Source organism: Phascolarctos cinereus, unplaced genomic scaffold, assembly GCF_003287225.1.
Source record: "Phascolarctos cinereus isolate Bilbo 61053 unplaced genomic scaffold, phaCin_HiC Scaffold_5;HRSCAF=322, whole genome shotgun sequence".
NCBI classification, from domain to species: Eukaryota; Metazoa; Chordata; class Mammalia; order Diprotodontia; family Phascolarctidae; genus Phascolarctos; species Phascolarctos cinereus.
Genome location: NW_027555958.1, coordinates 238,908,363 through 239,047,586, shown reverse-complemented (window position 1 = coordinate 239,047,586; position 139,224 = coordinate 238,908,363). Strand labels below are relative to the sequence as shown.

General features: G+C 42.5%; 2 protein-coding genes across 3 annotated transcripts; one reads left to right on the top strand and one right to left on the bottom strand.

Moving 5' to 3' along the window:
- Positions 1–17,811: 17,811 nt before the first annotated feature.
- On the top strand, positions 17,812–69,453 carry CMTR1 (cap methyltransferase 1). Of its 2 annotated transcripts, none has more exons than XM_078155392.1 (24): positions 17,812–17,943; positions 20,424–20,561; positions 31,417–31,568; positions 33,317–33,475; positions 35,766–35,858; positions 39,045–39,116; positions 39,932–40,026; positions 40,143–40,215; positions 46,157–46,355; positions 47,647–47,765; positions 49,754–49,850; positions 50,212–50,344; positions 51,224–51,403; positions 53,153–53,209; positions 54,090–54,147; positions 54,683–54,751; positions 55,720–55,851; positions 59,256–59,378; positions 59,738–59,829; positions 61,105–61,173; positions 62,719–62,766; positions 64,697–64,809; positions 65,759–65,897; positions 67,815–69,453. In XM_078155392.1, exons 2-24 carry the CDS (start codon positions 20,429–20,431, stop codon positions 67,945–67,947), a joined length of 2,538 nt encoding a protein of 845 aa, XP_078011518.1. In that variant the 5' UTR covers positions 17,812–17,943; positions 20,424–20,428; the 3' UTR covers positions 67,948–69,453. The 2 variants fall into 2 exon arrangements, with proteins under 2 accessions (XP_078011518.1, XP_020855293.1); XM_020999634.2 differs by having other exon boundaries at positions 17,814–17,943; positions 65,789–65,897.
- On the bottom strand, positions 64,694–98,170 carry CCDC167 (coiled-coil domain containing 167). Its single transcript, XM_020999635.2, has 4 exons — positions 98,061–98,170; positions 75,399–75,493; positions 74,707–74,759; positions 64,694–71,219 (listed from the first exon to the last, which is right to left on the bottom strand). Exons 1-4 carry the CDS (start codon positions 98,100–98,102, stop codon positions 71,116–71,118), a joined length of 294 nt encoding a protein of 97 aa, XP_020855294.1. The 5' UTR covers positions 98,103–98,170; the 3' UTR covers positions 64,694–71,115.
- Positions 98,171–139,224: the final 41,054 nt, after the last annotated feature.

Below are 139,224 nucleotides of genomic sequence, written 5' to 3'. Positions count from 1 at the left end.
AATGTCCATTTTTTTTTTTTGATGAGATGATCGGGGTTAAGTGACTTGCCCAGGGTCACCAGCTAGTAAGGGTTAAGTGTCTGAGGCTGGATTTGAACTCAGGTCCTCCTGACTCCAAGGTCAGAGCTGTATTCACTGTGCCACCTAGCTACCCCATAAATATCCATTTTTTAAAAAAACCATTATTCAGAATTATACTTAACTTTGCTGGGTAAGTTATCCTGGGTTGTAACCCCAGCTCTTTTGCCTTATACAATATAGTATTCTAAGACCTATGGTTCTTCAGTGTAGTAGCTGCTAGGTCTTGCATAATGCTTGTAGCTCCATAGTATTTAAATTGTTTCCTTGTTGCTTCCAATATTTTCTCCTTAACCTGGGACCTTGAAACTTGGCTATGATCATCCTATAAGTTTTCTTCCCGGGATCTCTTTCAGGTAATGATCAGTGGATTTTTTTTTTCTATTTCTACTTTGCCTTCTTGTTCTAAAACTCCAGGGCAATTTTCCTTGATAATTTCTTGTAATATTGTATCAATATTCTTTTTTTATTCTAATTTTCAGGTAGTCTAGCTATTCTCATGTTATTTCTCCTTGATCTGTTCTCCACATCAGTTGTTTTTCTGATTAGATGTTTCATTTTCTCTTTTCTTTTTTTCATTCTTTTGGTTTTGTTTTATGATTTAAGGCATCTTATGATGTCTTAGAATGTTATTAGCTTTTCCTTGCCCAATTCTGGTTTTCAAGGAATTATTTTCCTCCTTAGGTTTTGGGTTCTCTGTTTCTGGTTGGTTGACTTTCTTTTCATAATTTTCTCGGTTTTCTTGGATTGCTCTTATTTTTCTTTCTCATTTTTCTTCAATCTCCCTTGTCCTTTTTAAGTTCTTCCAAGAACTCTTTTTGTCCTTGGAACCATTTGCTGTTTCTCATTAAAAAAGGAGTTACTTTTTTAGTTCCGTTATCTTCCTCTGAATTTGAACCCAGATCTTCTCTATCCCTATAGTAACTACCTATGGTTGGGTTCTTTCTCCTTTGCTTACTCATGTTTATTTATTTTTTGTTTTTTGTTTTTAGCAGCTAGTAGTGTAATCAGGTTGTAGTCCCCAGGTTTGGGGAATGATGCCCCAAGCCTCAGGTCCTTCTTATGTTATTCTGAAGTCTGTCTCGGGGCCCAACCTTGGGCTCTCCTCTCCACTCCTAAGCTACAGCCAGGGCCCCCAGCTGCACTGTCCCACAAAAGATCTTACTCCCTGCAGTCCCTCTGGTGGCTGCAAAAGTTGTCCTCTCTGCCCCGGAACTGAAAGTAAGGATTGTGCTCTCCTGCAAATGCCTACAGCTGATACGCTCCCTGGCCCTTGCTGCTGCATTCACCAGGTGTGTGCTAACTTCTCCCCAGCCCAGTCTGACAGCTGTGCTTGGTGTCTTCGACAATGGAAGGTCCTTCAATCTTCTCCTACTCATTCTGAGAAGTCAGGACTGTCTGCAAGATGAAAGTTTCTAAGGCTGAGGTTGCTTCTCAACCCAGCTGTCCCCAGAGCTTGTTTGTTGATTCTGCAAAGTCAGCCTACAAGTGTTTGCACTTCACTCAGGACATACCTCCACCCCTGGAGGGTGGGTCTTTCCTGGTGGCTTCTCAAATTGTCTTAGAAAGACAACTGCTTTAGCTCATTTAATTCCGCTGCTCTGAGGTGATGTTCTATCATCTTTTGTGGAGGAAATTTGGAAAACCAAAAGTTTTCTGACCTATTCTGCCATCTTCCCAGCATCCTCTCCTGACAATTTTTAACATTCATTTTAAAATAAAATTTTGAGTTCCAAATTTTCTCTCTCCTCTCCTTCTTCCTAAGATGGTAAGCAATTTGATATAGGTTATATATGTGCAATCATGTAAAACATATTTCCATATTACTCATGTTGTGAAAGAAGAAACAGAACAAAAGGGAAAAAACTAGGAAAAAATAAAGAAAATGGGAGGCAGCTAGATGGCACAGTGGATCTGGCCTTGGAGTCAGGAGGACCTGAGTTCAAATGTGGCCTCAGACACTTGACACTTACTAGCTGTGTGACCCTGGGCAAGTGACTTAACCCCGACTGCCTAACCAAAAAGCAAAAAAAAAAAATCAGAAAAAAATAAAGAAAATGAAAATAGTATGCTTACATCTGCATTCAGACTCCATCAGTTCTTTCTCTGGATGTGGATAGCATTTTCCGTCATGAGTCTTTTGGAATTGTCTTGGATCATTGTATTGCTGAGAAGAGCTAAGTCAATCATAATTGATCATTGCACAATGTTGTTACTTTGCTCTCCTGGTTCTGCTCACTTCACTTTGCATCAGTTCATGGAAATCTTTCCAGGTTTTCACAGACCATATTCTTAATCTGGATTAGTTTTCTCATGATAGGGATTCCTAGCAGAATAGGATAGTAGACCATTAGGACAGGAAAGGTCCAACTCCCTCATTTTACAAGTGAGAAAACCAAGAGGAGGTAATTTGACCAAGGTCCCGAGGTGGCAGATGTGAAACTTGAACCCAGGTTTAGTGACAAATCCAGTGCTCCTGCAAATGTGAACGATGTAAGCTGCTATCCTACCCATTGATCAGATTAAAGACATGTCTGATGTGTGCCAAATTGGGGCAGAGGGAGGGGGGAGATGGGGAGAAATTACCCAGCCACACCTTGTACTGCCCACTGTTCTCACCTTACTATATATACAGAAGCATCTAGCTCTTCATAAATTCTGCTGTACACACACATTTACGAAGGAGCAGGATTTGTTCAATATTTCGGCTGCCTGACCATCACTTCAGGCTCTGCATACTAATTTTGCTGATCTTAAATTTGTATCAGGTTCTTATGGGCCCCAGGAATTGGTCATTCAATAAGCATCTATTAAATACCTATGTATATACTAGCTGGCGATATAAAGAGAGGCAAAAGACAGTCCCTATTCTCCCGGAGCTCGTGGGAGTTGCCCAGGTCAAAGAAGGGCTCAGCTAGTTGCAGAGAGGCTCTTTGTTCGTAGTCCTTGGCATCAGGGCCAATGAATGGCACCTCAATAGGGGAAGGGGCGGGACCAAAATTCCAAATTCTGTTTGCACTTGGTAACCTAGAGCCCCAGGACACGATGGCCAGTTTTGCCCGTGCCCTGAAATTCCTTGGTAATGGACCTTTCAGTGATAGAGTCGTATCTGAAACGACTTCTGCAGACTCCATCTCGTCAGGGTGGACGAGGGAGAAGGGAGCCCTGAGCTGTGGTCCTTAGAGGGTCCCTCCACCAGGCGCAGCTGTCCATGTGGCTGTATTGCCAGGTTTCGCAGAGTAGGGGGGCCGCTGTCGCTGCCGAGCTGGTCTTGTATGCCTCACATACTGCCTGGTGGCCCCCAGCGGTGGGGACAGCACCTCTACATTCACTGAAGCCAACCACCCTCAGAGCTCGGTCTTCTTAGGCAGCTGGAAGCTGCTGCAGCCTCTCCTGGACGCGCGGGACGAGATCCAGCTCCTCCGGGAGCTTTATCAACTGAGCTACCTGCAGACGCCGCTGAACATGGATCTCTTCAGGGACCCCTGAGCTTGGTGCTGATGCTGCAGGCGCAAGACGGCCCCGAGATCCCTCCAGGCTGCGTCTGCTGCTCTCTTCACTAAGTAGGGCCGAGCCTAAAGATCTGAGCAGCTTGCTCCTGACATAATGCTGCTTGCAACAGCCCCCAGGCACCGAGGCCGCCGCTCTCCTGGGCACGGTGGACGGCTGCAAGACTCTTCTCGTGATCTATTCCTTTGGCCAGGCTCTCTACCCCAACCACTTTCCCAGCCGACTGCCCTCCGAACATTTCCTCTGAGCTCAAAGGACTTAACTCAAAAGGAGCTGTGCCAATGCCACCTACCACGACTTCCGAGGACACTATCCGGATGCCAGGAAGGTTCAAGGCAAGCATCGGTGGGCTTGACAGCTAGCTGCACTTTATGTAAGAGAAAGTGCGAGAACTTCGAGACTAAGAAGGCTGGGTGCTTTTCCTATCCTAGGATACTGGGTATTTGCTGCAGGACTTTCTGGTACTGCTGGGCTAGCTGGCAGAGGTGCAAATTATAGCTTTGTCCCAGGTGCCAGGCATGGAATCTGGGCAACATCAGGAAAGAGTGGGTGTGGTCCCGCAGAGACAAGACCGGCGGATTGAGAGGGACCTCAGTGCGGATTGAGAGCTAGGCAGGAGAGAGCTATACCAACAACTCCAAGACCAGATGCTTGGACGTCTGCATTTATAATGTCCATAGCTGGTCAAGAAGCCTCCCGGCCCCAGCCTACCACGGTGCTTGATGCTTTCCTTTCCAGTAGTGACTCCAGCCTATCTGCCCCTTCTCATTAGCCTCACCGAGTGACCGTGGGGGAAAGCCACCAGCACCTTGAGTTACTACTGGGAAGCAGCTGATAGGACAGGACGGGACCTGGTGAAGAATTTTGGAGTCAACTGTTCCAAGAGGGTGTGCATTTGTGGGAAAATTCTAGATCTGGGCCCATCCCTGATCCAGACAGGGAGCCAGCTGGTAGCTGGGCAGATGTTTGAGACCACAGGCTGTGCAAAGAGTCTGATGCCACTCCCTTGACCCCAGGACTGCCTTTGTCTTCCCCTACCCTGATTGGATCATCAAATTTCAACTCACCCTTCTGCCTTCTCAGAGACTCAGGGTTTAGGGGTGATAACTCCTGTTCCCTTCCCCTTAGGTTTATTACTATAAACTCCTTTGAGAAGCCCTTACAGGTGCTTTTGGACCATCTGGGGAAGCCCAAATTTTCTACCTCTAAACCATCACTCTTCCTCTCTCCCCTCCCCCAATTGATTCTTTGGGTGACTGGACTAGATTGAAGTATACCTGAGTCATCTCAGAATTCTCAGGCATTTCTGAGCTTTTGGAACCTGAATTCAGGATTAGGCTTCCCTCCCGCACTAAGGTGGAATGTTCAGGAGAAAAGGTGAAACACCATCTCTCTGACAAATAGATCAACATTCTGTGAGATGCTTGAGGTTCTCCCTCCATCCAGAGTCAGATAAATCTTCTTCTGTTTCTGCAGTAGAAATGTATTGTGTCCTACACCTGCACCTCCTCAAAGCGCCTTTCTTCCTCAGACTTTGAATGGGAAGCCGCCTCACCTCAGTACTAATTGCACTGCCAGCATCGGCCAGGGAAACAGTAGGCAGGCAGGATGATGTGAAGTATGAGAACTTGTGTCAGTGAGACTGTTCTTGATTCTGACTCATATCTTAGGAAGAGAAGAGAGAAGGGACAGGAGAAATGATGTGGTCATTGGATCATAGGATCACAGACCTAGAGCTGGAAAAGACCCAGAGAAGACATTTAATCCTCCCCATGCCTTCATTTGACAAAATGAAGAGACCAGAGAGGGCCAGTGATTTCTCCAAGGTAACATAGTGAGTTAGCATCTAGGTATCTACCATCTCAATGCTGCTGGAAGAGCTCTGGGTGCATGGCCAGTGTCTTGGACATTGGAATTGGAGCTGTGACCTCCAATTCTCCTGTCTTCTTTAAGAATGTTATATCTCAGGACAGCTAGGTGGCACAGTGGATAGAGCACTGGCCCTGAAGTCAGGAGGACCTGAGTTCAAATCCAGCCTCAGACCAAACACTTGACACTTACTAGCTGTGTGACCCTGGGCAAGTCACTTAACCCCAATTGCCTGGAAAAAAAAAAGAAAAAGAAAGAATGTTATATCTCTAAGTGGTTTCCCTGTGTCAATATGAACTAAATGCTATTTCTGAGCACTCAAATTCTTTCATCCATTCTTCTGTATCTCTTAGCAAGCAATTTTTCTCTTAATGATTTTGTGGTAAACTAGCTCAGACCTTTTGTATCCTAATAAGATTTATTGAAGGATATTCTTTACAGCCAGCAGAGGTCTCAGAGGATCTGGAAATGGGAACATTGTTGTTCCTAGGGCTTTTGTCTCCAACTGAGGTCCCTAGGTCTCAGATCAGCATGTGGAAGGTGGCAGCTTCCCAGTGGACCTTGCAACACCACCAGGCTCTTAGTGTTGTCAGCACCCCAGAAGGAGTATTTAGCACCAGAGACAATTGGCAGTGTTTGCTTTTTATACAGAAAAATTTCAATCTTTGGCATGTTTTCCAGAGATCCTATGACAGAGATTGGCTAGATGTCATGAAGGTTTTAAGATAACATGTCTTATCTCTACTCAAAATCTTTTAATGAGAAGATGCTGAAATAGGAAATATTTATAATCCTAGGAGCTAGGGTGATACAAAGACACCTGCAAGAACTATTTTTTTTTTGAACCAGACTGTAATTTCACCAGCAGTAGGAAACTCTGGCACCTGCTCTTGCAGCTTAGTCTGAGAGAGTTACCTGGGGCACTAAAGTGACTTGTCCAGGGTCACACAATCAATGTGTGTCAGACATGTGACTTGAACCCAGGGTTTCCTGAGGTTGACTCTTTGTTCCATGAATATTATCTACATATGTAATGTGGGAGGAACAGGTAAAACTCTTGTCATTGGTTTAGGAATGTAAAGAAATATAATAGAAAGCAGTAGGTATGGGTAAGCAAGTAAATAAACAACTGTTAGGTGTATCCAAATGGTGTCCTAATGGAATTAACTTATCTCCAAATAACTTGACCATTGCCAAAAGAAACAGCCTTGAGGCACGCTGTTAAGTAAAAAGACAATAAATGGAGCCTTTACTCTGGCAATTTAGGACTTTCCCTCCATAAATTTTCCAGCAAGCAATGCAAATTCATCCATAAAGGAAGGGTAATTTTTGCAACTGCAAAAATCCTAAAGTAACAAACAGGTTCATTGTATGCATTATGAAAGGTCTCTAGCAGCTACAAAGCAGACATTATAGAATAGTCACAATTTAGCTGACCCTAATGGAAGACAGGAAGCTGAGGGAAGATTAGTTTCTTAGACATTAGGGTCTCTGTTCACAAGTCAGTTAGCCTTTTGTTTTCATGTGGGGTTGTATTTGAGGACTTTACTTTGATTATATATATCTTATTTCTGCCCCCATCACCCATGCAAAGCTTGCCTTCAGGACCCTGAAGGTCAAAGTGAGGATGAAGAGGAAACTTCAGGGCTCCTGTCTTTCCATATTTCCGGGAGGCCAGGCCACTGGATGTGTCCGCAGTCACAGGCTATTGCTGCTCTCTCTCTATTCTCCTTATCTGCCCCCCACGCCCCCCAACCCCCTTCTAGGAATGGGCAAACAAGACCAGTGCCTCCCTCTTTTAAAGGAGGAAAGCTGAGGGCCCTTTTGTGGGTTAATAGGTTAGTAGTCACAGCTTATTTTCTTCAAATTCTCATCCTCCTTCCATCACTGGCCTACACCCTACCTCTAAACTGAGACCTGAAAAAGATCCCAATTTAGAAAGGCCAAGGTCACCTACTGCATCCTGGGTCATCACCAGTCATCTTGACCTTTTGTCGTGCCACTGGACTCCAATGACCCCAGAGGAGAGAGGGAGAATGGTGACTTTGCACAGCTCTGCCTCACTTAAATCCAATTCAGGTTCAAGTCAAGATATCATCTTCATGACGTCATCGGTCCTCTTTGAGAACGAAAGACAAATAACAACAATAACCTGTAAACTGTTAGAACAACTGTGATTAATTCCCTTAATATCTTGCTGTCAAGGAGTAGGACGGGTCCTGGAAGTATCACAGAATCTCAGACTTGAAAGGGACCTTAGAGGTAATTTAATCTAATCCACCAACTTTGCATTTCCTAGAAAGGTGAGCCAGCTTTGAAGAGCCTGAGTGACAAGGAATTCAGCACCTCCCAAGGCATCCCATTGCACTTTTGGACAGCCCCAAACTGAGGAAAGTTCTCAAAGTGCCTTCTCTGTAACTTCTCACCCGTTGATCCTACTTCTAAACTTTGGGGCCAAGTAGCATATGAGGAAGACAGGCAGAGCCAGTAATGGTTTCTAATTCAGTTCAAATCAATTCAACAAGCATTTATTAAGTTCCTACATAGGTAAGATGATATTTACTACCCAAATTATGGCCAGAGCAAGTATGTATTATCTTGGAGTGTGAGGAGGAAGGATAGGAATCAATATTCAAGACATGGCATGCTGTTCACTTCCACTCCCCTACTAAACTCAGTCCTAATCCTCCTTAGTCTCTATCTTCCTTTGCCTTCCTTTGCCACTGTGCCCTCAGGAGCCCTCTTTTATTGCTAATAGGCTGACTTTCATTTTTGATCTTTTCCTTTCACATCCTTCCATCTTCTGGTGCCCAGTGAAATCTAGCTTTCTTTTGAAGACACCAACATTTCTGGGCACCCTCTCCAAGGCTGGCTGTTCCTTCTGTCATCCCCCCTTACACACAGGGCCAGGAGCAAGAATTGGCATACTTCTTGCAATCCGATGCCACTTTGAGGTCCCTCTTTTGCCACCATCGCTTAGCAACCGCTTCTCCTCTTCTAAAGTTTGCTTCATCCTGGCCAGGTCTTTGTTGTCCAAGTTCAAACAAGTATACAAGTAACTCATATGACAGAGTGAGATTTATACCTACAAAGGAAAGATTCAGGCAAACTACCATGAGAAATTTGAGAAGGGATGAGACAGAGATTTATGGAGAAGGTGGCACTTGGATTCTCCTTCTGAGGAGGGAAAGGCCTTTAAAAGATGGTGATTGGAGCTGAGGATTTCTAGGCATGGAAGAAAGTACAAATAAAAGGCATAGAGATGTGAGAAGGCAGAATCAGAACAGAGCATGGAAATTAATTCAGTTTAGTTAGAATATAGAGTTTTTGAAGAAAACTGGTATGATTGAAAAACCAGTATGAGATAAAATTGGAAAGGTAGCCTGGAGCAAGAGTCTTGGAAACCAGGATTAGGAGTTCATTTGGTAGAAGCCACTGAAATGTGTAGGGAATTGAGCTGGACCTCATTTATAGACTAATTTACAGAGGAGGACCCAGGGAATAGAAATGACACATTTTCATATCACTTTATCACTTTTCCCTCCTCCCCAAAAGGGTCAGGACCTATCTTACCAACAATCCCAGCCCCTCCCTCCACTCCTCGATGTCCAGTCTACCTCAAACATGCACAAAAGTGGTGATACTTTAGGCACTACCCCTTGAGTTGAATTTTCCCTAGTTCCAAAATTACTAGTTACAGCTCTAAATATGTCTATCAATCATCACTTATTTTTAATTCAATTTTAATTTTATTTTCAGTTCCAAATTTGTGCTCTCCTGCTCCCCTCCCCCACCCACTGAGAAAGAAAAAACAAAACTCATTGCAAATATGTAAAGTCAAGTAAAAGAGATTCCTCCATCAGCATTGTGCCAAAATAAATGTCTCAGTCTGCACTGAGTCCATAACCTCTCTCTCTAGAAGTGGGAGAAAGGGTGGGGGAATAAGCATTTATATAGTATCTACTATGTGTCAAGAGCTTTAAAAATACCTCATTTGATTCTCACAACAATGCTGGGAGGTAGGTGCTATTATTTTACAGTTGAGAAAACTGAGGCAAACAGAGGTTAAATGACTTGCCTGTGTGAGTCACATAGGTAGTAAGTATCTGAAGTCAGATTTGAATTCAGATCTTCCCAACTTCCAGGGTCAAAGTTCTACCCACAGTACCACCATGTGCCCAGTAGATAACGTGTTTTATCAGTTGTTTACTTATTTACATGTTCATCAATTTTTTATAAATTTTTTCTAATTACATGTAAAAATAATTTTTAACATTCTTTTTCAAAAATTTGGAATTCTAAAATATCTCTTTCCCTCCATCTCTTCCCCCCTTCTTGAGAAGGCAGGCAATTTTATATAGATTATACATGTGCAGTCATGCAAGACATATTTCCATATTCATTATGTTCTGAAAGAAAACATAAAAATAAAAAAATACAAGAAAAATAAAGAAAGTTTTAAAAAGTACGCTGCAATCTTCATTTAGACTCCGTCATTTCTTTCTATAGAGGTGAATGTCATTTTCATCCTAAGTCCTTTGGAATTATCTTGGATCATTGTATTGCTGAGAATAGTTAGGTCTTTCACAGGTGATAATCATATGATATTGCCATTATATGTTACAATGTTCTCCTGGTTCTGCTCATTTCACTTTGCATCAGTTCATGTAAATCTTCCCAGGTTTTTCTGAAATCATTTCAGCAGTTATTTACTGAGTGCCGATTATGTGCCCAGTACTATGCCAGAACATGTAAATAGATTAATAATTCACATTTATATGTTACTTTATGGTTCACAAAGTATTTTACATACATTATTTCATTTGACCTGCATTACCTCATGAAGATGTTACTTTGGTACCTATAAGATTTCATCAGCATGAAATCCTTTGCTAACAGAGATTAAAATGATGATGATGATGATGATGATGATGATGATGATGATGATAGCATTTATATAACATTTTAAGGTTTGCAAAGCACTTTACAAATATTACCTTATTTGATCTTCACAACAACCCTGGAGGCAGGTGCTATTATTATCCCTGTTTTACAGTTGTGGAAACTGAGGCAAATAGAAGTTAAGTAACTTGCCCAGGGTCACACAAGTAGTAAGTATTTGACTCCAGGCCCAGTGTCCTATTACTGCACCAATTAGCTACAGTCTTCTAATTTAGTACCATTTTTGTCTATGTTCTTCCGTATCCTTAGGAGACTGACCCAACTTTCTTGAGCATCTCTTATTGTTCTTTTAATATCTTTGGCCTTACCAACACACCTAATTACTATATTGTAATAATTTATTTCCAGTTTGTATATGAAGAAACTGAGGTTGATAGAGGTTGAATGACTTGCCCTTGCAACCAACTGCAACTCTAATTCTGACTCCAATTCTACTGTTTCCTACTACATCACAATTGCCCAAATAGAAGACAGGATTACTGCCCTCAAGGACATATGAGATAATGAATAGACAACATGAAACTTGTTGTAAGTGAATTATAGATTGTATGGTTAAAATAAATTCCATAGGAATTCAGAGAAGGAAGAGCTTAGGGTGGATTGAGATAGGCAAAGGGACTTAGAGAATCTGGGACTTGAGTGGGGTTTTGAGGAATGGATAGGATTTAGGAAGTGTGGGGGAGGGGTGGGGACTTAAGAAAGGCATTCTAGATGGAGAAAGGAGAAACAGAGGTCAAGGATCTTGGGATCTGCAGTAAGACAAAACCCTAAACCAGCCTTAGATATTCCCAGAACCCTCTTCCTGATACCTCAGCCCCCAATAGTTAGCAACTTCTGTTCTGTGCCCAGTCCAGCGGAATAGGGTCAGGACTGGAATGCAATGAGATATTTGCAGGCCACATAACATTTCACGAAAGGAGATTTACTTAACCATAGCATTGATTCCATTGGGTGCATCTCCCCTGTGATGGAACGTCTGGTTGGCAGGACGTAGGAAATGAGGAAGCTACGTCAATGTTTCAAACTTTAGTCACTAGGACCAACTGGGTCTTGAAGATGATGTTCCCTTCATTTTTTAGGGAGAGACCCCCTTACTTTAGAGTAGAGGATTCATCGACTATAAATTCATTTAGCTTTTACTAAATGACATTTAGCTCTTGAGCCCAGGAGCTGAGGTCATTTAAGAACGTTTGAGATCCAATCTGTACTATAAAGCAGTAGTCATCAAAACAATTTAGTACTGGCTAAGAAACAGAGTGGTAGATCGGTGGAATAAATTAGGTGTACGATACATTGTGGTAAATGACCATAGTAATCTAGTGTTTGGTAAACCCAAAGATCCAAGCTTTTGAGACAAAAACTCATTGTTTGACAAAAACTGCTGGAAAAAACTTAGGTATAGACCAACATCTTACACCTTATGCCAAGATAAGGTCAAAATAGGCACATGGGTATATGAATGTCATGGAATACTATTGTGCTATAAGAAATGATGAACAGGCTGACTTCAGAAAAACCTGGAAAGACTTGTATGGTCTGACGCTGAGTGAAGTGAGCAGAACCAAGAGGACTTTGTACACAATAACAGCCACGTTATATGATGACTAATATTGTTAAACTGAACCCTTCTCAGCGTTACAAGGATCTAAGACACCTCCAGAGGCCTCAGGATGGAAAATGCTGTCCACATCCAAAGCAAGACCTATGGAAGTTGAATTTCTATCACTTATTTTTACCTTCTGTTGAGTTTTGTTTCATCTTTCTGATGGTTCCTCCTATTGGTTTTAATTTTTACTTACAACTTCACTAATGTGAAAATATGTTCAATAGGAATGTAAATGTAAAGCCTATATCAGATTGTGCACCGTCTTGGGGTGGGGGGAAGGGGGAGAAAAATTTTCAACTCAAAAGCATATGGAAGTGATTGTTAATAAATCAAAATAAATTAATAAAATTAAAAAAAAATAGGTACATGATTTAGACATAAAGGGTGATACCATAAGCGAAGTAGGAAAGTGTGGAAGAGTTTACCTGTCAGATCTGTGGATAAGAGAAGAATTTAGGACCAAACAAGATATAGAGGGCATTATGGAATGTAAAATGGATATTATAAAATTTTAAAAATTTTGTGTAAATAAAACCAGTGCAACCAAAATTAGAAGGAAAGCAGAAAACTGGGGGAAATTTTTTACAGCAAGTATCTCTGATAAAGGCCTCATTTCTCAAATATATCAGATTGGCTAATATGACAAAAACAGGAAACTGATAAATATTGGAGGGGATATAGGAAAATTAGGACACTAATGCATTGTTGGTGGATTTGTGAACTGATCCAAACATTCTGGAGAGCAATTTGGAACTATGTCCAAAGGGCTATAAAACTGGGCATCCAGCAATACAACTGCTGGGTCTGTATCCCAAAGAGATCTTAAAAAAAAGGAAAAGGACCTACATGTACAAAAATATTCATAGCAGCTCTTTTTGTGACAGCAAGGAATTGGAAATTGAGGGGATGTCCATCAATTGAGCAAGTTGTGGTATATGAACGTAATGGAATACTATTGTGCTATAAGAAATGATGAGCAAGCACACTTCAGAAAAACCTGGGAAGACTTATAAGAACTGTTGTCCAGTGAGGAGAGCAGAACTAGGAGAATATTGGATACAATAACAGTAATATTATACGATGAAGAACTGTGACTGACTTGGCTATTTTCAGAAATGTAATGATCCAAGACAATTCTAAGGGACTCGTGATGAACATGCTGTCTGCCTCCAGAGAAAGAACTGATGTATGAATGCAGACTTCAGCATTCTTCCTTCCTTCCTTCCTTCCTTCCTTCCTTCCTTCCTTCCTTCCTTCCTTCCTTCCTTCCTTCTTCCTTCCTTCCTTCCTTCCTTCCTTCCTTCCTTCCTTCCTTCCTTCCTTCCTTTTCAAGTCTTCTTGCACAAAATGACTAATATGGAAATGTTTTACATGATTATACATGTATAACCTATATCAGATTGTTTGCCATCTCAGGGAGGAGCAAAGGAAGGAAAAGAGGGAAGGATAGAATTTGGAATTAAAACTTAAAAAAATCCCCCAAATATTAGAACTTGTTTTTACATGTAATTGGAGAAAATAAAATATTATTTAAAAAAAACCCAGGAGATTGAGAGTACAGAATTCTCCATTCACATTCTTAAAGTTCCTAGCTCTGAGCTAGTCTTCAGACCAGCCAGGTAGACCAGTACCACACTGGACATGCCAATGGTAGGGCCCCATCCAATAATCACAAATTTTTAGAGTTGAAAAGGACCTCAGTGGCCATCTCTTCCATACTATGCACAAAAAGGACTCCCACTGTGATATATGTGACAAGTAGTCAATCAATCTCTGCTTTAATAACTTTAATGAGGAGGAACCCACTACCAGCTGAGGCATCTCCTTCTGCTTTGAGATGGTTCTAATTGCTTTGATTTTTGCACTTCTTTTTTTTATCAGTGATTTGGAACAATTCTCATTCATTGGGGAATGGCTCTTGATCTTAAATATTATTTTTATCAGGATATTTGATGCGCTTTCCCCCCTCTCAACCTACAGCTTCCTTTCTTTTCCTGGTTGCATTGATTTTGTTTATGCAGAAAAATTTCAATTTCATATAATATAAATGATTTATTTTATTTTTTGTGACTACTTCAATCTTCAATTAAGAAATCCACCTTTCCCTTCCATATCCATTCATCATTCATACAATCTAGCCATTACTTTGCCAGACAGAGACACTCCATATATTATGACAGAGGGAACAGAAACCCATACTTTAGTCCAAGAGCTAGATGGAGCAGTGGAATGATCTCCAGTCCTGGAGGCAGAAAGGCAAGAATTCAAATAGTAGCTGTGTGACATTTGTTTGCCTCAGTTTCCTCAACTATAAAATGAGGATAGCAGTGGTATCTACCTCCCAGGGTTGTTGTAAGGATCAAATGAGATAATATTTATAAAATGTTTGAAGATATTTTGCATACTTAGTACAGTGCTTGGTGCATAACAGGAACTATATAAATGCTATTGTTATCATTGGGGTTTTTTTTTTTATTGTTATCATTGGGGTTTTTTTTTTTTTGCACCATAGATCCCTTTGGCAGTTTGGTAAAACCTATAGACTCTGTAGAATAATGTTTTTAAAGGCATAAAATAAAATACATTGGATTACAGAGTAAAACAATTATATTGAAATAGTTATAAAAGTATTTGAAAAAAAAAAGGTTTACAGACCCCAGGTTAAGAAACTCTGGTCTACATTAATTCCTATGGAGCAGAACATTTAGATCCCACCATAAAAATTGATTTATTATCTTGACATAAAAATCATTTAGCAGCTAAGAAAGGAAAACATTTTAATCAGATTTAGGCAATATTCACAAGTATAAATGTATCTTTGACTTCTGTGACTCAAAGCACTTATAGTATATTTAGTGACAGAGGGAGAAAGATGGATGTGGATTGTTGAGATGATGGAGAGAGATCTTTTCTTGTTCGTTTTATTCTTCCTGGTTACCTTTCTCCAATGAATGCAGGGGTTCTTTACCTTTTTTTTTTTTGGTGGAGCAATCAGAGTTAAGTGACTTGCCCAAGGTCACACAGCTAGTCTAGTATGTCAAGTGTCTGAGGCCACATTTGAACTCAGGTCCTACTGACTCCAAGGCTGGAGCTCTGTCCACTGCGCCACCTAGCTGCCCCCCCTTAACCTTTTTTTTTTGTGTGTGTGTGCCATAGACCCCATTGACAATCTGGTAAAGCCTATGGACCCCTTGTCAGAATAATGTTTCAAAATGTATAAAATAAAATACATAGGATTACAAAGGAAATCAATTATACTGAAATACAGTTATCAAAATGTAAAAGCAACAAATACATGGACCCAAGGCTAAGAACCCCTGTATTAGTAAAATAAAATTATTTATTGTTTACTATCAAATATGATAAGATTATTAGAAATGGACATTATACTGTACAACCTATTAAAGGCTATAGCATAAGTGTGATTTCCAAACTTCTTGTAACTAGTGACTACCTCCACTTATTTTAAAAGTCATTCTGTATATTCTGAAATTGTGAAAGGACAGACTGCAGATGATGAAAAACTGTACCAGTTTTCCTGAGTTGCTGTTAGATTACTACTGGGGAGGGGGAAATACTTTATTAATTACTAATATCATTTGAACCTAGCTTTATATGGCTAGAAAATTGTCTAACCTGAAATCATAGGGCATGCTGACCTCAGAGACTTTCAAGGGAAACCAGGTCGTGGCTTCCCCAATAGCTTGTGTTTTGGCTTCACCCAAATTATATTGCTTACTAGCTATGTGACCCTGGGCAAGTCACTTAACCCTGTTTGTCTCAGTTTCCTCATCTGTAAAATGAGCAGGAGAAGGAAATGGCAAACCACTCCAGTATCTTTGCCAAAAAGACCAACAAAAATCCAAAATGCCAAAAAGGGGTCACAAAGAGTTGGACGTGACTGAACATGACTAAACAACCACAAAATTATATTGAATGTTTGCGTTTACCTGCTAATATGCATCTCAAGTAACCTTACCCTTTTCTGGAAACTGCCTAACTGCCTCCATACTGGCTACCCAGATGCTTGTCCTTATGCCCTGGTTTGAACTTGATATATTGTAAAACTTAACAATTTGTTATATTTTTGTTATATATTGTAAGACTTAACAATTAACAATCTATTTGTTTTATATTGTAAGACATAACAATTGTAAGGTATAACAATTAACAATATATTTGTTATATATTGTAAGACTTAACAATATATTTGTTACATATTGTAAAACATAACAATTAACAATGTATTTGTTACATATTGTAAGACTTAACAATTAACAATCTATTTGTTATATATTGTAGGACTTAACAATTAACAATCTATTTGTTATATATTGTAAGACTTAACAATTAACAGTTTCCAGAGGAGAGCCGCACCTTTTTCTGGCTCTCTCTCCTTTGCCAAATGACTTAATAAAAATTCTTAAAACTTTTCCAAGTCTTGGAGTTTTGTTCTTGACCTGACACTACCTGGTTACTTCTGTGCTTTGTGAGACTATCTAATGGGACAATATACATAAAAGCACTTTGAAAAAATATTAAGTTTGTGAAAGAAAAATTCAGCACTCTTGTGTTTTGGGCACATCTCTCAGAAACAAAAGGACTTATTAATTAAATTCTAAGTACCTTTGCTTAGTGAATGAGAAACCTGTGGGGACAGAGATCCATCATGCTTTTGAAAATCTGACCCAACTTTTCCGCTTTCAATTTATTGTGTTCAAGAACAAAGACAGAATTCTTTTGTCATGAATTAACAAGGGTACGAAGTTTAGGCAACAAGTTTTTGATTCATCAAACAGAAAAATAGTAACTTACTTTTCCCTAAACCATTCAATCTGGTCAAGGGTTGAGAGCAAATTAGTACTGCTCATAGTTATTACTCTAATTCCTTTAAATTGTAAGCTCATTGAAGGTAGAGATTGTCCTTTACCTCTCTTGTAGGCCCAGCACTTAGCACAGTGCCAGGCACATAGCAGGTATTTAATAAAGAAATGTTTATTGTTGGTCAGTCGTGTTTGACTCTTTGTGACCCCATTTGGGGTTTTCTTGGCAAAGATACTAGAGTGGTTTGCCAGTCCCTTCTCCAGCTCATTTTACAGATGAGGAAACTGAGGCAGAGTTAAGTGACTTGCCCAGGGTCATACAGTTAGTAAACATCTGAGGCCAGATTTGAACTCAGGAAGATTCCTGACTCCAGGCCTGGCGCTCTGTCCACTGTGCCACCTATTGTGAAGAACTGGTAAAATTCTTCATTCAGAGTAGACGTGAGTACACACATTTATGGTAGCTTTTTTTTTTGTGATAACAAAGAATTGAAAACAAAGTAGAGGTTCATTGATAGGGGAATGGCTAAATACATTTAAGAACGTGCATGCAATGGGGGAAGGGGAAATATTATCTCATTTGAGCCTCAAAACAACACTGGCAGGTAAGTCTCACTAGGATCCTCATTTAACAACTGAAGAAACTGAGGCAGACAGCTGTTAAAACGACTGGCCCATCACACAGTATCTGAGGCTGGATCTGAACTCAGATCTTCCTGACTCCAGACCTGGCACTCTTCCACTGCGCCGCCTAGCGGCCTTGCACAGGAGGGGGAAGAAGTGGGTGGGCATTCTGTGTAAGGAGAACATTAGCATGCCAAGCAGGCGGCCTGCCAACTCCTTGAAGCCGGGAGGGAGATGGCGGGAGAATCTGTTACGGGACGGGAGGGGCCCGTCAAGGTCCCCGCTGACGTTATCACGCGGCGCCGCAGCCGGGCCGGGTACGTGACGTCACCCCGCGACGGGGGCGGCTTTTGTGAGGAAACGAAACTGGGGCCGAGCGACGGCGACGGCTGCGGCGGCGGCGGCGCGATCTGGCGGCCTGACGCCCCTTCCCCCTCTCCCCTCCCCGGCAGCTCGCCCCCACCCCGCAGCGTGAGTGCCGGAGCGCGGGCGCGGGCGCGGCCAGGGCGGGAGGGCGTCGGGGCGGGCTCGGCTTCGCCTCCTGGCTCCCCGCGGCCCGCCTGAGGCCCGGCTCCCCGACCCGCCCCGGCCGCCCGGGCACGGTGCCCGCCTTCTGCTCTCCCTTCGGCTTCCCGTCCTCCTCCTCCTCCTTCTGGGCCCCTCCCCCCTGCTCCCCCTTGTGCCCCCTCTTCCCTCCTGCTCCCTCTCCCTCTCCACCTCGGGCCCCCTCCCTCCGTTCCTCACACCTGGTGCCCTCCACCGTGCTCCCCCTGGGGTTCCCCCTTCCCTCCTGTTCCCTCGCCCTCCCTCCTCCCGGCCCTGTCTCTCCTCCTCCTGCTCCCCCTTTTCCTCCCTGGCCCCCTCTCCAGTGACCCTCTTCCCCTCCTGTTTCTTCTTCTAATCCTCCTCTTTCTGGCTTCCCTCTCCTCCCACTCTATTATTCCTCCCCTCTCCTTGCTTTCTCTTCCCCAGTGTTTCTCACTTAGCTCTACCCTCCCTTTATTACAGAGGCCCTCCTCTGCCCCTGGCAGCACCTCTCTTCACCCTCAGTCAGCTAGCCTTCCCAGGGCCTCTTGCCTTCACATTTGATGCTCTGCTTCGAAGATGGAAGAGCATCTTTTTTTCCTCTTGCACATTCTTTTGGGGATGGGTGGGTGGGAAAGGGGTTGGGAAATAGGGTCCAAGTGGAAACTTAAGGTTTTCCATAGGAGTTGATTTTGAACATTCTGGTACAGAAGTTGGAATTGAGAGCCCCTTTTATCCACTCAGGTAGACTGTGATAGAACAATTCTCATACATTTTGTTTTTGCTTTTTCCTATCTGGGCCTCTGATCCCTCATCTGTAGAGTGAGAAGATTGGACAAAATGACCACCGAGCTCCCTTCCAGCTCTGACATTCTAGAATTTTAGGATTGCTCCTGTTGTACCCCTCCCCCCCCAATCTCCCCATCTAGATATGAAGCAGTTCTGTGCTCTTCTCTTTTCTCACAGCTGGAGCCCTTAGAGTTGGTTGAGAGGAGTTTCATCTCCTTAATGGCTCAAACCCTGACATCCTTTGGAGGTGCTGTGGGTACAGTATCATTGTGAGGATTATCCCCAATTACTACACTCCTCCCATAGCTCCATCCTTTAGGATTTAGGGTGACTCCTGTCCAGTATTGACCCTTCTTACTACTCATCTCAGGCATAGTTTCTGCTTGCTGCTCCCCCCCCCCCCCCCCGCCAATCTATGTCATGGAAGTGGAAAGATGGAGGTGTCATATCTAGAAGGGGATGAAACTGTAACTGGCTAGCCTTAGGGGGAGAGAGACAGTAAGGTAAATTGATCCAGGGCTCTAGGAGGTGACATTGGTGAAGGTGACAGCAGATTGGAGTCTGTCACTGCTTCCAAATGTGATATGTATTGTGTCCAAGACCTGTAGCCCCAGTTGGCCCCTGCCCTTTGCGGTTGCCAAGTCTGGAGCTTTCTTGGCTTTATGTCTGCTTCTTCAGTTTCCTTTTTTCCATCTGACTGTGCTGTGTGGAAGGCTTTCTAGAATACCAGGGATCTGTGGACAACAATTTGTTAGACTTGATATCCTCTTCAATAAAGATGATCATTCTGTTAAGATATTTAGGTGTCATTGCTCCCTTTTATGCTCTGATATTTTTTCCTTTAGTACCTAACTCTGTAAATAAATGATAGTGGCTTGATGTGTGCTTATTTCCATTTTCCTAGCCATTTGTGTACCATGGCTGTGTGCCAACCTCATGTCCAGAGAACTTGCTTTCTATACCATTGGCATTCAACCAACCAACCAGTGGATAGAATGCTGCTGTGACTGTCAGAAAAGTTTCCTTACTCTTCTGTATGCTTAAGCTTATGTTGAAAGAAGCCAAAAATCAGTTGTCAGTAGTAAAAATAACAGTGATTATCCAATTGTTTTTGCAGACCCCTTGCTGTTAGTAGATGTAAATTTGTCTTTGTCATCACCCATCCCAACAGATTGCATCCTAATGTATCATTATTGTGTTCAAAAGTACGAAAAGATATGAACTCTCAATGTGAATTAGTGACCACTAGGAGATGGGGAGTTAATGTGTAATTGTTTGGCATTGTCCTTACAGTCACTTCTGGGTTTTTTTTTTTTTGGTGTCTGAGGCCATATTTGAACTCAGGTCCTCCTGAATCCAGGGCCGGTGCTCTATGCACTGCACCACCTAACTGCCCCATTCTATGTTGCATTTTAAAACACATACACAAAACTAATAATTGCTAATGAGAACCAGAACCTGGCTGGCATTTTCTGAGGCTCATTCCAAAAGGTCATTGGAGTGCTGGCTTTGGAAGATGATCAGAAATGTCAGATTCTATTCCTTACGTGGTTTATGTGTTTGTGCCCCCAAACTTTATCACCTTCTATTCATGTGGTTTTGAACCAGAGGGAGTTAACTGCCATTTGTGGTTGCAGTGACAATGAAGAGAAGAGGCGAAGGAGAGTTCAGCAGCCCCCAGAAGAAGCAGAAGAAAAGAGCTGCTGAGCTGGGCTTGACCCTCAGTTCCACATCAGATGAGGAACCCCCTCCTTTTGGCAATCATGGCCCACAAGGTAAGGCTCCCAACATAATGTGAAGCCTGGCCATTGGGAATGCTGATGGCTGAGCACTGGAAAATCTGCAGCCTGTTATCCCTGGTGCAAAACGGGGCCAGTTCGGAGGTAGACTTCCTTTTCCTGCTGCCATTGCTCTGATTGAAATATGGCACTACCTGTAGGTCTGAGTTGAAAGGTCTTCCAAGAATTATCTCCATTCTATAGGTAGTTCTGTTAGTTTCTAATTGGGACACTCTTTTGCTTTCTTGAACCTCCTCAAGATGGTGATGAGCGATGAGTATTATTGTGTGTAAAACTAGGCCTTAGTAGGTGTTGATGATCCTGGGGAGAGGGAGATGGTTAGCTTCAGGGATCTGGCATCATTGCTTTCAGCTTTTAACATGTACTTAACTCATTTCCCCCGTAGCTACAGTTAAAAGCAGTAAATGGTATTGGAGCAGCACGGTATTCATTGTTTGCACTTAGTGCAAAGTGTCTCACTGATGTGGTTGGAATCACTCTCTTGCTTTGTCCATTTTTAGGGTTGTCTGGATATATCTCAAATACCAAACAAATTAGGAAATTCATTTGCATTTGATTTCACTTGCCAATAGCTTCATGTTTTGGATCCTTTCCTGAATCACTGGTGAACTGGAATGAAACTTGGGAACAGATTGGTGACCAAAAGGGTGTGATGCACCAGTGGAGAGTGGTGGAAGATACAGTTTACTAACAAGTGGTAGGCCAATTGAGGGGCACTTTTAACGTCAGATGTTACTGAGAAGCTGGTCCAGAGAGGAGAAACTTGACAGGCGGTAAAAATAATAAAGCAGTTGGTGTGGCTATAGTCCCGGCTAGGAGAGAGCGTTTCTCTTTTTTCTCTGTAATATGTATCAGCTAGATGTGTGTGCCATTTGTTCTATCAAGATAATTTCAGGATGAGTGAGAACAGGCTCTGTGTGTTGCAGCTGGCACTGATAAATGGGAAAGGAAAACTTCTTTGTGTTTCTTTGGTTTGTCCTATAGATGGTTTAGGAGATTAGGAAATTTTGCCTCTTTCCCAGAAGTTAGTGATGATGTTCAGATTTACTGAATTTGGGAGGAAGACAGAAGGGGCCATAATCCAGGTTGGCACAGTGCTGAAGCATAGCTGATTCTGGGCAGAGCATGGATGATTGTTACAGAGGTGGCAGTTTCCATTTTGATGCAGAAGACATGATTTTTCTGTTTATAATAAAGTTAAGGAACCTCTGTAAAATTTAAGGCTCTTGAAAATGTAATTGTCAAATAAGATTTTTTTTCCTTTCCTCTTTTTCAGTTTTTGTTGTTCAGTTGTTTCAGTTGTGTCCAACTCTTTGTGACCCCATTTGGGATTTTTTTGGCAAAGTTACTTTTCCTTTTCCAGCTCATTTTACAGATGAGGAACTGAGGTAAACAGGGTTAAGTGACTTTTCCCAGGTCACATAGCTAGTAAGTGTCTGAGGCTGGATTTGAATTCAGGAAGATGAGTCTTCCTGACTTCAGGTCTGGCACTCTATCCACTGCGCCACTTAGCTACCCCTTCTCAATTTTACTCAGTAGATTTAGACTTCTAGGAAATAATGTCTTGTTCTGCAGACCTGAATGGAATCTTCCGTGTGTGTGTGTGTGTGTGTGTGTGTGTGTGTGTGTGTGTGTGTAAATAAAATCTATCTAAAGGCTAATTAATGGGGCAGGTGTTGGGGCCCTTTCCAGCAGGCCTAGAGCCACTAGTTAGCTGCTTCATTTGCAGAAAACAAGAGTCGGTGCCAAAACCCTTTTACTAGAGAAATGAAAATCAAAAAAGAAAAGGTGTGTCCCAAAATGCACCATGCCAAGCACTCTTTCCATTTCTTAAGGAAGTCTTAGTTCTCTGCTGTTGCACTTGGAGAAATGAAAATCACATGAGTGATATAGCCTGGCCCCTCACAGGAGAAGAAATAACACAGCAGTACCTTTCTCCAGAAAGTCTCAAGTGTTTAATACACCTCACCTTTCCCCACAAATCAATCTTTATCTGTGTTTAAGATTGTATCACATATTGACTTTGAAGGTTCGTCTTTTTTTTTTTAAATTTTCTTAAATTTTTAGGCAGTTGGGGCTAAGTGACTTGCCCGAAGTCACATAGCTAGTAAGTGTGAAGTGTTTGATCTGAGGTCCGATTTGAACTCCTGACTTCAGGGCCGGTACTCTATCCACTGCACCACCTAGCTGTCTGAAGGTTCGTCTTTTACATTCCACTATATTCTGTGGCCTCACAATGTTCTCTGGAAATCGCACATCTCATCTTCTATGTGGTGGTGTGCATTTAGGTGTGCACATAGGACATTTACACAAATTTATGTATCAAACCCAGCCCTTCTGCTAGCTCCACCTCGACATGCTATTTAGGCATATAAGTATTTGAGGGATGCTCTTTGCTGACAGCAGTGAGGAAAGTATAGATTTTTGCCATTTTTTTTCCTGTCCAGAATAATTTGTTGTTGTTTCCCAAAATCGACATAGTTTTAAACTATATTGAGATTAATTTTTTAATCAACTTATTTACATAATGATAATAATGAAGCAGCTGTAGTACCAGGTTAGCGTTTACTCTCTGGCAAAGGACATAATGATAGAAAGAGAGAGCTCTGTCTATCTGAAGTGTTAACTTCTAGACCCCTGAGGTGTCTAGGACATTTAAGACATTTTCAAGAGTATGACCTCTTGTAAATTTGCTTTGAAATAAAGTCCCTCTGGGGTAAAAATAAGAGAAATATACTTCATCTATATGAGGAAATTGTTCCCAAGACCTCTGAAACTCTGGCTCCTTTCTAGCAGTGTCCTTTCAATTGCACTCTTTCATCATGTCACTTGTTGAATATGGGCTTCTGTCTGTTCCATCTGTAGCAACTTCAGCTTATGATGGCATCTGCCACTTGCACCTGATAATCCCCTTCCTTCCCCCCTCCTTACCCCCAATTAAATTTAGTTCCTTCCTAAGTGGATTTTTTGCCCTGGAACTATTGCTTTTCTGTCAGCCCAGATTCATGACCTTAATCAAAAACTTCCTTTATTGGTATCTGTTTAAATTGCTTTAATGAGATGCTATTTGTCTGGTGTATAGGAGAAATGGAGTCTTTGAGCAGGAATGACTGTACTCCATGATGATTGTAAGCTAGGATGTGACGTTTATTAAAATCCATAATTTGCTTCTTTCTGTCTGTGTGCTGTTCACCTTGGTGATTATTAAGTTGTAGGAGGAGTTGCCCTTTTCTTTGAGTTGTCACTGCAGTTTTTATTCCTGGGATTTCTGCCATCTTGCTCTGTTGCTCTGTGAAAGAACTTGCTAGGAGATCTCTGCCTCTACTTTAAAGTGAGCTTGTCTCTTTTTCCATAAAGCCCTAAGAGTTATGTTTTTTTTTCCAAGCAGAGGAGAAATGATCTTAAATGAAAATCCTAAATAATTTTCAAAACTCTCTGATAAGGTATAATAGATGAGCTTCTGGAGAGGTAGATGGGCCTGCTAACTAGCTCTGGCAAGTTCTTAACAAAATTAATGATTTTAATAGATTAACACTTATCACACCTGTTAATTTATATCCTTGTTACAGAATCGTCTGTTCAAAGTGTTTGCTTAATTCTTATCAAATCTGGTGGACGTGACATTTGTCTTCCTTTCCTTCAGTTCCTGTGATTTGCAAATGCTTATTTTGCCTATTGTGCTAATTCCTGCGTAGCCCTAAGAACTCTGGAACACCTGTCTGTCTTGCTTGGCTTGACAATATCGTGCTTTGAGTTCGTTTTCTTTATTGTAGCACTTTGGTCAAGTACTTTTTCCAAAGCAGCATTCTCTGTTCAAGCACTATAATTTTTGGTGTCTGGTTGGCTTACTTGGTCATTGTGCTCTTCTTGCCAGGGGTAAATAGTAATGGCTTCCTTGTCTGGCATTGTAGTGGTGCTGTTTCAGGTCACTAACAGATTGGTGATGCTGCTCTTAGTAGTTAAGCTCCATTCTTGAGGGGCAGACAGACTATCAGCGATTCCTCTAGGTGTGGAAGTTTGTCTTTGGTCCTCTACGGTCCTATTCTCCAGATCTCACTAAGAAAACTGGTAAAGGTAGAGTCTGCTTTTGAGATGGTTGTTGCAGTGCCAAGATCATATTGAGTAAAATCCACAGGTATTTATTAAACAGCTCTTGTGTTTGGTACTCTTAGGGCACAAACTATCCTTATAGAATGTGTGTTTTAGTTGGGCAGTTGAGGTCTACGTGAAGTACATGGTGTAGTGGAAAAAGCATTGTCTTTGGAGTCAGAGAGCCTCGGCTTAAATCCTGCCTCTGCCATTTACTAACTGAGTGAACTTAGCCAATTCACTTAATCTCTCTGGACTTCAGTTCTCTCAGTCTATGAAATGATGTGGATGATGGTGTTAACTGCTTTTGTGTGCTTTTGGCAGGCTGATGAAACCTATAGACCCTTTCTTAAAATAATGTTTTTGGTTGTGCATAAAATGGAATTATAAAGGAAACTATTCTATTGAAATATAGGCACTTTCTTTGTGTAAGACATTTGCTAAATGCTAGGGACACAAAGAAAAGCAAAAGACCATCCCTGCTATCAAGCTCACAGTCTGGTGGAGGAGACAACATGGAAACAACTATTTACAAACAAGATCTGTACAGGATAAACTGGGTAAAGATAGACTAGTGTAAGAGAGAAGGCATTGAGATTAAGAGGACTGGAAAAGAACCTGCAGAAGGTGAGACTTTAGCTGAGATGTGAAGAAGCCAGGGAAGGTAGGAAGTAATAAGGAGGGAGAGCATTTGAGGCATGGGGAATAGCCAATGAAAATGCTTGGAGTCAGGAAATAAGAGTGTTGTGTTCTGAGGAATAGCCAGGGGGCCAGTTTTGATGGATTTTAGAGTACATAAGAGAAATTAGGTGTAACAAGACTGGAAAGGTAGGAAGGGTCCAAGTTTTAAAGGACTTTATAAGCCAAACAGAATATTTTTACATTAACCCTGGAAGCAGTAAGGCACCTGGGCTATTTTTCTGGCTTGTCCTCAGGATGACTCCATTGAATTGCAGGAGATAACATAATCATACCTGTGCTTTAGGAAGATCAATTTTTAAAAAATTATTTAGTATTTTATTTTCCCCAGTTACATGTAAAAATAATTTTTAACATTTGTTGTTAAAACTTTGAGTTCCAAATTCTCTCCCTTCCCCCTCCCTCCATTGAGAAGGCAAGCTATTCAGTATAGGTTATACATGTGTAGTCATGCAAAACATGTCCATATTAGTCACGTTGTGGAAGAAAATATAGACCAAAAAAAGCTTCAAGAAAAATAAAGTGAAAAAAGTATGCTTCAGTCTGTATTCAGACACCATCAGTTCTTTCTGGGGATGGATAGCATTTTTCATTATAAGTCCTTCAGAGTTGTCTTGGATTGTTGCGTTGCTGAGAATTGCTAAGTCATTCACAGCTAATCATCTTACAATATTGCTGTTACTTGTACACAGTACATTTCACTTTGCATCAGCCCATGCAAGTCTTTCCAGGTTTTTCTGAGTGCATCCTGCTCATCATTTCTTATAGCACAATGGTATTCCATCATAATCACATACTCCAATTTGTTCAGTCATTCCCTGATTGATAGGAAAATCAATTTGACAGCTGAGTGGAGGATGTATTGGAGTGGAGGGAGACCAACTGATAGGCTGTTAGAATAGTCCAGGTATGAGGGTGATGAGAGCCTGTAACCATGGTGGTAGCAGTGTCAGAGGAGGAGAAGGAGGAGTATATTAGAGTTGTTATGAAGGTAGAAACAAAACTTGACCACTTGATTAGACGTGGGGAGTGAGAGGGAGTGAAGAGTTGAGTATGACACCTAGGTTTTGAGCCTGCATGCCTAGAAGGATGGTGATACCCTCAGTAGTAATCAAGAAGTTAGGAAGAGGGGAATGTTTTGGGAGAAAGACAGTGAATTAAATTTTGACATGTTGAGTTTAAGATGTCTATGAGACATCCAGTTCTAGATGTCTAGAACAGTTGGAGATGTAAAGCTGGAGACAAGACTAGACAAGTAGATCTTAGAGTCATCTGCATAGAAATAACTGAAACTTTAGGAATTGATGAGATCACCAAGTGAAGTAGTATATAGAGAGAAGAGGGTCCAAAACAGAGCTGTGGGGTAGTCCCACTGTTACTGGGCATGATATGGATGAAGACCCAACAGAGGAGACAAGAACTGTCAGATAGGAGGAGAACCGGGAGAGAACAGCATCACACAAACCTAGAGAGAAGAGTGTATCAAGAAGAGGGTGTTTGAAGAAGCTGCAAAGAGAGGTCAAGAAGGATGAGGATTGGGAACAGGCCATTAGATTTGGCAATTAAGAGATCATTAGTAACTTTGGAGAGAGTAGGTTCAATTGGATGATAGATTGGCAGTCAGACTGTAGGGAGTTAAGAGAGAGAGAGGAGAGGAAATAAAGGTACCTATTGTAGATGGTCAAATGCTGTAGAGAGGTCAAGAAGGATAATAGTCCTGGACTTGTAAGAAAAGATCTTTCACTGGATTTATGATTGAGATGGTAATAATACCTAACATTTATATATCAGTTTAAGTTTGCAAAGTGCTTTATGCATGTTTTTGATAACTTTGGAGAGGACAGTTTCAGTTCAGTGATAAGTATTGTGTTTGGAGTCAGATGACTTGAGTTCAAATACTAACTCTGGCACTTTAATAACTCTGTGACCTCAGGCAAGTCATTTCACCTCTCTGTCAGGTTTCCTCATGAGTAAAATAAGAGAATTGGACTTACGTAACCTAAGGCCCCTTCTAACTCTACAGTCCTCTGAGGGTGGAAACTGGGTGGCAAAGGGATGAAAAGTGAATGAGGGGAGAAGTGGAGCTAAAGAATATAGACAACTTTTTTTTTTTAGTTTGACTGAAAAATGGATAGAGAATATAGGATGATAGTTTGAGGGGCTGGTTGGGTCAAATTAAGGTTTTTTAAAGTTGGGGGACACTGGATATTTTCTAGGCAGCAGAGGAGCCAGTAGATTGAGAGAAATTGAAGATTAAAGGGACGATGATTGAATAGACAGAGTGGTGGAGAAAGATAGGAGGGGATTGGCCCAAGGGTAAAAGTAGAGGGGTTGGTCTTAGCTAGGAAGAGGGCTACTTCTTCATCAGGTACTGGAGTAAAGGAGAAAATAGAGGATGAAAGTTGTTGACTGAGTAGTTGTCATCGTTGTCTTTCTGGGCTACTTTTCTGGCTTGTCCTTAGGGATTACTCCATGCACAATTAAGATTGATGCCATTCATTACTAGGATTCAAGCTTTCAGTCCTTGTCTTCTAGCCCTTTGAGTCTTAAGACCCTAGATATTATAAAGAGAAGTGTTTCAAAGAGGCAATGTAAGTTAAATGACTGGTCACAGTGAGTGCTCGGTAAAAGCTGTCCAGATCTGACATTTTCTGCCGTGTTGCTAGCTAAGAATGTCATAGCACTTCTCCTTGGTGCTGGGTGAAACAAAAGAGAAACCACACGTGTGGACACTCATACATTGCCCAAGTTCCATGTGTGTAGTGACGTAGGGTAGACCTGTTTGTAGGAATAGGGGTTGCACTGTGTCTTCCTTTCCTTCTACCCCACCCCCTTAGGTCATTGATAAATGCTTGTTGATTTATTCTGCCTTCTCCACCTCACCCCCAAGCTGATTTAGTTTGTGGTGCCACCTGGCGGCCAGTGCAAGAATTTTGTTGACCGCACTTCCCTTAGCTGCCCCTGTATTTTCTTTGAAGGTAATCATGTATACATATCTTGTTTTTCACCCTTTCCCTCTATACACAGTTTTATGATTTAAGCTCTACTTATTCCACCTCAGGCAATTTCTTTTTTTTAGCCATCTTTTTTTTAATTTTTGTTTTACTTTTTAAATTAACAAACCTGTTTTCTCTCCCTACATTCTACCCCATTAAAAAAGAAAGAAAAACAAATTCCTTCATTGGCCAGATTAAAAAAATATAAATTTGTCTCATTCTGTACCCTGAGATCTATCACTTCTCTGCCAGTAGGTGATCCTCTGAAATTATGAATGATCATTGGGTTGATCATAGTTCTTTTACAGCTTTCAAAATTGTTTGTCTTTATAATGTTATTGTTATTGTATAAATTGTACTTAATTCTGATCATCTTCATCAGCATATAAGTCTTCAAAAATGATTTTATAGTATTGATGTTTTAGTATAAATTATTCTTCTGATTTTGCTCATTTCACTCTGTTTCCATTTATGTTTTTCTATATCTCTTTGAAATCATGTATTTCCTCATTTCTGATAGCACAGTAGTATTCCATCTTATTTATGTGCCATAGTTTGTTCAGCCACTTTCAAATGGATGGGCGTCTCCTTATTCTCTAGTTTTTTGTCTTTACATAAAGAGCTACTCTAAATATTTTTGTACATATATTATCCTCTTTCCTTGATCTCTTGGTTATAGGTATAGCTGAGTTAAAAGGCATGCACTGGTTGGTAAATTTGCTTATAATTCCAGATTGCTTTGCATGTGAATGTACCCAGTCACAGGTCCGCCAATTTCTTTTTCACACAGACACATATCCCCTTTAATTAGGTTTTTTTTCCTAACTCTTTCCCTTTCCTTGGGAAAATATTTCATTACCTCCCAACTCCTCTTCTTTCATTTATGGATCAACAAAAATCCTTACATATGGCTTATAAGTTATAAAAGTGATGATATGCCTTTCCAGTTATAGGCAGTTATATAAAAGGAAAATGTTGTGTTTTAAAGTGAAGTTGGACATAACGAACAGCATTGTCATTCTCTAAAACCGCTGGTAATTCTGAGAAGTCCCTTTAAGCTTCTTAGTCTTTAACATCTATTCTAATTAAACCTATTTTTTCTTAAGCTTATTTGATTTGTGGAAAACTTTCTTTAAAAATTGCATTTCTTTCTGTTTTAATTACTTTATAGGGCTAGGAGAACTAGTACTGTGTACCTACACATTGTCTAAGAGTGATGGGGGGAGCACTGCAGCAGTGGGGAAGGGAGGGTCCTGGAGAGAAGGAGTTATTATTGCCTGTGTGTTCTTAGGCTCCAGGATGTAAGCAGGCCCTGCATGGTGAAATGATGCCTTCTTTTTGCATCATTCTGCTAGGCACTGAGGGGAGGCAACAGGTTTAAAAAAGAAAGGACCATATTTGTCCTTTCCTGCTGTGAATTGTAGACCTAGTAGGAAATGCAAAGGGTAAGAAATATGAAATGTTTTTGTGCTTTACCACTCCTCACTGGGGTATTGTGACTTGTTACAACCCATTTAGCTGTTTTTTTTTCTTCCAGTTATTAAACTTTTAAAAAAAATTTTCCTAACCACCTCCTCTTCTTCCTCTCTAACAAAACCTTTGTAACAAATATACACAGTTAAGCAAAGCAGATTTCCATGTTAACTGTGTCCAAAAATGTGTGTCTCATTCTGCATATTTAGTTTGTTACTTCTCTGTCAGGAAGTGGTTAGCATTCTATATCATTGGTCCTTTGAAACCGCAATTGATCATCGTATTGATCAGATTTCTTAAGTCTTTCGAAACTGCTCATTTAAAATTTTTTGTTATAAATTGTTCTCCTTATTCTGCTCCTCACTTTATATTATTTCATACCAGTCTTCCCAGGTTTTCTTTTTCACCCGTTTCTTATAGCACAATATCATTCCATTATATTCATCTATTATAATTTGTTTAGCTGTTCCCCAATCATTGACTATCCTCCAGTTCTTTGTCACTATAATAAAACTTGCTATAAATATTTTTTTATGTCAGACTTTTTCCTGTTAATTTACTATCTTTGGGATGTAGGCCTCAGTAGTATCAAAGAGGATGTACACAGTTTAGAGACTTTTTGGATATGGTTTCAAATTGCTTTCCAGAGTAGTTGGACCAATTTACAGTTCCAATAGTACATCAGTGTGCCTATTTTCCTGAAGCCCTCCAGTTTTCCTGTTTTGTAAACTTTGCTAATCTGATGGATATGAGGTAGAACCTCAGAATTCCTTTAATTCTCATTGCTCTAATTATTAGTGATTAGTAGCATTTTTTCCATTTTTCTGTTTCTGTAGCTCTAGATAGCTTGGATTTCTTCACTTAAGAACTTCTTGTTCATATCCTTTGACCATTTATCAATTGGGAATGATTCTTAGTCTTATAAATTTGAATCATTTCCTTATGTATCTTGGAAATGAAACATTTATGAGAGAGTGTTGCTGCAAAGATTTTTTTTCCTGGTTAACTTTCTCTTCTAATATTAGCTGATTTGTATTTGTGTAAAGCCTTTTAAATTTTATATAAAATCATCTACTTTATCTTCTGTGATCTTTATATCTCTTGTTTGGTCATGTATTCTTCCTCAGCATAGCTCTGAAAGGTAATTTCTTCCTTGCTTCTCCAATTCATTTATGATATGAGTTTTATATATAAACCATTTATCTTTTTTTCTCAGAAGTTTTTGTCAGATAGTGCATCCTTAACCCATTGACAGGGGTTTAAAAAAACAACTCAGTAAATCTTCAGAAACATCTTGGTGTAGTAGGAGAAAAGAATACAATAGGATAGATGACCTGGGTTCTAGTCTTTTTCTCTTCCCATTACTCTTTTGCCTCTTAATATCTGTGTGACCTTTGACAAGTAGTTAGCCATTGTGATCTTCTGTTCCTCAGTCAGGGACTGGATCAAATAAATTCTTAGGATCCTTTCCAGATCTCTGTTTCTGTCAGTAGTTCTTAACTATTTGCTCAACAAATGAATGAAATCCTGACCTGTCATGACTTTTCTAAATATCTTTTTTTTTCCTTTTTCAGAGTCTTCCACCAGCCTAAGTGGATCTGACAGTGAGAATGAGGAGAAAAGACCTGTGTCTAGCTCCTTCAGCAATGACTTCAAAGCTGACTCCCTTGTGGAGGGCACCTCCTCCCGTTATTCCATGTACAACAGTGTTTCCCAAAAGATGATGGTATGTTAGAGTCTATGTTTTGAAAGATTTGCCATGGAATGAGAGAAGAGAAATCTACACTGGGTGTGGAGAAAGTTTTTCTAGCCACTTTCTAGATACAGATTCTGGGGAGAATATGGCTGCTTTTCTAAACTTAATGAAATATGGCTACTTTTCTAAACTTAATGAGACATCATACTAGTACATGTTAGAGATGAGTGCTAGGGAAAACTGAAGCAAGAAAATTTCTCTTGTTTTGGACAGAGGAAGACTCTTTTCTGGTCTCAGGAGACTTTGTATTTCAGTTGTGTTAGGTTCTCTCTTCAGATGCACACACTCAAACACAGGTATCCTGCTGTTATTAAAGAGAATTCTCAGGTATATATTTATAAGTGAATAGAAATTGTAGTCAGACTCCCTCACTAAAGTCTGATTTAATAAGATGACTGCTTTTCCAGAGGTTCTCAGCAACTTCTGGAGGCTGTGATGAATGGAGAATATCTTTCTCTTTTTCCTTCCCAGTTGGAGTTGATAAGGATCTTTCCAGTGGAAAATCTTTCTTCTTGATTTTGTTTTGGGTTTTTCTTTTTTCTTTTTTTTTTGTTGTTAGGCAATGGGGGTTAAGTGACTTGCCCAGCTAGTAAGTGTTATGTGTCTGAGGTTGGATTTGAACTCAGGTCCTCCTGACCCCAGGGCCGGTACTCTATCCAGTGCACCACCTAGCTGCCCCCATTCTTCTTGAAATGACTCTACTTTAATCATCTGCACAATATTAATGTTATGTCAAGAAGGAAATTAAGCAGGAAAATCTAGTTTTCTGCAAATTTCAACCTATTTGACTCTGCATGGGGGAGGGAAACTCATCTTACTTGCCAGTTAGAAACAGATGGAAGTAGCAAGCTACTTTTTAAAACCCTATTTGTCAGGTCTCTGTTGTGTTGGTACAGTAATGGGAATAGCTGTTTCTGAAGTCATAGGCAGAATGCAAATTTTGGGCCATAAATACTGGATGAGGGGAAATGGGAAGTTTTGGGGTGTGGCTCAGGGTAACACAGGAAAAGGTAACTCTCTTGATCTTAGAGAATGAGTTTGTGGCTATAATGGGAACTTGATCAAGAGATCATGTTACTTCTTCCCTGTGTGTCAATGATGTTATGTCTCCTAGATGGAGGCCCATGTAAAAGAATGAATCCCTGGTAGAAATTATAGCTTCTGGAAACCTTTGTGTCTTATCAAGTAGACGCATGCCACATTTGGGGAGTAGTTCCCCTTCCCTCAGGGTGTATAGCTGATGAGTCCCTCCAGGATTTAGTTTAATCTTTGTGAGCAGTTGTACCTTTTTTACGGTTTCACCATACCAGGACCCTATTGTGCTTTTCAGACCTCAGTTTTACATGATGAAAGATTTAAGTTAATTATATCATTAAGCAGCTCATAGCACTCCTTGTTGCCCTTGCCTCATGGGGTTGTTCTTCCGAACCGGAGTGATGTAGAGGTTACTCCTTGAAGCAGTTTCATTTTAAATGATACTCCCTTTATCACCTCTGTGCTCTGGATCTACTTTTCACTTAATCAGGGGAATTAGCTAGAAGGGCAGTCCTATGAACCTCCAGTGAGATTCATTAAATGTTCCTGGTGCTTTAATTACAGCTGTGTGGTCCTTTCTCATTTATTCAGCTACCAGTTGGCCTGGATATACACTCAACTGAACGCAGTTACCGTCACTAATTATCACTAATGATGCTCCATAATTTCTCTCTCTTTTTCAGGCAAAGATGGGCTTCCGAGAAGGTGAAGGTCTGGGCAAACACAGCCAGGGTCGGAAAGACATTGTTGAGGCCTCTAATCAGAAAGGTCGAAGAGGCTTAGGGCTGACACTAAAAGGTTTTGACCAGGAACTCAATGTGGACTGGAGAGATGAACCAGAGGTAACTAAAATCAAACTTTGTCAAGTTTTGGGCACCACGTTTTAGTTGGGATGTTAACATTGGTGTGCACCCAGAGCAAGGGAGCTCAGGTAGTATGAAGGTTCTGGAAACCCTTTCATCTGAGGAATGTTTGAAAGAGCTGGGGATATCGAGTTTGGAGAAGAGAAGACTAAGGGAGGGAAATGAACTTTGTCTTAGAATGTTTTAAGGCCTCTCATGTGGAAAGGGGAGTAGACTGATTCTTTGTTTCTTGGAAGGGGAAGAAAAACCCAGGACCATTTGATGGAGGTTGCAGGGAAGCAGCTTTTAGTTCAGTGTAAGAAACAGTCTCGTAACGATGCAGGCTTCAGGAGAGTGGAATGAGCTGTTCCCTGAGGGAAATGAGCTTTCTGTCATTGGCAGTGTTAGATTAGGGGAGGGGATTCTATACTGATGCTGAGGTGGTCTAGGTGGCCTCTTAGGTGCCTTTTTAACTTAGAAAATTTTATGGTATCTTGATTCCAAATTGCCATTTATTTATCAGTTAGTCCCATGTGATATTTATAGTGTGTTTATTCTTTTTGTCACAATTTAGACTCCAGTTTGTTTTAGCTCTGATAACAAAAAAATGCACCTCTTTTGTTGTACTTATGATGTTAGTTGATATTTTATGTTTGTTCTGATGTTCTAGTGCAAGGAGGACAGAGATCCTACAGTAAGCATAGAAAATGATAAAAGCCTAATAAGGTTTCATCGTAAGGCACTGAAAAGCTGAGAGCTAATGAATTCTGGTGGTGGTCCTGCTGAGTTGCCTTGTGGCTGCTGGGGAAAAGACTAGCATGTGACAGTGAGGTTTGGGCAAATATTTGTAATTGGTTGTTACATGTAGCCTTTCTCCTTAGAAGTGCAGAATACTTTTCCTTGGCCTCATTTGTATGGAAATATACAAAGATCCTGGGTATCCTTGGTAAAACAGAATTAGAATTGACTATTTAATCTCAAGTCTGCTAAAGCAAGCCTCCTATAATTGTATTCTTAATGATTGGAAGGAATAGAACATTTGGTTGTGCCTATTCTAAACTTTCAGGTTGCCATAATATAAATTAGTTTTTTTCTTTAGAAAAATTGCTTAAAAATGGCTTGCCTTACAGTCTAATATTCACATGGTATCCTCTAGAATCAGAGGCAACAGTAGGTGGTTGTCTTTATCTAAAGGCATACTGGGGGACCTGGATTGGAAGCCTGTTGGTTGTGGCTGGTAGCCTTTGGAGATTTTCCCTGACTGGGGGCCTAGTGTGTGTACTATCCTGCAGCCAGCCTTCGCCAAGCAGTCACGTCTGCCTTGTAATATCATCTTAGAACTTTCTCAAAGTATGATACTACTTTTTTAACAATTTATTTTCATTAATGTCTTTTGTTTTTATATTACATAAATTTACAAATATATCCCTTCCTCCTCTTCTTCAGGGAGCCATGTTTCAGAAGAAAGATTTTTTTAAGAAATAGAGGAGAAAAAAGCAGTTAGCTAAGCTAGTTAACATAAGATATGGGTATTACTTTTAATGTAACTTGTAAGGGCAGTTACAAGCTGTGTATGACCCCAGAGCTGGTCACATCTAACCTTATTTTGTGCATTGGAGTTGGCCACTTTTCTCTTAAGCGGACAGAGTTAAGTTTTGTCATTAGCCTTATAGAGTTAAAGTTGGCAAAGTGCTGATTTTTAACTGAGATATCTCCACTTGACTGGAAGTAGAACTTCATTTAGTTGGCTTCAGGTGACATTGTGAATAATGCTTTAGAAAAAGGCCAAAGGAGAGAGCTGCTTCATATCTGTGATCTTTCCTGATTTCTGGTGGAGGAACTCTTAAGGTTTGGAAGGCAGTTTCAAGGCTCAAGAGGTTAGCTTAGAGCTAGAAGTTTTCTTCAAAGGTTGAAACTTAAACAACATACTGGTTCCCAGCTTTGATCTATGTTTATTCATTCTTTACTTGCTTAATGGCATGGTAGAATGGAAAGACCTGGATTTGAATCCTGATACTTATGTTATCTTGGGCAAGTCACTCTATTTTTCTTGGCTTCAGGTTCTTCAACTATAAAATGAGAGAATTGAATTGAAAAGTGCTTAAAAGTTGCTTCCAACTCTAAAATCCTAACATTCTATTAACTCTATTCCACATTCCTTTCTTCTACCTTCCCATGCTAGAGCCTTTTGCTTTTGGTTTGATTTAGAACGTTAGAGAGTCTGGATTCCACCAAGGATTCCTTTGCAAGACTGCCAGGCTTACTCACCTTTTTTTGTTCTATTTTGTAGCCAAGTATCTGTGAACAGGTGTCATGGTTCCCAGAATGCACCACTGAAATTCCTGATACCCAGGAAATGCGTGAGTGGATGACTGTGGGAAAGGTAAGGTTGAACACAGAGAACACCCTTCATTTTTGACACTAGTTGTCTAAATTTTCTCCATCTCACCTGTATTTTATACAACAGTGCAGGTTAGACAGGTTTATGAGAGCTTAACTGTACTGTCAAGATCCAAGTTTTCTCAGAAGATTAGGTTTTATTTGCCTGGGAGGCCTGGCATAGTTTTCCTTATGTCAGTTAACTTATTGGTCAGCACAGAATGCCGAGTTCCTCTCTTTACTGTTGCTTTTCTTAACCGTCATCTGATGGAATTTATCAGCCCTACATGTGTGTTTTAGACTGTGCGGAGTATCCTTCCTGCCAGATAGTTGAATAGTTAACAGTCCTTACCCTCAGGTAGCATGTGGGAGGATGAGGGGCTAGCTAGGGAGGTTGTAGAATCTCCCCCTGAAGAATTTTAAGTATAAAGCAACCAAGTACCTCCTTAAGATAATAATCCTGGGAGGATCCTCTGAAGATGCTGCAGTTGGACCTTTATAGTCTCTTACAGCCACGTAAGACAGGATTCCATTAGGCTCTCCTTTCCCATTCTTTCTGATGTATGTTTTAAGAGTTATCTCTGGAAGGAACCTTAGAGACTATGTAATCCAGCCCTCTCATTTTTACCAATGAGGAAGCTGAGTTTCAGAGGATTGAAGAGACTTGTATACCTGTCTTCTGTTTGCCTTAGTTTAACACAATGCTTGGCACATAGTAGACACTTAATAAATGCTTATTGACTGACTGACAAGCTGTTTCTGGTATCTTGAATTTAGTCCCTCTCACCTTTCAGAATTCTTATTCTCGTATAGCCCAGGTGACACCTCTCCTGAGAAACTTTTCCTGATTTCCCCACCCATCCACCCCATCTTTAGTGTTCTTTCCTTTCTCAAAGTTTCCTAGAATACTGGGTCTGTTCTCTTTCTTGACCTCTTTTGTCCTGTCCTACACCTTATTATATTTACCTGCTTTTTTATTTTAACCCCCCCAGCTCCTTGAGCTAAAAAAAAAATTTTTTTTTGCCTTACCCCTTGAACTGTAATTAATGAATATTACTTGAATTGAATTGCTCAGGGTCAAAAAGAATAAGCAGCACCAGTACTCAAATGCAGGCTTCCTGTTCTGTGTTCTTTCCTGCTTTACTTCTCTAGGAGATTATAAATTCCTGGAAGGCAAGCAAGGTCCTTTATTATTTCTCCTATATCTGAAGAAGAACTTTTAAAAACTTTTTACATACACTGGACGTGGGCTTGCTCTCTTCTCTTGTGCAAATACAGGGTATACTCTCATTGCTCTTTTCAACCATTGGGAGGCACTATGGATAGAAAGCATTCTTTGAATATTTAACCTTTAAGGAAATGCAGTTAGAAATTTCTTTTTTATTAAGTAAGAATACTCATGAAGAACCTTCTAGAATTGATATGACAACACTTCCCATACTTCTTTTTATTTAATAATACATTGAGACATGAGATCTTTCTGGGATAACTGTATATCTTAAGATGTGTTAAATATTTAACTTATGCTGCATATAAAGTAAAAAATGGTGAGTATAATCATTTAGGGTCATATATCTCTTTTAAATATGAGTATCTTTTAAATATCTTGAAACTAAGAATTATATAGATGAGCTGACTGCTGCGCATACTTCATCCTGATGCCCAATTATATGTAAAGTACCCCTTTTATCAAAGGAGGAATTAAAGCAAGGAAGGTAAGTGACTTTGAAGTTAGGAAACACAAACATGCAAAACCACATAGACTGAGGCATATGAAAAAGGACCAGCTTCTGTTCTAGTCACCTTCCTACCTAGATACTTTATTGCTCAACAGTGCTAGAAAACACTGAAGAACCTTTTAATGAAATAAAGCTACAGGAGGTAAAAAGCAATTATCCAAGTTCTCATTTGGCTATATATTAAATATACTTGTTCTTGCAAGATGTACTACAAGGTTTTTCATAGTGACAAATGAATAGGACAAGGTTTAGCATAGCTCTCTAACCCTGGTTCTTCCCTGTTCTTTACCTTTCTTGAGCTCTAGGGAAAGACAATTTGAATGTCTTTCTTCCTATTTGCTTTCTCTAATAACAATAAACATCTTATCTATGTGGTACTCAAGTCGATTGACAAATTTATCTAATATCTACAGCCAGAAGAATTTAGGATCTTTGTCCTTTCTCCTCAGGGAATGAAGTACCTAGTGACTACCTAGTTCAAGTTAGTGACTTGAATCCTGACTCTCTCAACTCATTTAGAGGCATGTCAAAGGAACGTGGGGATTTTGTTAACGTCTTATCTCCCAGGGAACTTGATCAACTTCTAGGCCTGGTTAAAATTGCCCTTCAGAATGACTAATCTTGTCTGGGAAAACCCTGTAGACTTTGTGGTTGACTTCCTTTACTCTCTCTGTACCCTCACATAGTTGCTACCACCCCAGGTGTCTTCTCATTTGGTCTTTACTTTCTTCCCCTCACTGCCACCGTCCCCAATATCAATCAACAAACTTTTATTAAGTGGCCCAAATCCACATGTTTCCCATTCTGTGGTGGTAATGTGCTTGGTGCTGAGGCTATAAAGACACAACAAATGAGGTAGTTGATGCCTTCTGTGATCTTACATTCTATTAAGGGAGATAACATGTACATTGTCAAATATGTACAAAGTAAAGACAGAATATTTGGATGGGGAGGCACTAATTGCCTGGAGGATCAGAAAAGGCTGTATGTAAACCTCAACCACAGTTAAGGCTTAACATGGGTTTAATGTTATAAGGACTGGATAAAATTGTCCAATGTCTATGTGAGACTTCCTGAGAGAGAAGTTAGTGAATGTGCTGGTCCAAATTCCAGAGTTTTGTATAGCTTCTGTAACTAAACTAAATTAAGATTCATCTTCTGTCTGACCCTCTTGTCAGATTCCTGTCTGTTTCTGTGCCATCTATATCCAGTCTTCTGTTCTTCCCCCATATCCCATGTGTTTCTCATTTTACTAAGTCACAGTTCAGCTTTTAGCATAGAACCTCTCCTTCAAAAGTGTACCTCTTACAGACTTAAAAGTTGAAAGTATATACTATAGTTAGAATTCCTCCAATGTAATTTCTTTAAGAAGCCAACTCTCCTTACTCAGTCATCTTCTGATTCTAGTTAAGTATGATAATGATTTACCTTTCTCTATGCCTTTGTATCAGAGGAAGATGATAATTGAAGATGAAACTGAATTTTGTGGGGAAGAGCTTCTGCACAATGTCCTGAAGTGCAAGGTATGGTGGCTGGCACGTAGTAGGCACTTGAATGCTTGTTGAATTGGAAGGTAAGGCTTTTCTACTGGAGGTAGATTCAAGAGCTCCAATTTAGCAAGCTGCCTCTGTGAGCTCTTTACTGGGTAGATTGTGGAGAGATAATTCATGCATTTCATTCCTCAGGTTTTTTCTTAGGTTAAACAGATTTTTTTCAGAGAAGAAATCTAGATTGGTATTCCCATTTTTCTAAGGTATCCTTTAACCTGCTTGTTCTTTCTGGTAATTTTCCTGTCCTGTGTCACTGGAGTGATCCGGATGGTAGCTACTTTTAGAGGCAGAAAGAATGGGATTTGGGTAATAGTAATTGGAAAAGGGAAAAAGTTGATAGAGAAGGGGAAATCTCTTGGCTTAGTCTATCCTCTACAGAGCTATTTATTTATTTATTTTTGCTGTGAACTGTCTTTCCTGGGACTTGGCTGGCAAAAGGCTCAGCATTTAGGGCTGTTTGTCTCTGGAATGGGACACAGATGAAGATGGAACTTTTCTTTTTCTGGATGCCAAGAATTACCAAAAAATCACAATTTCATTTTTTTTTTACCAAAGAGCTGGGTTTGAGTGATCTTTAGAATATTAACTCTTCCCTTTGGGAAGGAGAAACAGCCAGGTATGAGATGTGGGCATTAGCAACAGCAAGAGAGACTTCTGTACACAGCACTAATCCAAGCCTCTGGAGGGTTCTGAAGGGGAGACAGTCAGGATCCTCAGGTCTTTGAGGGCTCCTATGGCTGAGACATTGGTGTGATGCTCATTTTGTATTTCTGGTTTTCTGTTGGCAGAGTGTGTTTGATGACTTGGATGGAGAGGAGATGCGGCGAGCTCGGACCAGGTCCAATCCCTATGAAATGATCCGGGGAGTCTTCTTCCTAAACAGGTTTTGTGAGCACTTTTCTCTCTGTACCTTTTCTGTCATTTCTTTTTACCTGAGCCTCAGCTTCAGGGTGGTTTGAGTGTAAAAAGTTACAATTTTCCTCTTTTGCTATGTTGCAGAGCAGCAATGAAAATGGCCAATATTGACTTTGTATTTGATCGTATGTTTACGAACCCAAAGGACTCATTGGGGGTAAGATCCAATCTTTCTTTACTTACGATTCTATGGCACCACATGGCTCTAAGCTCAAAGATGGCCACTTGTGAAAATCTGGGAGGATGATGCAGTTGAATGGTTCTTATGGGCTCTGCCTTAGACTTCTCTGTGGTCCCCAAAGGTAGGCTAACTAAAAAGTACCTCAGGCAGCAGCTACATCCAGGCATTCAAGTGTAAGCCTCTGTCCTCCTAAGTGTGTAGAAGCTGTTACTTAGTGCAGGCCAGGTAGCCAAGGGTCAAGATGCTTCCGGAGTTGAAGCAGTCTGTATGGGCTTAGGCCCCCGAAAATGAGAGAGCCATCATCGGCAGAGCAGTCTTCCTTTAACAGAGACCGTAGGGGAAAAGGGAAAAACTCACGTTGGTTCTTGCTGTAAATGATGGTGGTAGACATGCAGAGAGTGAGAAATCTGAAATCATCCCATGTTAGTTTTTGCCTAGGTTTTGTGTGTCAGGCAACAAATCCAAATGGCTTTTCAGAAGTATCATGGTGTCATAGAAGGAAACACTGTCCTGGCAAGCAAGAGACATTGGTTCTTGTCCCCGTCTTCACTTGCCACTTAGTCCTTAGGTGACTTTGGGGGAAATAACTAACTTCCAGGGCCTTGGTTTACTTATAAAACAAGGATAAGGATATACTCCTTAAGGGAGGGGGTGAGACTAAATGGCTTCTTGAAATCCTAAATATACAAACATAAACGTACATTGCAAAAGGCAATAAATATGTGTATGTACATAGGTAGATAGGTATGTATATGTGTATACACACACACACACACACACACACACACACACACACGTGTATGTATATGTATGGCTGCCTTTGGATTTGCAGGTCCAACCTGGAATAAAAAGGATTTTTACCCACTCAGAATTGCTAATTTAATAAAATTCACTCTACTCCTCAAAGATAAAGGCTTTTGTTTGTTTTTGTTTTTTGCCTTTTTTTTGGTGAAGCAGTTGGGGTTAAGTGATTTGCCCAGAGTCACACAGCTCGTGAGTGTTATGTGTCTGAGGCTGAATTTGAACTCAGGTCCTCCTGACTCCAGGGCCGGTGCTTTGATTGTTAGAATGCTAGAGAGTTGCTTTCTGCAGTCTCATGTTTCAGCTTATACTTCACTAACTGCTTCACAAGTGTGCGTGCTCGTTGGTAGATCCAAGTATCCTACAGTCATTTCCCTCTACTAGGCATTTCTGTATTTCCCAACTGCAGTAGCCAGCAGGAAAAGACTGTTAGAATTGGTGCTTTGAGAAAATTTAATTGGAATAATGTTGATTTAGTTTTCCAAGTTCCAAATGATTTCCCTTAAGCCCCTGAGAGCAGAGGAATTCTGTCAAGTTTATGGGAAAGCACAGTATCATTCTGGGCTTTTAAATGTAAATGTCTTCGGCACCTGTTATCTGCTTATTGCCTTTTGCTGAAATGAAAATGAAGAAGTCACTAAGACAGTCCCACTCGTAAACTGTGGGTGGAAATGTTAGTATACAGAGAAAGGTGTTTGTGTTGTTTGGGTCAGGGTAGTTTCTTGGCTTGAATTGGTTGCTAATGGCTGTAGAAAATTGCCCTTTAAGAAGTGTTTCTCCTAATTCCTCAAGGAGAGAGCACTAGGTGTTTTCTTCTGTCTTCTCATGTTTGCTATCCCCTCAGGACCAAATTGAGAACCAGACTGAGCAGGCTGGTTGTTTTTTTCCTGGAGAGCACAATAGAATGCTTTAGCAGGGACAACAAGCTGCATTCTTTTTTTTCTTTTGGCAATTGGGGTTAAGTGACTTGCCCAAGGTCACACAGGTAGTAAGTGTCAAGTGTTTGGTCTGAGGCTGGATTTGAATTCAGGTCCTCCTGACTTCAGGGCCGGTGCTGTATCTACTGCGCCACCTAGCTGCTCCAACATTCTTACAACCAACCCTCTTGGAGGATGAATAGCCCTTGTGCTAGTCAGGTTTGCAGAATCCAAGCCCAGGACCCCTTGAAGGATTGGGGGGGATGGGATTTGAGGGTTCTTGTAGGGCTTCCTGGGAGTAGAAGATACTGCTCTAGAGAATTTGAGAACTATGGAAAACAAGGAAGATAAAGTGTAAGGCCTGAAGGGCACAAAAGAAATCGAGGAATTGTAGCTGCTCCTTAGTAGGGTAGAGAGAACCTGGAAGAGAAGTCAGGACAAAGAAACACTGACTCTGAAGTATAATAAGAGGTAAGGTAGGAAAAAAGGTGAACTGAGGTCTTTAATTTTTTTAAAAAATAATTATTTTTAGTTTTCAGCATTCACTTCCATAAGATTTTGGGTTTTAAATTTTCTTTCCCTCCTTGTCCTCCCCAAGACTTCGTGTAATCTGATGTAGGCTCTACTTATACATTCATATTAAGCATATTTTCCCATTAGTCATGATGTAAAGAAGGATTAGAACTAGTGGGAGGAACCATGAGAATGAAGCAATAAAACAAAACAACAGAAGAAAAGGAGAGCAAATAGTATGCTTCCATCTACATTCTGACTCCATAGTTCTATCTCTGGATGTGGGTGGATAGCATTTTCTTTCCATCATGAGTCTTTTGGAATTGTCTTAGATCCTTGCATTGCTGAGAAAAGCCAAGTCTATCAAGGTCAGTCATCGCAGTGTGACTGTTAGTGTATACAATGTTCTCCTGGTTCTGCTTACTTCACTCAGCATCAGTTCAAATAAGGTCTTTAAGTTTTAATTCTGTCCTGAAGAGTCTTAGCCTTTGGGCATTTTTGAAACTCTGTGTACTAGAAAAATGAAAGAGAAAGAAAACAAGAAAAAAATGTAGTCAATATTGGTTTCATAGAACTGATGATGTAACACACTTTTTGTTAAAGAGATGCAAACCATTATTTATAGTTTTACATTATATTATAGATTTAAGCTTAAAACTGCACCAAGACTTTTGAGATGTCCTATATATTCTGTCAGTCATGGCCTCTGTATCAAGACAGCTTTGTTTATCTGTTTTGTCTTGCCTTTTTGACACAGATACATACATATAAGGGAGATACTAGGGAGGAGTTATTGGGAAGCATTTGTGGTGTGTGGAAGAAAATTCTGTACTCAGGGTGTTAGGCACACATTTGCCAGAAATAATTTTTATTCATTTAGATTTAAATAATTCCAAATATTTCTGCTTAGAGTGAGATCAAGAGATGATCAGAGTATTTGAAAATCTCTAATACTAGACATTTTGGAATTAAAATTTATAATATTTGCAGAAAAATAGACAAAATTCCACAGTTAAGATTCAGCAAGGGTTCAGAGTATAGGTAAGAGTCTCAGAATATTAGCAATTTAAAATATTGGTGAGATCATTAAATCCTTTTTTGACCACTCCTGGAAAATAAGGATTCTTCTTTTCACCTCGCCAAAGATAAACTCATGAGCTAGCTCCATTATTTGAAGGAATCAAAGACTCTTCCTTCCTTTGTAGTCTGACTAGTACCTGGAGTTGTTCTAGATGTCAGAAGGTCCCCCACTTTCTACCTGTCACCTCCTTCCTCAGCTTTCACCCATTTTCCTTAAAGGAAGTAGTTAGGAGATAAAGGTTTTTGTTCAGAGCATTATTTCTGAATTGGTAGTTTAAGAAATATTGCCAGGAATTTCTCATTCAGATTAGATCCAGGGCTTCAGACTAAAATTCTGTCCAATGTTGTCTTGTAATAAGTAACTTAAAGAAGTTGGGGGTAGGGGAAAGGTTGGTAGTTTTCCCAGCTGTAAACAACAAAATGAATCAACAAAACATTTTTTAGAAATATTGGATGTGGAGGGGCAGCTAGGTGGCACAGTGGATGGAACACTGGCCCTGAAGTCAGGAGGACCTGAGTTCAAATCCAGCCAAAGACCAAACACTTGACACTTACTAGCTGTGTGACCCTGGGCAAGTCACTGAACTCCAGTTGCTTTAAAGAAAAATAAAAGCTGAGAGAAATATTGGATGTGGCCTTGTGCATAAGGAACTAAACTTAAGCCTGAATTAAGTCTATTCAAGTGAGAGATGAAGCTATTGCTGTCTCATAAATAAGTCATATATGTAGAAATCTCAGGACCTTAGACTGAATTGAATTTTATTTTTAGAGGTGGTGATTATCTTCATTGGTACATCCACATGCTTCCACTCTTCCTTGTGACCAGTGCATCGGATTTATTAGGCTGAGTCAGTGGCAGAAGAAAACTGGCTTGTTCTTTTCAAAACCAGCTGATCCTATAGATCTTAAATCTGTGACCATGGCCGCATTAGCACTGTGCTCTTGCTACCTGAGCTAACCAGGGCTTACATAGAAAGTGCATTACTGTGTAAATGCTACTCAGTCTTTTTCATTTGTGCAAATAAATGCCGGTGAATCTAGACTGACCAGAATACAGGAGTACTGATGGGATCTCAGGCAGGGAAGGTGGGAAGCCTCAGAATTCATGTGCCACTGCCTACCTAAGACACAGGGAGGGATTTTTCCAAGAAAACTCTAGCAGGCATTTGAAGCCTGTTTTTGGTTAGCACCTGCTGGCATTCAGAAGCCCCTTATCTAGAGGTTCTCTCATTACCTAGGGAAAGCTCAGCTGCCATCACTAGGGTTCCCTTCTTGTACCCTCTTTCCCCCTTCCCTCCAAAGGGACTACATTTTGGAAGTTGCCAGCTGTTTCCTTTGTTTTGACTATGCTTTCAAAGCCATTTGATTTCCAATTAGAAATATGTTAGAGCTCTGAATGCTTATTCCCCCAGTGTAAGGGTATGAATTATCCCCATTCCTTTGCTTTTTGGCAGAGTGCTCTGGAAAGATTGCGGATGGTTAGGACTTCTCTCCCATTTTTTTATTGTGCTCCATAGAAACCTCTTCTATAGTCTTCAAAATTTATAACAATCTCAGCATTTTTCAGTCATCAAGACAGTGATAATATTTTTCCTCCTTTGCAGATAAGAGAGAATAGCTGTGTGAACCTGGGAAAGTAATTTAATCACTCTTAGTCTCAGTTTCCTTATCTGTAAAATGGGAATAGTAATAGCTGTAGCTACAGCCTCACAAGGTTGTTCCATAAATCAAATGGACTAGTGTACTTAAAGCACTTTACAAATCTTAAATTGATATAGACATGTTGATTATTGTGACTATTAAGGCACTAGTGATGAGCAGGAACATATTTCTACCACCTTTTAAAGGAGCATTACAGGCCGCATGGTCTGATCTAGGGCGTAGGCCTGACTCATCTTGCAGGATGAAAACAGTGCTCTTGGGCACTCTTGGCAATTGGAATGGCATAAGTAGGGGAAAAGGGAGAAGGAAAAAGAAGGGCAAGTGGAAGGTGATGGAGGGAATGGAAGCAAGAGGAATGAAGGAGAACATGCATGTAGTAATGAGAGAAGAGTACCAGTGATGACAGCTTTAGTTGCTCATTCCTTTTAATGGAAAGATTAAAGGCCAGGGCTCAGAAAGTCTGGGTTTTAAACCTCCTGTTAACTGTCTGGCTGACCTTGAATAAGGTATTTAATTTCTCATTTTTCCCAGGAATAAATGATAATGCTTTGTCCTGTGTTTTTAGTGGGGTACTTGTGAAGATACAATGAAATGACATGGGGGAAACATTTTTGAGAAGAAAAAAAGGCCAAATTTTAGGAATGACTGATTGCATTGTAGTTTTTATTAGGGAGTTGATGTAGTAGTTACAGAAAAGGCTTGAGAAGCTGTTCTGGAGAGGAATCATCTCCTGCCTGTGGATGGAAACGTACAGCATTGGTGAGAAGAGGATCTGGCAGAGATTGTGCTTGGTGCAGTGGTCCTGGAACCAGATTTTGCTAGTTTAGTGAGAAAACAGTTCTTCCCTTCTTCCCCTTTAAATAATCCCTACTGAATTCCTTTCCTCTTCTCTTCTCTCCCCTCCTCTCTTCCTTTTCCTCTCTTTTCCCATCCTCCTTTTATAGAAACCCCTGTTGAAGGACCGGGATGCAGAGCTTCTGTACTTTGCTGATGTATGTGCAGGCCCTGGCGGCTTCTCTGAATATGTGCTTTGGAGGAAGAAGTGGCATGCAAAGGGCTTTGGAATGACCTTGAAAGGGCCCAATGACTTCAAGCTGGAGGATTTCTATGCAGCTTCCAGTGAACTCTTCGAACCCTACTATGGTATGCATTATGGAGAGGGGAATTAATCTTCGCAAAGGACAGATGGTCCTGTCGTGTTGTAAAAGTGAAACACAATCCTGGCAGTTGTGTCAGTCTTGTTTGGCTCTCTTTGTCTTGGGGTCCAAACAGTTAATTAATAATGATCATGATAATAATAATAATAACATTTATATAATGCTTTCAGGTTTGCAAAGCACTTTACAGATATCCCAGTCGATCCTCACAGCAACCTTGGGAGATAGGTGTTTTATTCATCCCCAATTAGAGATGAGGAAACTAAGGCAGATAGAAGTTAAGTGACTTGCCCAGGATCACCAAGCTACTAAGTGTCTGAGACTAGAATCGAATTCAGCAGCTCACCGTATCAGCACGTGCTTGTTTCTTTCCCTGTCTAGTTTCTCTACTTCAGTCCAGCTGCATATAGTTTAAACACCAGTCATGGCAAATTCTTGTCAAAGTTATTCATTCTCCCCTTTCAGAGGGAACTCTTTGCTTATAGTGACAGAAAGTAATGAAACTATATAATCCTTTGCTGAATGATGGCAACGTTATTAAGAAATACAGATCCTGTTCTTTCCCCGGCTCTTGAGTGTGGAATGTTATTTGGTGATGGAAAGCCTACTTCCTGCATCTGTCTGTACTGATTGTTCTGGGCTTGCCACCATATCTGTCCCGACCTCTTCATACCTAATGTTTAGTAGGAGTAAAGGAAGAGAAACCTTTTCGTAAGCCAGCAAATAAGTCTGGAAAGAAACATCACTTTTTTCATGTCTGACATATGCCCCTTCCCTACCTAGTAAGTCTGCCTTCATAATAATCGCAAGAACAGCAAATTAAGTGAAACCCACTAAATCCACTGTTCTTGACAGTGTATGCAACATTCCATGCCAACAGGTCTCCTGCCCCCTGCCCTTTACACAAAAGGAGGGAAGTGAGGCAGCATAAATTTGGGGAAAAGATTTCAATTTCAATGTTACTGCTTTGAAAATGAGGTTAAGATTATGAAAGCGAGCATCCTGTTGCCTTAAGAAGTACCTTCTGTTTCATAGAAAACTCATTTTTAATGACTCTTATATGAAGAATTCTATCAGTCCATGAATTGTTTTTATTACACAAAGTCTGTGTTGAGCTTCGTGATGAGGACAGTGTAATGAGGGCCCTCACATAGGAATTCCCTCCCCAAGGGATTAAAGGATGCCCACCTACCTTAGGGCACTGTCCAGAAGAGCTGTGTGTACTAGTCCCTAGGAAAGCAGTTGGTAGATGGACTAACCACATTACGTCTTACTAGGTGAGGGCGGGATTGATGGAGATGGAGATGTTACTCGACCAGAGAACATCACCGCTTTTCGAAATTTCGTTCTGGATAACACCGATCGCAAGGGTGTGCACTTTATGATGGCTGATGGGGTAGGTGATATTGCACTCTATGAAAAGTTCACCTCTTGCCACAATGCTTCTCTGGTGTTGCGTTCCTACTAAAGGGTTAAGATTGGATTATGTTGTCTTCTGACAGATGCCCTTGTTTAGGATGGGCATTGGTCTCTTAGTTGTAGCTCAAGTTTGGGATGGGGGGAGGGAGTGGGAAGGTAGTGCTATTTTGCTATGTGTATACATATGATTTTGTGAAGGCCATGGTCAAGGCTGAGGGGAGGGTTACGTGCACTGCTTCCCTTGGAGCAAGCTGGTATACTCAACTCTCTTCTTGTTTGGCCCTGAGACATAGCAAGTTAAGGAATAAATATAACTAAAATGAACCAGCCAGAAACGAAATAGGGAAAAGTCATAAATCATTTGTCAGTTTCAGTATTTCTGACAGCCCTTTTTGGATATATGCTATCCCGATTTAGCTGGTCTCAGAACTGTTTGACAGGTTGACAAGCAGAGATCCACTTAACACCCTCTCTTCAGTCCTCCCCCTTTAGTGCTGGGGGAGGAAGACAGTAGTGGCATGGAGGTAATCTGTAGTGGGAATCTACAAGTAGTTGAACTGTGGTGAATTGCTCAGGGACCCTGTTTCCAGGGCAACTCTTTAAGGGAGAGAGAAATCCATTGTAGTTTTCTTAGGCAAAAAGATTCAGTCACTACTAATTCAGCCTTCCAGAGAATCTTTGCTTGGGGTGAGTCACCATTTGTACTGGGCCAGGGCCAAAGAATGCTGGTCTCAGTTCCTTTTTTCTTAGGAGGAAAGAGGAAAGTCTTTAAAGGAACTAGTTTTAAGATAAATGCCAGCAGGTGCTCCAAACATCTTCTGTGTGATGTGTAGGCATAATTAGGAGCCTCAGAAGAGTGAGGGCAGCATGTCAAGGATGGCCTAATTTAAAAGATGTGGCACATCTGTGGTTGGCAGATAAGACTAACCTGAGGAACATTGAGCAGTTAGGAAACTAGCTTTGATCTGACTGGATGTGGGGCTGATATCATACATGGTGGTAGGAGCCAGAAACTGAAGGACTGTCTTTCCATGTATACAGTATGGAAGGATTGCTAGGTACTCCTCACTCTTTTTAGTCGTACTTTCATGCACATCTTCAGATTGGTAAAGTCCTACATATTTTTGGTATTGTCTCTCCTGGCTGTTAGCTCAGATGAGCTGAGCCAGCCTTTCCTGGTATGATTCCTGTTGAGGCTTTGGAAGAGACCAACTCCCTTGTTGCTTTCATGAGGCTAGGTCTATGTTCCCTTCATGGAGGCCAGGAAGAAGGAAATGACCTTGAGATATCAAGGACATTTAGTGACCAAGGACTCAGACCAGCAAGTGAGCCAGTTAAAGTGGGAAATGGATCCCTGGGAAAAGAGGCATTATGGCATAGAGAAACGCTTGTTTATTGTTATGTTAGCACCTTCTTTTTCATAACAATACTTAGAAATCTTTTGCATCCCCTGTATAAGGGCTGTTGAGTGGTCCTGAGTGGAGGAGCATTCGCAGGAAACTTGTTCCCTGGGTGGCAGGTGAGACTTTGCTGGGGACCCTGGAATAGTGTCCCGTCTTGCCATGCTTGCTCTACTTCTGGCTAGGCCAACAATGTAGTTCTGTTCTCTCTGATCTCCCCCCTTGGACTGCCATGCCAGCTTAAAGGGCTGCTGACTGGTAAAGGAAGCTCTATGTATCCACTGAAACTTTCATTGTGTTGGAAAGAACACTGCATTAGAAGTTGGGGACCTCCTGGGCTGGAGTCTAGTTTGGGCAAAGTCATTTGCCCTTGGAGTCTCAGTTGCCTCCTTGCAGAAGGGTTAAGAATTCCTATGAAGGAGGTAAGGTAGATATTTTGTGTCTGTGAAATTAAATAATGGTGATATGAGTACTTTGAAAAAATACAAAGTGCCGTAGTATATGTGGTATTATTTTGAGTTTTCATTGCCCATTCATGGTCCTTAATTTTGTGTTTTCCTTTCAGGGCTTTTCTGTGGAGAAGCAAGAAAACCTGCAGGAAATCCTCAGTAAGCAGCTATTGCTATGCCAGTTTCTCACAGGACTGTCTGTTATCCGCACAGGTAACACTTTCTTCCTCAGCTGTCTCATCACCTCAGGCCCCTCTCCAGAGTCACTCTTGTGTTGGGACTGAATGAGGGGTGAAAGGAGCACTTTATAGCAGTCATAGATACAAGTATAAAAATACCTGTTTGTTCAGATGATGATACATGGTTGAATTCAGGGAAGGAAGGTGAGAGGGACCTTCAGAAATCCTTTATAACTCGATGCCCTGATCCATTCACATCCTCTCAAGCAGCCTACTTTTCTGTGTTTGCCTTTCCCTATCCTCCATTTACAATGACTCCTGTGACATTCCTCCTTCTCCTTGCACCTTCCCTTGAGAACCCACTGATTATGACTGGTTCTGTCTCTCTAATCCAGGAGGCCACTTTGTCTGTAAAACCTTTGATTTGTTCACGCCATTCAGCGTGGGACTCATCTATCTGTTGTACACCTGCTTTGAACGCGTGTCTCTTTTTAAGCCTGTCACCAGCCGGCCTGCCAACTCAGAGAGGTGAGGTCTCCCCTCCTCTACATAGCCTGTCTGTCCAATAATATTGCTCAGGGAGCACCTCTAGGTGCCTTTCCCTGACAGGACAGTGAAAGATGGTGAAATGTTTTCCAACTGGGCATTGAGGTCTTTACAACATCATCGCCTAAACTAATTTGGCCATGAAATACCTTTGGGCCACAATTGGCTGTCCTCAAGTATTTGCAGGCCTGTCATATAGAAGAGGAATTAGGCTGGTTCTGCTTGGTCCCTGACGGCAGAATTAGGAGCAATTGGTAGAAGTTAAACAGAGAAAGATAAAGGCTTTATACAAGGAAAAAGTTCCTGACTAAGCCTTGCAAAAATGAAATGGCCTGCCCCAGGGCAGTGGAACTTCCCTCATTGAATGTCTCCTGAGTCCTTCCAGCTCTGAGATGTCTGTGATATGAAGCACAGTTTAATAGAAACCCTGGCTCCAAGATTTATCAGTCATGTGACCATGGGCAAGTAACTTAACTTTTGAACCTGAGTTTCTTTTTCTGTAAAATGGGCATAATAATACTTGTACTACTTGCTTTGCAGGGGTTTTTTTTTTTTGAGAAAAGTTCTTTCTTACACAACTAAAAATTAGAACTCAGGTGGGTTTCTTGAGGAACTGTATTTTATACTTACCATTCTCTCTTTCACCTAGCACAGTGCTTTGCATGCTTAAACACCTAATAAGTATTTGTTGATTGATGGAGGAGGAAGAGTGCTGAAGCATGAGTCTTCCGAACTGTTGAGAGTATATGTCTTGAAATCAACATTGAGATGGCCTTGGGAAAAGCTCAGTGCCAGCTGTGGGTTAGGAGGAGATTGGGCTGTCTGTGGCGCTCACTGTGAGGAATGAATGTCCCCTGGCAGGTACGTGGTGTGCAAGAGTTTGAAGTCTGGGATTGACGACGTGCGGGAATATCTCTTCAAGGTAAACAGCAGGCTCAATCAGCTTCGGAAGAGTGACATGGATGTCAACCTTGTGGTCCCCCTGGACGTGATCAAGTCAGACCCTGAATTTACTGACTACATGATCCGATCCAATGAGAGGTGAGGGGACAACCAGGAGCCAAGAGGTTCAGAGCCTGCTGAGCTCTTTGCCCCATGTGAGACCTGGTCAGCAGATTGGGAATTCTTCCCTCAGTGGTTTGGTTTCTACATCTCCCTATTCTGCCGAGATTCTTGTTTCAGGCCCTCATCCTGTGCCCAGTGCTTCCTCTCCTGCCGTTCTGTGTCATCACTGTGGTTAATGCCCCAACTTAGGAAATCACTACATGGAAGCATCTGTGGTGTACGAGGAAGTAGGACCATTGCAAAGGCTTCATCTCTCTCTTTCAAATCCCAAGAGGCAGAAGGAATTTCCTTTCATTGCTTCTGGCTGTGAATGGCCATTGCATTGTTTCAGCTGAAGCTTCCCTCTTCTGGATCATTGAACTGTCTTAGTTCCAGTCTCAGCCTGCTTTGGGAGGTCTTAGCTTCAGAGTTTTTCCCACTTGACTAGATCCACGGCTGCATTCTACCGGTTCTCAACTTCACTTGCCATTTTTAAAAAATTCTATTTAACTGGCATAGGTCTTCCACTTTATGTAGTGGTCTCCTAAGCAGGTGGGCCACAGACCAAATTTAATTGATTTATATTATAACTTGAGAGGCAGCATGGCATAGTGGATAGAGAGCTGGCCTAGAAATCAAGAAGAAGACGACTTGGGTTCAGAGTCCTGTCTCTAACACTTTCTGTCTGTGTGATGTTGGCAAGTCACTTACTTTCTCTACTGCTCAAGGCAGCTCCTTAAGACAAGGGTTCTTAACCTACTGTTGTGTTGAGTTTCAACTGAAGCTTCCCTTGTCTAGGGTCTGTGAACTTAAAAAAAGTTGGGTTTTTTTTGATAATTGTATTTTGAAATAATTAATTTCCTTTGCAATGCTATGTATTTTATTTTATGCTTTTAAAAAACATTCTGAAAAGGGGACCATAGGCTTCTCCAGACCTCCAGAGGGGGCCATAACACACATACATACACACACACTAGCACACATGCACACCTCTTAAGAATTCCTGCTCTAAGACTATAAGCTACATGGATAAGAAGAGTGTTTTTCTCACCTGAGAATCATCTGTACTGATGAAAAGCACAGGTTCCAGTTCCTGTCCAGTTTCTTCCAGAAAACTTATCATGAAATGTACTAACAGGCATTTTAAAGGCCCTTGGTAAAAGCTAGACTCTTATGTTGTCTAAAGAAGTTTAAAGTAATTGAAGAATGTTTGGAAAGACTCATGGTTGGGAGTTGAGAGGGGAGAATCTCTTTCCCTAATCCACTGTTAGTCTTCCTCTTGCTACATTCAGCCCATCCAGTAAAAAAGAGTCTCTTCTATTTGTATGCTTCTTTTAACTTTTTTCAAGACCCTTTCTCATGAACTATTTCATTGATACCGTGGAAGGTAAGGTAGGACAGAGGTTAATATCCCCTCGTGACGTGAAGAAAATAAAGCCCTGAGAGGTTAAGTAATTTTTTTGAGGTAACTTAGCTACTTAGTGGGCGAGCCTAAACTAGAATATGTTTTCTCCTATTTAACTTGGTGTTTTTCTCTTGGCTATACCACCTCCCATCTAGAATGAACATGAGGCCTATTCTTTAGCCACATTGTAATAAATGACTTTTAAGCCCAATCAAAAGGAGATGGTAGGATGGCTGATGGTAAAGGTCCTTTTGTCTCCCCATTCCAGTTACTCAAGCCACTGACTTCTTGCCTTTGTTTTCATAAATCCTCCTAAAGCCAAGTTGTTTTCTCTCTTTCAGCCACTGCAGCTCGCAGATCAAAGCCCTGGCCAAAATTTATGCCTTTGTCCAAGACTCGTGAGTGTTTCCCTCCTGGATGGAAGGGGGTTGTGTATACCAGGGGCAGCAGTTTAGCAAGATTCCTGGGACTGTTTCACCTCCAGCACCTTTTAATTCAAGCCAACATCTGTTAAGCACTTTGTTGAGTGTGTACAACGCTGCTAATCCGAGAGAGAAATCAAAGAAATATATGACATGGTCCCTACCCTCAAAGAGGGAAATTACAGTCTATTTAAGGAAAAAAGCTAACACATGAGAGATGCCATGAGGACAGTTAAAAAGCAGTGTGCTAACAAGTTCAGCATGATACCCATGTGTTTATTCAGGGTATATCAGTTTCCTGTGAGGTTCATAGCACTCTGTTAGGCACTGAGGGAGATACAAAGATAAATAAGATGTGAACCTTCCCTCAGTGAGATGATAAAAAATTAAATATGTGAGTGCCAAGGGAACACGGGGTATTAAAAGTAATCAGTGAAGTAAAATTAGTATAGAAAGACTTCCTGGAGGAGGTGAATTTTGATCCATTTTCATACCTTTCTTTATTTAGAGAAGCCTGGTGATTCCAGCCAGTTAAAGGAAATCAGTGTGGGTTTGGTTAGAATAGAGAGACCTGAAATGTGCTGATGGGGACATGGAAAGAAGGTATTTGGGTAAACTCTTAGCAGGCCCATAGCTTCCTTCCCCTTTTCAGCCTGGTTACAGGTGTCTCTGGATAACTAACCTCTAATTTCATGAGAGAGAAAGAGCCCCAGAGAAGTGTCATGAGCATCCTAGGCTAATGGTGGAAGAGTGAGTCAGTCTTCCATTTCTGCCTTTCCCCTGGGCCTGTTATACACATAGTTTAAGGCTTTTGCGTGTCATTGGTATGTTAATCAGTTGCTGACTTTTCCTACAGGACTCTTAGTGAACCACGCCAGGCAGAAATCCGGAAAGGGTGCCTTCAGCTCTGGGGGGTGAGTATATCCATCCAGGTCAGAGCCCAGCAGGCTGCTTCCTGGACTGCCCTAAAGGAGGGTAGTAAGTATTTTGAGCCTTAATGCTTTGCTGATTGCTTGCCCATCCATCAAAGACCAGGCTGATGGCTGAAAGGGACTGATCTGCCCTCAGTGAACTGTACCATCCATTCACTTGGACACTGTCCTCTGGGCTCTCCCTTTCTGCTCCCTCACTTAAGTGCTTTCCTGTGGCCAGATCTGGAAGTTGTTAGTCAAGGGGTGGTGGGAAGGTGAGGCAGAGTTTGCTATTGATTTTTCTGTGTAGCCATATTGGTCTCAAAGATTACTAAAGCAAACAGATGATGTCAAGGATAAGCTAACCCCAAGGGGCAATGGTAATTTGTGTTTAGATTCATGTTCAGTCCCTTCACCCTGGTTCCACATGGTAATCTTCTCCTCAGCTCTGCCCTGCCATTCTGGTCACCCAGATATACACAGGAGAAGATAGGACAGCCAGTGAGTCCCCAAACTAAAATTGTGTATCTTCCTTTAGATTCCAGATCAAGCCAGAGTTGCTCTCTCTTCTTCAGATCCAAAGTCTAAGTTCTTTGAATTGATAAAGGTGAGTGAGGTGTCTAGTATCATAGAGATGAGAAGGGGGAGAAATCCTTGAGATAGTCTAGTATGACTCCTCACCCACCCCGACCTTACCCCCAGGGGCTTGATTGTGTCATACCCCCTCTGTAAAAGCATTAGCACTGGCACCTCCCCAGCATCCCCAGGGAAGCTGTCCCATAGGCTGACAGCTCTCATCTCTAGATGCTACCATGTTAATTATCACTGTTCTCCTGAGCACAGTGATTATTACTGCTTTCCAGCTTACTTGACTCCTGTGGGATTCACCAGTACAGACTCCTACAAACATCTCTGTGGAAAATGGATTCTGCTTTGTAGGTGGAGAGCTGAGGTAGAGGAGCAGAGACGACTCCCCACCCCGCAAGTGCTAGCAAAAATTAGAGCTTAGGGTCAGGCTTACTGGCTTAGCCGTGGTTCACCAGGCAACTCTACCAGCAATTCCCAGGCTCTTTGTCTCATTCCTAGTTAGTAGTTCTTTGTCCCTCATCTTTCCCAATCCTGTGCTTTCCCTGAGTTTTGTTTGAATCACTGAGAGCACAGTAGCCCTTGTTCTGTGGGGATGTGGGACAAGTGGACCTCATGGAAACCCTAAAAAAATTGACTTTGTGTGTATTAAACTGAACAGGAAGGAGAGAGGCCTTAACTACTCTCAATAGACAAACAGCTGCAAAAATTCTTCCCTTTGGTTTTATTGGGGGGGGTGGCTTTTATATTCTGGTGACGTTTCCTTATAGCTGCTGGTGAATCGATCTGCATGCACTTGGGGACTCTGTTCTTTTCTTTCTCAGCTTCTTATAATAGGCCCTAAAGGAATACTGCAGACAAATTGAAATATATCCCATTCATTTGTGTGGTTTGGTCGGGGGAAGGTTCAGGTGGAACAGTGTTCAGGGTTCTGACTGGGGTGGTTCATCCTTCTAGTTTAACTGTCATTTCTCTCAATCCTACTTTTAGGGCACTGACATTGATATCTTCAGCTATAAGCCTACTCCACTCAACTCCAAAACCCTGGATAAAATTCGCTGTGTTCTGGACTACCGCTGCATGGTGTCGGGGAGTGAGCAGAAGTTTCTCATTGGCTTAGGGGTGAGTGGGTGGGTATATTTGTGCTTAGTTTCCTAGGTTGGGTTTCTCCCAACCCAGGCTGGTTCCTCTGCACCTTTTTTAGGACTGCTTCACACAGCCTCTAGAGGTTATCATTTTGCTACCTGGTAGTGTTTAGTGTTTGTTCTCTGTAGGAGCACACACTATATTTACCTGGCAGGTGAGATACCATGATCAGGAAAGTAGTTTTCCCAGAACTAGGCTCAGCATTACCCTTTGACTGTGTTGACACCTAGGATTTCCCCATGTGTCTTTACAATATTGAAGGGCCTACATTTTAATAAAGGGAGAAGAAACAAGTGTCCCTTTAGAATGTTAATGTCTTCAAGAATCATAGAGTTAAGTAAGGCAAATGGGCTGGGGGTGATTTTGTTCTGTTTTGATGGACTTAAGAGAAGAAAGAAGAGGAAAAATGGAACATGCTAGAAGAAAAGAGGAAAGGGGAAGGAACTTGCTATTTTACATAATAGGAGTTTATGAAATGAATAACGTAAATATGGAGTAAGGCATGGGGAGAATGGGCATTACATAAACCTTACTTTAATCTGAATCAGACAAAGGAAGGTTGATCATACAAACAAAGTTTGATGCAGAGATACGTTAAACTCAGTAGGAAAATAGAGGTGGAGAGAGAGACAGAGAGAGAAGAGAATGATATTTAAGAGGGAGGGTAGGATTAGTGAGAGATTAGTCATAAGAGAAATAAACAGTAATGTCAGAGCATGAAGGAAGGATTAAAAGGAAAGAGTAAAAACCTGTGATCAGGAGCAAAGAAGGGGGCATAGAGCAGAAGCAGAATGCTTCAGTTATTACAGATTACTAATTTAATAGATCACTAAAAAGAGCACATTTTTTTTCCTGCCTTCTTTGCAAAGAAGGGTTGGGGGAGGGTGGGGAAAAAAAGGGAAAAAATGCAAGAGAGATGGAGAGAAATTTAAAAATGACAGTCATAAATGTGAACATGAATGGGTTGAATTTAACCATAATAGCTGAATGAATTAGAAAACGGTATCTAACAATATGCTATTTGCTAGAAATACACTTGAAACAAAGGTTTACATGAGGTTAAAATAAGAGGATGGAGCAAAATCTGTTATGCCTCAGGTGAATTAAAAAAAGCAGAAGCAGCAGTGATCCTCAGACAAGGCAACAATAAAAAATATACCAAATTAAAAGAGAGAAACACAGAAACTGTATTTTGCTAATGTTGTAGGAGCACATCATAGAAAAGAAATATCCATACTTAACATATTTGTACTGAATGACATAGCATGTAAATACTTGAAGGAAAAGTTAATCACATTGCAGGTAGCAATAGCAAGAATATAATAGTAGGGAGAGGACCTTAATGTGGCCTTTTCAGACCTAGAGAAAAATGGCAAGATTGTAAACAAGAAAAAAGTTAAAGACCTGAATGGAATTTAAGAAAAGTTAGATATGATAGATTTCTTGTAATTATTGAATGGAAACAGAAAAGAGTATACATGTTTTTCAGCTATGTATGGTACCTTTGTAAAAACTGACCATGTATTTAGGGCATAAAAACCTCACAAACAAATGCAGAAAAGCGGGTTAAATTAAACACATTCTTTACTGATCATAGTGCAATAAAAATTACCGTATTTCACCAAATAATTGTCACAGATTTTATGCCAAATTTTTTGCAAAAAAGTGGGGTACGACCATTATATGAAGCTTTTTTTAAAAATAAATTGTGCCAGTATCACTTAAAAATCATTTATTACTAAGCTGTCTTTGGTGCAAGATTAGGATGCATGGAATACTCATGTTAAAATTGAATACTGACAGATGCATATACCCAAGAGATAAGTGCGTATCTATATGCCGCTGGTGAATACATTGCTGCTCTGTGTACCTTTTAAGCGGTGTGATGAACAGAATTATACCAAGCTACAATTATGTGACGAAAGGTTATAAACCAATTTTTTGGACTAAAAAAACCACAACACAACACAGAGTGTGACGATTGTGCAGTGAAATGCAGTATATTCAGAAAAAGACCTTTGAAGAAAGGATTCAAAATTAATTGGAGACCAAATAATTTAATCCTAACGAATTGGTGGATTAAAGAAAAAATAATAAAAGGCAATAGAAAATTTCATCAAAATAAATGACAACAATGAAAATGCATAACAAAACTTTGGGATGCAGCTAAAGCATCCCAAACTTAGGGAGAAGTTTGTCTCTGTAAACACTTTCATCAGTGAAAGAGAGAAAGAAGAGATTAATGAATTGGGCATGCAACTAAAAAAACCTAGAAAAGCAAAATATTAAAAAAAAAGACACCTAACATTAAAAATTTTGAAAATGAAAGAAGGGATTCACAAAATTGAAAGCAAAAAAATCCCACTGAATTAATAAAACCAGGAGCTACTGTTTTAGAGAGAAAAGAAACAAGTAAAATAAACACATAGTCTGATTTTTTAAAAAGGGGAAAATGAAAAAAGACAATTCACAACAATTGAAAATTAAGTAAAGGGGAAATTATCAGAAACAACTGTGATCAGTCATATGCTAACAAAACTAGATGAGCTGTGTTTTGGCCTGCTTTGGCAGTCATGCTGTGACTAGTAGACAACTTGACCTTTTCTTCGAACATGCTGATGATTGTCCTCATCTCTGCTAAAGGGGCTGCTCTGACTTTTGGAAACCTTTCTCATGCTTTTGAGTTTTCCTATGGTGTTTGACCTTTGGACATTGAGGTCACCAGGCCTGTCCTTATGCAAGTTCATCACCTATTTCCTTCCTTAGCTGTATAAGCCCCATCCTTTGCAGTTTTGCGATATGAGCTGAATGAGGAACAGCTTTGTAGACTGGCATCTTGCCTATTGGTTAAACATCTTTCCTGTACCTCCTCACTCTCTTGTATTTTCTCTCTAAACCATCTGGGTTTCTTGCCTTTTTTGTCCTTTTCTTATGAGCTTGTTCATGCTCTCATTCTTTTTTGAATACTCCATCTTTCCTTTCCATTCCCTTTTTCTTTCCCTGTCTGTGTTTTGGGCCTCACTTCCCCTGCCTTTCTCATCTTTTTCGTTTCATGTGAACCTCTGCTGTCTTCAGGGCCACTAATCAGACTGCTGTTGCTTGGCTGGGATGGACATCTGCCAAAAGAACAGAGTCAAAATCTGCATTGCTTTTCTGCGGCTGTCAAGGGAGGAGCTGCCATGTCATTTAAATAAACTTCCACAAGAAATTTCTTTTCTCCCCTGTTCCCCCTCTTCCCACTGCAACACACACCATCAGCTGTCAGGCAGAAAATAAACACATGGGTGCAATATTAACTAGAAGCCTTGACTGAGAATTAAGCCTCACCAGGCCCTGCTGCTTCTTGTGTGTCCTCCTGACCTAGTCCTTCCTTTCTGCAGAAATCCCAGATCTACACATGGGATGGCCGCCAGTCAGACCGTTGGACAAAACTGGACCTCAAGACGGAGCTGCCCCGGGACACGCTGCTCTCAGTGGAGATTGTTCATGAACTGAAAGGCGAGGTTAGAGGTGGTTTTAAGTTCATTGCTGTCATTGGCCTGGCCTTGTTCTTCCCTCTCCCTTTCTGTTTCATTCTGCTGGCAATAGATAGATACTTTGTGGGCAGCATAGAGAGGACCCTATTTGTTATACTGCCTTGAGTTACATCTGCCCAGCCTTCAAATAGAACAGCCACTATTGGTAAGTACTTCTTTGAATAAAGAAGACATATAACTCTATACAGTTAACTCGTAGTTATTTATGCTCATGCAGTCTTGCTCTACTGTCCTCCTTATCCATGTAACAACCCCCCCCCCAGTGGTATGGATAGTGCAAAATAGAAAAAGACATCATCTCCTTTGGCCTTGTATGTTTTGTTAAGGGTAAGGCTCAGCGGAAGATCAGCGCAATCCACATCCTTGATGCACTGGTGCTGAATGGCCAAGACATCCGGGAGCAGCACTTTAACCAACGGTATGGCCCAGAGCCTCGGGAGGAGAAAATAATGTGGTAGTGGGGGCTTGGAGAGCCAGACTCCAGCTTGACCCCCATGGAAGCTTTGGCACAGTATCAAAATGGGCTTCCTCCCCAATCTTCCTCTCACTTCTGGTCTCTACTATTAAGTGGTGCTAGGGGGGCCTCCTCCCCACCTGTGGTAGGCAGGGCTCTAGATGTCGCTCCAGCTTCCTCCTGAGGACCAGCTCCTTCCATGTGTTAACACAGCCACTCAGGTCAGTGGAGACATTTGTGCCAGGGCTGAGAGGAGATGACTCTTGTAGGTAAATAGTATTCACCTGAAGAGAATGCATTGTACAGGCAGCCAGGTGGCACAGTGGATAGAGCAACTGGGCTTGGAATCAGGAAGGCTCATCTTTCTGAGTTCAGATTTGGCCCCACATACTTACTTGCTGTGTGACTCTGGGCAAATCACTTCACCCTGTTTGCCTCAGTTTCCTTATCTTTAAAATGAGTTGGAGAAGGAAATGGCAAACCACCCCAGGATCTTTGCCAAGAAGACCCCAAATGGGGTCACAAAGAGTTGAACATGAATGAAAAGACTCAACAATAACAGTAGCTGAGGAGATGACTCTTACAGGTAAGAGGACGTATTGTGCAGGTGTGGCACTGTGTAACCCAGTTAGTTAATACAATTGAACCAGGCACGTTTTGCATCAGAGGGCTGGGGAGCACAGTGGAGATCAGAGGACTATGCAGCCCCCTCGGACAGCTTCATGTTCTAACTGGAGAATGAGAAGTTGTTTTCAAGGGAGGGTTCTATTGTAGGGAAGGAAGAGACAGTGATGCAAGTAAAAAAAAAAAGAGCATTAAGTAAACACTTTAAAAATCCTCCTGAAAACATAAGTAACACAAGGTATGCAACTAGAGTTCAGGCCTGGAGCTAAGGAGGGGGCCACATGGGATGAGACTTGCCTGAAGAAGACTAGAGGAGATGTGTGTGAGCTGGGCAGGTCGCACACTGGTGGCTTAGCACAGTACCTGGCTCTTGGTAAGTGATTGCTAGATGCTTGTCGGCTGGATGACTAGTAGCAGTAAAGGTGCCTAGGCCATAGAGCTGGAAGAGACCTTAGAGATTATAGATTATCTACAGCAATTTTCTTTTGATAGATAAGAAAACTAGAAACCCAGGTCACAGGTAATAAATGGCAGAGTTGGAATTTGAAGCTACGTCTTCTGACTTCAAGCTGCCTTTTTGCCTGTCTCTGAGAGACTTTTTGTTTTTTGTTGCAGAATTCAGCTTGCTGAGAAGTTTGTGAAAGCCGTTTCCAAACCCAGCAGGCCTGACATGAACCCCATCAGGTGTGTGAGTGACTGCCAGTGCTGCTATCTAGCCAGAGGTAGCCCTGCTGGGGACTGCTTTGGCACCCATCAACTCATAGCACAAAGGTGGCCTGTGGAATACAAGTGGAATCACACCTGTATTCCACTTATGTCTAAACATAGCCCTACTACTGGGGACACTGGCACTGCTAGGACCGCCTCTTTGCCTCCCAGGCAGGCCACTCTTCCCTCCCTCTCCTAACACCCTCAACATAACTTGCTTGCTACATTGTGTAAAATTCTGCCATTAGAGATTCATTCCTTTGGGTTAAAATTTTGTGTTTCCAAAGTATCCTTTGGACAATGTAAATGCCTCTGGCAGGAATAATAGGACAGTACATGAAACATCAGTTGTTCATGATGCCTTATTGAAAATTAACATTAGTGGGGGTTTTTCCCAACTGCTGGCAGCTATTGGATAGGAGGCTACTGAGGGAATGATAATTTTTATGAGAAATCGACGAAGGAATAGTTTTGGGGCATAGGATGTACATCCCTAGGTTCAGAAATGGGCAGCTTAGAGCTAAGGAGTGCATGTAGTAGCCCCATGGAGGGGAGGAAAAGGAGAACATAGAAAGAAGGAGGCGGGGAAGCAAGTTTCCCTTGCTTGTGCCAGGCCCTGTTGTGAGAGTCTGGCTAAAAGAAAAGAAATGAGCTCTTGTATTGTCTTCTGGGTAGTCGGCCCTGCTCCTTGAAACTGAGCAAGCCTGGATGCACCTGCTATAAAATTCCATATCCACTGAGTTCCTGCAAGGAAGCCTCCAAGATTCTTGGCTAGGGATTATGTGGTCCAGCATGACAGTTCTGTGTTATCTCTTCCAGAGGTATTTTCATTTTATAAAGGGTATTTGGGCACACAAATTTTAACTGCAAGGAATGAATCACTAATAGTAGGATTTTAGACATTATAGAAGGCAGATGGGGTGTTAAGTAGTCCAGTTTTGAGGGGAATTTCCCAACATCTGTCCCATACATTTTCTCAGGGGTTCTGGGGGAGTAGGGTGGAATACACTGGGGAGTTGACTGGGATTGATTACTGTCTGTTTGGCACACTTCTAACTTGTCTAATTAGGGATCTTCTTCTAGTACTCAATCTTGTTCTTCATCTAAGGTAGCTGGGGGTATAGGTTGTCTCCTAAGTAAGTGCAGACCAGGCTAAGAACGGATAGACATCTGTTGGGATTATTTGGCCTCTCTCTTTTGTTTGACCCCTTTTCTGCCCAATTATCATCATAGTGTCATCTTCCTAACTTCCACAGGTCAGGGTCCTTGTTGTAGGAATAGGATTGACCAGCCCTGATGCCTGGGGGACCTGTGTGAGGGAGAGGGCGTATAGAGTTGCTAGGAGGTGGATTGGAAAGTTTCCTATTCAGAGGAAAAAAGGGAAGAAGAGAAGGATGAGATTCAGATGTCAAGCCTGTTAATCTGCTGCTCAGCCAGATGGGCTATGAGTAATACCCAGGAAAGTTGGGGAATTCACTTCACATGGCCCTTTGTTTTCTTTCCTTCACCCCATCCCCACAGAGTGAAGGAGGTGTATAGACTGGAAGACATGGAGAAAATTTTTGTCAGGTGAGTAATTAGAAACAACCAAAGGTGTAGAACAACTTTTTTTGCCTCTCAATAAACCAGAATACCTTATGGTTTGGGAGAATCCAAGGTGGTTCTTGGGGTCAATCCTAGAGGCATTTTTGGTGGTTCCTAGGGTTCCTAATCTGCCCCTTGGTTCTGCCCCTGTAAGAGGTATGCCAGGCTAAATTTGCAAGGGGAGCAGGATGGCTAAGGAACTAGGGAGGTGTTAGAGAATCTTTACAGGTGAAGGCTACTATTCCACCTATCTATGTCTCACCCCCCCCGTGGGCCATGGGCACATCTAGGAACTCTGTGGCTGAGAGCTGATTCAGTCTAGTGTCAGGAGGTGGTGATGGGGCGGTTGGTTCTCAGGCAGAAATACGGGCTCATTGAGACTGTAAATAGTTAAGAGTTTTCCCTTTGAGAAGCAGGGTGACAGATTGGATGAAACATAAATCCCAGTCCTTGCTGGGTCAGCAGAGATTGAGTTGCTTCCTTTTTTTCCCTGTAGTGGCGTGATCCATGTGAATGCATCTGTGTGGGTTGCTAAACATGTGTCTATGTGGGTTGGTCTGTATGTGAGTCTTCCTATGTCCATATATCTGGATGTATCAGTGTATGAGCTGGAGCCAATGATGGGCTGCGGATCTGAGCCGCAGCTCTTTCACCTAAGCTGCTATTTGGTTCTTACTGTTAATTTAATTGCCATATGCAAGGTGGAAGGGAGGACTGTGCGTCCCTAGCAGTCATTTATGTTAATTACACACCCTTGGCAGTAACATCTTGAAACTCAGAGAACAGCAGCACTCATATGTGTAAAAATGTCATGTGTCATAGCAGGGGTGTGCTCACCTGGCCCAGCAGGACACATTCTTTGTGCTGGTTATGTGATGCCAGGCTAGGCTCGAGGAATTCCTCCATCATCAAAAGTGGAAGAGGCCAGACAGACCATGTAGTCCAACATGGTCATGTTGTGCAGGGGAGAAATTGATTCACCCAGAGTCATGCAGCCATTTAATGACTTTCATGATCCTCAGGCCAGTTTTTTAGGAAAAAATACCATGAGACCTGTGTTTTAATTCTGGCTTTGCTGCCAGCTCACTGTATGACTGCAGGCAAGTCCCTCACCTCTTTGCACTTAAGTTTCCTCATTTGTCAGATGGGGATAATAATAACATACCCTATCTAACTCATGAGATTGCTGTGAGAATCCACTATGACAGGGGCAGCTAGGTGGCAGAGTGGATAGAGCACCGGCCCTGAAGTCAGGAGGATCTGAGTTCAAATCCGGCCTCAGACCAAACACTTGCCACTTACTAGCTGTGTGACCCTGGGCAGGTCACTTAACCCCAGTTGCCTCAAAAAAAAAAAAGAATCCACTGTGATAATGAAATGAAAGCATTTTGAGGACTATAAAGCTAGGGATTATTATTATTATTATTATTATTATTATTATTATTATTAATAGATATGGGTTCTATTCATCCTCCTATGACCCAAGACATATACATGCAAGATGACTGGGAAAATCTAAAGGTATATAAGGTTTATGGCTCCGGCACAGTTTTTTTCCATGTTAAGTGGACCAACCTGGATAGACATTGAAGCCATGGCTTTATTAGTCCTAAGTTCACTGGCTCAGACTTTAGATTTCACTCAGTATGAATATCTGTGTTACTGCTAATAGCACAACAATCATATTTATTGACTGCTGCCTGTCAGTGGGTGTGGTGTATAGAGACTTAGGCTTAGGGTTGAGAATAGGTCTTGTGCCCCCATGGCAGTTCATTCCTGAGAGTTGTGGTTGAAGTGGTGATTGCTCTGATGGTTTTGGTGTTCGCCAAGATTTATGAACACAATAGGAAATCGTTGTTTGTTTCTCTTATCATGTACTTCTTTCTCTATATCTCTGCTTCCTATGGGAATGCAGGTTAGAAATGAAGGTCATCAAGGGCTCACATAATATGCTTCGACTCAGCTACACCGGACGGGATGATCGACACTTTGTGCCCACTGGCCTCTACATTGTCAGGACTACAAATGGTGAGTTTTCCTCCTACCCTGACTTTCCTCCTCCCGCATTACCTCCTAACTCCTTTGAAAACCTTACCCTCGCTGTTGCTTCTCAGGCTTTGGGTACAGATTGACTTGCTTTCTGTGATCCATAAGTTGACAAAGCTGTAATGGCCAGCCAGACTGTCATTAGCTAAAGTATCTGTTAATGCTATCTTGCCCTCATCCCGACCCTGTTCTGTCCCTTGGCTGGACCTCACTCTTCTTTGTTCCCCCTGGGCTAGGGAGGAAGTGTTGGGAGGCAGCTTCAGGAAGAGTTTTACCCAGTCCCAGAGCCCCTTGTCCCCCTGCCCCATTTGAACCCACTTGCTGTTTCCCTTTTCCTCCTGGGCTCTAGCAGCATATTATCACTGCCCAAGATGCCAGTAGGCTGGAAGACACAGATGGTCCTGACGTTATAATCATCCTCACTATTATTATTAGCTTGGTTTTGTTATTGATAATTATTAACAAGAAGAAGAATATCTTAGTGTTTACTCTGGTACCACTTTGGGATGGTGGTGAGGTTCAGATATTCAGCTACTACCCTTCGGGCTCTTTGCTGGGAGAGAAAGGGGCAAATGAGAGCTGAGGGAAGGGATGCTCCCTGATTGTTAGCAGGCTGCTTACCAGAGTGCCCATGAAACCCTAACAAGTGTCCTGAGTGTCCCACGTGAATATTGAGCTGGGCACAAGTCGAGAGACAGGAGGATGGAAAGGTTGGAGAAGGATAGTGTAGGACTTTTCTGAAAACTCTGTTGTTTTTCTACTTTGAAAGAGAGCAGTTTAGTTATCATACCTCTTGGACAGCATGAAGACATTGTACAAATGAACATTTCTGGGACCAAATTTTAACCAGGGTCAGAATAGGATTAAGATAAACTAGGCCCAACAACTAAAGCTCAGTCTATAAAATGGATTCTGTCACCTACATTGACAGCTGTGTTTTGCCTGTCCTCCTCCTGCTTAGAACCCTGGGCCATGGCATTCAGCAAAAGCTCTAACAGGAAGTTTTTCTTCAACAAGACAACGGGGTTTTCTACTTTTGAAATGCCTCTGGACGCCATTGCTCCATTTCAGTAAGTGATGCTCTCCACCTTCCTTACCCGCTTTGTCTCTTTTCCTTGACTCCCCTTCCCTTTCACGTATGTCATCTCTACTTCTGCCAGGTACTCTACCCCATGTTCACCTTTAGTACCATGTTACTTGTTGCCATGGCTCAGGCAAGTGCTGAGGAGGGCCTGGCACCCCACTGTTTATTTCCCTCCTCTCCAGATTAGATTCTATTTCTTTTTTTTTGTTTGTGTTTGTTTTTGTTTTTAGGCAATTGGGGTTAAGTGACTTGCCCAGGGTCACGCAGCTAGTGTCAAGTGTTTTGTCTGAGGCAGGATTTGAACTCGGGTCCTCCTGACTTTAGGGCTGGTGCTCTATCCACTGCGCCACCTAGCTGCCCCAGATTAGATTCTAGAATGTACGTAAGGAGATCCTTTTCCCCTAGGCAGGTAGAAGGAAAGGAATGGGATTAAATCTTTGGCCCCAGATGTGGGAGACTAAATGGAGAGAAGTAAGTAAGGTTGGAGAATTAATCAGCAAGTATTTCGTAAGTGCCTGCTCTGTACCAGGCATTATGCGTAAGCCCTGGGGGTACAAAGAAAGGCAAAAAAATCCAGTTCTTGCTCTCAAGGAGCTCACAATGTAAGCAAAGATGGTTGCAGAGGGAGGGGATAGGATAGACTCTTGCAGGGAAACAGAGGAACCTTTAAGAAGACTTTCTCCTCCAAGTCTCCTGCCCCCTGGGCTTACCTAGACATATTAGACATACCCATGGACCTTCTCTTAGTACAAGGTCTCTCCTTCAGCCCCTAAAGCTGTAAGATTGTGGTTCTGGGTTTTGGTTTTTTTTTTAACCTCCCAATTGGGATTTTTTTTCTTTTTCTTTTTTTTTTAAACCTCTCAACTGTGCATTCTCTGGGTGGGTGAGTGGGTGACTGCTCAGAAACAACTGGTTGGTGCATCCTATTCCTTATGCAGGAACTCCATGAAGGGAGGGTGAAGGTGTGTGCTGAGGCAGATTCCTCTTCTACCCTGCCCCATCTGCCAGCCCCTGACTTGGGGCTTCTCCTTTCCTTCGTCAGGGTAAGGGTACTAGCCTATATACACCTTGGACAATAAAGTTTATATAGACTAGATGTCCTTGGGTAAAGAGGAGAGGGTCCAAGTGTATGTATTTACACTGACTGATGCTACCAGGTGTTGGGGTAGTCCTGAGGGAGTTGGAGCCTGTGAGGCAGTGCATTGGGATGGGCATTGTCCCCATGATGGGGAACAGAGCCCCAAGGCCAGCTGCCCTCCCTACTGTCCCAAACCACTGCTTCCTCAAGGCTTCTCAGGTCTTTCCCATCAGGCTCTAGGATTCATTTACTGAATTGGGTAGTTTTCCCAAATAGCAGGCAGCAGAGCACTAATGTGCCTGTAATTAGCTATTGATACTTGCACTTATCACAAGGCTAATACAGTTTTGTTAGAACAGGACAGACATGTAAACCATGAATATGAAATACCAATCATTGACCCAGTAGCAAATTAGCACCAGTAACATTTTTTTTTTTGAGAATGGTAGAGGGCAAGGGTGGATAGTGAAGCAGGCTGGAGCTGGGACCCATTGGGAAATCCTTTTGTTACTATAGGTAAGGAAGAATCTTGAGAGATTTGTTCAGTCAGTCCCACCCCTTTTTGAAGGGAACTCTCTTCCCCCGCCTTCAGTCTAGCCTTCTACCACCACCCTCTGCTGTCTGGTCTCTAGTCCCGCTTTTCTCTCCAAGACAGTCCCATTACTGGCCCTGTGGCTCTCCCCACAGCTAGGCCTCCCTTTTGACTAGATGCCAAACCAGGGTTTGGCTCTTCCTTCTTTCCTCACCCTCATTAATCCTATCCCATCCAGCCTATTAGCCCCACCTAATGGTCTCTCATTCCTCTCCTCTCTTCTCTTCCCCCAGCATCTGCTACTATGGGCGGCTCTTCTGGGAGTGGGGCGAGGGTGTCCGAGTACACGACTCTCAGAAGTGCCAGAATCCTGAGAAATTGTCGAAGGATGACATCCTCTCCTTCATTCGGGAACACAGTGTCTGAGGATCCAGCCCAGGAGATCGTGGCCACCCCTGAGGACCCTTGGCTACTGTCTGAGAAAGGAGGGAGGGGGGCTGATTGTCCTATTTGGAGCAAGATAACAGCAGATAAGACAGGTCACTTCCTCCTTAGAGGAGAAAGAGTGGCATTCAGTGCACATCAAGGATAAGGCGATGACCCTCTCACCCCTGCGCATCCTGGATTATATCTTTCCCTTCCCCCTAGGACACTTTGTGAGTATTTGGGAGGAGCTAAGGAAGTTGGTATTGCTTTTGCTCTTGGTATAGCCCTTTCACTTCCCATCCTCGGAAGGACACGGTGGGAACTTGCTCCTTCAGGAGCATGGCCTAGAATGAAGCTGTCCCCCTTGTTTGGTCATTAGAGGGTCAATTCCTGGGTATGTTGGCTGGCTTGGGAGCAGAGGCAGAAGTTTTAGGGCACCTGATGAAATATCCTTGCTGAAGTATCAGAGCTCCTGGAGTTTCTTGCACTTCTCCTGGCCTGATCCTGGCCTTTTGTTTGGGCTTTCCTGGGAGTCCTTCCCTTTCAACCAAGTAGCTGAAGAAGTACTCAGCAGGATCATGAGCAGAGGAAGAAGGACTGTGACTGTTGGACATGTCAGTTCATGTATCTACCCCTTGCCCTTGCCAGCTCCCAGAACCTGACCTCTGATAGACTTTTTTCCTTTTTTTTTTTTCCTCCCTTTCACTTCAATGTGAATGTCCACTGGACTATCCAGAACTGCCTCCTACCCCATCCCCACTTCTGGTAGGGGGGATTTGCCCAAGTAGGGCAAACAACTCTAAAAGTTGATGAAGCAGCTGCCAAATGTTGCCCAGGCATCTTGTCCAGGAAACAGTGGCCCTGCCTGTGCCCTGGAGGAGTACCTTTAATTGTGGGTGAAGGGATCAGTGCCCACAGGAGTCCCTGTGGGATACTGTCCTGTCACAGCATGATGCCCAGCCCGGGGGCTTGGCCCAGGTCTCTGTGTGTTGCCAAAGATAAGATGCTGGGAGGGTTTGAGTGGAGTTTCTCAGGCCCGAGATCATTCTCCTCCTCTCTTTTCTCCGCCAACAAAAGGCACAACTTGCTTTCATGGGGTCTTCAACTCCCACCTCTCCCATGCACACAGCGGGTAGGGACCGTAGGTCCTCAGTGGAGGAAGGAAGCACGTCTGTGAGCTGTTTGATGAGAAGCTCGTCAGTGCTCTGTATAGCAAACTGATAATATAGTTCGCTCTGCCTTCCCTGGGGCCCAGGCTGGAGGGCCCGAAGTAAAGATTCCCTTTGCTGGGCTTGTTTCCATGGTGATAGGCAGAAGGTTGCAGGGTGGGGGAGTGTCTCCACTGTGTCCGTGGGGTGGACCACCAGTCTTCCTCTATCCTGCATTTGGTAGTAGTAGCCCTGCCTACCAAGGTAGCTTATTTCCACCCAGTACTGGGTTAGGGGTATGTGTACGTATCTCATGGCGCCTCAGATCATTAAAGGAAAAAGATATTTTTAAAACCTGTGTAATGTTGTACTGGTGGTTGGCAGTTTGTGCTTGGTACTTTGTAGCATGGGAACTGACTGACTTGGCTGAAGACTCCTTGGGCTGTGAGGTGATGCAGAAGCAGCCGTCTGAGGAGAGAGGCAAGTGAGGGAGCTTTAAAATCAAGAGGCTCGAACATGCTGGAGAGTCTGGTGTTTCCATGTTGCAGCAGCAGAGCATGGAGCAGAGACAGTGGGGAGGATTTGACTGTCTTCCTGACAAGGCCGAGGTGGAAGGACCTGCCTTGCTCAGTCACATAAATCACACAGCTGGCCAGCTGGTGGCACATCCACAATCCAAGATCTGTCTGGGAGACTAAAATAGCAGAAGCAGCAGACTAATTAATGTCACTTTAGACTCTGGAAGGAGAGTAGGGAAGGATGGCTTCACTGACACCCCTCCCCCGCCCCCAGCCTCTCACACTGCCTCCAGCGCCTGGACTGCTCTAAAGTGTGGCTCTTCTCTGCCTCTTCCAGGACCTAGTCACATTACTGAGTGGTTTTGCCCTAGCATTTTTCTCAGAGTACTTCTCTTCCCCTTCCCCCAGCCTCCATCCCAATGCTTCCCCCTCCTCCCTTCCTCTAGGGTTCTTCCTTAATGTTTCTACAGCCTTCACTTCCCCCAAGGAGTTCCTCTTTTCCTCATTGCTTTGCATATTTAATTGGTTCAATCTTGCCTCCTTGCTGCGTGAGCCCCTTCATCATTTTAGTTGCTTTGCTCTGGCCTCCCTCCAGCTGCCTTTGTCTCCCTCCCCCCTTTTCTGTCCCTTGTCCCCATGCTTCACAGCGGAGGAAGGCAGAGCAGGTGGGGTCTGGCTTGGCCAGTGATGTCTCTGTTTGTTGTGCCTGAACTGCCCGAACCTGGCTGCTGTCAGTGACTTCACCGACCTGTGGCCATCCCTCACTGCAAAGCCAATTCTGATTTACTGGCCACTGTCACCCATATGTCTGTCTGGTCATTACCATGGCTGCTGCTGCTGCTGCTGCTGCTCACTCACAGCAACTTCTTTCCCTCCAAAATGGATTAACTCTCTGGTCCCTTGGAGCTTTGTGGCTGCTTTGGGCCCCTGAGTTTCCCTTTGCTGTACAGTCCCAGTGGCCTCATTTTTCTACAGTGATTGAAGGCTCTGTTGGGTGGTTTGAGAGCACCCGAGGGTGAGGGCAGCTGACAAAAGGGACTGTTGAAAAGAGCATTTGGAAGCTGTCACTTTGTCCCTCAGGCCTCTACCAGATGCCTCTGACTGGGTACTTCTTGGGGCTAGTTCCCGAGTCCTTTCCCCAACATTTCCTCCCTCTCCCCAGTCATCCCTTCAGCTTCAGGAAGACTGGCATTTACTTGACAAGCAACTGTCTGAACATTCTTTATTGGCCATTCTCCCCGGGAGGAGCCAGCACCATTTCCCTGCTGACATCCAGGCCCCCCTGTATGCCAGGCGGGTGGAGTACGAGACCTGGTACCAGAATCTTGGGTTCCATAGGGACGGCCCCCTGGGCCTTGTTAGCATCCAGGCCTAGATAGTCAGGTAGGTGTCTTTGGGAGTCAGCAGGTAGAGTCCAGAAAGAGGGACCAACTTTCATTGTCCTAGTCCAGCTGTCCAAAAGCATCATGGCTTCCTGTGGTTTGTGGTGGAAACCAGTAGGGTCACATAGTCCAGTAGGCATAGGCGAGAAGGAGGAGCAAGAAGATTGCCACAGATAGCAGCGTGTTCTTACGGTTCTCTCTCCGAAGGGACTTCAACTCCCTTTCTGTGAAGAAACCCCGCAGTGTGATGGGGGAGGGGCTGCCTTTTTCACAGTCCATCTCCAGTAGTGACTGCCTATCTCTGCACCCCAGGATTTGGGAGCACCTGCCAGGCCCTGTCCCTTCTTGGTCAACACCCACCCCACTGTCCTTGTTCAACCTAGCTCTCTACATATACCCTTGGGGCCCCCAGAATTTAGCTCAAGTAGAACCTTGACAAGCTTTTCACCCAAGCCCACAGTTACATTATCTTCTCCCCTTCAATGCTGTTTGAGCCCAAAAAGGATGTCCAAAGTAACTAGGGGGATAGAAACCAGGGATGGAGGACAGACCTTAGTATGGGGGAAACCAGGGAAGGGGGGGGGTGTCTCTAAACCTTAATTAGTAGCTATCATTGAAGAGTCATAAAGCTAAATTGTTGGAGCTGAGAGAGCCCTCAGAACTCATGTAAGAGACTACAGTGATGTATAAAACCAAGTAAATAAAAATATAAATAATATAAATAATAAATAAACATTTACAATACAAGGAGTGGGGAGAAATCATGTAAGAGTATCGAGTTGTAGACCAAAGGGAAGACTTGCCCAAGGTCACATCATTCAAGGGAAGAGCCAGGATGAATCTATGTCTGCTTTCTGGGCAAGGAATTACTTCTCTCTAATTCTTCGAGGCACGTAACTCATCTCCAGTAAGTGTATGACTATAACAGAAAGGACCCATTTAAATAACGTCCTTAGATTCTGGTCAGGCCCTGTAGTCTCTCGACAGATACTTAGTAATACTGGGTGAACTTAACTGCAGTGTTACAGTCTAATTCCTGGTTCTGTGTAGACAGAGAGGCCAGCTCTGGGAGTGAGAGGAAGTCTCAGCCTCTGGTGTGAAGACAGTGAGGACAGGGAGATGAACCCTGTCTGCACTTGTAGGTTCTAAACTTTTCACTACCTACCCCACCCCTTCCCAACCAAAGGATATCAGGGTGGGAAAGCTGTCAGAGGGGCTAGGCAGGCAAACCTAGGACCTTTTAAAGCTATTCACCTGCCTTGAGACTGCCTAGCCCACTTCTCACCCAGAAGGAGCTCTTCTAGCACTGGTTTGGGTTCCTACTGAAAGCCAACATGGTCTAGTAGAAAGAGTACCTGACTTGGAGTCATGAGACTTGTGTTCGAATCCTGCTTCGTACTCACTGGCTATGTGACAACATGGGTAAGCTACAATTTCAGAACCTCAGTTTTCTTATCTAATAAAATAGGAACAGAGCTGAAAGGGACTTCAGGCCATCTAGTCTGACCTGCTTTAAAAATGAGGAAACTGAGGCCCAGAGAGATTAAATAACTTCCCCAAGGTCACACTGGGTAGCAAGCTTGAGGGGAGATTTGAATCCGGGTCTGCTGACCCTTGAGCCCCTGATCTTTGGCTAGGTCTGGTCCAGTCCAATCCCACAATCATTTTTAAGTGTCTGTCTATTATGAGCATTAGGAAGACAGACAAAAGGAGCTCCTCTTCCCCAAACAGTTATACTCTCCTGGGGTGGAGTGGGGTAGATATATATTATGTAAACAGGCAAGTACATTCATGACTGGCTGAGAAAGAGAGAGGATTAACAATTGGGAGAGTGCATAGGCAGCCTATGCAAAGACACAGAAATCTGGCAAACAGTAGGCTTCGCAGTTTGGTATACAATGTGTGAAGGGATTAATGTAAAATAGCCCTGGAGCCAGACTGTGAAGGGCTTTAAAAACCAACTGAATTTTGTACTTTTTCTTTGAGGCAGTAGGGAGCCACTGAGGATTCTTGAGTAGGGGAGTGACCTATGATTTAAGAATATTATTTTGGCAGCTGTGAGGAGGATAGATTCAAGAGGTGACATCCTGGAAACTGGGAGTCCAAATAGGAGGCTCTTAGAATAGTCAGGACAGAAGTGATGAGGGCCTGAACAAGGGTGGGATCATGTAAGCAGACACATGTGGAGGGAGAAGAGTGGAAGAGGACTCCAAAGAAGCAAACTAGGCCGAGTTCTCCTGAAAAACACTGGGATGGGGGTGGGGTGGGGTTTGGAAGTGGAAGGAAGCTCAGAGCTCATTCAGTCCAACCCATCATTTTTCACAGGGGAAAGAAGAGCTTTGGGGAGGAAGTGGCCCCCAGATGCTATAGCTCTCTATGCCTGCAGACGTGCAGAAGCTAATTCAGAAGACCTCCTTTCTCTGGTAGGAGAGGATGGTGATAGCCTCAAAAGAAAAGAGGAAGTTTAGGAGTTGGTGGGGATAATGAATATCTCACTATGGCGGTTTTAAGGAGGGGGAGATGGACACTTTTCCTGCAGGCTGTCTCCCACCCTGCCCTTGGAGTTGGGGGCGGGGATAGTGAATGGGCTTGTCACAGCCCAGCTCGGTCTCTGATTCTTTCCCCGATTCTCAGTTCAAGTTCTGGCAGGGTCCTGTTACTGCAGCCCAGCAGGTGGCAGCCTGACCCCACTCTCTGGGTTCTGTGTGCAAGAAAAGGCAGAAGGGATTGCCAGCCCGGATCCCTGGAGAGCAGCAGGGGTATCTATCCCACTGAATACTGAAGGAAGAAAGGCACTGGGAGAAGTTTGGGGAAAATACCCAGAGAAGAGGCATTTTAGCATATCAGAGCATCAGAGCCAGACGGGGGCCTGGAGAGCATCTCCCTTCTGATAGGTGCAGAGAGGTCTCAGAACGGGGAGGGGCATGGAGGGAATGCCCCTCTTCCTATCTGGCCACAGGCAGGCAGACGGCTACCTCGCTCCTTTCTCTTCTTCCCAAGGCCCACATCAGCTGCAGGCTGCTCGGGATGGAGAATCGCGCCTCACCAAAACTCTCTCTCCCCCGCAAAGCCAAATGAGGCCAGTGTTTTCCAGTCTTGGAAAATCTGCTCATTCCTTCCTTCCCCTTTCCCTATGTGGCTCTTGAGCAGCCTCTCCTACCAGGGAAAGGAGGTCTTCTGGATAAGAGTCTGCACGTCCACAGGCATGTACAGCTATAGCATCTGGGGGCCATTTCCTCCCCAAGGCTCTTCTTCCGCATGTGAAAAATGGTGGGTTGGACTGAATGAGCTCTGAGCTTCCTTCTACTTCTAACACCCCCCACCCCACCTCCATCCCAGTGTTCTTCAGGAGAACTCAGCCTAGTCCCCTGCTACCTCCAATTCTCCCCCTCCTAGGGGTTTGATGCTATATTGCCAATGGCAGATCTTGTGTATATGAAACCTTGGGTTTCCCAGAGAAGATTCTCCATGCCTCAGTTTCCTCCTCTGCAAAATCAGGGTCAGATGACTTCTGAAGTTTCCTTTCATCTCTGACATGCTACAAGGGAGCTTTGTTCCTCCTCCAGCTCCCCTGACTTGGGGTTTGTGGCCTGTAACCCCGCCTCACCCACTTTGACCAGCAGGGGGCAGCCTCACCCCACCACCAAAATCAGAGGACTGATCTCCCCAAGGTGCTAGGTACGTGCTCTTGCAATCCACGGAAATTCTTACCATAGCTGGAGGCTTTGCTTGTCAGGTTGTTTTTTTCCTTCTCCAAAGCTTTCCTGGAAGGGTTTGGGGGGGGTGGGGGTGGGGAGGTGGAGAGGTAGGGGTACAAGGCAGAGAAGCAGCTTTGTACCTCCATTCCCTTCCTTCTTCCTCCCAGTACCTCCCATCCCAGACCTCTCTCTGCTGGACACAGGAAGAAGGAACTGGATAGAATGAACCCCCCACCTTCAAACCCTCCCCCCCGCCCCCCCCAAGCTGAAATTGACTGTGTCCAGAAAGGGGCCACATCAGGCTTATCAGCCTGGGAAGATGTGTATCAAAGAAAGAAAGCAGCATAGAACCAGGACACTAATCATCCCTTTTCTATATGCAGTTCTGGTCCTGGTGAGAGCCAAGAAGAGGAAGAGATACCAGGGGCCAAGCCTAGGGCAGTGCAGAAGAAAAGCCACTGGGAGACTGAATGTTTGACCCCTGAGGTTGGGGAACGGGTGGCAGAAGAGAGAAGAGAGAGAACAGGAGTGATCTGACACCTCTCCTTTCCTCCCCCTACTCTGCACCCAGGTCTGGCCTCAAGGATGCCTGGCTAGCTCTGGGGGTGACACCAACAAGAGATAGAGAGCGGGAAGGGAAGCTAACGTTGAGGCGGCAATGGACGGGGGGGGCTAGAGCTGAGTCCCAGGTGTACCCAGCGTTACCTGGCCTCTGGGCTCAGTTCCTCCCTGCGAAGGCGGCTGCTCACTTCCTCCAGGTTTCTCCTGCATAGGGACAGCTTCTCCTCGAGCCCATCTATCTGAAACACACAAGCAACTCCAGATAATCCCCCTGTAGATGGAGAGGAGGGGAGAACAGGGCAACAGATTGTTGTTGGGAGAAAAGTGCTTTGTTAAAAAAAAAAAAAGACAAACCATAAAGGGCTATAGAAATGTGAACTATTATTATTATAATCTGACACAATGGTGGCTAATCCCTTAACACAAATGCATTTCTATTTTCATTGGGCAGGCATAGCTTCACACAGGTATATCTCACTTAATGAAAGAAATATGTTCTTTCCAGGTTACTTTATAAGCAATGAACCACATTTTCTCATTGGCTTCTATTATATTTTCAGGGATGCAGTCCTAGGGGAATAATTCTGGTTGCAGGGTAATATTTTTGTCAAAAGCTACCAAAAGGAAATGCTGGAATCACCTACAAATGGAGGGTCTTCAATTCCAGACCCCATGTGGGTCTCTAGAGGATGCTAAACTGAGGAATCTGTCTTGTTAAATGAAATAGACCCAATCTATTTAATTCTTAAGTATGGATTTTTATAGAATGGGTTTCAGTATAGGGTATTCGGCTTTGGAATAGTTACACACACACACACACACACACACACACACACAGAGGTAAATTCATCTCCTATGTATCTGAGGCTATCCACCTCCCACCTCTGTCCTACTATAGACAACCTAGGATCTCCATGAGACTCTAAAGGTAGGGAGAAGGCCCAGGATAATTTATTGTTGTTTAGTCATTTTCAGTCATTCCAGTGGTTTGTCATTTCCTTCTCCAGCTCGTTTTACAGATGAGAAAACAGGCTTACGTGATTTGCCTAGGGTCATACAGCTGGTAAGAGTCTGAGGCCATATTTGAACTCTAGTCTTCCTGACTCCAGGCCCCGGTGCTCTATCCATTGCATCACCAAGCTGCTCCAGGATAATTCAGAGCACAGATAATCAAGATTTGACTGAATAATAATTGCTTAGGTTCCTATAATGCTTTGATTGTCCACCTTTGAGCTCACAGGTCCTCACAATATTCCTATAATGAGAGGGGCGGGGCAAGAGGAATACTGAGGAAACACTTCCTAGCTATCTTCAAACCATACTCCCTCATTCTGGCCCTCCACAGCCCCTCCTTTCTTCCTTTTCCCAACCAGCTCTCCTATATGTGTTGTCTTCGTCTATTAGAATGTAATCTCTCTAAAGGCAATGACTGTCTCACTTTTGTAGTTTGACAGCATTTGACACACTGCACTTAATAAAGACTTCATCCATTCATTCTGCCCATTTCACAGATGGGGAAACAGAAGCCCACAGAAATGGTAACTTTTCTCAAGAGAGTCTGGTCCTCTGCTTCCTTCCTTTTGGAGTCTTTTCTTCTGCTGGGGGGAGGAAGGAGCTCAACCTAAGGATAGATTTTGGAATCTGTGCTTCCCAGGTCTAAGAGGCCAGATCCCAGGCTTACATCTCCTTTTCCATAGGCTTCAGAAGCTCAGAACTGCCAATAAAGACTCAGATCTTCATGTCTCTCTTCTGTGGCAGAGCTGTCCTTTTATTTCCCATTCATTTTAGGTGACAGCTGCTTCCCTACACAGGCCCATGCCCAGCTCAGGTGATAACCCTCCAGGTAAGCTGTCTGTCTCCTTCTCCAATCTTAAACCTCTGCCAACTCAGAATTCCTTACACTGGGGCCCTGCAGGAGGGAGCAACAGCAGAGACTTGAGTTAATTGCCTGGTTAATTGTTTCATTAATCTGCTAATGGGCACCAAGGGGAGGACTGTCAGGGGAACCAGCTACCAAGGGAAATGGTGATTGTGCCTGAAGAGGGAGAAGGTTTCCTGGTGCCCATGTCATCAGGCCAGAGAGGTGGCTTTGAGGTCAGACTATGGGCACATGTTAATGAAAGGGAATCCAGAACTTTAGGGCTTGGAGAAGCTTTGGAATGGTATCCAGGCTACCTATAAGCTCTACAGGTCAGGGCTGTACTCCACCCATGGCAGGCAGAGCTGTCTTCTACTTTGTACCAATATAGCCTCACCTTTTATCACTCAACATAGCCCTGTGCTTCAATTGAGGAAGGAGGATTGGAGAAAGGAGGCAGGGGAGGAAAGAGGAGGAGGGAGGAAGAGGAGGGAGAGGAAGAGGCAAAAGGGGGAAAAAGAGGAAAGGAGAGCAGGAAGAGAAGAAGAGGAAGGGGAAAGGAGAAGAAAGAAGTAAGAGTGAAAGAAATGAAGGAAGCAGGGAGAAGAGGAAGAAAGGGAAGATAGAGGAAGTTGGAAAGGGGGTAATAGTGAGAAAGAGCCTTCAGTTTTCAGCAAAGGATTCACCCTGGTGGACTTCTAGAGGCTAGTTCTATAAGATGGTATTTAGAAGGTGCCCAAGCAGTGTTGAAGACTGTGGGAAAACTCAAGGAGAAACACAAGACATGGTTCTTGTGCAGAAGCAGCTTAATTTAACTGATTTGTTTTCTTCCCTCTGGGATCTGGGAGATGTAGGGACAATAGAAAGAACCCTAGATTGCAAACCAGAGTGTTTGAATTCCAATCTTGGCTCTGTGATCTAACTAAACCTCTCTGGGCCTCAGTCTCTCTTGGAGCATTTTTCAACGTTCCTTCCAGCTCAGATGTTTGATCATTCTCACCTGAGATGCTGCAACTCGGGCATTTCACATAAACTTATGGGTAGTTTGTCTATAGCTGGAGCTGGCAGTTCTGATCTTATTACTGGTCACTACGTGTAAAGAAATAGCCCTTAGAGGCAGGCAGGGAAGAGGGCCCTGAGGAAAAATCAGGGATTCTCTGGTTGATTCTGGAATCTCCAAATTATCCTGCTTTGACATTGGGGAGCACTCCAGGGCAGTGGCTGAAAGGTTTTCCTTTACATTACAGAAGCATTATGTGCCATGCAGAAAAGAACATAGCCATTTGGAGTCTGAAGACTTAGATTCTGAGTCTCTGTTTCAACACTCACTGGTCGAAGGACCTTGGGCAACTCCACTTTATTGCTAAGTTTTCTTACCTATAAAATGGGCTAGATGTTCTCTGAGGCTTTCTAAGCAACCAAAAAGCATTATAAATGCTTTAGGTATCACTAGGTATCAGTGTGTCAGGAACTGAATATGCAAACACAAGAGTGAGACAGTCTGCCCTCAAGTAGCTTACCCTCTATTGTGGGGATGGGGGTGACATACAACAGGGTACACATAGATGAATACAGGATATATACACAATGAATACACAGTGACAGGGTGGGCAGAACATTAATAACTGAGAGAATTAGCACATTCCTTTTGAAGGAAGTGGTGACTGAGCAAAGCCTTGATGGGAGCCAGCCTGTACAAAGTGGGAAATGGAATGCTCTGTTCAGGGAACAGTAAGTAAATCAGTTTGGCCGGAATGAGGTATATGTGTGGGAGTAACATGTAATCAGCCTGGAAAAATAGGCTGCAGCCAGATTGTAAAGTGCCTTCAATCCTGAACAGAGGAGTTTATATTTTATCCGAAAGCCAACAGGAAGCCTTCTTGAGCAGAGGAGTGACACGTTCCGCTCCAACTCCCACCTGAGCCCAGCTTCACATCATCACCTGTTTATTGGACAAGGTGGATGTCCCACAGACATCTCACAATCAACGTGTCTCAAACGATACCAACTACATTGCCCCTAAAGCCCATCCCCCCTCTTCTGAATTTCTCTACTTCTGTCGAAGGCACCAGCATCCGAATTCAAAACCTGAGGGTCATCCTCCACCTACACTTCCTCACCCCACATCCTATCCAAACATTTCTGGAATCTGTCCCTGTCAAACAACTCACTCAGCCAGCAGCTTCCTCGGTTCATGTCTGCATCACCTCTCAACTGGACTATTGCAATGGTCTCCCCACTTTGTCTTTAGGCAGCTAGGTGGTGCAGTAGATAGAGCATCGGGCCTGGAGTCAGAAGATCTGAGTTCAAATCTGAACTCGGACACTTACTAGCTGTGTGACCCTGGGCAAGTCACTTAACTCAGTTTCTTCATCTGTAAAATGGGGACATAACAGAGAAGGAAACGGCAAACCACTCCAGTACCTCTGCCAAGAAAACCCCATGGATGTTCCACGAGGTCACGTACAGTCAGACTTGACTGAACAACTCCATCTCCAATCTCCGAACCTTTTCACTGGCTATCCCCCACACCTGGAATACACTCTCATCTCACCTGAAGAGTATTCTTTTGTCAAGACTCAGATCAAGTACCACCTTGGCAGCTACACTGTGCAGTGGGTAGAGTGCCGGGCCTAGACGCATGAAGACCTGAGTTCAAATTCAGTCTTGGTAACTTTCTAGCTGTGTGGCAAGTCACTTAACTTGTTTGCCTCAGTTTCTTCACCTGCAAAATGGGGATCATAACAGCACCTTCTGGTTGTTGTTCAGTCACGCTGACTCTTTGTGACCCCATGTGGGGTTTTCTTGACAAAGATACTGCAATGGTTTGCCATTTCCTTCTCCAATTCATTTTAATTTTATTTGTTTTTTTTTAGGCAGTTGGGGTTAAGTGACTTGCCCAGGGTCACACAGCTAGGAAGTGTCAACTGTTTGGTCTGAGGCCGGATTTGAACTCAGGTCCTCCTGACTTCAGGGCCGGTGCTCTATCCACTGTGCCACCTAGCTGCCCCTCCAATTCATTTTACAGATGAGGAAACTGAGGCCAACAGGTTTAAGTAACTTGCCCAAGGTCACACAACTAATAAATGTCTGAGGCGAGATTTGAATTCAGGTCTTCCTGTCTCCAGGTCTCATGCTGTATCCACTGCACCACCTAGCTGCCCCGGAAAGAGCATTTTTGTCATTGTTGTTCAGTAATGTCCAACTCTTCGCGACCCCATTTGGGGTTTTCAGTGGTTTGCCATTTTCTTCTCTAGCTCATTTTAACAGATGAGGAAACTGAGGTCAACTGAGGTAAGTAACTTTCCTAGGATCACACAGCTAGTAAGAGTCTGAGGCTGGATTTGAAATCAGGTTTTCTTCACTCCAGGCCTATCTCTATCTCTATCCACTGTACCACCTAGCTGCCCTAGCAGCTACCTCCTTACAAAAAACCCTTCCCAGCCTGGTTCTAATCTGTATCTATCCAAATTGATCTCACATGACTACTCCATTATGCACTCTGCTTTCTGACCCAGCTGGCCAACTTGCTGATTTTCCACACACAATCATTCCACTGACTGCTTCCAATGGGTTGTTGTGAGAGTCAAATGAGATAATAGCTGTAAAGCGCTCAGCACATAGTAAGTGCTATAGAGATGTAAGCCATATTATGTACACGAAGCCTTTTCTGACTTCCCCAATTAAGTCTAAGCCTGTATTGTGTATATACTTCATATGTATGCCCCAATAATATCTAATCTCCTTGAAACCAGGCACTGCTTCATTTTTTGCCTATTTATTCTTAGTGCCTAGCTCAGTACCTGACACAAAGGTGCATTTTAATGGATGCTTGCTGATTGAGATATATTAGTTTGGCCAATGTGTGGAGGTTGGCTTGGAGAGGAGAGAGGGTGAAAGCAGGGAGACCAATGGTGAAGGCTAGGGAAGAAGGGATGAGTCTGAAGCAGGGGGGTTATGGTATGTGTAGAAAGAAGGGGATGGATGAGTAAGTCTTGGCAACTGACTGGATATGGAAAGTTGGGGTAGTGAAGGAGACAGAAGAGTCTGGTGTGACTCCTATGTTTCAAACCTCTTAATTGGAACAATGGTGATGATCGCCTCAAAAGAAACAAGAAAGTTAAGAGGGGTGGGTCTGGGGGGAAAATGACTGGATACAATGGGTTTGAGATGTCCATAAGACTTCCAAGGGGGGTGCTGGGTGGGTGGTTAGAGATGCTGGACTGATACTCAGCTCTAAATCTCTGATCTTTTGATCTGAACTGTGGGAATCAGCAAGAGCCATCAGGTTGCCTCTGCTTCCCACCCTATGTCAAAGCCATGCAGCATTAGCCATGAGTCGAGGGGTCAGGCCGATGGAGCAGGAGTATATTTCACAGGCCAAGGGGCTGCCAGCCAGGTCACCAATGGCTATTTCTGAAATCCTTCCATCCTCCTGAGACAGGACAGTCACAGTCTCCCTTCCCATCCCTGGTGCCTGAGATCCCAGGGGCCACAAAGAGGCCCTACTCCTCTGGCCCTAATGTCTTGCTTGCTCATGAAGAATAAGCCCTCTGATCTCTGGGAAGGGGTTCTATGTTTCCATTCCTACCCAGCTCCAGGAAGTCGCCAGGTGCCCAAACAATAAACAGTCTCTAGAGAGCAAGAAGCAGGGCTCATGCTAAGCAAAATCCTAAAATTGAGGTTGCAAGTGATTAGTGGCCAAGCCAAGCTGCCACTGTGCTCTGGGCACTGCCCGCGGAGCTGGCAGCTTGAGGCCTTTATCTGCATGGAGCCCAATTCATCGGCAGCTCCACTGGAGATTCCCACTCTCATTCACCACTTTTTAATGAGGCTTAAATGGGTGAACACAAATCAAGGTTTTAGGGACTGAAGTTCTAACCTCCTTCTATGAATATTTATGTTCCACCAAGGGCCCTCTCCTCTTAGTTTCTAAACAGCAATTCCCCCTTCTGTAAAATCCAGCTGCTGTAGAAGTGGGACTGGGCTAGGGTGGGGGTTGGAGGGGGAGAGTAGTTCAGAGAGGGAGGAGAGGGCCCAGTAATTTCCACTCAGCCATGAATTTATCCTCAGGGGATGTCCCAGCATGACTGCAGGATTCCCGGGGGGGGGGGGGGGGGGATGCAAGAAATTGGCAAAGGAGCCATACTCCCCTTCAGCACTCACTGAAGCGAAAGCAGCTCTTGAGTATCTGTGTTAATGGGCCAGGAGAAGAAAAGACTGGTAAAATCCCTGGGTGGCTGACCCACTGGGCAATGAGGAGCTGCAGAATGGGAGGGAGGCCCCTTTGGCAAAGGCCACGGCTGGGAGATCACTGGGTGTCATAGTAGCTGTGGACTCCCTTCAAGGAGCCATTCCTGATGTCCCCAGTGAACACAGCCTCCCCACCCCTGGGATTAGTTTATACGGTTTAATGTTGTTTTCATTTCTTGATGCCTTGTGCATAGTAGGCGCTTAGTAAAGGCTCTGTGGAATGAATATGAGACCAATTAACCAATGAGTATTTATTAGGCACCTACTACGTGCCAGGTACCTGTCAGATGCTGGGACAAGTACAAAGAATTAAACTATTTCTTACTTGCAAGGAGCTTATATTCCAATGGGGAAGTCAGCAAGTACACATAAAAATATATATAATATAAAATGAAAAACACAAACACAGACACATAAAACTTAATAAGAAAGGTCAATTTGATGCCATAAAATCATATCACTCCTTCTTAAGCAAAATGGTTTACAGCACCAGGCTCTCATTTGGTTCTATCTGTACCAAAGGTCTTTAGTGCAAAAAAACCATACAGGGGGCACCTGGAAATCATAGAATCCATGAGAAAGAAAGGACCTTAGGGGTCATCTCCTCCAACCTTTTCATTTTACAGATGAGGAAACTGAGGCCCACAGAGGTGAAGTGACTTGTCTGAGGTCACACTAGTGCTACATTGCAGAGCTGGGATTCAACCCCAGCTCCACATCCGATACCAAAGCGAGGGCTCTTTCCACCATGCCACGCCACTGATGTTGATCTGACGTGGCTCCCACCCAACTTTCCGGTCTTTTTTCATATTGTGTCCTTTCACACACTCGCTGTTCCAGCTAAACTGGTCTGCTGCGAGTTTCTCCCAGTACCTACATTCCATCTTCTGCCTGTATACCTTTCAGCAGTCCTCCATGTCTGGAGTGTACTTTCTTCTCATTCTCACCTCAGAGACTGCGGAGCTTTCTGGAAAGCTCGGCTGAGATGCCTCTTCCCACCCAGTAGCACTAGTTACTAGCCCTTTCTCCTTCTTGAAATTACTTTGTGTTACATGCAACTGGGAAATAAGAAATACAGGAAATGGGGTACAGAAGTCTATCCTGCTCTACAGGAAAATAGAAGGGGAAGGGGATAAAAGAAGGGAGGGGGGGAGAGATAGAAGAGAAGGCAGACCAGGGGAAGGGGTATTCAGAATGCATACCATCTTGGGGTGGGGGGAGGGGTGAGAAATTTGGAACTCAAAAACTTGTGGAAGTGAATATTGAAAACTAAAAATAAATAAATTTTAAAAAATTTTTAATAAAAAAAATTTTTTTTAAAAAGCCAGATTAAGATTAAAAAAAAAAAGAAATTACTTTGTGTTAATTTGTAGACACTTTGTACTTGCTTGCATACAGGCCATATCTCCTAGTAGAATGTAAACTCCTTGAGGACAGGCACTATCTCATTTTTGTTCTTGTGTGCCCAGCATCTAGCACAGGACCTAGCCACTTAAAAAAGCTTACTGAATTGAACTGAGTTGAATTGATAGACTAGTAAGGAAACAGTGGGCTGGGCAGGTCCCCGTCTAAGCCAGCTCAGTGAAATGAATTGCTGGGTACAAGAATTATGGCTGAGGGGGGCAGCTAGATGGCGCAGTGGATAGAGCACCAGGCCTGGAGTTAGGAGGACCTGAGCTCAAATCTGCCCTCAGACACTTGACACTTACTAGCTGTGTGACCCTGGGCAAGTCACTTAACCCCACTGCCTAAAAAACAAACAAACAAACAAACAAAAAAAGAATTATGGCTGAAGTCCACAGGGGGCATGGGAAGCAGAGACACTGTGCAGTCATCTTCATGTTATGGCAAAGACCACGCCTGGTATTCTTTTCTGTCTCTCAAAACATCAAGCTCAGAGCTAAAACACAGCTCCTTCCTTGCGTTAGGCTCTCTCGTTCATCTTGCTTGTTAGCCATACTTTGTACATTTGTTATAGAAATGTAAGACCGTGGGTTTTACTGCTAGTTCCTTTCTTGAGTTTTGTCTCCTGGGAATCTCTAGTGCTTTTTTTCTTGCTATGTGGTAGCTAATACTCTCTATGGTATCTAGCTTGGTAGAGAAAGGTAAGCAGTTTCCCTCTCCTGCCCCCCTTCCCAGTTCCAATTTCAAGCCTGTTTTATCAGACAAATACCAGGGAATAAAAGCTGGAGAGACAGAAAAGAATAGGAAGGAATTCCATCCCCCTGTGAGCTGGTGACGGCTTTGCTTCCCTCACTACCTGCAAGATTTCGGCCCTAATTCACATGCCACATCTTTCATCTAATTGAGTTGGATGGAGGCAACAGGAGGAGGTCGAAAAATGCGGGAGATTAAAGGCTGGGATGTCACAGTGAGACTGTCTATTTTAGGGGCTTGGGAGCAGTCTTGAGATCAACAGGATGAACAGGTAGGGAAGAGAGTGTAAAATAATCTGGAGGAGAAGAGGAGAAAAAAAAAGAAAAGGCCTGGTAGATAAAATATGGTAGAGAAAAAGCTTCAGGGTCTACTCAAGCTTAAATGCTAAAGACTGCCTCGCCTATCCATAGATTACTTCAGGTGCATAAAGGAAGCAGTCACTGGAGAAGAGATGATATCGCCCAACATGGGGAACTATAGGGAACACATTCTGGGACAAAGTAAGGGCTTGGTGTATGGGATTGATCTGGGATAAATGGGAAATGGCAGCATACTCTGGGGTCCCCCCAGCTGGGTGTTTAGGTCCCCTGGAACTTTCGATATTGAAGCTTACTTTAAATGTATTCATCAATAAGGGCAGCATGTCCAATGGAAAGAGTACTGCATTTTTAGGGAACTTGGGTTCCAATCTACTATTTGCTCTCTTTGTGACCTTGGGCAAGGCACAGTGGGGTGGAAAGGGTACTGGATCAAAGGACCTGGGTTCAAATCTTGGCTCTGCTACTTACTACCAGTGTGACCTTGAACAAGTCACTCCACCTCTCAGGGCCTCAATTGTCTTATTTGTAAAATGAGGGAGTTAGATGGGACGGCCTCTCTGAACTCCCAACTTTCAGCCAGTGGTCCTACGATGAGATGACCTCTAAGGTCTCTTTCAGCGCTAAGTCTACAACCTTATGATCCTAAGTCAGTTAACCTTGTCGAGCCTTTGGTTTCCTCATTTGTAAAATAAAGGTGCTGGAGAAATGATTTCTGAGGTCTCTTCCTTATTGAAACCCTATGCATTGGGTGAGCCTGAGGGGCCTGGGAGAATAAGGTAGCAAGGCAGAGCAGAAAGAACACTGGCCCTGGACTTGATGGGTCTAGTCTGGCTTTCTTCAAGTCCAGCTGAAATCCCACCTGCTACAGGAAGCCCTTCCTGATATTTCTAATTCTAGTGCCTTCTTTCTGTTGTTCCCCCCGTCAAAAAAAAGATTTTATTCTGTTTACAATTTATCTGTACAGGGCTGTTTGCACGCTGTCTCCACCATCAGACTATGAGCTCACTGAGGGCAGGGACTCTCTTTTGCCTTTCTTTGTATTCCTCTTGGGCCTCAGTTTCCTCTTTTGTAAAATGAAGGAGTTGCACCAGATGGTCTCTGAGATGCCTTCCAGCTGGCTCCATACCGATGATCTAGCAGATCTTGCTTTTTTAGATCTACTAAGTACAACAAGTGTTGTACAGCTGTCAAGGTTGAGGATGAAACAAAGAGGCTGCCTCACCCCTCCAAGGTGTGGATGACGGTTTTCCATTCAGCACATGCAGCACGGCTGGCAGGTGCCATGGGAGTCAAACGTCTCAACGCCACTCTCTGAGGGACCTTCTGAATACAGCTTGCCATCGGGGTGCTAATCACAAAGACACAGCCCTAGCATTCCACAGGCTGGGGCTGGCATGCCTTAGCTGCATCACATTCCCACTCTGCTTCATCAGAGGCAAAACAGCATCAAAGCAGCAAAGCAAAATTGTCTCGCCTGACTTAGGGAATAACACCTTATTCTCAGAGCTTTCGGGAAGTCTCCCCTGGGTCCTACAGAGCATAAAAATGCCGAGTTAAGAGAAACTGTAAAGCTCTCCTGAAATCCCCTCCGGGGCATCTTTCAGCAGCTCTCGGGTGGAAATCAAGTCATGAGTCAGACCTTTTCAGAGGAAGGAAGCCTGTGCTGGTCTGATTCCGGTACTGACAACCTCCTCGCCAAGTGGACTGTCAAGGGTCAGGGCTCCGTCTCTGCTTGTGTTCCTTGAGGCAAGATACGGTCTCCAAATTGCTACAATGGGGATTTCAATTGCAGCTTTGATTATTCTGCTGACACCAGACATATGGGGAGCCGGGGCTGTCGACGATAGCTCCATTCTCCCCAGCGAGGCCACGATGAAACTGAGTCAAATCGCTGATTGGAGATTTTCTCACAGCCCAGACAAGCGGGAGGAAATTGTGCCCTATTAACCCCAAACCCAGGCAGGGTGGAGTGGGGTGGGGGGTGTCTTATGCTTTCTGGGCATGAGAAAGAACCATAGGCTTGCACTGGTTTTGGGACCCACAGACTGGGCTGCCATCTCGGGGCAGCTGTGGATGGAGTTGCTATGGTGTTCAGTCCCACTGGTATCCGAGCACAGAGAATGTGTGCTGAGTAGCCTTTGTCTCCTTGGAAGGTACCCGTCTGTGAGAAGCTCTAGGGAAGGGGGCCGGCTATTTCACTCTGAATAGTTCTCAAGGTAGTCTTATTGTTCCATTTCCAATGGGACTGCCATGTGTAAACAGGTCCAAGAACAAAGGATAAAAACTGATTGAGAGCCACTAATTACAGCTGGGAGACATCTGCCTAGAGGCCCCTAGAGTGACCTCGCCCTCTCACTATGAGAGAAGCCTCCCACCAGCAAAGCTGTTTCTATTCCCATATGAAGGTCAAAAAGACATTGATTCTTTTGGCAAAGGTTTATTAGATGTCTACTATGGGCAACAGACAAAAAGGCTTTGCCCTCAGGGAGCTTCCATTTCCCTGACATGGCGATGTCTTGCTCTGATCTTAAAAGATTCTCCACAATGAATAATTCTGTACGGTAAATGCTTTGCCTGATTCAGGTCCCTACTTATGTCATACCATATGTAACGAAAGATCGTCATCATCACAGCATCATAAACCTCGATAAAGTACAGTTTGCTCTGTGCAGGTAGGGAGGAGGGGAGAGACAGAATCCAGACATCATCACTTTTGCAAAGCCCCTCACTATAAACATCTCCATCCTCATCTTTAGCACAGTGTTTGGTACTCAGTACTTCATAAATGCTTCTTGACTGACTGACTAACGTAATTTCTCAAAGCACCCCCAACCAAATAGCACCAAAAACATTCAGGAGTTAAGAGGATCCAGGAGGGGAGGATGGGAAACTGAACATTTCCCTCCTTTTCCTGCTACTTTTTCACTTTTTCATCTAAGGAGAAAATGGCAGGAGAGGCAGTCTGATAATAATGGATGAATGCTAGACTGAGATCCGAGAGACCTGGGTTTGAATCTTGCCTCAGACACTTCATAGCTTGCGGTTATAAGCAAGATACTTAACTCAAGGCCTGGTTTCTGCATCTATGCAATGCGTACGTCCTCTGGGTTTTCATATCTGTAAAATCATCTCTAGGGTTTCTTTGAGCTCTAAATGTATGATCCAAATTCCCAGAGTTATGGGAGTTAGTTATTATTGCTACCATTCTGCTACAAATAGGAATGGGTTTTCTAGCAATACATATATGTACTTCAATAAAACTGGTTTGTGACCAGACAGTTGGGAGTTCACCACAATGGAACACTGGCTACAGTAAAAGCCGTACTATATTATTCCTGACTTATACCTTGGGGTCCTACATCTAGGGCTGGATGGGACCCCACAGACCGTCTAGCCGAACTTCTTCACTTTACAAGTGAGGAAAATGAGGCCCAAGGTGGTTAGGTGACTTGCTTAAGATGACACAGCCAGTAAGTGTGAAGGGACTAGATTTGAACCTAGGTCCTTGAATTCCAAAACCATACTTTCCATTGTACCACATGCTAAAAGAAAGTGGGCCAGTCTCAGGGGCTGAGATACACAACAGTGGCAGGAAAGTCCTCACAGATGAAATCACGGGTCCAAAGAAATATCTGAGTCAGGTAGCCAGAGCTCCAGTCCACATGCCTCCCTGTAGTTAGAGCAGGTATGTTCCATTTGGTTCCTATGGCAGGCACATCATCTTACTGGCAGTATCACTGACTGGGCCAATAACCCCTTCAGGTGGGTCCCTCTGAGCAGGAGTTATGGGGATTCATTGGCACGAAGGAAGTGTCTGCCAATGAAATCCCAAACCATTCATCCTCTCTGGCTTTTTCTAATATTCACTTCGAATTTCTCCCCTAACAATACGGGTAGGAGGCCCTCAAATTCTCCTTATAGTCCCATAACCCAGAGCAGCTAGTTTACTCACACTGTTTAGGAAAAACCTCTGAGAACCTAAAAACAATGGTGTACCATCTTTACACAGACACATGCAGATAAGCAAGGCACAGAATTTTCACAGGGGACATATTAACTACAGACTATGCCTGGGGATCTCCTAGTACATGGAGATCAAGGCCGAAGTCGGTGCATAAGTCAGTCTCTGCCTTCTCAAGCCTTCAGTTGTCCTGGGGCCAGAAGGTTGTTTGGTATTTGTTTTTTTTTTCTTCTCCCTCAATATATATTTTATGATGAATTAGTAAAAGCTTCTTCATCACAGAAAGAAGGCTCAAAGCACTTTTCAAGAACTGGCATCCACTCCATGCCTTATGAATTCATTAATTAAGATGCTGGCAAACAGCCACTTCACACATGCTGACATCCAGCAGTGTTAGGTAATGAGGTTTTAGTCTCCTGACCCCAGTCAAGTGGATCAGAGCCAAACAGAGGCAGCAGAGAGAAATCACCTGCCCAAATCAGACCTTTAGCTCCTGCCTGGCAGAAGGGGAGGCTCATTTACTGGTCAGTGGTCCCTGAACCATCTCCTGGTATCAGGCTGGGGGAGGAAAAGGGGCCAAAAAGCCCCCCAAAAAACAAACACCACGTTTCCCTTTCCTCTCTTGGCTGGCCATCTCCCTTGCAGTTACCTCTTGGGCCTGGCACCTCCTCTAAGGAAAAGGACAAAAGTGTTGTCTCTCAAGCCTTGGAAGTAGGGTGACCGCTCAGCCTCAAGCGGAGAGCTGGCCATCCCCTTTAGGAGACCACTCCAGAACAAATATAGCCTATATTTTCCTTCATCAACTGAGCTTTCTCTTCCCTTCATGGCTTCCCAGTCCTCAGTTTGTTTGGGTAGCAGACCTCTTAATCTGCCTCCAGGGTGACTTCAACATAAGAACCTCAGTTTCCTTTTCTGTAAAATGAATAGGTTGGACTAGATAATCTCTAAGGACCCTTCCAGACCTAAATAAATCTGGTAGAATGCTTTCTTAAGCATCATTTCATTTTCAAAACTGATGCTCATTTGTATTGCCCTCTCATATTCAGGGGCCAATGACATGGACTACTAACTGACCAGGGACTCTGCAGGACCAAAGAGAGAATCTATTTGTTTCATTCACCCCCAAGTCTTCGGTTTTTGTCATTGCTATGACTCCTTGCACATGGCCATGATCTCTTAGTTGCCAAATCTAACAGCCTCTTCTCAGTTCCCCTCTTTCCTGACCTCTCTGCAGCCTCTCACCCACTGGATCACTCTCTCTTCTGGGACTCGCTCTCCCCTCTGGGATTTTGTGACACTGCTCTCCCTTGCTTCTCTTCATACCTTCCTACCTGTCTCCTTTGCAGGATCTTCACCCACATCACATTCTCTAACTTTAGGTACACCACAAGGCTCTGTCCTCGGCTCCCTTCTCTTTTCTCTCTCTACTCTCTCACTTGGAGATCTCATGAACTATGGGGTCACTTATCTCTTTGACTTTCAGATGTATATATCCAACCCTGGTCTTTCTCCTGAGCTGCAGCCTCACATCACTGACTATTGGACATTTTATACTGGAATGTCCCACAGAAATCTCAAAGTCAACATATGTCCAAAACAAAGCTTCTTATCTTTTCTCCCCAAATCTACCCCTCATTAAACTTCCCTATTACCATTAAGGGCAACATCACTGTCTTTCACTCCATATAACCAGCTGTCAAATCTTGTCGTTTCTATTTCCACATCTTTCACATACATTTCCTCTCCACTCATACAACCTTTGTCACCTCTTGCCTGAACAACTACAATGACCCCCAATTGATTTCCATATCTCAAGTCTTTCCTTGATCCAATCTATCCTCTACTACCAAAGTGATTTTCCTTTTAAAGCACAGATCTTAGTAAATCATCCTCTCCCTACCCAATAAACTCCAACGGCTCCCTATTACCTCTAGGATCAAATATTAATACTGTTTGGCATTTAAACCTCTCACAACCTGGCTCCTTGTTTCCTAACTCACTTCTCCTTTCCAGCTAGCTTATGATATAACTATACTGGCTTACTTGCAATTCATCACACATGACCCTTACTTCCCATATGACCTTGCACAGGCTGTCTCCCAGGCCTGGAACGCACTCCCTCTTCACTCTTGCCTCTTAAAATCCATGGTTTCTTTCAAGACTCAGCTCAAACTCCACCCTTTGCAGAAGGTCTTCCCCTTTAAGGTCATCTTGTATCTATTCTATGTATCTTGGACATACTGGTTTATGTACATGTGGTCACCACCATTAGAAAGTAAGCTCCTTGAGGACAGGTACTGTTGTTTTTTCTTTGTATCCATACTGCTTGGCACAGTACGTGGCACATAATGAGCATGTAACGAATGCTGGATGATTAACTGACAGTAAGGGCTTAATAAGTGTTGGTATAATTTGTTGGATCATTATATCCCAACCTATTTATTAGGTGGAGATTCCAACACTGGGGGCAGCCAGGTGGCACAGTGGCTACAGTACTGGGCCTAGAGTCAGAAAGACACATTTTCCTGAGGTCAAATATGGCCTCAGACACCATATGAGCCCAGGCAAGTCACTTCACCCTGTTTGCCTCAGTCTCCTCATCTGTAAAACGAGCTGGAGAAGGAAATGGCAAACAACTCCAGTATCTTTGCCAAGAAAACCCCAAATGGGGTCACAAAGAGTAGGACATGACTGAACAATACAATACTCTAGACAGGGAATGACCAAAGCAGTGTGTTCTTGTGGTACTTTAGGTACTAAAGATGCCAAGTCGAACCATCTGCCTCCAAAAGATGGAATATAATTATTAAGTACTGAAGCATGGATTATTATTCTGGATAAAAAGCTTAAGGAGATTTTTTTCCCTCTACCAGGATTCTACTACTAGGATTGGAGGGGAAAAAAAATCATCTTCTTCTCCCATGAAACATTAAGATCAGCAGCAGGGCAGGATTTTCTTCATCATCTTAAATGTAATTTTCTTGTTATTCAGAATAATCTCTCAGAAGCTAGATCCTAAGACTCTACTGCCCGTTCTTCAATGCTGGGATCTCAAGAGATGAGAGAGTGAGTGGGAGTGGAAAGGGTTTAAGAGGAACAGTAAAGCAACAGAGGGAAGGAGCTGTCCCAGGTAGCCAGGGAAGCTACTGCCCGGTACAGATGGCTTGAGACAGCCCTGGGGAGTGACTGTAGCCTGCTTGGTAATTGCTTCTTTACAACAAGTGGAGGCTGTTTGCAGGTGCTGAGATTATTCACTTGTGTGGTTTTTATTGCGCTCATCAGATTAACAAACATTTTTGATTAAATCACCACTTCATTGGCTCTGAGCACAGGACTTTTAATAAGAGCACGATATCTATGCTACTGAACATCAGCCCAACGTTGAGGCCTACGGTGGGCATGGGGAGGGGAGGTGAAGGAGGAAGAGGAGTTGCTAGTGGTGAAGTAGCAAAGCAGGAGGCCTGTGGGTTGATTCCTTTTCTGAATGTTGACCAAGGATTCCTTTATTAATAGCCAGTTCTGGTGGTGCAGTGGGTAGGGTAACAGGCCTGGAGTCAGGAGGACCTGTGTTCAAATTTGGCTTCAGACACTTACCAGCTGTGTGACCCTGGACCAGTCACTTAACCATGTCTGCCTCAGTTTACTCATCTGTAAAATGAGCTGGAGAAGGAAATGGCAAACCACTCCAGTATCTTCGCAAAGTAAATCCCAAATGGGGTCACAAAGAATCGTCCAGGACTGGAAATGACTCAACAAACTCTGTTTGAAGAATGGGCTGTTTCTCCAAGTTGGTTCACAAATGTTTTCTCCCCCACAACTAAAATGGAAGTATCCTGAGGACAGACAGAGATGGTGCCTTTTGTGTCACAGAAGAGCCATAATTAATGAGGGATAAATGGGGCTTTTTCCTAGGACTCTGACATGGAAGGAGTGGAGGACCTTCTTCCTTGCAGTGACCACAGTCCCAGTAGCTGACCTAGACTGCCAGCCTATATTCACTCCTAGGATCCACTGGAGGAGGGAGGGTTGGACTTCTTTCCTGGCAAGAATACCCTCTTCACTTCCAGCTCCCCATTTCAACTCTTTTTGCCTCAGGTGAAAAAGTTTCTGGCCCCTGCTCTGTTGTTGAGTTGTTTTTCAGTCACGGTTTTCTGGGCAAAAATACTGGAGTAGTTTGCCATTTCCTTCTCATTTTACAGATAAGGAAACTGAGGTAAACAAGGTTAAGTGACTTACCCAGGGTGACACAGCTAGCAGGTGTCTGAGGCTAGATTTGAACTCAAGGACTTCCTAACTTCAGGCAGGCACTCTATCAACTGCACCACTTAGCTGCTCTGCTTTACAGTCACAAAAAAGGGATGACAGAACTGGAAGGGACCACCCACATTTGATAGATAAGGACACAAACCCAAAGAGAGGAAGTGAGCTGCCCAGGAACACACAGCTAGTTAGCAGCAGGACTCTGACCCAGGTCCACAGTCTCCTTATTAAACCATGTTTCTGTTCTGATTCTTTTTATTCCATGAATTCAGTGGCAGCTTAAAACAACAATAACAACAAAAAACTCCATGACAGTATCACAAGATTCTAAAGCAATTTTGAAACCACGAAGCTTCTCATCTTATGTGGTCATAGATCACAGATCCTAGAATTTTAGAGCTGGAGAAGGGACCTCTAGAGACCATCTAGCTCAACCTCCTCACGTTACAGATGAAGAAACCGAGGCCCTCCGTGGCCTCACAGAGAGTTAATGGCAGAGCTGGGACCAGAACCCTGGTCCCTTGGCTCCCACCACCACGCCACAAGGTATTAAAGTCAAAATTAAGACTATAAGCAAAGAGCAGGCAGAATTCCAAAACTTAGGCAAAAGATGCAATTAACAGAGTCAATTACTGGCCTCTCGGGGAGAGGATCCTGACATGTTTAATGACCTCTAGTGCACAGGCTACGGATTTGAAATCTCATTAGAAAGACAAGTACCAGAGAGGGGAGACTCCATTCGCCAAGGCAGAGAACAGTGGAGATAAAAATCTGCCCCCCTCATCACCTTTCCTGGTTTTAGCTTCTTAATTCTACCCTATTCCCTAACTCCACTATTCTTTCAAACTTCTCACAGGATAACAGACAAAGCTGGAAGGGACCTTCGAGGCTGTTGTATCCAGCCTTCTCCTTTTCTAGATGAGGAAATTGATAAGCAGAGTAGAGTGGGGTCACTAGTAAGTGTCTGAGGTGGGACTTAAACCCATGCCTTCCTGCCTCCAAGTCCAGTGCCCTGTCCACTACAGGATTCTGCTGCTTCTCCTTCACTTCAGACTGATAACTATCACTGCACCTTCTTCAGTTTTCTACCAATGGGCTAAATCACTCTCATGACCAGCATCTCCAGTCTGAGACATCCACCCAGAGAGGTGGTAACTTGTAAGACCTCCCTCTGCCTCATCAAACCTATTTTTTTTGGTCCTACTTGTGACCCTCAATTCATCATTTTCTCTACAATTCAACTCACAATTGTCTCTAGTTAATCAATTCAACTAGATGCTATCCTCTACCTTTGAAAATCTTGGCCCCTTCTCAATTGGGGGAGGGAGAGAATTTGGAACTAAAAAAAATTTATATATATTTATATTATATATTTTTTGGGGGGGTGAGGCAATTGGGGTTAAATGACTTGCCCAGGGTCACACAGCTAGTAAGTGTCAAGTACCTGAGGCCAAATTTGAACTCAGGTCCTCCTGGCTGCAAGGCTGTGTAATACAGAACATTATTTTGCCATTTAGGTAGTAGGGCCCTTTAAGCCATGGAAAGCAAAAGTTGGTGCTTAATCTTGCCCCAGACCTCTTTCCTCCTAAATCTAAACAATAGTGAAATGTACTCTTGCATAGCTCAGCATAGCCCGTACCTCCAACGCAAATGGATAAGAAAGCTTGCAATATAATTGCTTTAGATAATTATGTTTATACCAGAGACCAGGACACCTGGTCTGGTTTGTGTGATCTCTGACCCGTAATAATGGGGTGCTCGGGTGCTTGTGCCCCAATTTCTCCCTAGTCTCAGAAACACTGTCTCTAACAACCACTCCCCAGCCCAAGGCCACTGTGCCTAGCAGTTATTCATGCATGGGCCTCAGTACGACCCTTATCTCTCTCCCTGGTACAGCTACACAGAGCTGGGCTGCTCAGGCCCCAGCCCTCAGATCATGTCTCTGGAAGCCTCCCAATTCCTCAGTAAGTTCCTGTGTTGTGAGAAAGTTTTCCCTTGTTGCAGAGCATTCTCTCATCAAGACAGAGGGAGAGGGGTGTCCTTGACCAGCCCAAGAACTCCTTCTCTTGACAGACTTCAAAGATCCATCCCCCTCCCTGTCCTGTACACTCCCTGTACTTTCCCATCCATAGCCCCCAAAGACACCTGCATCTTTGGATTACCTCATCAGTCTTCCTCGCATTTCTTTCCCATGCTCTTTTCTATATAAACCCTAGCTTGACCCCTGATGGGGGCTGCTTGATTTGGATGTAAATACCCCTGGCAGTCGTGCGCTAATAAATCCACATCTTAAATTACGCCTGGGTCTCACTCGCTGATTTCTCGGTACAACAGCTGGAGCTCTGTCCACTGCACCACCTAGCTGCCCTGTATTTTGTTTGTTTTTAATAGTATTTTATTTTTCCAATTATGTGTAAAGACAATTTTAAACATTTTTTTAATAAAATTTTGAGTTCCGAATTTTCTCCCTCTCTCCCTTCCCTCCTCCTTCTCCAAGACGGTAATTTGATATAGGTTATATATGTGCAATCACGTAAAACATATTTCCATATTAGTCATTTTGTGAAAGAAACAGTCTGAAAAAAAATCACACTTTGCAAAAATGAAAAAAATCATGAAAAAAATAAAGTGAAAATAGCATGCTTCAATCTGCATTCAGACTCCAAAAAAAAATTAAGTGAAAATAGTATGCTTCAATCTGCAGATGCCATCAGTTTTTTCTCTGCATGTGGATAGCATTTTCCATCATGAGTCTTTTGGAACTGTCTTGGATGACTTAGCTGAGAATTGCTAAGTTAATCAGAGTTGACCATAGCACAATGGAACTCGAGATTTCTTTATGAAACAAAAGTTAAAAATTGTTTTTACATGTAATTGGAGAAAAAAAAAGATAATAATTTAAAAAAAAAGAAAATCTTGGCCCCTATCCTCCTGCCATTCACACCTCACCAAAACCCCACCTTGGGTTTCTACGCCTTTTGGTACTGCTGACCACTTCAGCTTCCTTTGGCTTTCTCCTAGGGTTCCCTTCAACTTGTCCTTAGTTTCATGTATCTCCTATCCCCTAAAACTCTGTTCTACATTTTCTTTTGGTGATCTCCTCTGCTCTCATGGGTTTAATTATTATCTCTATGCAGACTCCCCCCACTTCTACACACAGAGTCCTAATCTCCCTCCTGAATTCTTGAAATTACCCTATATAGTATACCCTGTAAGAATATTAGCTAGCATTTATGTAAGATTTGCGAAGCACTTTACAAATATTATCTCCTTTGATCCTCTCAATGACTCTGATAGTGTGGTGTGGGTGCTATTATTCTCTTCATTTTATAGATGAAGAAATGAGGCCAATAGAGGTTAAGTGACTTGCCCAGAATCACATAGCTGGTAAGTGTCTGAGGCTGCATTTGAACTCAGGTCTTCTTGACTCCAGGCCCAGTGCTCTACCAAGTCATCACTTAGAAGCTTCAGTATCTGCCCCAAACTTCCCTATTTTTGTTCAGGGCAATTACCACCTTTCTAGTTGACAATTTTGGAGTCATTTTTGATTTTTCTTTCTCTTCTATCTTCATCCTTCCTCCAACCAATCGGTATCAAAGTCATGTGGATTCTACCTCTACAATATTTTCCCATTACTCTTCTCTCTACTCACAGGGCCCACCACCCTAGCTCAGGCCCTTACTCCTGGCCTGGATTATTGCAACAATCTGATATCCCTGCTTTCAGTCTCTAACCCACTCTAATCTATTCTCCATGCAGCTGCCAAACTGACCGAAAGCACAAGTTTGATTGGGTCACATTGCTCAAAAGCCTTCAATAGCAACCCATTGCTTTTGGGATGTCTAATCCCAATACTGGAAGGAACCTCAGAGGCCGCCATCTTGTCTAATCCTCTCATTTTATAAATGAGGATACTCATCAGTAAGGTTAAGTGACTTGCCTAAAGTCACACAGGCAGTCATTATCAGATATAATGATAATAATCATAACAAGACCTGGACACCGTGCTTGACATAGTGAAAATATCTGTTCGTACCCAGAAAGACCTGGTTCAAGTTTCATCTTTATGACTGTAAGATTTGTGACCAAGTGCAACTCACTATTATCTCTAAGCCTCAGGTAACTCTAGGGTGATAAATTATTGAACGGTTGTGATTCTCCTGTGTGGAGGGAGTTCCCACAGCAAAGAAATCACAGGTCACAGACTTCTGCCCCCCACAGTCTAGGGACTTGCACATAGTAGGTAGTTAATAAATGTTTGTTAAACTGACTTGGGTTTCTTCCAACTCTAAATTTTATGATTTCTCCTGCTCAGTTGCTCAGGTCTACCCAAAGTGGCATCCTCTTCTTCCCCTCTTGCCCTTTAGATGCTTCTCCCCATCTTCATTCTTTTCTCTTGCAGCCTCCTCCCTTTTTTCTTTTAGCTGGCAGTCTTCTCTCCTTTTCTCTTCCTTTGTAGCCCCCTCCCACTACTCTCTTCCCTAGCAACCCCTACCCCTTATCTCTTCCCTTTCAGCTCCTTTCCCTCCCCCCTTTTCTCTTCCTCAGCAGCCCCCTCTTCTTCTCTTGCCCAGCTGCCCCCCCGTTCTCTTTTCCTGAAGCCCCCTCCTCTTTTCCTCTTTCCCTAGTTCTCTTCCTCTGTAACCCCTCCCCCTTTTCTCTTGTCTAGTTTCCCTCCCTATTTCTCTTTCCCTGAAGCCCCCTCCCCTTTTTCTCTTCCTCTGTAGCCCCTCCCCCTTCCTCTGGTCTAGTTCCCCTCCCTATTTCTCTTCCCCAGCAGCCCCCTCCTCTTCTTCTCTTCCCTAACCGCCCCCTCCCCTTTTCTCTTCCCGTTACGCCCCCTCCTCTTTCTCTCTCCCTGCCCGCTCTTCTTCCCTACCCCCTCTCTCCCCACCCGCCCCCCAGCACCTCGGGAGCCGGGCAGGCCCACCGCTCGGTGCCGCAGGGGGGTGCGAGAATCCAGACCGTACCACCCGGGCGCGCCCCCCTCCCCTCACCTCCTGAGCCACGCTCAGATTCTCCCGCTTCTTTTTAGGCATCTTCCCGGCAGCACTCCCCCGTGTCACCGCCCGTCGGGGCCCCTGCAGCTTGTACGGCGCAGGCGCAGGTTATGGTGCTCCGTTCTCATTGGTCAACAGGGCGGAGGAAGGCGGGGCGCCGCTGGCCATCTTTCTGAAGTGCACTGGCCCACTGGGCGCCGCCATGTTTGTGTAGGGCAAAGCCTTGTTGTTGAGCTCAGCGGGGCGGGGTGAAGGTTGGGCTGAAGCGCCGGGTTCATAGAATCGAAAGCGGAAAGGCCACGTAGAGACTATGCAATCTAACCCTTTCGTTGTGTAAAGCAGGAAAGGAGAAACCGAGGAAGTGGCTTATCCGAGGCTGCCTAGCTAGATTCAGTGTCAGAATTCGAACCCAGTGTCCCAGACTCCTAGCCCAGGATATACATAGATAACTATAATACGCAGTAATAAATGAAAGGAGCATAAAAAAAGAGAAAAATAAAGTGCTGTGTGATTACAGAGGGGGAGAGGTCTTACTGACTTGGAGGACATCAGGGAAGGCTCCGTGGAGGAGGTGGCATTTGAGCTGGGCTTTTAAGGAAGGCTAAGAATTCTAGGGCAGGGTCTAGGTCTTACCATTTATTTAATTTATTTTTTTTGGCACAAAGGTGCAGAGTAAATGGCTTATTGAATGTCTCTGATCTGACAAATCAGTTCTTCTAAGGTGTTAGGGATTTAAAGCTATCCCTCTCTGATTTTTGTCATTTAAAAAAGCAACCACCGGTAAAAGAGTTCCTGACTCAAAAAGAAAGAATGAATTTCTGCCTAGGGGCGATTGAATTCTAAGCCTTGCACCACCTGGGTTGATGTTGCTGTTTTGGTGGGAGGGAGCCTGCACTGGGTGCCTCCAAGAGCAAATACGAAATGCTCTTTCTGGCATTCAAAGCCCTTCATAACCTAGCCTCACCTCCCCTTTTAAGTCTTCTTATACTTTGCTCCCCAGGGACTACAGACTTACCTGGACTCTTTTTTTTTTAAAGACAATCGAGGTTAAGTGACTCACCTAGGGTCACACAGCTAATCTATCTGAGGCTGCATTTGAACTCAGGTCCTCCTGACTACAGGGCCAGTACTTAATCCATCTCGAGCCACCTAGCTGACTTACTTTAAGTCTCATCTAAAATCCCACCCTTCTACAAGAAGTCTCCTCCAGCCCCTCTTAATTCTAATGCCTTCCCCCAGTTAATCATAGCCTATTTATCCTTTAGCTTGCTTTGTATATATTTATTTGCACATTGTCTCCTTAATCTTGTTTGCCTCAGTTTCCTCATCTGTAAAATGAGCTGGAGAAGGAAATGGCACTCCAGTGTCTTTGCCAAGAAAACCCCAAATGGAGTCACAAAGAGCCTGAAATGAACCATACATAACAAAAACAAATCTTGGCATATGAATGTGATGGGATATTATTGCATTAAGTATCTATAATGGTAGTAATAGCACCTACCTCCCCAAGGTGGTTGTGAGGATCAAAATTCATAGTATTTAGACTAGATTGTAAGAGAATGTGGCTGAAGGAACTGGTGATACTTAGCCTGGAGAAGTCTTGGGAGGAGAGGGGAAGTTATCTTCAAATATTTGAAAAGCCAGCTCTCTTATGGAGGGTGGATAAGACTTATTCTCTTTGGCCCCACGTGGGAAGTCACAGAGAGGCTGACTTTAGCTCAGCAGAAAGAAAAATTTCCCAACACATTAGAAATGCCCAGTGTTGGAATGAGCTGCTCTTGAAAGCGGTGAGTTCCCATTTCTTGGGAGGGCTCCAAACGGAGGCAGGTTGACCGCCCTCGGGATGCTTAGAGGGGATTCCTTTCACCTAACCATCCATTTGTTCTGTTGTTTGTTGTTATGCTGATTCAATCGTGTCCTACTCTTTGTGACCTCTTTTGGGGTTTTCTTGGCAAAGATACTGGAGTGGTTTGTCACTAATCCTTCTCTAGCTCATTTTGTAGGTGAGGAAACTGAGGCAAGCAGGGTTAAGTGACTTGCCCAGGGTCACACAGCTAATACCTGTCTGAGGGCACATTTGAACTCATGTCTCTTGAGTCCAGGGCTGGAGGTTTATCTACTGCACTACCCAGCCCTTTGTTCTACTTTGTCCAAATCTCTCTGGATCCTCACTCATCCTAAGTCATCCAGTATATTGACTGTCCCTCCTAGCTTTGAATCATTTGCAGACTTTTTATCAGCAAGTGATTCAAATCCAACCTCAGTTCATACCGAGCAAGCATAGTCCTGGGCAGGTCACAGGATATCCTCTCTCAATCTTGGTTTTTCCATCTGTAAAACGTGGGGGATAATAAATAGCACCGACCTCACAGAGTTGTTGTAAAGATTAAATTTGATAACGGATGTACAGCACTGGGTAAAATTTAAAGTGCTATACAGATGTTAGCTGTCTCTGCCTTTTTATCGTTGGTTAAAAACATTGAACAGGACACGGCTCAGGACAGAGCCTTGTAGCATGCTACTTTCTAGCTTGTCACCAATTCATCAATCATTCTTTGGGTCTGGTCATTCAGCTGGTTCCACATGTACCTAATTTGACTCTTAACTAACCCATATTTTTTCCTCTTGACCACAAGGATATTATAAGAGAACTTACCAAATACTGAAGGTTAATATGGCTATTCTTTCCAATGATGTAACCTACAGCCCATCTATCCTTTCCCAGCTTCCAAGACTCTCATCCATATCCTCCTATAATTTCTTTTTTTAAAATTAATTTATTTTGATTAATCAGCAATCACTTCCATGTGCTTTTGAGTTTAAATTTTTTCTCCCTCTTCCTCCTCACCACCCTCCCCAAGACGGCACATGATCTGATATAGGCTATACATAATATATTCCTATTAAACATATTTTCACATTAGTGATGTTGTAAGTATTCTCCCATAATTTCAACCTAGAGAGATCCACCCAACATCATGGAGACCTTCCTTGAGTCCTCTTGAGAATACCAGTGTAATAAGCAGCCTGTCTATTGGCGATTATTATTATAATAAAAAAAACTCTTTGAATTGGGCATTGTGATGTTGGAGGTGACTAGGATGTAAGCTCATTGATTGTAGGGATTGCTTCGGTTCTATGTATTTGTAACTCCAGTGCCTGGCACATAGTAGGTGCTTAATAAATACTTGTTTGATTATCTGTATAACCCTGTGACCTTCTCCCCTTCCCCTTTTAACATAGATTGCTTTGATGACATCCTTTTTTTATAAGATTTATTTTTTTTATAAGCTATGCATGGATAATCATGTTAAACATTTCCACATTAATCATGTTGTAAAATCATGAACAAAAGGGAAAAACCACAAGGAAAAAAAAGAGAAAATAGTATGCTTTGATCTGCAGTCAGACTTCATAGTTCTTTCTCTGGATGTGGATAGCATCATGAGTCTTTTGAAATTGTCTTAGATCCTTGCATTGCTGAGAGGAGCTAAGTCTATCAAAGCTGGTCATCACACAATGTTGCCATTACTGTGTACAGGGTTCTCCTGGCTCTGCTCACTTCACTCAGCATCAGTTAATGTAAGTCTTTCCAGGTATTTCTGAAATTTTCCTGCTCATTTAATGACATCTTTTAACCACTTCTCCTATGTAATTCCTGGTTTGTTCTGTTTTTGTCCACCATGGACCTCTCTGTTGCCTTTTGGATGACCTTCACCTTCAATTCTTTGCTCACTGTAGTGTTCCATGACTCATAGCCTTGCAACAACATCAGAAAAATAGTGACCTTTTTTTCCCCCCAGAGAGAAGCTGGGGGTCATGAAATGAACTTTTCAGGTTCCCAAAGGCAATCTGATGTTTTCCTGATCTACCAGTCTATTTCTTCCTCCCGGTGGCTGCCCTACCTTAGCTTTCTATGATAGCTTCACATCCTTATCTCGCCTTTGACCTCATGAGCTTCCATGTCATCTCTCGTTGGTGTTAGAAAGTTGAGCTGCCCCATGACTGAAGTATTTCTGGCAGAAAACGGGCAGGAATTTAGTATCTAGTTGGAAAAACATAGTGAGGGTTGATTTATGTTTGAATTTCATTTCAGGACAATGGATTATATAGCACACCTCCTGGGGAAAAGGCACTGAGGGCTTTATGACCATGCTTGGACCATTTTTATGTCCTAACGGTAAAAAAAAATGTTTTAGCTAAGCTAGTGCTTTCTCAAACTTTTCTAGTCCACACTCTACTTTAAAGGGGCAGAAACCCTTTGAACTCATCTACCCTACCCTTTCTGGCTGTTGTAAAATAACAAATAAATACAAAAGTCATGCTCAGCATCAGTGGGAAGAATGCTTATCCCTGTCACGAATTCTCTATAGGGAGAGTCCTTCTTGGAGAGACAGATTGGACTAACTGACCCCCCTGAAACTCTTTGCTGTAGGCAGCTGGGTGGCACAGTAGATAGAGCTCTGGGCCTTGAGTCAAGAAGATCTGAATTCAGATCCAGCCTCAGCCACTTACTAGCTGTGTGACTCTGGGTAAGTCATTTAACCTTTGCCTGCCTCAATTTCCTTGCCTAATAAGGAATAATTAAAATAAATAAATAATAAACAAATAAATGAATTTATAATAAATAAAATAATGCCTTAAAATAAATAGTAAATAAATAAATAAATACGTGAATACGTAAATAAATAAAAATGAGGATGATAATAGCCCCTATCTCCCAGGATTGTTGTGAGGATCAAATGAGGTAACAGTTTTAAAATGCCTGGCACATAGTAGGTGCTTAGAAACAGTTTGTTCTCTCCCCCACTCCCTCTTTCCCTTTCCAAATTTTTGGTCCTATGATTCATTCCAATACTATCATGGACTGTTCTCTGGCTTTGCAGTGAGTGGACCTGGGTTCAAATCCTGTTCAAATCTGTTGTTTGCTCTTGGTGTGACCTTGAGCAAGTCACTTCGTTTCCTTAGCCCTGTTTCCTAGAGACTAGAGGGCCTTTAAGGTCCTTTTCAGCTCTAAAACGCTGATTCCTAAAATTCTAGGAGATGAGAGATTAGTGAAATCCCATAGTCTGGAAATGGCTTTGGCATCCATTGGGAATTTGTAAAGTGGTGGTATTACCTCATGGTTTTTTCAAAAAGAATTAGCTTTTGAGTACTTGCTCTGTATTTTGTAAACCCTGAAGTGCTATGTAAATGTTGGTTATCACACTGTTGAAGACACTGGGCGGTATGAGGAAGGAAAGAAACAAAACATGCATTTATTAAGCACCTACTGTATGCTGGACTGTGTGCTAAGTGCTACCCTGGGAGGTAGGTGCTATTATTATTTCTATTTAACATTATCTCCATTTCCTCAGTTGAGGAGCCTGAGGCAGGCAGAGGTTAAATGACTTGCCTAAGGTCACACAACTAGTAAGTGTCTGAGGTGGGATTTAAGCTCAGGTCTTCCAGACTCCAGGCCCAGCGTTCTATCCACCTAACTGTAAGATATTAAAGAACAGTAGACTGATAGAGTCGGGAAAGCTAGGCTCTCCTTCTAGCTCTACCTCACAATGTGTGACCTTAGGCAAGTCACTTTCCTCTCTGTGCCTCAATTTCCCTATTTGTAAAGTGAGAGAACTTGACTAGCTTCCTTTTTTTTTTTTTTGGGCAATTGGGGTTAAGTGTCTTGCCCAGGGTTACACAGCTAGTAAGTGGCAAGTGTTTGGTCTGAGGCCGGATTTGAACTCAGGTCCTCCCAACTACAGGACCAGTTCTCTACCCACTGCACCACCTGGCTGCCCCTGCACTAGCTTCTAAGGCACTGTTTAGGTGCTGTGTATTTTTCGTTAAATATCAGAAGATAAATATTAACTAATTATTGCAAGAAGCAAAAATTTTTAGAATTCACAAGACCATAAATTTAGAGCTTCTTGTAGGAGGCAAATCTCAAGAGGGATTGTTTCATTCTATGTCCTAGTATGTGTCATTCTTTGTACTTATATCCCCAGTGCCCAAATCAGTACCTGGCATACAACAGGTGATTAATAAGTGCTCGTTGATTGGTTGAAGATTACCTTAAAACCAACTAGTCCCACCCCTTATTTTTTTTAATGAGGCATTTTTTATCTTCATTCTTTTTGTCCTTTTTTTTTTTTGGCTAGGCAATTGGGTTAAGTGACTTGCCCAGGGTCACACAGCTAGTAAGTGTCATGTGTCTGAGGTCAGATTTGAACTCAGGTTCTCCTGACTCCAAGGCCAGAGCTCTATGCATTGCGCCACCTAGCTGCCCCCTTTTTGTTCGTTTTTAAAGGCTAAGCTTTCCTGAACAAATTAAAAAATTTTTTTTTATTAATTTATTTTGATTTATCAACAATCACTTCCGCATGCTTTTGACTTTTAAATTTTTCTCCCCATCCCTCCCCAAGACAGCACACAATCTGATATAGGCTCTACATATACACTCCTATTAAACATACTTTCACATTAGTCATGTTGTAAGGAAGAATTAGAACCAATAGGAGGAACCATCAGAAAGAGAAAACAAAACAAAACAGAAGGAAAAAAAATATCGAATAGTATGCTTCGCTCTGCATTCAAACTCCATAGTTCTTTCTTTGGATGTGCATAGCATTTTCCATCATGAGACTTTTGGAGATGCCTTAGATCCTTGCATTTCTGAGAAGGGCTAAGTCTATCAAAGTTAGTCATCACACAATGTGGCTGTTAGTGTGTACAACGTTCTCCTGGTTCTGTTCACTTCACTCAGCATCAGTCCATACAAGTCTTTTCAGAAAAACCTGGAAAGACTTGTATGGACTGATGCTGACTGAAGTGAGCAGAACCCCTCCCTCCCTTTTTTTTTTTAACAGAGGAAGAAACTGAGGCCCAGAGAGGTTAAATGACTTAAGTCACACAGGTAAGATGTGACAAGGTCAGAATTTTTTTTTTTTGGCTAGGCAGTGGGGTTAAGTGACTTGCCCAGGGTCACACAGCTAGTGAGTGTTATGTGTCTGAGGCCGGATTTGAACTCAGGTCCTCCTGAATCCAGGGTCGGTGCTCTATCCACTGTGCCACCTCTCTGCCCCCCAAGGTCAGAATTTGAACTCAAGTCCTCTGACTACAAATCCAGCACCTTTTCCATCGTATCTGCATATATTAGTTTATCCCTTTATACATTTCAAAATGCCTTCATATTTATGATGTTATTTGCTCTGTGAGTTAGTCAGGGCAGGCATTATTATCCCTATTTTAGGGTACAGGTGTAGAGGTAAAAGGGAACTGGACCTGCCATTTCATGGGTACAGGGAGCCCCCCAGGGAGGAAATGCCTTCTGCCATCCTAGATCCATACCTAGTCTAAAATATTTACTCTTAGAGTGTTGTCTGGGGTGCTAAAGATTACATGACTTGCCCAGGGTCACACAACTATTAGGGAGCAATCACAAAATACATGCCCTGGTCTTTCTGTCTTTAAGACTGACCCTCGATAACAACCACGTTGCCTGAAACTGAGGTCAAGACAGGTCTGTCTTCCTCAGTTCTTCCTAGGCTTACAGCAAGAAGGGACTTTAAAGATGGCCTAGGCCAACTTCTCAGGGTGATTAGGTGGCACCGTAGTGCTGGGCCTGGAGTCAGGAAGACTCATCTCCGTGAGTTCAAATCTGGCCTCAGACACTTAGTAGCCGTGTGACCCTGGGCAAGTCACTTCACCCTCAGTTTGCCTCAGTTTCCTCATCTATAAAATGAACTGGAGAAGGAAATGGCAAACCACTCCAATATCTTTGCCAAGAAAACCCCAAATGGGGTCTTGAAGAGTGGGGCATGACTGAAAAGGACTGAACAGCAAAGAGTCCAACCTCGCATTTTACAGAATTGGAGACCGAGCCAAGGATAGGAAGATACAAACTCAATGACATGAACATTTGGTACAAGACTGACCAATTGACTTTACCTTTGGATACCTAGTACCCAAAGAGCAGCATGGAGGCGCATGCTTGGATGCTCTGAGGTCAATCTCATAAAGAAGCACTGAAAAAAATGGTTAGTTCCCAAACGTTTTTTTCCATGAAGCCCCTCCTTCCTTGAACAGAGTACACAGGCAGCCAGGAATAAGAAATTAACATTCTATTTTTGTCACTCCATATTCATAGTTGTAGAAATGAATAATAATACCAGCTTACATTTATATAACATTTTAAATGCTTATGACTTCATAAGTCATTGGCACAGGGGATCGCATTTGACCCTTCCAGCTACCCTATGATTATTCTTCCATTAAACCAGGGAATCAGGGTCACCACGGTCATCCTTTTAGGGTGAATTTTCAAAAGAGAAAAAGAAATCCTCAAGGTCACTTTGCTGTACATTGGAATGTGGACTAAGCCCAATGTAGGGCAATGAACCCTGGTTCTGAAGTCTAAAGACCTGAATTTCATTCCCAACTTGGAGACTTATGAGTTGTTTGACAAATTTCTTACCTTCTCTTAGCTTGTGTACTCATCTCTAAAAATGGGAGTATGTATTACCTACCTATCTCCTATCTCAAATAGTAGTTGCCGTGCCCCTGAAAGTACTACATTAATAGGAGTTAAAATTTGATCTCTCAGCTTTTGGGGGTCCAAATTCTCTATGTTTGGTTTTGTGGGAGGAGATCAGGCCTTGGGAAAAACCAGCTGATATGGTCCCAAACTGCACAGGATGGGATGCCAACAGCCAGAAAGCCAATTTAATAGTTTACAAAGAGAAATATCTCTTTCCAGTAGGAGAGCTCATTTGGGAAACCACACTGAGATCAGAAGATTGTTCGATGAGCTCAGGGGATCAGAGCCAGGAAGATGCCTACAGCAGAGCTCAGTGAATTTTCTTCCGATCTAAGACTTCCTAAACTTAAGAGCTGGACTCATTTTTTTTTCCCACCTGGCAAAGAAAGAAAAACAAGAAGGAAAGAGACAGGGTAAAAGGCTGGATGGTACTACAAAGCATTGAATTTCAACTTCAGGTTGAGATCCAAATTAGGGTTGCTTCCAGTTTAAGGGAAGGTACACAGATCCCTGGGGTTTGTGTATGGATTTGGGGGGGGGTGTCTGTGAACTTGGAAATGACTTGAAAAAATGACATCTTTATTCTCACTAACCTCTCACTGAAAATTAGCTATTCCTTCAATTATTTTAAAATATTATTCTGAGAAGGGATCTGTAGGTTTCCTCAGACTGCTACAGGGGTCCATGACACAAAATTGATTAAGAACCCAGAGTTGAAGTATTCTCTGAAAAAGAACATTTGTGAGAGGTATGGGGGCTGGGAGGAGGAAGGGCACAGAGAGAAATGATTATTAAATAACTAATTGTTAATATTGGTGAGTTAGGATTTTTTTTTCCTTTAGGAGACTGTATTAGGTCAAGCAAGCATTTGAAGGACCTTGCAAATAATGAAATTGGATTAACTTTCTCCTTAATCTTGTTTAGACTCCACTCAAGTGGGGAAGCTCACTGTATTCTACTCAGGTTTGGGTGAGGTCTTCCTTCCTTCCTTCCTTCCTTCCTTCCTTCCTTCCTTCCTTCCTTCCTTCCTTCCTTCCTTCCTTCCTTCCTTCCTTCCTTCCTTCCTTCCTTCCTTCCTTCCTTCCTTCCTTCCTCCTCCTTCCTTCCTTCCTTCCTTCCTTCCTTCCTTCCTTCCTTCCTTCCTTCCTTCCTTCCTTCCTTCCTTCCTTTCCTCTCTCCTTTCTTCTTTCCTTCCTTCCTTTCTCCCCCCCACAAAGGGAATGTAAATTTTAATCTCTGAAACTTTTTTTTTCTTTATTAAAGATCAGCCTTAACTCTGTATCACCCTGGCTCTCATTGATTGGCCAAGTATAGGTCCCAGGCCAAGCCCTACTTGGTTATTATTTGGGCCCTGATTGGCTCAGAATGAATGTAAATAGCAATTGTTTCTGGGTGTTTTTTAAAAAATTATTTATTTATTTGTTTGTTTTTAGTTTTCACTATTCACTTCCATAAGATTTTGAGTTTTAAATTTTCTCCCCCTCTCACTTATTCCCCCCTCCCCAAGACAGTGTGCAATCTGATATAGGCTCTACATATACATTCATGTTAAGCATATTTTCCCATTAGTCATGATGTGAAGAACAATTAGAACTAATGGGAGGAATCATGAGAATGAAACAATAAAAAGACAAAACAACAACAAAGGAAAAGGAGAGCAAATAGCGGGCTTCCATCTGCATTCAGACTCCATATTTTTTTCTCTAGGTGTGGATAGCAATTTCCATCATGAGTCTTTTGGAGTTGTCTTAGATCCTTGCATTGCTGTGAAGAGCCACATCTATCAAAGTCAGTCATTGCCAGATGTGGCTGTTACTGTGTACAATGTTCTGGTTCTGCTCATTTCATTCTGCATCAGTTCATGTAAAATTTTCCAGTTTTTTTTGAAGTCTGCCTGCTCATCATTTGTTACAGCACAATAATATTCCATTACACTCATATACCACAACTTGTTCAGCCATTCCCCAGTTGATGCGCATCCCCTCGATTTCCAATTCCTTGCCACCACAAAAAGAGCTACTAGAAATATTTTTGTACCTGTGGATCTTTTTCCTTTTTTTTTTTTTTGATGATCTCTTTGGGATACAGACTTAAAAGTGGTATTGCTGGGTCAAAGGATATGCACAATTTTATAGCCCTTTGGGTAAAGTTCCAAATGGCTCCCCAAAATGGTTGGATCATTTCACAACTCCACCAACAATGTATTAGTATTCAAATTTTCCCACATCTTCTCCAACATTTATTATTGTCTAGTTTTGTCATATTAGCCAATCTGATAGGTGTGATGTGGTACCTCAGAGTCGTTTTGATTTGCATTTCTCTAATCAATAGTAATTTAGAACATTTTTTCATATGACTATAGACAGCCTTAGTTTCTCCTTCTGAAAACTGCCTGTTCGTATCCTTTAACCATTTATCAATTGGGGAATGACTTGTATTCTTATAAATTTGACTCAGTTCTCTACATATTTTAGAAATGAAGCCTTTATCAGAGACACTGGTTGTAAAAATTCATTCCCCTTTTTCTGCCTTTCTCCAAATCTTGGATGCATTGGCTTTATGTGTGCAAAACCTTTTCAATTTAATGTAATCAAAATTATCCATTTTGCATTTCATTATGTTCTCTATCTCTTGTTTGGTCATAAATTCTTCCCTTCTCCGTAGATCTGAAAGGTAAACTGTTCCTTACTCTTCTAGTTTACTTATAGTATCAGTCTTTATAACTAAATTGTGTACTTGTATAGGGTGTAAGATGTTGGTTTATGCCCAGTTTCTGCCATACATTTTACAGTTTCCCAGCTGTTTTTGCTAAATAGTGATTTCTTATCCCAGAAGCTGGAGTCTTTGGATTTATCAAATAGTAGATTAGTATATTCATTGACTTGTTGTGTCTTGCATGCCTAACCTATTCCACTGGTCCAGGGCTCTATTTCTTAGCCAGTACTAAGTAGTTTTAATGATTGCTGCTTTATAAGACAATTTAAGATCTGGTACAGTTAGACTGCCTTCCCTTGCATTTCTTTTCATTAGCTCTCTTGATATTCTGGACTTTTTGTTCTTCCAGATGAATTTAATAAAAATGACAATTCTACCTAAATTAACTTACTTATTCAGTGCCATACCAATCAAACTACCAAAAAATTATTTTATAGAGCTAGAAAAAAAACAATAACAAAATTATTTCTTTTGGCCTGAAACCTTGAGAGTCTTTCTCTCCCAGATCTATTTTTTTTAAACTAAATAAAGAGGCCAGTCTCTGCCTCATTTCTTGTTAAGCCTTAATCACTGAATGGGTGTTGCCTCAGTCAAACTGAGACCTGTTAAAGACTTAGCCTGAAAAGGCCAAGGTCTCTCGCTGCATCTCTAGCTATCTTGATCCATATCTGGCCACTGGACCCCGATGGCTCCGGAGGAGAAAGTGAGGCTGGTCACTTTGCACAGCTCTGCCTCACTTAAATCCAATTCACTTGCAAGTTATGGCATCACCTCCCTGATGTGATGGTCCTCTTTGAGAATGAAGGACAAAGGACAACAACAATAACAACAAGAGCTTAGGTTTGGGGGTGGTGATAAATTCTTTGATTAGATTAACCAAAGCTGGGGGTGACCAAAGTAATGTCCCCAGCCCCTCATTAGAATAGGTCCACACCTCATTATAATATTCATTCTCTCTCATTGAGTTGTTGACCAATCAGAGTTGATTTCCACCCTCAGGAACACCCAGTCTATCAAGGGCATATAAGTTTTGAGTGGGTTCCATGATTTGTCTTTGGCCTAAGAGATATGGCCGAATGATCACACTTTTGTTAATAATGCACAAGCATTATTAATAAAATGATTAATTACCTAGAAATTGTATCTCTCAAACTTTTTGTATGTCACAACACTATGGTGGTTCCTCCCTTACCTCCTTTATCTATGCACATTTGCTCAAGCAGTAGTTCATAAAGACGTAGTGGAAATGTAAGTTCCTTGAGTGCAGAGATTTGTCTCACTTTTGTATTTACATCCCCAACATCTAGTGCCCGGATTATAGTAAAGTGTCCACCGTGCCTATAAATGTTCTCCTTCATTATCTTGGACTTCTGGCATCCTTCCTTCAACTCCCAGCTAAACTCCTACCTTCTTCAAGAAGCCTTTCCTGAGCCTTTCTAATTCTAGTGCTTTCCCTCTGTTGATTATTCACAATTCATCCTGTACGTAGCTTGTTTCTACATAGTTGTGTGTATATTGTCTCTCCCATTGGGCCCCTTGAGATCATGGATTGTCTTTTGCCTTTCTTTGTATTCTCAGTGCTCAGCATAGTACCTGGCACATAGCAGGTGCTCAATAGATGTTTATTGACAGACTGACTTTAAATGCTTGTTGATTGATTAAGGTTATTCCCCTTTATGTGTGCTTCATTCTGATCAAATTAGCCTGCTTGCTATTTCCTGTACCCAATATTTCATCTCTGCCTCTTTACAAGTAGTACCCCATATCTGGAATAATCTTCCTCACTCCACCTTATAGAATACTTATTTTCCTTCAAATCACACCTGAGGAACCATCTCCTACATCTCCCTTCCTGATTCCTCTAATTGTTAGTGCGCACCATCACTTAAATTTGCTTTGTATGCCCATTGATTGGGTGTAGCACCACCTCTAGGCTTACTTCTCCAACTAATACTTTCATGAACAGATTGGGTCCCCAGAGGTGCAACTGCTCTCTTAGTTACCCTATTGATATCTGTTCATAACACTGTAACTCACTAGCCCCCATCAGTGTACTTCTCATAAAAAAATCAGCCAATAGATTAAATTTTTTTTCTTTTTCTTTTTCCAGGCAATTGGGGTTAAGTGACTTGCCCAGGGTCACACAGCTAGTAAGTGTCAAGTGTTTGGTCTGCGGCCAGATTTGAACTCAGGTCCTCCTGAATCCAGGGCCTGTGCTCTATCCACTGCACCACCTAGCTGCTCCCCAATAGATTAAATTAACTCTTAAAAAAGACATTTGTTCAAATGGTCTAGCAAGAATAGAAGTTCATTTTCCCCTGAAACCTAGGGTGTACTTTCTCACAGACACACATAATTTGAGGATATAGAGAGTGAGCACAAACTTGTAGTACAATGGTAGAAAGTCACACATGTGGGTATCATATACGATCAAGGTAACTCATAGCTCTGGCCCTCAATGTCCTTTTTCAGGAGAGTTCACCTTGGGGGTGGGGCTTTGGTGTCAGGGATGAGATGTTCTATTGCCAGGCTGGGTTGATTACCTATAGAGCACATTTCAGATGAGCTGGCTCCTTACAGGGCATTACATTCATGCTGTATGGGTCAGTCCACTGACTCCAAGGGCTCACTCTGCAGTGGGTGGCTGTGGCTTCCACTACTTCCAGCCTCAGACTCACCTGGGTGTGTTACGGTATTCTTGAAACTGAAAGTTGCAGTGCTACTGTTCTCTTTCAGAAAGGGCTGAGGTCCTTAGCCTAAGACTGGCAGATGCTTCTCCAGAATTGCTCCATCAGGGCCTCACTCTAAGGTTTGTCACTCCCTCAATTAAGAGGTGGGAGAGGTAGAGTCTCTTCTGTTTGACAATTCTCAGTAACCAACCAGTTACATTTCCCAAATTATGTTGGGTCTTATGCAAAATGAGTGACTGAGATAAACATACAAAGGCAGTCACACTTTTCTCTTACATTTCATCATCTCCATCTTTACCTCTTATGACTTTGAATATTCCTGAAGTCTAAATGAGACACACACTTACACGGGAAATGGCAAACAGATTTTGGTATGTGAATGTAATGTGACATTATTATGCTATAAGTAGCCATGATTATGAAGAATTGAGAGAAGCATGGGAAAGTTTATATGAACTGATGCAGAGTGAAGTAAATGGAGCAAACAATATATGCAATGATTACAATGCTGAAATGGAAAAAAACAACAATAGGAAATAGAATTCAATATAATTAAAATAATCAAACTTGGCCTCTTTCCCTTCATTGTAGTGTCAGGGGACTGTGTAGAGGTGTGGAATATTACATATGCTCTCAGAGATAGTGGTTGTGTTGGTTAGTTTTGTGCTGCTTCCCCCACCCCCCATTTTTCTTTTAACATTTTTGCTTAATGTCTACAACGATTGGGGGAGGGGAAGCTATATTTGAAATAAATGTGATATAAAATAAATAAATAGGAAATAAAACCAAAAGATCTCTGTAAAAAAAATTATTAAAAAAATATTGCTTTGCATTTGTAACAACCTTATCCAACCCTACTCCTTCCCTTAGATTCTGGGAGCAGGAATTTGGCTGCTGCTTGAAGATTTAGAGAGAAAGAGGTAACACAGATGTGAAGTAGGAGAGAATTTGGGGTGAAATGGATGTGGCAGGTTTCTCTTTGCTGGGGCCAGCTCTTGGGATCACACATCCAGCTCTCAAAAAATGGGGTAACCAAGACAGGAAATGATAATTCTTGCTTATGATGCTATTATCCAGAATGAGAAACAGGACTTTCTCTCTTTTCCCAAGCCCATGTTCCCATCTTAGAGAAGGAATGGAAAGATCTAGAGTTCCTTTAGTGTTCCTGAATCACTGAGTCACCAAGTGACTGGCCTTGCTGGATGAACAAATCAGATATCAAATTTTTAACTGTGTGGTATTGTTCACACATTTGTTTGCTTGAAGGAAGACTAAACTATTTGATTTCTAGAATTTCTGGGTGCAAAATAGCTTCTGTACTGCCTGGGGACTTATGGGGAATAAGGGAAAAGCAGGCATGAAGCCACTCAGAGACTTTATTTTTATTAGGAACTGTTTATTAGCTTATAAATTAAAAAAGTAAAAGTACTGTATGTAATTAAGCATATTTATCTGTTTCTGTGGGAACTTGACACCTTTATGCTAAGATCATGTGATGAGAGCTCAAGAAGCAGCAAATTCAAGGGGGAGACAGAGTTTGCCAGACACAGTGCTCAGGAACCAACTTCTGATTGGGTATCTCTATGATAATCTACACCCTCTAGATAAGGAGTCTGAGATAAGGGGAAGCTGAGGGACAGAAGATATAGAAAACACCACATTTACATAGCACTTCTGCTAGGTGAGTTGGATTATAGTAAAAAAAAAATTTAAAGAAAGAAAAGGACAAGTGCTGGAAATGCTCAGGTCCAGAGCCTTCCCATTGAATAAGATGAGCATAGTGCCTAACAATGCTACCTAGTGGTCAACTATTAATTTACATGTATTTTGTATTTATTTATATGTATATTGTGTTCTCCTAGTTGGATGTAAATTCCTTGAGGTCAAGAATACTTCCTTTTAGTATTTGTATCCCTAGTGCCTAGCACAATGCCTTGAACATAGTAGGTGTTCAATAAATACTTTTTGAATTGGAGTGCCCAGTACCATTCCAGCTGGTGATGCTGCCCAGTCCTGTATGCTTCTTTTTCTCAAGTTATAATGAAAGAAAAATGGAAACATATATGAGTGAAAAGAATCAAACGTATTTCTGTTTCAAATAGTTTGTTCTGTTTCTGTAGTTACAGGTAAAATCACCTGGAAGATACCAGGGACCGTAAATAAAATTGTGGCAACCTGGGACCAAGTGCCATCTTCTACATGTTCCCCCCATGTGTTAGTACCTTCTCCTTTGGGGTTGCCTTGAATTTGACCTGTGCATATTTTTGGATATACCTATATATGTACACATTGTCTTTCCCATTAGAATGTAAGCTCCTTGAGGGGAGAGACATTTTCATTGTTGTTGTTGTATCCTTATTACTGAGCACAGTGCCTAGCACATAGCACATAATAAATGATTGGTGATTGATTGATTAGAAATAGGTCCATTCAAACTAGGTGGTCACTAAGTCAGCTGTCACCAGTCAAAGGACTGGTTACTCCTATGACCAATCTCATCATATTCCTATAGCTGTCCGATTGAGGGTACTGTCCTGGCCTGTAGTCATTGCCCAGATGACTATCTCAAATCCTACCCCATGGCCCACGTGGATACCAAGAAGCAGAGAAACTACTCACGAAATTCTTCCCTTCCGGGAGTAAGTGAATCTTTTCTGATAACATCTTATGACCTAGTCCTTGAAGAGCTCACCCAGGGTGAGTATGTCATTACCTCTCCCAATAGTTTCTTTCCAGGAAAAGGACCCATATGTACAAAAATATTTATAGTAGCTCTTTTTGTTATAGCAAAGAACTGGAAACTAAGGGAGTACTCGTGAATTGGGTAATGACAGAAAAACCATGGTATATGATATATTGAAAGATCATTATGAAAAATGCTCCAACTAATAACTGGAGAAACTCTGAGGTTTTTATCTCACACCTATCAGATTTGCAAAGAAGACAAAAAAGGAAAAATGACTATTATTTGAGGGGCTGCAAACAGGCACACTAATACACTATTAATGGAGCTGTGAATTGGTCTGACAATCCTGAAAAGCAATTTGGAACTATTCCTCCAAAGTCACTAAACCGTGTATGCTCTTTGACTCAGAGCTACTGCTCCTAACCTATACTCCAAAGAAAACAAAGAGAAAAGAACTCATGTGCACAAAAATATTTATAGCAGCTCTTTTTGTAGTGGCAAAGAACTGGGAACTAAGGTGGAGCCCGTCCATTGAGGAGTGGCTGAACAAATTATGCTATGTGAATGAATTGGAATTGCTATTGTTCATTCTTTGTTCTCTAAGAGGACCAATGACATTATGAAGGTGATGTCTTGACTTTCGAGTAAACTAGATTTAAGTGAGGCAAAGCTCTGCAAAGTGGTCAGCCTCACTGTCTCCTCCAAAGTCATCAGACTCCAGTGGCAAGACAAGTGGTGTTGTCCCAGGATGCAATGGGTGACCTTGGCCTTTCTAAATTAAGGTCATAAGGCCATAAGAAATGATGAAAGAGCTAGATTCAGAGAAATCAGTATGAACTGATGCAGAGTGAAGTGACAGAAACAGGAGAACAATTTAATGCAATAATAACATTGTAAAAGAAAAACAACATTGAAATGCAGATTCTGATCAACGCAATGATCAACCATGAGTCCAAACTTCAAGGAAGGGAACATGCTATCCACCTTCTGAGAGAGAGAGAAGATGGAATCAAAATGCAAAATGAGACCTGCACTTTCAGATATAGACAATGTGGGAATTTGTTTTGTTTGACTATATTCTTTGCTTTTAATTTTCTTTTAATTTAAAAATTCATTTTAAACTTAACTACAAAATGAGAAAAGAAAAAAAGAACATTCCCATGTACACAGTAGAACATAGGCAAGGATTCAATATAAAACAATAAATGTCCATTTCAAAAAAACCTTTATATAATATGATATGATATGATGTGACATGACATAATATAATATGATATAATATAATATGATATGATATGATATGATATGATATAATATAATATGATATATGATATGATATAATATAGTATAGTATAGTATCATATAATATAATATAGTATAGTATCGTATAATACAGTATAGTATAGTACAGTATGATACAATGTAATACAATATAATATAATTAGTATAATATAATAAATACTATACATTGTTTTCAAAGCTACACAGCTTCCCTTTGCTTACTTCTAGGTTTTCATTTGTTCTCTGCTGTGCACTTTTTACTTCATTTTTTCCCCCCTCCCTTCCCCCTAACCTTTTATTAAAACATTTTTTTTCAGTGGTGGAGGGGGATGGTGGGGGGACAAGGGTAGCAATAAAAGGAAAAGAGCGAGAAAGAAAATAAGGAAAAGAAGGATCATTGAGGCATCTTTTTTTTTTTTAATCCAAGGATCAGAACAGAAGGCAGGCCAAAAGCAGTACAGGTTTGAAAGCTACAGATTGAATTGATTATGTATGTTGGGAGGGAGTGTGGGAAGTGGGGGCTGGTGAGCACTCACTGTGTAGTTGACTGATGCAATCTTCGTGTAGAAGAGGCCGATAAATCTGCTCTTGGAAAAATGTGATGATATTTAATAGAAGGGTCCTTCTCTCAGATTTGGAGCATGCACAGACATTCCATAACTGATTCTTGTTTGTTAAGCATGTGATGAAGACTATTGATCAGTTATGGAGCTGGATTGCACTCAAAGAGGACTGACCAACTGAAGTGATACCAAAGCCAAGAGGCTTTTTTTTTTTTTGACTGAAAGGCATTGAAGAAGGAGGATGATTTACTGGGTGGAGGAGGGGCTTCAGGCCCTCTCTCACCTGGGGCCGACATGAAGCTGAGAACATGGTTCTGGTGTTGTTTCTGTCTCAGATTGCCTATTCTTTCCTACTTTTCAGTGAAGGCTATTGGAGATGACAATGACCCCATGATCTCTGAAAGGTCAGGAGTATGAGCCACCAGAAATCTGGGAGCTGGTGTTTTTCTTTTTTTGGGGGGGAGGAGAGGCTAGGCAATGGGATTAAGTGGCTTGCCCAGAGTCACACAGCTAGTGAGTGTTATGTGTCTGAGGCCGGATTTGAGCTCAGGTCCTCCTGAATCCAGGGCCAGTGCTCTATCCACTGTGCCACCTAGCTGCCCCTTTCTTTCTTTTTTTAAATAGTATTTAATTTTTTCCAACTACATGTAAAAACAATTTTTAGCATGCATTTTTTGAAAGATTTTGAATTCCAAATTTTTCTCCCTCCCTCTCTTTCCCCCCTCCCCAAGATGGCAAGCAATCTGATATAGGTTATACATGAGCAATCTTGTAAAACATATATTCACATTAGTCATGTTGTGAAAGAAGAAACAGAATAAAAGGAAGAAACCATGAAAAAAAATGAAAATAGTATACTTCAATCTCCATAGCTCTTTCTCTGGATGTGGGTAACATTTTCCATCATGAGTCTTTTAGAATTGTCTTGCTGAGAAAAGCTAAGTCTACCAAAGTTGGTCATCTTACAATGTCCTTCTGGTTCTGCTCACTTCACTCAGCATCAGTTCATATAAGTCTTTCCAGGTTTTTCTGCAATCTGCCTACTCATCATTTCTTATAGCATAGTAGTATTGCATTACATTCGTATACCACAACTTGTTCAGCCATTCCCCAATTGATGGGCATCTCCTCAATTTCTAATTCTTTGCTACCACAAAGAGCTGTTAGAAATATTTTTGTATGTGTGGGTCCTTTTCCCTTTTTTATGATCTCTTTGGGATACAGACCTAGTAGTGGTATTGCTGGATCAAAGGGTATACACAGTTTTATAGCCCTTTGGGCATAGTTCCAAATTGCTCTGGAAGCTGGTGTTATTGCTGGGATTTGCTGAAAGCCAGATAGTGAGGATTGAAATACCAATCTACTTGCTTGACCCAGCTCAGATGTAGCTGAGACTCAGATTCAACCAATGGCTATGAAGTGAATTTGGGGGGAACATTGCTCTATAGAAACTGTGTTTGGTTTGAGTACCGTCAACCCAGGGATTGTGGTGGTATATGGGAAAGTGTGTCCACAGGTGCTAGAGGGAAATGTTTATACTTCTGTTCTTACAATGTCTTCAAGGTAATTATCCCTTTGTAAAAGCTAATTGATGTTAAGTGGTTAAATCAAACTGGAACCTAACCTTCAGTTGTTAAATATCACAGAGACCTGCAGTTTCACAGTATAGCCCTCTTTTTCTGTTCTACTATGTTTATGGAAATGTCTGTTTTACTAAGTGTTTGTTAAGTTCAGAATAAAAATGAAATCCAATAATTACTTTCCTCAGATCTCTATCCTTCTAGAAGGATAGATCTGGATAGGATTCTTCTCAGACTAAGTTGGTGTGTTGGATTTTCCTAGTTTTTTACTTTAGCTGTCAATCTGTCTTATGGATAAAGGACATCTCATTATACTAGGCACTAAAACCAGCCTCTTGTAACTTTTTAATAAGGAAATGCTACATCAGTTAACCAGTTTTTTGTTTTTGTTTTCCTGGAGCAGGCTATCACATCTTTCAAAATAACTCCCTTCCCTCAAATGCCAAATCCTCCCAGGCTGCTTTGAATAGCATATATCAAGACTTTTCTCTCTCTTTCATTTTAGATTTTTGGTTGATAAAGACAATCACCTTAAGGGAATGATGGACAATAACATTCCTACTTTGTAAGATAATTAGCTTAGGGCAAAGTTATTAATAGCTTTTCCTCCTTTCTAAAATAATCCCTAAGAGGAGTAGCTGAGTTCATTCTCCACAAAAAGAACCATCTTAACTGAGATATCAATGTATTTCATATATAATGTATACATATACATATGCATACATGCATATACCCATATAAACATATATAAGCTCACACACACGTATATATATATATATATATATATATATATATTTTTTTTTTTCCTTATCTTAACTTTTGCAATTCAATAATGGTTTTGTGTATATGAGTGTATGCAATTTCAATTTTGGTTAAAAGCTTTTTTTTCTTGCTGAACAATCTAAAGATGGAGTAATACCCCTCTCTCCTCCCACTCAAGCAAAAGGAAAAAAAAAGACTGAAAATTTCTGTGATTTCCTGGCTTGTCTTGTTAGAAAGATTTTTTTTCTTTTTGTCAAATTAGTTTAAATCCAAAGCATGAAGAATATAAACCAATGATTCCTCTTGCTTATAGACCTATTTACTAGGAGTTACTGAGGTAAAGGAGAAGCTCCTACTAAATATTGCATCAATGAATTTCCTGTACACGTATGCTTTATGATTTAGTCAGAAAAAAATCTTGTATTGGAATGAGGGATATATATACATGTCATGGGTGTGTGTGTTGTGTGTGTGTGTGTGTGTGTGTGTGTGTGTGTGTGTGTTTAACCAGCAGGGAAGGGAGAGGAGAAAGGAAGAAAGGAAGGAAGGGAATAAGCATTTATATAGTGCTTACTATGTTCCAGGGACTGCAAATACTATCTCATTTGATGTATAACCAGGTATTCAGACTTCCCTGCAGAGTAAAAGTGCTAGTCTTCTATCTCAGAATCCTAGTAGTCTTAGAGGAACAGGCTTCCACCCTAGCCCTACCAGAGGCTGAGGTTATTGTGATCTTTGATTCAGGGACAGAATTCTTGAGGTGGGAAGAGTGTTTGAGTCATTGAAACAGTAGAGAAGACATCTGGACATTTACAGAGTCAGGTCATCACAGAACTATAAGAGAAGAGGGCAACAACACTGCTAATATTAATATAGTTAATATTTGCACTAGTGACTGACAAGAGGCAATGATACAATTGCTTCAACTCTTATTTTCCCTCTATTGTATCTGATATTGTATATTCCTAAATTTCAAGGGTATTTAAATTTGTTGTAGCATTTGATTTAATTTGTCTTTAAAAGATCTTTTCCTATGAAACTCAAATTTATATATATATATATATATATATATATATATATATATATATAAAGAATGTTAAAAATTGTCTTTACATGTAGTAGGAAAAGTCACTTAATCCCCATTGCCTCCAAAATAATAATTAAAAAAAAAGTTTGGGGCATCTAGGTGGTGCAATGAATAGAGCTCTGGCCTTGGAGTCAGGAGGACGAAAGTTCTAATCCAGCCTCAGACAGTTAACACTCACTAGCTGTGTGACCGTGGGCAAGTCACTTAACCCTAATAGCCTCACCAAAAAGCAAAAAAAAAAGTACATGTAGTAGGAAAAAATAAAATAGCATTAAAAAAGATCTTTCCCTTATATAAAATTCATGATCAAAGATCATTAATGTGCATTACATTTTTGTATATATTTATTTCATGCTAGGAAAGAGGAAATGATGGAAAATGGAAGTTGTTAGATAAAGAATATGTAGACTTTAAATAGGATAGAGATTTAGCTCTTTCTAAATGTTGGGAGTTTTTCTAATGGGGGTTCTCAGCAGTTGTAATTTTATTAATAACTTTTGTCTAATTAATATAAATTCCTTAATCTAGGAGAGGAAGCGATCCATATGGACTGGGGTCTGGAAATGGGTTCATTGTTATAGCCAGATGTGAAAATAAGATCAAAGAAGCTCCAGGCTTTCTTTGATGAGAAAGAGGAGGGGGTGAATAAGGGCAGTGAAAGGGAAGGTTATACCTTTAAGTGATTCAGTGGGAAGAGAAAGACATGGTCTGGGAGGATTTAGATTCTCCTCCTTTTTCCTATTGGGAATAGGGAGTGAAAAAGAATGAATATTCAAACAAATTTGATCCACATCTGACATCTGTTGATTATATGTGTATGTATTTCAATCAATCAGTAAGCATTTATTAAGCACTTACTATATGCCAGGCATGGGCAGCTAGGTGGTGCCTGGAGTCAGGAAGACTCATCTTTTTGAGTTCAAACCTGGCCTCAGATGCTTACTAGCTGTGTGATCCTGGGCAAGTCACTTTACCCTGTTTGCCTTACTTTCTCATCTGTAAAAAAGAAGCTGGAGAAGGAAATGGCAAACCATTCTAGTATCTTTGCCAAGACGACCCTAAATGGGTTCAGGAAGAGTCAGACACAACTGAAATGACTAAATAACAACAACAAATGTGCCAGACACTGTGCTGTGTTGAGGATGCACAGAAAAAAGCAAAAATAGTTCTTGCCCTCAAGGAACTTACATTCTAATGAGGGAGATGACTTGACTATAAATAAGTATATAGAAGGCATATATAAAATAGAGGGGAAGGCACTAGTGTTTGGGGGCATGGGAAAGGCTTCCTGCAGAAGGTAACATTTGAACTGAGTCTTAAAGGATGCTGGGAATTCTGAGAAGCAGAGATAAAGAATGAGAGTGGTCTAGGCATGGGGAACCATCAATGCAAAGGCAGGAAGGATGTAGCCATGTGTGGCTCTAACACATTCGAGGAGTGGCGGGGAGGAGTAATGTATGAGAATACTGGAAAGGTAGGAAGGGGTTAAGCCGTAAAGGGCTTTAATTCCTAAATAGAGGAGTTTATGTTTGATCCTAGAGGTAATAGGGATCACTGGACTTTATTGAGTACAGGGTGGTGATATGGTCAGATTCATGATTTTGGGAGATTATTTTGACAGCTTTAAGGGGGACGGGTTGGAATCAGGGAGAGATTCAAGGCCAGGAGACCAATTAGGAAGCTGACCAATTGCCACTTATGGGCAGGTAGCTGAAGTAGCATTCACCATGAAGGAAAGACAGAAGGTAGCATGTACCAAATGGGACAAACCTCCCCTCCTATCCTGGTAGAGAGTCCAGTATTCCGAGCCCAAGAACCCTAGGAATGGCAAGCTCCTCCTCCTCCACACCATTGGCCCTGCTTCTAGGTTGGCCCTTGTAGTCATCGTGGAAAGGAGCAATCTTTGTAGAGAAGGAGCCCATCATCATTGCCACCACCAACTGCCACTGAAGGGAAACTAAGCCCTGGGAACAGTAGTACCCTCCAGACCACTCCTTCCAGGCCATAGTCCAGGGGGGCAAACCTTGTGGAGATGAGACGTAGCAACTTCTGCAGATGCTGTAGCTTCTACTTCCTCACCTGGCTTCTAGATATGTTCTGTTTGTGTCGAGCAAAGACACACTTTCAGTAACTTTCAGTCTTGCCCGACTCTTCATGACCCCATTTGAGATTTTCTTGGTGAAGATACTGGAGTGGGTTGCCATTTCCTTCTCTGGCTCATTTTACAGATGAGGAAACTAAGGCAAACTGAGGTTTAAGTGACGTGCCCAAGACCACCCAGCTAGTAAGTGTCTGGGGCCAGATTTGAACTCAGGAAGGTAAGTCTTCCTGACTCTAGGCTAGGAGCTCTATCTGCCGTGCTTCCTAGCTTCCCAGAAGGACACACGAGGAAGTATTAAAAAAATGGAAGAGCATTTTTTAAGTACATGTGTTAAGCACTGGTGGCTCCCCCCCCCCAAAAAAAGTAAAGGCAATCTTTGCCCTCAAGGAGCTTATATTCTAATAGGGAAAGACGCACAGAAGGAGGTGTGGCTGCTATTTGTCCTTCATTCTCAAAGAGGACCATGACATCAGGGAGGTACCATGACATGCAAGTGAATTAGATTTAAGTGAGGGAGGGCTGTGCAAAGTCACCAGCCTCACTTTCTCTTCCAGAGCCCTCTGAGTCCAGTGGTCAGATATGGATCAGATATGGGGATGGCCCAGGATGCAGTGGGGACCTTGGCCTTTTTGAGCTAAGGTCTCTAATGGGTCTCAGTTTGATTGAGGCAGTGCCCATCCAACGATTAAGGCTTAATAAAAATAAGGCGAGGAATGGCCTCTTTTAAAAAAAAATAGATTTGGGAGGGGAAGACCCTCAGGGTTTCTGGTGAAAACAGAAACAAATGTTATTTACATTCATTCTGAGCTGAGGTATTTTGATTTGGCAAGTCACAGGGATGATGAATGAAGCCACAGTGGGGTAGATTGACACACTCTTTTGCAGTAGCAATGGTGGTATTAATTTGATGATGGTTCTAGAATTAGAAAGGGTGGGAGGAAGGGCATTATGGAGGGTATACATGCAGGGGCAAGGCAATTAGTCTGGTGATGTCGGGAATAAAGTGAAACATGGATGGAGCCATTTTACTCAGATACAGTGGGGCACATGAGGCAATATGTCAGGAAATCAGGGTCTCAGGGTGGGAAATTAAAGGTTAAGCTCCCCAGGACGTGGTCCATGGGGCAAAGTGGCTATCAAGGATATGGCTGGGGAGTACCCATGTGGTTGGGATGGCAGAATCACCAAAGCAAGAAATCTAAATCTCACCAATCCTTTGAGCCTCATCTTAAGCTTTCCTTGACTGTGCAGCCCACATTGACTTCTCTCTTCTTAGACCTCCTGTCCCACTTTTATTTCCTTCAACAATCCATGATGTCATTGTGGGGGAAGAGGGGCTCCATCCTCATAAGAAGATGCCACATTCTCGTGCCTCAGCAACTCAGAGAGGTAGGTCTTTGAGAGCTGCCACAACTGAAAAGATCCGCTCTCTCTGCAGCCCATCTGATGCTGAGCCTTTCTGAGCTTAGCTAGGCTGGGTCTTGGACAACAAGACATCTAAGTCTGTACCTGGGATTGGCCCCAATCCCCCATCCAGCTTGACAGGACTTATGCTCAATGGTCATAGCCTCTGAGAGCTTCGGGTCAGCTCCACACCACAATGACACAACCAAGGAGGATGTTAATGAGGATTCTCCCAGTTTTTTTTAAAGATCAATGCAAGATTCAGAAGCTTTGAAGCTTCTGTCCCCCTTGTCGCTCCACTCCCCTTCCAAAAAAAATAAAGAAAAAGAAGAAAAGAAAAGAAAAACAGAAGTAATGAAGACTGTTTGCAGCTTGAAGGAAAACCCTGAATATAGGAGACCTCACTGTTGGTGGTGAACATTTGACATTTACATTAGAGCAGTTTGAGGAATAGGAAAAGCAATAAAAAAAAACAGAGAAGCAACATCAACAAGAGATGAAAAAACTGTGCAGTTCAGCAGGCCTTCTGAAGACTAAGCTGAAAAGAGGATGGCCATTTCATTCCCCTCACCCCTGTACTAATAGAGCTCCCTTAGCTGTGGATTTTAAAAGCTCTTCCTTCCCTATGAGTCAGGTGGTGCAAGGGCTATTCTCTCCAACTTATAGATGAGGCAAGTGAGAGGCTCATAAAGGTGGAATGACAAGATTGCATGATTAGTAATAAGAATAATAGCTATAATATACCGCTCACTATGTATCAGGCCTTTATAATAATTGTGCCTTTACAATTATTCATAATAACCTTGAAAGGTAGGTGCTTTTATCATCTCTCATTTTACATATGAGGAAACTGACACAAACAGAAGTTAAGTGACTTGCCCAGGATCATACCACTAGGAAGCGTCTGAGGCCAAATTTGAACTCAGGTCTATCCTGACTCCAAGTCCAGTGCTCTATCCAATGTGTGCAGGAGGAATTTGAGTCTGTCTTTTGATTTCCAATTCAGTGATCCTTCTACCACACCGAGCTTCTTCCACTGAATCTAGTACTTAATTAATGAAATTAATTGCAGCCTTATGTTCTCTAATTATTTCCGGTGTTAATCTTGTCTCTGCAACTAGTTGGTAAGCTCTGTGAGAACAGAGACCTGTCTTATTTTTCTAACCTCCAAGCAGAGCAGTAACTCAGACTGGGCAATCAGGGCTTTGTCCCATGGCACTAAGATTTAGAAGGTGCCTACAACATAGCACTGTTCTCAGGATATTTATTTCTCACCCCAAGTCACAGCCTAGATGAACTCCTCAACTGCATCCATCCTTCCTCCACTATTATGATTCTAGGAGGTAGAGGGAAGGAAGAAGTGCATTTTAGATATGGGGGATAGCCTATGAATAAACAAAGAGGGTCTGTGGGCAGTACATAGATCACTAGGCCTGGAGTCAGGAAGATATTAAGTTCTAATCCAGCCTCAGACACTTAAGAGCTGAGTGAACCTGGGAAAGTTACTTAAACTCTATCAGCCTCAGTTTCCTTTTCTGTAAAATGAGTTGGGGAAGGAAATGGGCAAACCATTTCAGTATCTTTGCCAGCAAAACCCCAAATGAGGTCGCCAAGAGTCAGACACAACAGAAACAACTGAACAACAATAAATCTTGCATGCACCAATTTATGGACATTGTCTTCTCCTTCCCCTCCCCCTTCTACCACCTGTGAGAATGTAAACTCTTTGAGTATAATGGCAGTTTTTGGTTTTCCTTTGAATCCCTAGTGCTCAGCTCAGAATACAGCACATAGTAAGTGCTTAATCATTGCTTGTTTTTGATTGATTCATTGCTTAAATCCTACCTCATGAACCCTTCCTAGAAATGGATCACAGAATTAGAGGGACCCTAGAGATCATTTAGTCCAACCTTTTTTTTTCCCTTCCAGGAGAGGAAACTGAGGTCTGGAAAGAAGATGTGAGCACCTCAGGCCCCACTGGCCTTTCCGTTTTGAGGACAATAGCCTCTGTAGTCTTGACCATTCATTTAACACATCCTGTCTCCACAATTAGATTGTGGAGGGCAAAGACCTGTGTCCTCTCCATAGCCACTATCAAAGAGCTTGGGACATAGCAGATGTTCAGTAAATCAAATGAGACCATTTATGTAAACCTTCTGCAAACGTTAAAGTACTATATAAATGTCCATTATTATTATCATTATGAATAATTAATAGTCCTTGAGGCAGGCTGGTTAGGAAGTTGCTATTTGTTCTTCATTTTTGAAGAGGAGAAATGACTTGACTTGGGTGTCAATTAGGTTTAAATGAGGCAGAATTGCGCAAAGTTGTCAGCCTCACTTTCTCTTACAGAGTCATTGATGTCTCAAGACAAAAGGCAGGGTGACTGGCCACGGCCAGGCATACAGTGAATGACCTTGGAGTGTTTGATGTCTGACCAAGCTCTAAGTGCTCCACAGAGCCTGCTTCAGACCACCAGAACAAAGTGTTCTCATCTACACATTCCAGAGGTAAGTCTTCACATGCTTGGGGTAGACACTGCCCCACCCAATTCACCAATGGGTTTGTGGTCTCAACTTGGGTTAGCCTATCTGCTGAGATGGTTTGCCGGAGTGCGGCTGATATGCATGGTATAACCTCTTGGAACCACAGGTAAGAGTTGAGTAGACACCAGGTGGAGACCAAAGGTGGATGAGCAGTCCTGAAAAGGGCTTGGCAAACTCTCACAACCAAAGGTGCTAGTCCTTCCTGAACACAGACAATAGATGGATGGGGAGAAACCTATCCTCACTCTAATATTAAAAAGGATATTCAGAAGGTCCCCCTGATCTGCCCCAGCTCCAAAAATCAGATTCCTGAACAACAATTTGCCCTGGGAAAGTGGACACGTAGGACACACAAACAGTGGGTCCTGATAGCCAAAAAAATAGCACCGACCTGATTTAAATGGATGCCACATGGGCGCTATGCTATTTTCCCTTTTTGTCTCCCAGGATTCTGTCTCTTTAAAGAGAGACTTGTCGGAAGGTTCTTGATGGAAGGAAAGAAACAAACATTTATTAAGTGCCTACTATATGCCAGGCACTATACTAAGCACTTTTTACAAATATTATCTCAGTTAATTCTCACAACAGCCCTTGGAGGTGATGAAAAAAAACTGAGGCAAACAGAGATTAAATGATTTGACTAGGGTATGACCCAGATACTAAGTATCTAAGTTTGGATCCGAACTCACAAAGAGTGACTCTTCTTTATTCCAAGGCCAGGGCTCTATCCACTGCACCACCTAGCTACATCTTACCTTAGAGTTATCTTTAACTTGTTTCTCACTCTCAGTTTTCATATCCAGACAGTTATTGAGTTCTGTTGATTCTACCTCCATACCTTCTCTCACATTTGGCCCCTTTTTCCTTCTTTTAATTCTTCCCCCTCTAATCCATCCATCATCTTGCTATCAGAACATACCCATTTGCTTTGATTTGGTCACACCACACCTCTGCTCAAAAATTGTTAGCGGCTCCCTCCTGCCTCCCTGTTAAATGTGCCCATGGTGGAGTGAGCTTGGTCGACTCACAAGGCAGGTCATTCTCCTCCTCTGGATTCTGTGTTTGTTTCCTTCTCCCCTCACTCTCAGTGTATGAAGCAGAGCTGGGGGACAGAACTGGCAGACATCCCAGAGGGCAATGCTCCGCACACACACTATTCAAGTTATCATTAAGCTTAAGCTTTGTTTTGCTCTTGGGTGGCATTTGAGAACCATGAAAGGGAATATATGTGGCCAGGAGGAGGAAAGGATTCAGAAATGGTTTTAGAAAATAGAATTTTAAATTTGCCTTCCCTGATATTTTACTGAAGCTCAGATTTATCACATGGAACCAGAGAATTTCAGAGCTGGAACGAACCTCAGAGACGTCTAGTCCAAACTGTATCTGAAGCAAAAATCCCCTCTACAACCTTCCTGACAAGTGACAGCTACCCAGTCTATATTTGAAGAACTCTAGTGAAAGGCAACTCACTACCTCCCAGGCAGCTCATTCTTTGGTTGGGCAGAAAGATTTTCTCTATGTTACTTCTTTACCTTTATTTTCCACCTGGATGCTCATTTCCCACCTGACTGCTCTCCTGGACTTCATCATTGTTTCTAGAAAATTATCTTCTTGCAAGATTACTTCAACTCAGAAGCCCACATGTCCTCAGTACCCCTTGCATCTGGGACCCCTCCTTCCCTTTGATTGGAGAGGACAGAGGATGGACATGGGAGACCTCTCCCCAACCCAGAAACTCTATATAAGGAAGGGACCCAATGTAACTACCTCATCATTTCCCATACCTGCAGCAGGACTTCATCATGTCCCCACCTGGTTACCCATCCCCTCACCTTTTAGCTTCCTTTTTTGCTTTGTCTTGCCCCTTCAAGTTCAAATTCCACCTTTAAGGTGTAACCTTGGATGTTATTTGACTTTTCTGGGCCTCGGTTTCCTCATCTCCAAAATGAGAGGGTTGGATTAGATGATCTTTAGGGTCCCTTCCAACTCTTAAGTCTATGTTCCTATGATTCCTTCCATCTCTCCTCAGAGAAAGGCTAACAAGCCAGAATTATGTCTAACTACCTTATTTTTTTTTTCAGCCAAAGACAAGGTTTATTAGAACATCTGTCATATTGGGCAGACTCTTAAGGAATCTGAACATTACTGAGCTATTGGCTAGATTACAAGAATCTGAGCAGTGGCTAGATTTTAAGAATCTGAGCCTACCTGCCTTATTTCTATATCTATCTATACATATGCTTATCTATATCCTTATCTCTCTAAATATTGTTGGCCTGAGGGAAATAATTTTAGGTTCAAGCTTCACTCCTGATCGAGTTCCCTTTACCGGAAGGAGTACCCCAAGCTATTTATCCAAGGCTAGACTCCCTTTCTACCAGATACCAGTTTCACAAAGACCACACATGGTGAATAGCAAATAATCCTATTTATCTGAGCTGATAGCAAACGAATCAGAGCAAGTATACAGATGAGAATACATCAGGAAAGACACAAGAGTGAGTGAGCTCTCCCACTGGGAGGGGGATAACACAATCAAGGGAGTCTCAGCTCTCACCCAAAGGAAAAGTTCCTGGAAGTCTCTAGCATTGAAAGCTGGGAATAGGGATATGATAGAGATTGCAGACTCTTCTACATGTCAGCTTTTCTCCAGCTCCTTCAGGGATCTTTCTCTCCCCTCCCAATTTATTTTCATTTATTTTGTTATTTCTCAATTACATGTAAAGCATTTTAACATTTATTTTTTAAAAATTTTGAGTTCCAAATTCTCTCTCTCACTTCAACCCCTCCCCCTCTTTGAGAAGGCAAGCAATTTGATATATATTATACATATGAAGTCATGTAAAACATTTCCATATTAGCCATGTTGCAAAAGAAAACAGACCAAAAAACCTCCAAGAAAAATAAAGTAAAAAAAGTTTGCTTCAATTAGTATTCAGAATTCACCAGTTCTCTCTCTGGAGGCAGAAAGCTCCCTTTAGGGATCTGAAGAGAACCTGGAGCTTTTGGTCTTCTTTCTCAAAGCTGGAAGCCAGAACACCAAGATCTCTCTTTTCTCAAGTTTCCACCAACTCTGCCCCTCACGAAGAGACTGATTGAGTAATCAGTCTCTACCAATGAGTCCCATGCAAATAGACCTTGAGCCTTGGGTTATAAGTATATCACTTTGCTGACAAAGGTCCATATATCCAAAGCTGTGGTTTTTCCAGTAATAATGCATGGCTGTGAGAGTTGGGCTATAAGGAAACCTGAGTGCTGCAGAATGGATGCTTTTCCATTGTGGAGCTGGAGAAGACTTTTGAGAGTCCCTTGGACAGCAAGGAGGTCAAATCAGTCAATACTTTAAAGAAATTAATTCAGGCTATTCATCGGAAAGTCAAATACTGAAGCTGAAGCTTAAATCCTTTGGCTACATAATGAGAAGATGTGACTCATTGGAAAAGACCCAGATGTTGGGAAAGATTGAAGGCAAAAGGAAAAGGGGATGGCAGAAGAGGGGATGGATAGATGGTGTCATGCAAGCAACAAACATGAACTTGGACAGACTGTGAGAGATAGATGGAGGATAGAAGGGCCTGGCATGTTATCTATCATCTGTGGGGTCATGAAGAGTAGGAGACCATTCAACAGCAACAGCACCAACAATGATAACAATGCCTCCCACTAGTGGGGATACTCCCCCCCCCCAGCATAATGCTCTGGACAGACTAAGTGCTTTCTGAATGAATAAATGCATGCAAGAAAGAATAAACGACTGTATTTGAATGACTAAAGATGAGGTTTTGGACTTGATGATCACTTTAGGCTATTTCTGCCTTTTCCCTAAGATCTGTATGATTCTCTAACTTCTGCAAGCCCCTTCTAGGCTATAAGGCCTATTGCAGTCTCTCCAGGCCTTCAAATTCTCTAGTAATGATTAATCTGTTTACATATTGTATTCCTCCTTCCCTTCCTCTCCCTGTAGAGTGTTACCTGTGTGAGGGTAGGTACTGACTTTGTATCCCTTGTACATTTTGTTTTTTGGTTTTTTTCCCACTTAACAGTATTTTATTTTTTCCAATTACATATAAAGGTAGTTTTCAACATTCATTTATATAAGATTTTGAGTTCCAAATTTTTTTCTCCCTCTCCCCCTACCCCAAGACGGCAAGCAATCCGAAATAGGTTATACATGTGCCATCATATTAAACATATTTCCATATTAGTTATGTTGAGAAAGAAGAATCAGAACAAAAGGGAAAAACCATGAGAAAGAGAAAAACAGACACAAAAGAGAGAAAATAGTATGCTTCATTCTGCATTCAGATTCCATAGTCCTTGCTCTGGATGTGGATAGCATTTTCCATCACGGGTCTTTTGGAATTGTCTTAGATCATTGCATTGCTGAGAGGAGCTAAGTCTATCAAAGTCAGTCATCGAACAGTGTTGCTGTTACTTGTTTTTTGTCCATATCTGTGATTTCACCTTTGGATCTCTGTGTGGAAACTTCCCCCCATATCATTCAATGAAGATTGGCAAATTGCCCTTATGTTATAGCCTTATGCCTGGGACCCTGGAAAATTAAGTGACTTGCTCCTACAACACATTTAGCATATGCAAGAGTCAAGACTTTAACTCAGGTCTCCCTGATTCCAAGGCCAACCTTTTATTCCCATCTTCTTAGTCTTTAGGGTATCCAGTAGGAGGGAGTGGTCACTAGTATTGGAAATGGTGAAGGTCAGAGAGGAAAGGGATTCCAAGACATTTTGGGGGTGGGAGTGGGGTTTTCTGGAAGGAAAAGTGTTATCAAAATAATAAATATTTACATTCCTATAGCCCATTATGTTCAGAAGAACAGCCCAGTGAGGTAGGTACAATGAGTATTATCCCCACTGTCCCCCTTCATTTGGTAAATCCTTTTTGAATCAGATAGAATTGACCTTGTTTGATAGCTGTCCTCCGTTAGTCAGGAAGCTCAAGGGCTCTAGAGCCATATGTAGTGGGTCCCATGGCAGGTGATCATTATGCTGAGAGTGTGCACAAGGACCATATCTTTACAACAGCCAGTCTGCCAGATGTGCCCCAAGTCAAGGAGAATGGGTCTTTAACATGCCTTCCTGATGCTGTGCATGGCAGTCCCTGCCACTGAGACTTCTTATGTCTCACTGTGGCTGAGCCTTCCTGGGAGCCCTTAGCTTCTGCAGTGTGTTTGCTACCCAGCAGAGCATCTGGGTTTCACTCTGGTCAGGAGAGAGCCTCTGAGAAGCATAAGAAATGGCTGGCTCTTCCCTGCCCCTTTGGGAGCTGATTCCCTCTTACTTAGCCCCGTGTATGGCTCCCTGAACTCAGAGCTTGCAGATACTTGAAATGCTGGATGGGGAAATTGACAACAAATGGCAAATTCCCTGTTTAAGCCCGATTTGATTCTTTGCTTCTCTGTCACCCCCCCCTCCTTTGATAATCAGATGAAAGCACCTCCTTTAAGCCACTGGGAAATCTCTCTTCACCCAGCACTAGAAAGCTGAAGGAAACAGTGGGTTTGGAGTCAATTGTGGACGAAAGACAGACAATGGAAGTGACTTAGCTTCTCCACTTGATATCCTCCATCCATCATCATGCCTCCTTCCCTCTCCAACCTCAGCTCACCTTCCCAGGTTAAGGAAGGGAGGCAGTCACCATGGTTTCTTTTGCGTGGAATCAGGCCCAGAGACGGTGCCTTGGTTTCAAGCTCTCTGGACATTAGCAGTTGATCAGTTAAATGTGTTCCTCTAAGAGTCCTAGTTAGCTCCGAAGCCTCCTCTGACAGCAGCGTTTGCCCATTAATTTGTTTATTGATTTATCGGGATGGATTCAGTGTCTCTTCTCTGAAGAACTCTGGAAGCCTAGGCAACCAGCTGCATCGGCCCAGACATCTTGTCATTGGTCAGCCTCCAGTTTAGTTTAAAATACCCTGAGGCCTGAATCTAGCAGGAGGGGAGGTGAACAGAGTAGGGTCAGGGCTGGGTGGCTATCTCTGCCCTTCTAAAGGGCTAAAAGGCTGTTAGAGGTTGGTGGCTAGATTGGTCTGAGAAGAGACAGCTTACATGCTGCAGCATGAAATGTTTAGGTTCTTAGAGCAAAGGAGGCCTTTTCCTAGTGGTGATGCTAGTGGCCCATGGGAGGCTGGGCAAGGGGAAAAGGAAGGTGGGACCGACTTTTCCCTCCAGAGGTCTGTAAACACAGGAGAGGTTCTTGTACATCTTGGATACAGCGACATTGTCTGGGTGGAAGGAAGTGGAAGGTCGGGGTGAATGGACCTTTGACCTGGCAGTAAGGAATAAGGTGAGCTAGCTTTTTCCCTTTCAGACCTTAGATTCTACGGTTCTCTCAGGGTGATTTGATTTGTCTTTGATGCTTTTATCCTTTGTATGGTGAAGAAAAAGACAAACTGAAACCGTTTATTAAATAATATAGTATCATAATATCATCACCATCACATTAATTCACATTTCTATGATAATTCAGGTTTCGCAAATTGCTTTCTTCATAAGCCTGCAAGGGAGATAGTGAAAACACATTATTATCCTCATTTTACAGATGGAGAAAATGAGGCTCAGAGAGCTTTGCTCGAGGTCACACAGCGAATGTGTTGAGCATGGGCTTCTTGGCACCAGGTCTAGCACTCTCTCTCTCTTTTTTTTTTTTGGTGAGGCAATCGGGGTTAAGTGACTTGCCCAGGGGCACACAGCTAGTAAGTGTCAAGTGTCTGAGGCTGGATTTGAACTCAGGTCCTCCTGACTCCAGGCCTGGAGCTCTATCTACTGCTTAGCTGCCCCTCAGCGCTCTTTTTATGACACTGTTAAAAGTGACCTTCAATCAAATTGCCAAGCTCTGTTAATGCCACCTTCACAATGATTTCTCAGATCTGTCTTCTACGGTCTCCCTATTGTAGCAGGCCCTCATTACCATCATCCTGGACTATTGTTGCAATACACTCCAATTGGTTTTCCTGCCTCCTTTCTCTCTTCCTGCTCACATCTGTCCTTTATATCACTTCCAGACTAATCTTCTTTGTGAATAATAATAGCTAACATTTATATAGTGCTTATTATGTGCTTAACGCTTTACAACTATTATCACATTCAATCCTCACAACAATCCTGAAAGTTAGGTGCTATTATTATTTCATTTTACAGATGGGAAACTGAGTCAAACAGAGGGTTAAGTGATTTGCCCAGGATCACCCAGCCAGTAAGTGTTTGAGGCTTGATTTGAACTCAGGAAGATGTCTTCAGAACTCTAGGGCTAGTATTCTATCCCTTACACCACCTAGCTGCCCCCATAAATTTGTAAATGTCATCTCTCTGCTCAAATATCTTCTATGGCTCCCTATTGTCTATAAAATAAAGTTTAAGCTTCTTTCCCAAGCATTCAAGGCCCTCCACAATCTGGCATTGCTTGACTTTTCCTTACTTTATTTTATACCCCTCTAAAAAATCTACACAACAAAACTGGACCATGTTCTGCCCCTCCCCTCAACACACAGATTCTATCCAGGAAGCATGTTTTGAAAAAGGAAGGACTTTGAGGCAGCTGCATGATAGAAGGGAATGAGAAAGCCCCCAGCAGGGAGAAGAAAAAAGGGCAGAGAACCAGGGAGATTCAGAGCTGCAGGAGACAAAACATTATTTTGTCTGTGGTCAGTATCCAATTAAAAAACAAAAACAAAAAACTTAAGGTGATGTTTTCTGGAAATGTTTTAGTGGGGGAAAAGGGATATGTGTGTGTGTTGAATTTGGAATCAAGAGGGCCTGGGTTCAAATCCCAGCTCTATGACTTAATCCCTAAGTAGTATGACCTCAGGCAACTCCCTTCAACTTTGTGGATTCCTCCTTGGTAAAACTTAAAGGTCCTTTCCAAGAGCTAGGTCTATGCATCTATGAGCGTTATAACTTTCTAGGTCTGTTGAATGGGAAGGTGACCTTGTTCATTCACAGTGGGCAGGGGCCGATGGGGGGTGGTGGTGAACCACTCAGCTCCCTCCTGCCCTTTGCAGGGAAGCTGTTGGCCACACCTTCACTTCACAGTCTCCTCTGCTAAAGCAGACTAGGCGATGGGGCTGAGGAAGGATGGAAGGAGGGAGGGGGGACTCAAGGAAGGAGAAGAAGACTCTGCAGTCCGTGCCCCTGGAGGGAATGCACAGTTGAGTGGTTTCCAGCTCACACCACAGAGGTCTGGCTTCCTTTCCAAGGAGAGCTGCTGCTGCTTTTCTGATTGGTTCTCGGGGCCCCTGAGCCAAGCCCGGGCCAGGACAGTTAGCTTGTGTGTGGTTATTCTATTATCTATCACTTTGCATGGCCTGGTGGCCTCCTTCCAGCGAGAGGAGACATCCTCATTTATTTGCTTTAACTCACTTACAGCTGATATCTACTGTGGCCTGACAGAACCCATGTATCTAAATATGTCTCAGGGCCTATTCTTACTGTGGGACTGAGTTTGCCTTCCCTCTTCTGTCTCCCCATTCCCCAACTCCCCAATTGCAGTCTGTTCCAGTCACAGCTGTATTGAGGGATTTCTTCCTACACTTTGCTTGCTTGTGGCAAAGTGCTGTGCATTTATAACCTCACTGTTTTTCTTTGTCTTGGTAACCACGGTTTTGGAAAAAGGAAACCTGGATTCTAGGCAACACTTCTTTTTTTTTTTTAATTTTTATTCATTTAAAACTTACATACAAAATGAAAAATATCATGTACATAGCCATGTATACAGCAGAACCCGAGAGGATTCAATATACAACAATACATTTCAATTCTAGAAAACCTATATAATAAATACTACATGTTGTTTTCAGAGCTACCCAGCTTTTCTTTGCTTCCTTGTAAGTTTTCTTTTCTAGGCAACATTTCATAATGGAAAAGAGCACTGGACTTGGGGATAGGAAGACCTGGGTTCAAAACATGCCTTCAATATTTACCTGCTCTGTGACTTTAGGCAAGGTGCTTAGCATCTCTGGGCCTCAGTTTCCCCCTCTGTAAAAGGAGGGAGTTGGGTTCTCTGGCCTCTGAGGTCTCTCTCTGAGATTCCTTCCAGCTGTAGGTGTATGCGCCTATAAAATCCACAGGTCTCGTTGCCAGGTACTAGAATCAGAGGATATGAGTTCAAATTCTGGTAATTCATTTAACCTTTCTGGATTTCATCTTCTTCCTCTGTAAATAAGAGGGTTGGAGAAATGGTTTCAATGATCCTTTCCAGCTCTATGGGAGTCACTGAGTGACACTGGACAATAATTTAATTCTTTTTGACCTTGGTTTCCTCGTAAGTCAAGTGAGCATAATACTAATAATACATGCCCTTCCCTCATGGAGATTGAACTGCTGTAAAAATCAATGATTAAGGGGCAGCTAGGTGATGCAGTGGATAGAGCTCTGGCCTTGGAGTCGGGAGGACCTGAGTTCAAATCCTACCTCAGACACTTGATACTTACTAGCTGTGTGACCCTGGGTAAGTCACTTAACCCTGATTGCCTCACCCCCCCCCAAATTCAATGATTAATCACATTTTTAAGGAAGAAAAAAGAGAAATTTACATGATAATTTTATTATATATATATTAAAAGGAACAGCAAGTTGTATATGATAGCTTTGCAGTTTCTTGTGCAATCATTTTTTAATTATACTATGTTATAGAAATACTTGTTTTATTCCATAAACTAAAAATAAAATAAATTAAAAAATTTTTATTGATAATTTTTGTTTTTAAATGTCCTGATTTTTCTTTTTTATCCCCTCTCTATCCTTCCCAAAGAGGCAGCTGAGTGGTGCAAAGGATACAGTGCTGGGCCTGGAGTCAAGAAGACTTGAGTTCAAATCTAGTGGTTTGAACCTGGGCAAGTTACTATTAATCTCTGTTTATCTCAGTTTCTTCATCTGTCAAATGGGAATAATAATAGCATCTACCTTTCAGGGTTGTTGTAAGCATCAAATGAGATAATATTTGTAAAGAGCTTAGCACATAGTAGGCATCTAATAAATGCTTGCTTCCTTCCTTCCCAGAGAGCTGTCCTATATAAAAAAGAATTATTTTTTGAACAGAGAAAGAAGCAAAAAACCAAACCTACAAGTCTGATCAATACATTGAAAAAGATAATTCACATGTATATCATTCTTTTTTTCTTGTTTATCTTTATTTCTTTTTTAAAATTTTATTTATTTTTAGCTTTCAACACTCACTTTTATAAGATTTTGAGTTCTAAATGTCTCCCCTTCTCTTTTCCCTCCTTCCCCAAGACAGCATGCAATCTGATATAGGCTATACATGTATGATCATATTAAACATATTTCCACATTAGTCATGTGAAAGAAGAACAAAAGGGAAAAACTGTGAGAAAAAAACAACAACAAGAGAAAGAGAAAATAATGTGTTTCAATCTGCATTCAGACTCCATAGTTCTTTCTCTGGATGTGGATAGCATTTTCTACCATTAACCTTTTGGAATTGTCTTGGATCATTGCATTGCCGAGAAGAGCTAAGTCTATCAAAGTTGGCCATTGCACAATGTTGCTGTTACTGTGTACAATATTTTCCTGGTTCTGCTCAGTTTACTCAGCATCAGTTCATATAAGTCTTTCCAGGTTTTTCTGAAGTCAGCCTGTTGATCATTTCTTATAGCACAATAGTATTCCATTACATTCATATACCACAACTTGCTCAGCCATTCCCCAATTGATGGACATGTCCTCAATTTCCAATTCTTGGCCATCACAAAAAGAGCTGCTACAAATATCTTTGTACATGTGGGTCCTTTTCCCTTTTTTGTGATCTCTTTGGGATATAGACCTAGTAGTGGTATTGCTAGATCAAAGGGTATGCACAGTTTTATAGCCCTTTGGGCATACTTCCAAATTGTTCTCCAGAATGGTTGGATCAGTTCACAACTCCACCAACAATGCACCAGTGTTCTAGTTTTCCCAAATCTTCTCCAATATTTGTCATTTTCCTGATCTGTCATGTTAGCCAATCTGATGTGCGTGCATGCGTGCGTGTGTGTGTGTGTGTGTGTGTGTGTGTGTGTGTGTGTGTGTGATGTGGATGTATATCATTCTTTAAGGTTTAAAAATGCTTTCTTCAAAAGAATACCAAATTCCTTCCTTCCTTCCCTCTCTCCTTCCCATCTTCCCCCTTTCCTTCCTCCTTTTCTTCCCTCCCTCCTCCTTCCTTCCCTTCTCTTTTCCCTCCCTCTTTTTCTCTCTTTCCTTCCTCCCTCCCTTCCTCCTCCCTCCCTCCCTCCTCCCTCCCTCCCTTCCTCCCTTCCTCCCTTCCTTCCTTCCTCCCTCCTTCCTCCTCCTCCCTCCCTCCCTCCCTCCCTCCCTCCCTTCCTTCCTCCTTCCTTCCTTCCTCCTCCCTTCCTCCCTCCTCCCTCCCTCCCTCCCTCCCTCCCTTCCTTCCTTCCTTCCTTCCTTCCTTCCTTCCTTCCTTCCTTCCTTCCTTCCTTCCTTCCTTCCTTCCTTCCTTCCTTCCTTCCTTCTTTCCCTCTCTCCTTCAATAGATCTTAGGAACTTGCATTTCAGGGTGGGGGTTAAGGGAAGGCACAGAGAAGTACTCAGGTAAGTAAATACAAGTTACATGAGGTGGGGGCTTTGGCAAGACTGCTAAGAACTTGTGGGATCTGGAAATGCGTCCTAAAAGAAGTAGCATCTGAGCTGAGCCTTGTAGGGACCAAGGGGTTCTAAGAGTGGGGAGTTAGCATATCCAAGGTGAAAAGGCAAGGGGACATTGTCCTGCTTTGACTTTCATAGCCTTTGGCTTTCAGGCTTTGAAGCATTTAGCACATTCTAATCCCAATGGCAGTTATTTCTGAATGTGTCCTTTCTACTCTGAGAGTTCTGGTCTCTCCAAAATGCCTTCAGAGTTTAGCACTTATGCTTTGCCAGGGCAGGTGTTCATTTAGCAGGGTATTTTTTTTACTTTTACAGATGGGGAAACTGAGGCCCATGGCGATTAAATGGTTTGCACATAAACGGTCACACAGCTAATAAGGTTGGGGGGGAGTGGGAATCTGAACCCAGAATGAGGCTCTTGTACTCCAGAGACAATGCTGTCTCCACTGTACTATTGTGTGTGTATGTGCGAGAGAGAGAGAGAGAGAGAGAGAGAGAGAGAAGAGAGAGAGAGAGAGAGACAGACAGACAGAGACAGACAGAGACAGAGACAGACAGACAGACAGACAGAGGCAGTCAGAGACAGAGAGACACAGACAGAAACACAAAGACTGACAGAGACAGAGAAAAACAGAGAGAGAGGAAGGGGAAGAGGAAAAAAAACAAAGAGGAAAGGGAGAGAAGGGGGGGAGAGAGAAACATAGTGATAGAGAAGGAGAGAAGAGGGAGAGAGAAAAAACAGAGAGGAGAGATAGTGAGAGGAGAGGCAGAGAGGGATGGGAGAGAGAGAGAGAGAGAGAGAGAGAGAGAGAGGAGAGAGAGAGAGAGAGAGAGAGAGAGAGAGAGAGAGAGAGAGAGAGAGAGAGAGAGAGATGGGCAGTGGCTGCTGTGCAGAGATGCAGACTTCCTTATTGATGTTTGCAGGACCTTTCATTCTCTTTGATTCTGCAGCCAGCTCCCCTGCCCGTCCCCCTTGCTGCCAATTACTGACCCCTTCTGTCTCCCCCTTGTCCCTCTGTCTGTTCCCTTCCCCTTAGATTGATAGTCTGTGTGTTCATGGGGTTCTGCAGCCACCTGCAGCTGCTGCAGCTGAGGGACTCTGTTGGAAGCATCTGTACCTCGGGGTGAAATTTTACCCTTGTCTTTGGCACGAGCAGATGGTTCCTTCGCTGTGGGTATGGTGTGGGGGCCCAAGAACCAGCTGCAGATTGTCCCAGACTTTGTCTTTCTTGAGATTTCTATCCTTCTAGCCCTGGGGTGAGGGAGTAGGATGGAGAGAGAGGCTGCTACGGGGAGGAGGGGCTGCTGCTGCTGCTGGTGGTGGTGGTGAAAGGGAAAGACAAAGCCGGGAGGAGAAAGAAGGAATATCAAAGAGGAGAAGCATTTGGCCATGCTTCCTGTTCTCCCGTCCTTCTCTGCCCCCTCCCCCTCCCCACTCCTTCATCTTTTTGTCCAGTTCTAAGTCTAATGATTCAAGGTGAAGTGAATAATAATAGCTTGAATTTATATAGTGCTTTAAGGTTTAAAAGCACTTTACAACTATTATTTCATTTGATCCTCAATAAAAACCCTGGGAGGGAGATGCTATTATTATCTCCATTTGCAGATTA

Bases quoted from the DNA above. Each gene is read 5' to 3' on its own strand.
- CMTR1 (XM_078155392.1), top strand. From the start codon at position 20,429: ATGAAGAGAAGAGGCGAAGGAGAGTTCAGCAGCCCCCAGAAGAAGCAG. The intron at 46,356-47,646 runs GTATGCATTATG...ACGTCTTACTAG, and splicing joins ACTCTTCGAACCCTACTATG to GTGAGGGCGGGATTGATGGA. The intron at 62,767-64,696 runs GTGAGTAATTAG...ATGGGAATGCAG, and splicing joins ATGGAGAAAATTTTTGTCAG to GTTAGAAATGAAGGTCATCA.
- CCDC167 (XM_020999635.2), bottom strand. From the start codon at position 98,102: ATGCCTAAAAAGAAGCGGGAGAATCTGAGCGTGGCTCAGGAG. The intron at 75,494-98,060 runs GTGAGGGGAGGG...TGTGTGTTTCAG, and splicing joins ATCTGAGCGTGGCTCAGGAG to ATAGATGGGCTCGAGGAGAA. The intron at 74,760-75,398 runs GTAACGCTGGGT...AAACCCTTCCAG, and splicing joins GAACTGAGCCCAGAGGCCAG to GAAAGCTTTGGAGAAGGAAA.